At 40.6% G+C, this 141,576-nt stretch overlaps 1 protein-coding gene, 1 long non-coding RNA gene and 1 other non-coding gene across 12 annotated transcripts; 2 read left to right on the top strand and 1 right to left on the bottom strand.

Moving 5' to 3' along the window:
- The first annotated feature begins 7,460 nt into the window (after positions 1-7,460).
- Positions 7,461-7,567, top strand: LOC120886674 (U6 spliceosomal RNA). The gene has a single exon (XR_005729753.1). It is a non-coding gene; the product is annotated as a U6 spliceosomal RNA (small nuclear RNA).
- Positions 7,568-45,645: 38,078 nt separating this feature from the next.
- On the top strand, positions 45,646-128,603 carry Ptpn2 (protein tyrosine phosphatase non-receptor type 2). Of its 9 annotated transcripts, none has more exons than XM_078030479.1 (10): positions 45,647-45,839; positions 72,571-72,661; positions 88,448-88,548; positions 93,488-93,586; positions 97,642-97,776; positions 104,149-104,358; positions 106,920-107,072; positions 115,979-116,160; positions 120,755-120,856; positions 128,235-128,603. In XM_078030479.1, exons 1-10 carry the CDS (start codon positions 45,771-45,773, stop codon positions 128,254-128,256), a joined length of 1,164 nt encoding a protein of 387 aa, XP_077886605.1. In that variant the 5' UTR covers positions 45,647-45,770; the 3' UTR covers positions 128,257-128,603. The 9 variants fall into 9 exon arrangements, with proteins under 9 accessions (XP_077886604.1, XP_077886605.1, XP_077886606.1 ...); XM_005334875.5 differs by lacking the exons at positions 45,647-45,839; positions 128,235-128,603 and adding exons at positions 61,072-61,088; positions 64,582-64,732 and having other exon boundaries at positions 120,755-121,205; XM_005334876.3 differs by lacking the exon at positions 45,647-45,839 and adding an exon at positions 64,586-64,732.
- Positions 128,604-129,201: 598 nt separating this feature from the next.
- LOC144369980 (uncharacterized) lies at positions 129,202-140,712 on the bottom strand. 2 transcript variants are annotated; one of them, XR_013429860.1, is made up of 5 exons: positions 140,521-140,712; positions 133,185-133,446; positions 132,991-133,100; positions 131,810-132,016; positions 129,202-130,868 (listed from the first exon to the last, which is right to left on the bottom strand). It is a non-coding gene; the product is annotated as an uncharacterized LOC144369980 (long non-coding RNA). The 2 variants fall into 2 exon arrangements; XR_013429859.1 differs by lacking the exon at positions 129,202-130,868 and having other exon boundaries at positions 131,470-132,016; positions 140,521-140,701.
- Positions 140,713-141,576: the final 864 nt, after the last annotated feature.

Raw genomic sequence — 141,576 nt, 5'->3', positions numbered from 1 at the left:
TCTGTCAGTTGAAGCTTATCATCTCTGAGAAGTCTTCTTAATTACCAGTGCTCCATTACAATACCCAAGTGATGAGATCTCACTTTATTTTCAAACCATTTATGGGCTGAAGTGGGATTTGGTATATGAGCAAGTGACCAAAGTAATTCAAAAGGTATACCTTTATAATTATATCGGAACTGAAATGTTTGCTATAAGATAGAATTTGGTATTTGTCACATTTGATGCATGTGTCACTTGGGTTTTTTTGGTTGCCATCTTAAGCATAGGCAGAATTTATTGGAAAGTTATTGAGACTCAGAATCAACAAGAAGCTAGATATCTGACTTGGAAAATGGGTGGGAAGCAAGGGAGTGTTCTAGGCAATGGAAACTGTACCATTCATTTGCTCAATCAATAAACATTTAGTGAGCATTTACTATATGCCAGGAATTTTTACTAGTTTCCTGTTGGTGGTCATTTGGATTTCAATCTGTTGCTGTTATAAACAATATAATAACAAAATAAGAAATTTAAAAATTCATTTTCTAAATTGTATTTCTTTAATGAAATCTTCTTGACTAAGCTTACTGCAATTAAGCTCTTCATTTGGGAGGTATATATTTTCAGTACAGGTTTTTTGAACAGTATATAATCCTGCACTGTACAATGCCCACCTTCTTCCTTTGAATGATGTATTGACTTTTGAAAATGAGTCATTAAAGCAAGATATTTATGATTCGTGGAAATGTCTCAAGGTTCACTTTATCATAAGCAGTTAAAATGTAATCTCAGATGCTTAGAGAAGCTTTTTGGTAAATATCTGCCTATTTCACAGTTAAAATAGCTAAAAGGTTTTTCTAAAAGTGGAAGTTTGAGGGTACAAATAAGATCTTTTCCTGCTTTCCTAATCAATGTGATTTATTTGGGAAATAATAAAACTGTTAGGTACCAAGTGCCTTGTGAGAAAGGCTTGGGCACAATTGATTGTGTAAATGGCTACTTTGGGTCATTTTCCTTGACAACATAAAGACCTCTGAAGCCATCAGGGAGACTTCTGTGTGTGCCAAGGCGGAGAGGAGAGTCCACATAAGATCACTGGGTGCAGCCAGCAGGCACACTGCCCGTCCAGCATCCTCTGTGGTCCCACATACAAGGGGTGAGAGGCGTGGCGTGGACCCCAGTGGCCCCCTCCCGGGCAGTCCTGGGTGTGACTGTGAGGCCTGTGGGGGGCGGTGTGTGCTTTTCTAAGGCCTGTGGTTCGTGCTGCTTGGCGAAGTCTTGGCGTGTTTATTTTGTTGGACTTCTCACTTTGCTGTTTTGCGCTTTCAGATCAGCTTGTGGTTTGGCCGGGAAGCCTTTCTTCAGCATTCTCCTTGACATGTAGTTTGGCATGCTGTTGTAAGTGGTATGAGGGACACAAGGCCCCTTTCTTTATGAAGCAGTCTACGTGATCTCCGGGTCTTTGATGAAAAGCCATTAAGTTTCTAAAAGTTTAATTTCTAAAATTCCTTAATTTCAAAAATTCCTAAAAAATTTAATTTCTAAAAATCACAGTTCATTGTAACTGTCCTTCCTTTAGTAGTAAATTTGAAAATTAAAGAGCAACCTTTAATTTATTTGTCCTAGCTCTAATAAATTTTACAAATTCAGTATCATTGGTTGGGCCCAGGCTTTTGATCAAACAAATATCCTGCTTGAATTCATTAATATCAGCCTCTCCTAGTGTCTACATAACGTCAAATAACTCTATTTCACTTTAAGGGCAACTCTGAATTCAAACAAGAAGTTCAAACATAAAAAGCACCTTGTGAGAAAGAGCTTTCTCAAAGAAAGAAAAGGTGTGATTTCCAAGAAGAAGGAAAAATATCACTTTTTTCCTGGTTATTACCTGGCACACCATGAAAAAGAAAAAAAATGGGAATAATTGTTCCATTATCAGCATGCCGTAAAAAAAGTTGAGGAGAAAGGAGACGAGACAGCTTGAGATGAAGCCTTGACATACCTTAAGATACAAAGATAGACATGGAAAGTCCAGGCAAATACCTGGGAGTAGGAAACAATCCATATGATTTTCTTTTGAATTTTTTTTCCTACTACCCTGAGAAATTAAAGCTTTTGAGAAGAAAATATGACCTTCTAGGCTAATAGGCTAGTAGAATCAGAAGGCACCTTCAGAATGACATCACACCTTCCTGTCTTGAACTGTGGTGAAATTTCAGAGACAGGAAACCTGTTGCTCTAAGCCAAAATTTAAGAACACAGCATTACAGAAATCCATCCCATGTGGGACGAGTCTCACTTCTTTTTATCTTAGGCTATGAAAGTCTGATTATAGCCTTGTATAATCAACACTTTTTAAAACCGAGCACAGTTGGTGTATGCGTACAAGTTATATTTAAAACAACAGAAGAGAAACGTGTGATCTGGGAGAAATTACTCTCTCTGAGCCTCAGTTTTTTTTTGTTTGTTTGTTTGCAAATGGGTGTAATCATTCTTACCACAGAGTTTCAGGGCAAGATTTGGTGAGATCAAACACGTAAGGTGTCAAGTACAGCTTTGTCACATAGTGAAATCTTAGTAGCAATTCTTGTTAAATACGTCAATGACAAATACTCAAAGCCTATGTGAACATGTGTATAATCACAAGTTATGTATCATAGTGGTTGTTAAGCTGGCAATTTCTCTAAATTGTTGAAAGAAAGAAAGAAAGGAAGGAAGGAAGAAAACACATGCTCCAGTTACAAGATATATTTACAAAATCAATAGTTTTCTTGTATATCAACATACCCAGTTAGAAAATGCAAGGGAAATCATCCCATTCACTCTGGTGATAAAAAAACATCAATTATTCAGGAATAATGTTATTCTGCCTATCTATAGGGTTATTGCATGGATTAAATTATGTTAATATACTCATAGTATTTTTTTTAAAAGAGGGAGAGAGAGAGAATTTTTTAATATTTTTTTTTTTTAGTTTAGCAGACACAACATCTTTGTTTGTATGTGGTGCTGAGGATCAAACCCGGGTATACACATGCCAGGTGAGCTCGCTACCGCTCGAGCCACACCCCCAGCCCCATACTCATAGTATTTTTAAAAATTCCTGACACATAATAGCAGCTCATACGTATTAATAAGAAAATTTATGTAGGATTTATGTGAGGAGAACTCTAAAACTGTACTGAAATACTGCACAATACACAGATGACTTGAACAAATTGAAAGAAACACTAATTATCACAGGGCAATTCAATGTTGTAAAAACAGTTTTCCCCAAATTAATCTATATGTTCCACCAAAATGCCAACAAGATTTTGGCATTTTGAATGGCATTTTGGCATTTGGCATTTTGACCTCTAGAATGTATTCTAAAGTACATTAGAGCAATAAAAATTGTATATATATGTTAGATTTTTAAAAATAACACTGAAATTTCATCATGTAGGAACATGTCATACTGAACCCCACTATTATGTATAATTATAGTGCATCAATAAAAAAATAAGTTAAAAATTAAAAAAATACTGAAGGAAGAATTTAATCCATCAACTATTATAAGCATGCAATAATTATATTATAAACATGCAATAATTAAATTGATGTATTATTTGCATCTTTCTTATTTGAATAAATATTTGAGCAGTTAAACAGGATAGAAAGCTTGATGACAGATACAAACATGTGAAAGGATTTAGTATGTGAGGAAGGGATTGGTGCAAACAATGTGGGAGGAGCAATTTTTCAATAAATGGGTTTAAGCCAGTGGCTATTTAATTTAAAAAATCTACACCTATCTTTGACATTATATAAAACATATTTTGATGGATCAAAATGTTGATAAGAGTTTAAAATCACATAGAAAAAAACTTTCATTTGATCCACATGTGTTTGTTGAGGTGCTACTAAGTTGGAGATATCTCATTCTCAGCGTGAGATGACAGCCCCCAACAGGACTCTCTTGAAGCCTGGGTTCTCTCGGGAGAAGAGGGCCAATGAGGTGAAGTGAGTGCGAAATGTCCAGTCACTGGGAGGCCACCGTGGCCAGGACGGTCAGTGCTACAGTTTGATCTTGAGTATCTCCCCAGGTCCATGTGGTAAAGGCTGGCGGTCCCCACTTTTGCTGGGAAGAGGGGGAAGCTTTAGGAGGTGGACCCAGCGGCGTCTGTGGGCCACACGGGCATGCCTTCCAAAGGGAACCGTGTGGCCCTGGGCTCTTCCTTTTCTCCTGTGTCCCATGTGCGAGGTGCGTGGTTTTATGAACACTTCTGCCCTGATGTGCTGCCTCTCCACAGGCCCAAAGCAATGGAGTCAATTGATCAGGAACTGAAGTCTCCAAAACTGCAAGCCGGTGGTCTCAGGTAGTTGTTACAGTAACACGAGGCTGACTAACAAAATCAGGGGGGGGTTTTCTGAAGAGGTGAGTGAGCTCAGTCTAGGATGTTGACACACTGCCCAGGGCAGGAGCCAAATTCCCTCAGGAAAAAAGAACTCATGCCAGGTAGTTAAACAGAGGTGTCAGGAGAGCCCTCACTCAAATAGGGTGTGGTCCAGCATCCCAGAGATGAGCAGGAAGGAAATCACTCCTAACCACAAGAGAGACAAAGGAGGTGCTCCCGAGAGCCCAGGCAGGGCCTTGGTGAGAAATGGAACCACAGAGAAGATGCAGGTTCCGGTTAAGAGCCCTCCTGCAGCAGAGGAGAGGGACGCCCTCCCTCCTCACTAACCCCTCACAAGTGCCTGTCCTTGGCTGAAGCCAGCCAACCTCTGGAGGGCGAGGGAGCCTCAGGAAGAACACTTGCAGGTTTCAGGCAACACAGAGAGGATGGGGGGGTGTGGTCTGAAGAACACAGAGCCAACACCTTCCCAGCAACTAGGAGCATTGCCAAGGCCAGCAGGTGGGGAATCAAAGGAAACACCTGGGCACCTGGTAGCAAAGTTAGCAAGCCAGTGCAGGTGGCAGTCTCTGAGTAACAGGAAGAGGCTCCTGAGACAGGACAGAGGTGCATGAGGGGCCAGATGCTGTGGAGAGCTGTGGCTGATTTGTCAGCTCTGTATTTATTTGTTTGTTTTTACTTATTTCATGTGGTACTGTGGATGGAAGTCAGGGGTGCTTTACCACTGCTTCCCCAGCCTTATTTTTTTGGGGGGGTACTGGGGATTCCACTCAAGAGAACTTAACCACTGAGCTACATCTCTGGCCCTTTTTATTTTTTTGAGACAGGGTCTCCATAAGTTGCTGGGGCTGGCCTTCAACTTAACAGCCTCCTGCCCCGGGGTCTAGAGTAGCTGGGATTGCCCTAGGCCTGCGCCACCACCCCCAGTTTCTGATTTTTATTTAAGTGAGCATTCTGACTTCTCTATGGACAGTGAATTAGAAAGCGGTCCAGAAGACAAACATGGAGATGAGTTAGTAGGCAAGTGATGAGTGACAGGTGCTGCTCTCTGAGGAGGAAGCCCGGGAGGCAGAGACTAGGGGGTGTAGATGTGGTAGTCAGAGTTTGCAGAGAAATTGGATGGGAGAAGTGAAGGAAAAAAAGATTCAAGAAAATTTAAAACACACAGTCTGATTCCTGTCAGGATGTAGAGGGACATGAAAACACTTCCTTCCCATAGTAACAGGACAAACAAAATACTTTTCTGTGTAATTGCTCTGCACAGGCAGTACGCCTCCGTGAACTGAACTTAGGGGAAGGTCTTCAGAGGTGGCCTGAGAGCTGCACCAGCTTTCCTGTCTGGAGGCAGCGACCCAGTTGGCACAGGGCAGGAGAAACGAGCCTGTCTAGATGAGGAACTTGAAGAGGAGACACTGCTAAGCCTCAGATGACAGGGGCTGGAAGGATCAATTGGAATCTGTAAGAGTTCCCAAGCCCAAATACATACAACTTGGCTAATAATTTCCCACCATACCCCCCCCCATTTTCAAACTCACCTAGGGGTGCTGAATGAATAGGCAGCAGTGGAGGAAGGGTTGGTGGGCAGGGGTAAAGTAACTGCATAGTCCCAGGCAGCCCTCAAAGCTTTTGGGGCCTGGGATCCTGCTGCAGTTAAGCCAAAGTTCAGTAAAAAATATCTAAACTGTAGTCCAACTCTCTTCAATATCAAACTGTGAGAGGATCAAGAAAGTGCTTGCTACAGGGGAGCTTAGGGGCAGGCTAGTCACACACGAACTCAGTCTAACTGAAGTAGTGGCCTGATGCCAAGTCAACAACTGCACAAGGACCCCGGTGGTCAGCCTCCACCATCACCACTGGACAAAGTTAAGGAATTGCACTGGCCAGAAAACAACACACACTACAAAGATATGTGCAGACTCCACTGACCTTTTAAGCACCCTGTGATGTATATGATAGAAAGATAATGATACACGTGAAGAAGAAGAAAAATGAGACCCACAACCAAGGAAAACCGTCAGTAGAAACAGATCCATAGACAACTGGCTATTGGAATTAGCAAACAGGAATTTTAAAAATTCATTATAAACATGATAAGAGTTTTGCAAAAAACATATACAGGTAGAGAGGGGTATTTCAAGAGAGAAGTGAATCTTTAGGAAAAAAATGGAAATTTTAGAACTAAAAATATATACATACATATCTATCTCTATATATATACACAAACACACACACATATATGTGTCTGTATACACAGATACATACATATATATATATATATATATATATATATATATATAAATTTAAAAATTCACAGAATAGGTTTAACAGCAGATTGGACACTAAAGGAAGATATAGGGAACTTGAAGAGAGTTCATTGGAAATTATCCAGGCTGAAATGGGAAAAAAAAAAAAAACAAGACTGAAAATAAATAAATAAATACAGCACCAGTAACTTCTGACACCAAGCAATCCAGTATCTGTGTAATAGGTGTGGCACAAAGAAGGGGACAACGGGTGGGGCAGAGAAAGTCATGAAGAAAGTGGCCATAGATTCCCAATTTTTCTTTTTCTTTCTTTCTTTTTTTTCTTTTTCTTTTTTTGGCACTGGGCATTGAACTCAGGGGCACTCGGCCACTGAGCCACATCCCCAGCCCAATCCTGTATTTTATTTAGAGACAGGGTCTCACTGAGTTGCTTAGCCCCTTGCTTTTGCTGAGGCTGGCTTTGAACTTCAATCCTCCTGCTCAGCCTCCCAAGCTGTTGGGAAGATTCCCAATTTTTTTTCCCCTGGTGCTGGGGATTGAATCCAGGGCCTTGTGCATGTGAAGCAAGCATTTTATCAACTGAGCTATATTTCCATCCCTAAGGTTGCCAATTTTAATGAGAAATGTTAACTGTAGATTCAAAAAAGTCAACAAGCTCAGAAGGAAAAATACAAATAAAGTTACCTTTATGTGCATTATCAATTCCTAAAAGCCAAAAAGAGAGAAAATGCTTAAAAGCAGCCAGAGGAGAAAGAAAAAACACAACAGGACAATGATTAAAAAGTGGTAGTTGACTTCTCATTAGAAATAACGCAAGCCAGGGCTCAAGTCGGCAGCACATATTCTAAATTTGGAACCATACAGAGCAGATTAGTGTGGCCCCTGCACAAGGATGACACACAAATTCATGAAGCATTCCATATTAAAAAGAAATAAGAAAAATAAAGCAAGAAGACTGTGAGATGACATTTTTAAAGTACAAAAAGGGAAAAAACTAGCCACCTGTCACCCTCTATCCAAAAGTAAAATAAGACATTTCTAGTTCAGCAGTAGCTGAAGGAAAATCATACCATATGGAAACCCAGATCTACAGGGAGGGATGAGGAATATGAAAAAGTACAAAGAAATTAGTGAATATAATATTTTTTCTCTTAATTTCTTTCATGTGCTGTGTAAGGCGACAATAGTAACAACTTAATATCATGGGTGTTAGGAGACATATTAAGTCAGCAATAGCACAGGGCTCCTGGGGGTTGGTCTTGGACAGCTGGGACGGTGGCAGTGCCATTCCCCAGAAGGCATCTATGCGTGCCACTAGACCTATGTATTCAAGCCACTGCCATTTACTAAAAGAGAACTAGGAAGGAATCACTTGGAGGGAGGGAAATAACAAACAAACACAACTCTTGGGTGGTCTGTAGGCACTGAGGACTGCCTACCCAGCATCCCTTTCAGCTGGCCTGATGCACTCTGATTTCATTCATGAATTTACCAGTTTCTCATATACCACAAATGACTCAGGAAGGCTGACCGCATCTTCTCAAGAGTGGGCCAAATGGGCCTGAAGGTAATTGGATCTCTCCTTTCTATGGAATGATTCAGGAATCCTGGCCTAAGTCAATCAATGTCAGGCATCCCCTTGGCAAGAGGAAAGTTCAGAAACGAGAATAATGTTTATGAGAATATAAGAATGAGTTATGAGAATAATGTTTTTCTTCTTTGAAAGGAACCCTCCAAAAACCAATGCGCCTCTTCCTCTGAACACTGTGGTGTGAAGAAGCCCACTGGTGCTCTCACAATCACGTGGAATCCAACTGGAGGTCAAAGCAAACCTCACAGAGGGGTGGCAGTAAGAGCCTGGAGCTTACTGAACTGCTGCTGATCCACAAGCTACTTCAGGACTTCTTCATTTACCTACGTCAACGGTTACCTGAGTTTAAACTGGATTTTATATGACGTTGTTGTGGTTTGGGTCTGGAATGTTCCCTGAAGGCTGGTGTGTTGAAGGCTTGGTCCCAGTGCAGCAATACTCAGAGGTGGGGCTTTGGGTAGTGACTGGATCACGAGGGCTCTGACATCATCAGTGGATTTATCCATTTGATCGATGAATGAGCTACCAGGAAGTGATGGAAACTGTAGTTGATGGGCCTGTTGGAGGAAGCAGGTCTTCCGGGGCAAGCACTGGAAGGGTATTTCTTATCCCAGCCCATTCCTGTCTCTGTTTCCTGGCTCTCATGAGCTGAGCAGCTTCCTCTGCCATGCTCTTCCTCCACCAGTTTCTGTCTAGACTCAGATCCACAGCAATGGAGTCAGCCAACCATGGACTGGAACCCCTGAAACCATGCGCCATAAATACTGTTTTTCTCAAGAATTTATCACAGCAACAAAGAGGTAGCTGACACATACCCAGAGCCAAAAGAGTCCTAATGACATAGGCATGTTACATTTGAGATGGCTTTTGGATATCAATACGGAAACATGTGCAATTGAGCCTGGAGTTCAGAGGAGAGGGCATCTGTAGAAGACAGAAGTTTGAATATCATTTTGAGATCAGAAGTATACAAAGCCACGCAGTCAAATGGCTTTACTAAAGGGGTAAGTGTTCAAAAGAGGCTCCAAAACTAACACTGCGGGCATTTAGTGTAACTGGAAGAAAAATCTACAGAGTACAATATAGAAATTACAGAATAAAAATATTATGCAATCTTGGTATGAGATTACTTGACATGAGATTTTCTTTGTGCATTTTTTGGTATGAGATTTTCTTTCTTTCTCTCTCCCCTCCTCTCCCCGCACCCACTTCCCTCTCTCTACTCCCCCTGTCTCATGCTGGGGATGGAAAACCCAGGGCCTTATGCATGCTAGGCAAGTGCTCTACCACCAGACTACATCTCCCCATCCAACTCTTTAACTATGCAATTTTAATTAGTAATACATTGTCATATTTTAAAAATCAAATTGTGAAAAGTTGTCTTAAAATGAAAGGCAAATCTCCCTGTTCCTTGGGCCCTTTCTTGGGAGGCAACTATGTTTACAAATTCTTGAGTCCCATTTGAGATGGAGATACATTATGTATAACAAAGACATATGTGTATAAAAGTACATTTTCACACCCATACAGAAATAGTGGCTCTGCATAGCGCAGCATGCACTCTTCCATTATTCTCCATAGACAAGGTATGCCTCTATAATATTTTACTACTACAAATACTGAATTTTCCTGCCCAGCATCTTCCCACACCTGGCTAGTGCATCTTCAAGACATATTATTACAGCTGGGGAAGCCTGGGATGTACTAAGCAGGATGCCTATATCTGCAAGTAATGAACTCATTTGATTTAAAACACAAAGAAATGTGTGATCATGTTTCATTGAATCTAAGGTCTAGACTTTTTTTTAAATACATACATATGTATATATGTAAGTATATATTTTAGTTGCTGATGGACCTTTATTTTATTTATTTATATGCAGTGCTAAGAATTGAACCCAGTGCCTCACACATGCTAGGCAAGTGCTCTACCACTGAGTCACAATCCCAGCCCCAGACTTTTTTTTTTTAAGAGAGGGAGAGAGAGAGAGAATTTAATATTTATTTATTTATTTATTTTTTAAAGTTTTCGGTGGACACATCATCTTCTATTTGTATGTGGTGCTGAGGATCGAACCCAGCGCCACGCACATGCCAGGCAAGCGCGCTACCACTTGAGCCACATCCCCAGCCCCAAGACTTTTTTTTTAATAACTGATATGAGATATTCTGATTTTTTAAAAATTTTTACATGTTAAAGTCCCTGAAGTTAGGACAAGCCCGTCAAGTCACACCATCTGATAGTTAATTGGCAGCAATTTCTTTTCTTTGTTGCACAAAAATATAATATTGCATCTTATGATCAATGGTGCTTTAAATTAAATGAAATGTGGCATTTTCTATAATAACCAAGCAGAAAACTGTCACAGAAATTGAAACATGAAAAGCAGCTAATATTGTGAAAATATGCTTCCCTCACTAATCACTTCACCAAGAGGCAATATATCCGAAGCTAGTATGTTCCACAACTTTCCTTCTTCCTTGCTGATGTTTGCATGGGATTCCAGTACATGTTTTCCCATAATGCATTTAAACAGTTCCCTGTTGACAGACATCTCCGTTAGTCAATGTTTTGCTGTTACAAACACTGTTTTATTAAATGGATGTAGAAGTACATATCTGCTCTTTTTACCTAGGAGATCAAAAACAAGTAAGAAGGTTGATAACATCTACTGAGGGACATGGGTTCTTTTATTCCCAGTTGGCAAAGGAAATGTAATTTGGTTTAGTGGTTTTTTCTTCTTCATCTAGCATTTCTAAAGGATAGTTAGTTCAAAGTTTTAAATGTATCCATTGATCCAGAAATTCCTCCTGGTAATCTATTCCATAGAAATGCTCACATAAGACACAGAAGTACTTGTATAGTCGTGACTATTGCTGTAATGCTTATTATTATTATTACTATTATTATTGTATTGAGGATTGAACCCAGGGGTCCTCTACCACTGAGCTACATCCCCCGCCTCTTTATTTTTTGAGACAGAGTCTTGCTAAGTTGCTGAGGCTGGCTTCAAAATTGCAATTCTCCTGCCTCAGTCTCCTGTGCTAGCTTGCCGTATTGTTGATGGTATTAAAAGCAGCCTAGCTGTGCGTGGTGGTGCATCCTGTAATCCCAGAGGCTCAGGAGGCTGAGGCTGGGGGATCACAAGTTCAAAGCCAGCCTCAGAAACTTGGTGAATCCCTAAACAACTTAATGAGACCCTGTCTCAAAATAAAAAATAAAAAGGGATGGGCATGTGACTCAGTGGTTAAGTATTCCTGGGTTCAATCCCTGGTACTAAAAGCAAACAAACAAAAAAGCAAACTGAATAGCCTAAATGTTTATCAATGGGTTAGCCATTACATAAGCACAAGGCGTATGCATATTATGTATTTTTAAAAATGAAGTATATGTTTATTACTGACTTGGGAAGTTGTCTATAATATATTCTAGTATGTAATTAAAAAATAAGTTGTAGAATAATATAATGATCTCATCTTTGTTTTCAAAAACTCCAAATGAATATGTCTATCTTTGTTTAGAAAATGGTAAGATACGGGCTGGGGATATGCTCAAGTGGTAAAGTGCTCGCCTGGCAAGCAGGGGGCACTGGGTTTGATCCTCAGCACCATATAAAAATAAAAAAATAAAGATGTTATGTCCATTGAAAACTAAAAATAATAAATAAATATTTTAAAAAATAAAATGGTAAGATACATATCAGACATCTGCTGACATTTACCTCTGGGACAAGGTTTAGATGGGGATTTCACAATTTTTAAACAAATGTACTTTTTTATTGTTTTGGTTTTTTGATAATCAGTTTATTTCCCTACTTTAAAAATGAGTGGGGGATTATGAAACTTCTATGTCAAAACACAAGATTTTTAAAAAAGCAAGCAAGCAACCCAAAAAATGTTCAAGCTATGATGACAGATCATTTGAAAATATCTTACAAACCAGTAAAAAAAAGTTAACCATAGCTATAGTAAATAAATTCATAAACTCCAAATATGCATAAACAAATGTGTACCAACATTTGGGGAAAGTTTCAATCAATAAGATACAAATTAACAAAGAAGTACTTGTTTTCAACCTAATATACTGGCATGGAAAAGAAAATAAGAATTAAGATATTTAGAAGTCAGGTTGAAATAGAGTTGCCATATACCCTGTTTTGAGTAGAAACTAGTCAAACCAAAAGCAATAAGCAATACACATCAAAATATCCATTCAGTCCAGCACCTTGAACTGCATCTCTAGAAAAAAATGGACACACAGATATAAAATAAAAAGATGCTTATAATGCAAAATGTTGAAAATAATAGGGGAATTATTCAATAAGCCACAGATTAATTCATAAGTGGGGTATGTTGCCCTCATTATGAACTATTGACTATTTAAGAGTGTTTAGAAGAATTTGGTTGTTCTAAGCCAGCATAACCAAAAGAAAGAAGAGCTGTAACTCTCTAATAATTAAGGACTTAAGGAGTGACACTGGCCACTGTGGGATTCAAAGATTCTGCAGAGGCCATCTCTCTGTGTTTCTGGGGGTCTCAGGGTCATTCTACAGGCTCTGATCTATCCTCTATCAAGATCAGCCTCCTCGTGGCTCCTTGCTTTCTCTTACATATGGCTGTCACTGGCTGGTGGCAGCTCTGCTGGACCTTAGAGCTCCAGGGTCTTACCCTGTGTGATGAGCTCTCTGGTAGCAATGTTCAATTTCTTGAGAATGACTAGCTTAGCCGAGCTTGGGGATTGGTTTTTCTGGGTGAAACGTGTCAGTGCTGTCCTCGTTGGCTATAACCTGGGGTAGGGTCAATTCACTGGGCTCCAGTATCACAGGCTCTCTGCTTCTGATAGTCCTTGATGTCCCTAGTGGGTGCCCCGAACCCTGCCCACACCTCTGAAAATAGTTCCTGCCCTGACTCCTCTTCGCAGTTCCAGGGGCAGCAGTCTTCTGCCGTAGGGCTGGTAGGAATGTGGATGTGATGCTTTCTGGAAGCTGAGTATCTGGAAAGGCACGGGCACTCCTCGCCCTCGGAATGGCAGTGCACCTTCCAAGCTTGGCTACTCATCCCCTGTCATACCCAGTGTTCTTACAATGTAATGCAAGATCTTGTTGGTAGTGAAGATCTTTCTTGGAAACCGTGTTAGTTTCCTGTTCCTGGGAAAAATAACTAAGATAAGGCAACTTAAAAGGAGGAAAAATTTATGTTGGCTCACTGTCTGGGAGGCCTCGCCTGTGATCTGTTGACCCATTGCTTTGGGGCCTATGGTAAGCCATCATGGTGGAGTCTTTGGCATGAAAGCTGCTTACCTGGCGATGGCTGGAAAACAAAGAAAGAAAGCCCGAGGAGAGGCCAGGGTGCCCATACCTCCTTCACAGCCACCCCCAATGACCTAAGGTCCTTTAATGAGGCCCCGCCTACTAAAGATTTTACTTCCTCCCCAAAACAGCACAGGTTGGGAACCAAGGCACCAACCCAAGAACTATGGGACATGAAGACCAAACTATAGCACTCTAAATTCCTTCCTTTGTCCCAAGCATGAATTCTTCTCTTCTTTGGTGAAATAGTGAGTTATTAGAATGATAAAGCTATTATAAGGGAACTTAGAATACACAAATGCCATCATATATGCAAAACATACTGAAACTTAGGACCAGACTTACAGAGGGACTAGATATCTTTTTTTTTTTAAGATAATCTTTCTGATACCAATACTCTTGGGTTTTTTCCACATGCTTAATTAACATATTCCTGAGACAAAGGAGCGGCAAATATACAAAACCACAACTGCACATCTTTTTTAACCCTGATTCTATATGATGTTAGAATAGAGAGAGGATCATCAGGCTTAATCATTCGAAACGAATACAAATTTTCAACTTGTAGTTAAAATCTCAAACCTGAAATAAATCAAATACTGATTAGCAAAAAAGTGTAACTTATTGGAAATTACGATAAGGGGAAAGTGGCATTCCCGGGTGGTCAGAAGCCTTCTTAAGTGTGGCATGACTCTGGCAGTCCTCCTGGTTGTGGGCTGTTGACACAAGAGCGTGTTTAACTGGGGAATTAAGCAGCTCAGCAGTGCGGGAATTACTTCTGTGATATCATCTGTGTTATGCTGCCAGGAAATGTTCTGAAAATACTTTGCTCTGGAAAAGCTATGTCTGAATGAGAGAAGTCAGTGTTCCAAAATCATTCTCACCAACTCCTGTACCCATGACAGCCATGCACAGCAGCTGGCCATGTCCTTTAAATGGATGTGTGCTATTCCCCTTCCATAACTACAGTGAAATACCTGAGATAGTCAGTGCGGTGGTGCATGCCTGTAATCCCAGCAGTTTGGGAGGCTGAGGCAGGAGGATCGCCAGTTCAAAGCCAGCCTCACTCATTTAGCGAGGCCCTAAGCAACTCAGCGAGATCCCGTCTCTAAATAAATTTTTTTTTATAAGAAAGATCTGAGATAATTAACTTAAAAGGGAAGAGGTTTGGGGCTGGGGATGTGGCTCAAGCGGTAGCGCACTTGCCTGGCATGCGTGCGGCCCGGGTTCGATCCTCAGCACCACATACAAACAAAGATGTTGTGTCCGCCAAGAACTAAAAAATAAATAAATATTTTTTAAAAAATAGGGAAGAGGTTTATTTGGGCCCAAAGTTTTAGAGGATGCAGTCCATGGTCAAGCAGACCCATTGCTTTGAGTCTCTGGCAGGCATACTGGCTAGCCATGGCGGGGAGTGCATGACCAGGAAGCAAGGGACGAGAAGGTGGCCAGGACTCTACAGGGCACTTTGGGAGCACATGCCCAGTGACTAAGGCCTCCCACTTGGCTTCATCTTCTACAGGTCCCACCACCTCCCAATGGTGCCAGTCTGGGGACCAAGTCTTTAACATGTGGGCTTTTTGTGGACATTCAACATGATTAGACAGAGGATTCATAACTATGAATCCAGAAACTTCTATTTTCTTTCTCTCCTTTTCTCCATCTTTCCTTCCATCCTGCTTTCTTTTATTTATCACTTTATTATTTATTTACTTTTGAATGGTGCTGAGGGTCAAACCCAGTGCCTCACACGAGCTAAGCAAGCTCTCTACCACTGGGCCTCAGCCCCAGCCCTTCCATACCCCTTTCTTCTTTTCTCTCTTCCTTGGCAGAAAGTTAGAAGGGCAGAACTGCTTACATCAAAAGCTGTTGCCAGAACCTAAAAACCCAGGATGATTGAAAACTTCACATTTTATCGAGTTTAAAATCTATGTAATGAAGGCAGATAACTGTTGTTCACCCTTGTAATACAAGGGAAATTTTGACCAGCCCATAAAAAGATTTTTTAAATCAGCTTAAAAATTCCAACAGCCCACACACAATCCTTTAAACCATGTCTTTTGGTTCATTAAACCATTCTTTTTTTTGCTTTAAAAGCTTCCCAAAAATGTTATAGCTAGCATCAGGACAGCATTTTTCACAAATCCACATTCTAAATTCTTTGTTTAAAAAAAGTCATTCCATGTTTCCTGGAACTGTTATAAAAAAAGAGCTCATCCCTATCTATTTTGGCAAGGCTTAGGAAAACATTAGCCTTCCTTTCTACAACATTTAACAAAAGTTAGTCTCAGAGCTCAGCGAAGGAGAAAAGCATCCAAAAACCCTATGAAGCAAATTTATAGCTGGAAGAGTATTACTAAAAAAATAAGCACTGAGGGTTATTTTTAGTTGACGAGAACTGTGTGTTCCCTACTTCCCCTCCTTTCTTCTATAAGCCTTTACTGTACCTTTGCCAACAATCTGGCTAACAGAGGGCTGAGGTACCCCTGGTTGGAAAGCACAAGATTTTCCGCATTTGCTTCCTACCAGTCTTAGACTCACCACCAACCCTGAGAACAAAAAATAGTTCCACTTTCGGTGAAGATTCTGTGGAAGTCGTCAGCCGGTGACTGCTGTGGGTGGGGGTCACCACTCTGCCTTGGCATCTAGGTGCTTTGTCTCAGAAGCCCACCCTGTCATTTCCCAAGTCTCCCACCTGGATCGGAGCACCTAACAGGCCCCTCGGGCTCAGGCCAGACTCCCCCAGAGGTATCAGTACCTTTTCTCTCCTTCACACTCTGCCCTCCACTTCCCACCCTGAGCACAGCTCCTCATCCCAAACAGCTGGCCAGCAGTGCAGAGGTGGCCAGAGGCGAGGGAAGGCTCCCCGTCTCTGGAGTACCTCCAGGGCCTCGTGGCCACTGCAGTTCCAGCAGATGGATAGATTACACACCCTCACTACGATGGGAATTCCTTTCCCTGAATCTTGAGAGACTGGGTCATCGGAGTGATGCTAAAATCCTGGTTTGGGTGGTCCTCAATCACTTTAGACACATGACAAGCTTGCCCAGTTACTACGTGTGGACCAACCTAGCCCACCTGGGTTGAATGCTATATGGTTGATAGAATGAGGGCAGCAGGGTCCTTTGGCACCTGAAGTGGCAACTTTAATGCCCCTTCAGACCACCTGCTGTCTCCTCAGCGAACTTGCCTGGCCTCTGCCATCCAGTGCTCATGGGACCTGCAATCTCTTCTCTTGCTTCCAATTAGTGTGACCGTGTCTTGTTTTCCCAGGATGAGCTTCTTGCTCAGCCCATGGGCTCCATGTCTACCTTTCTACCCGACCTTGGCAAGATGTGGAAGGCAGGGAGGGGTCAACGGTGACAGATCATATTCTAAGGTGCAGTGATTATGCCTTAGGGTTCAGAAAAAGACATGGATGGAAGACTGTTACTTTCCCTTAGTGCTAAAAAGTCCCAAAACTAAAGCTGCTGTCCTGTAGCACTCATTATTCTGTTGCAGTCCTGTTCATGTATCTCCGAGGTGGAAAGCAACAATCTTCCAAACAGGTTTTTTCTTGAATTCTAAGCCATAATCACTGCAGTGATGAATTTACTAAGATCAGAACATGAGTCATCCTTTGTGATTTCTGGCATACTCTTGCATCTGTGACGTCATCAGTGACGCACAGCAACAAAGTGGAGTCACAGTGTTCAGCCTTCACGGCAGCAGGTGGACACTGTGAGCTCACAAGTGCGGCTCCCGGGGAGCTGCAGAGGCAGGAAGGTCCACGTTGTTCCAGCACAAGTGGCTCTAAGAGCCAGGCCTGGCAGGCTATGACAGTGTTGCTGCCTTTTTTCTCAGAATGGGAGAGAGAAACCTACACAGGAAGGAGCACTCAGAAAAGAGCACGAGCAGATGGAGCCTGGGCTCCGCCAGGCACCCTTGTGTCCACACACTGGAGGACAAGGAGATGCAGAACTGCAGCCTCTGTCTGTTATCCTAAATCTTTATCAGTCAATTGACAAGTCATGGGGCCAACAATTTTGTTACACAATCTTAAAACAAATTGTGTGCGTTTTTGCTTTAGAACAAGTTGTGTTTGTTGGTCTGGGACACTGTGCACACCAGGACAGTCTGGGCATCAGATTTATGTATCCAGCTCACTTGCTGCAGTCAAACAAAGAGTTTGCCTTGGGGATTATATATTTTGTCCCTGGCTCCTTGTATGCTTCTCCAACCCCTCTCTGCTTCCTGAACTGAGTATCAGGAACTGAGTAGCTTTCCCCCACCACACCCTTCTGCCTCACCTTGGGCCCAGAGCTATGGAGTCAGCTGAACATGGACTGAACCTATTAAACTGAGCCAAAATAATTTTCTCCTCATTTAAGTTGTTTTTGTCACCAGGCACAGTGGTACTGACTGTAATCCTAGCGGCTCAGTTACCTAAAGCAGGAGGCTCGAGAGTTCAAAGCCAGCCTCAGCAACTTAGCAAGGCCCTAAGCAACTTAGTGAGACTCTGTCTCTAAATAAAATATTAAAAAGGGTTTGGGGATGTGGCTCAGTGCTTAAGTACCCCTGAGTTCAATCCCTGGTACCAAAAAACAAACAAAAACATTGGGCCGGGGTTGTGACTCAGTGGTAGAGCACTTACTTAGCATGTGTGAGGCTCTGGGTTCAATCCCCAGCACCATGTACAAAATAAACAAATAAAATAAAGGCATTGTGTCCATATATAACTAAAAACATTTTTTAAAAAGTTTTTGTCAGTTATTTTGGTGGCATAGTAAGAAATCAACAACTAGTGATAATTAAATAGAGCAATTATAATAATATGCTGCATTAGACATTATTTAAAACTTGTGAATTTTAAAAAAATTTTGATTCTAATTTGTTATATATGACATCAGAATGCATTACAATTCATGCTATACATATAGAACACAATTTTTCATATTTCTGGTTGTATACAAGTATATTCAAACCATTTGTGTTTTCATACATGTACTTTGGATAATGATGTCCATTTCATTCCACCATCATTTCGAACTCCCTGATCTCTCTTCTCCTCCCACCCCTTTGCCCTATCTAGAGTTCATCTAATCCTCCCATGCTCCCCCTCCCTACCCCACTATGAATCAGCCTTCTTATATCAGAGAAAACATTTGGCATTTGGTATTTTGGGATTGGCTAACTTCACTTAGCATCTTCTCCAGTGCCATCCATTTACCTACCTGTAAATGCCATGATTCTATTCTCTTTTATTGCTGAGTGAAATTTCATTGTGTATATATCCCACACTTTTTCATCCGTTCATCTACTGAAGGACACCTAGTTTGGTTCCACAACTTAGCTATTGTGAATTGTGCTGCTATAAACATTGATGTGGGCTGTGTTTCTGTAGCATGCTGTTTTTAAGCCCTTTGGGTATAGACTGAGGAGTGGGATAGCTGGGTAAAATGGTGGCTCCATTCCCAGTTTTCCAAGGAATCTCCATACTACTTTCCAAATTGGCAGCACCAATTTGCAGTCCCACCAGCAGTGTATGAGTGTGCCTTTTTCCCCACATCCTCACCAACACTTGTTGTTATTTATATTCTTAATAGCTGCCATTCTGACTGGAATGAGATGAAATCTTAGAGTAGTCTTGATTTGCATTTCTCTAATTGCTAGAGATGATGTGCATTTTTTTCACATATTTGTTGATTGATTGTATATCATCTTCTGAGAAGTGTCTGTTCAGGTCCTTGGCCCATTTATTGATTGGGTTATTTTATTTTTTGGTATTTAGCCTTTTGAGCTCTTTATATACCCTAGAGATTAGTGCTCTATCTGATGTGTGAGGGATAAAAATTTGCTCCCATTCTGTAGGCTCTCTGTTCATCTCAGTGATTGTTTCTTTTGCTGAGAAGAAACTTTTTAGTTTGAATACATCCAATTTATTGATTCTTGGTTTTACTTCTTATGCTGTAGGAGTCTTATTGAGGAAGTTGGGGCCTAATCCAACATGATGAAGATTAGGGTCTATTTTTTTTTTCTAGTAGATGAAGGGTTTCTGGTTTAATTCCTAGGTCCTTGGTCCACTTTGAGTTGAGTTTTGTGCATGGTGAGAGGGGTTTAATTTCATTTTGTTGTATATGAATTTCCAGTTTCCCAGCACCATTTGTTGAAGAGGCTACTTTTCTCCAATGTATGTTTTTGGTGTCTTTGTCTAATATAAGATAATTGTAATTTGTGGGTTAGTATCTGTGTCCTCTATTCTGTACCATTGGTCTACTCATCTGTTTGGTGCCAGTACAATGCTATTTTTGTTACTATGTATGTTTTGTTACTCTGTAGTATAGTTTAAGGTCATGTATAGTGATGCCACCTGCTTCACTCTTCCTATTTAGGATTGTTTTAGCCATTCTGGGTCTCTTATTTTTCCAGATAAATTTCATGAGTGCTTTTTCTATTTCTATGAGGAATGCCATTGGGATTTTGATTGGAATTGCACCAATTCTGTATAGTGCTTCTGGCAGTATGGCCATTTTGACAATATTAATTCTGCCTATCCAAAAACAAGGTAGATCTTTCCATCTTCTAAAGTCTTCTTTAATTTCTTTCTTTAGGGTTCTGTAGTTTTCATTGTATAGATCTTTCACCTCTTTTGTTAAGTTGATTCCCAAGGGTTTTTTTGTTTGTTTGTTTTTGTTTTGTTTTTGAGGCTATTGTAAATTGAGTAGTTTTCCTCATTTCCCTTTCGGAGGATTTGTCACTGATATATAGAAATGCCTTTGATTTATGGATATTGATTTTATATCCTACTACTTTACTGAATTTATTTACTAGTTCTAGAAGTTTTCTGGTGAAATTTTTTGGATCTTCTAGGTATAGAATAAAACTTGTGAATTTTTTATTTCTGGAATTTTTCATTTAATATTTTCAAGCCATGTTTGACCCATGGGTAACTGAAATCTCAGAAAGCGAAATCACAGATAAGTTACCACTGTAGTGCAGCTTCCCCAGAGAGAAACTGGGGATCATGAATCTAAATGTTCTTTCTTTTACTTTTATTTATAATAGTGAGAAGTTAGAAACAATAAAAACGTCCAATAATAGGGGACTGAATAAATACATTTTAAATGGGACATTTAAATGGGACTATATTAAAATAAAATTGAAATCTAAAGAACAGCTATGTATTTTTAAAATATTTTTTTAGTTGTAGATGGGCACAATATTTTTATTTATTTATTTTTATGTGGTGCTGAGGATAGAAACAGTGACCTCACATGAGGCAGGTGTTCTGCCACTGAGGTATTGTATTTTATTTTTTAAAAATATTTTTAGTTGTAGATGGAAGCAATATCTTTATTTTGCTTATTTATTTTTTTAAAGTGGTGCTGAGGATTGAACCCAGTGCTTCACATGTGCGAGGCAGGCGCTGTGCCACTGAACCCCAGCTCCGCCCCACCAGCTGTTGTATTTTAAAATGAAAATTAAGTGAATCTACATTTTTTTTTCATGAGGACCAGCATGAAAACTAAGATTTCCAGTAGATGGTTTCTCTAAATATTTTCCAAGGAGCCAGATGCGTTGGCACATGCCTGTAATCCCAGCAGCTCAGGAGGCTGAGGCAGGAGGATTGAGAGTTCAAAGCCAGCCTCAGCAACATAGTGAGGCCCTGAGCAATTTAGTGAGAGACCCTGTCTCTAAATAAAATATAAAAAATGGCTGGGGATGTGGCACCATAATTAAGCACCCCTGGGTGTAATCCCCTGTACCAAAAAAAAAGGACCCTTTTTTCCCTCAGAGCATCCATATACATCCAATGCTCTTAGTCCTTCTGCCAGCTTAGATCCCACTGCAAAACCCTGTTTGAGCCAAGAATCTAGAACTTGTCGAAGCAGGTCCTCAGTGCTGGGCGCCATGCCAAGTGGGACCTGCAAAGATAAATTCCACACAATTCGGCCCTGAGGAGTTGAGATGCAGAGCGAGGAAGCAAACAGAGGAGGGGTGCTTCAGGGTACTCTTGAGGGGCAAAGGAGCAAGGATAACTCAGTCTTAGGGAGCAGGGAAGCCTTCAGGATGGAGCAGTACCCCCCAGGGAAGCAGTGTCTAAACTGAGACTCGAAGGCTGAGGTGGTCACCCAGGCCGTGAGGGCAGAGGGCATTCCCCAGGGCCTCAGACTCCACGCAGGCCTTGGAGTCAGTTGGGAAGTGGCCTCGCCCACTGAGTGCTCTGTCGTGGTGACTGCCACCTTGCTAGCACCCTTGGGGGAAAAAATGCAATTGTTCCCATTTTTGTTTTTAAAAATATTTGTTAACTATTATAATTTGATTATTAAAAAAAAATAATTGGGGGCTGGGGTTATGGCTCAGAGGTAGTGCGGCTTGCCCAGCATGCGTGAGGCACTGGGTTCAATCCTCAGCACCATATAAAAATAAAATAGAGATATTGTGTCCACCTATAACTAAAAAATAAATATTTAAAATTAAAAAAAATAATATTAAAAGATAATAATTTAAGACATAGGGTTTTTATTCTGGTTAGAAATTCTAGAAATAGAGATGGTGGTTGCATGACAGTGTGAATGAATCATTTAACATCATGGAGTCTGCACGTCAGCAGCCTTAGCAACTCAGCAAGACCTTGTCTCAAAACAAGAAACAAAAGGGCTGAGAATGTGGCTCAGGGGGTAGGCACCCCTGTTCAATCCCTGATACCAAACAAATAAATAAAATAAAGGTTATCAATTAAGCAGAACTGAAGCCTTTGTTTCAACTGGGGCCTTGAAGAAAATATACGCAAATGAGTCTCACATTCCAAATTAAGATCATCTGTGCAAAGTAGGAAGCTAAAAATGAATTTAGTGATCCTTTTCCCCTTTACCCACAGTAGGGAAATGAAAAAGTAAAAGTGGCCAAGGTGATGAATATCAGAGAAACATTTTTGGAGGCAACTTACCTCCTGGATGGGAAGGTGAGGGTAGATATTTAGAAAAGGGATTTCAACAGAAATTCTCTGAGATTTTGATATGGGTTTCCTGGAGCTGGGGAGGCATGGGGAACTCGTACCTGAAACCATAACACACCAGAACCTTTGACTTGCTAGCCGCTCTGAGGATATTTTGCTGTGTAGAGCATGGCTGCCTGCCCAGGTATGCTAGTCAGGATTCTCCAGAGACACAGAACCAATAGAATACACATTTACATGTGTATGTGTGTGTGTGTGTGTGTGTGTGTGTGTGTGTGTGTGTATTTACACATAGACACATGTACATATATATATACACAAAAGTACATATGGGTATATATGCATGTACATATCACAGCATGCATAAACTCCCTCCATACATGCACACACATTCATGCATGTACATATAAAATACAAATACATATACATGTACATATATGTATATGAGAGAGATTTATTATGAGGAATTGGCTCCTGTGCCTGTGGAGGTTAAGAAGTCCTATAATCGGTCTTGTGCAGGCTGGAGAACCAGGCCAGGCAATCATTTGGTCTAAGTCCAAAGGCCTGAGAACTAGGGGAATCAATGATGTAGATACCAATCCAGGGGCAGAAAACTGATGTCCCAGCTCAAATGGTGAGACAGGAAGGAAAAGGGACAAAATTCCCAGTCTCCATCTCTGTATTCTGCTTAGGCCCTCAGCAGATTGGAGGATGACTACCCACACTGAGGAAGGGCACTCCACTTTACTAATTCCCATTAATGTCATCCAGAAACACCCTCAAAGACACATCCAGAAATGTTTAGCATGGGTTCCTCATTGCACTGTAAGGTTGACACAAAATAACCCATCACATCAAGCTTGTCAAGGCAAAGGATGCATGGTTGATTCTTTTTCTTTTCTTTCTTTTTTGTACTGGAGATTGAACCCAAAGGTGCTTTACCACTGCTTTACCACAATTCCAGACTTTTAATCTTTTTTTATTTTGAGATAGGGTCTCACTAAGTCACCAAGACTGGCCTCGAACTTGTGATACTCCTGCCTTAGCCACCCAAGGTGCAAGGATTTCAGTTGGGTGCCACTGTGCCCAGATGCATGACTAATTTCTGTTAGAAATCAGATGGTGGGCCAGGTGAAAAGGAGAGCTGGTTGGGGTGGTCTTAGGTCCTGTCTGGTACAGTGAGGAGACTCCAGAGGCAAAGATAGATGTCTATTGATATGAAAGCTCTCAAATGCCACCAGAAGGAAGGTATGAAATCTCCAGAGTGAGAAGAGGGGGCCTAGATACAAAGAAATCCAACAGAATCCCTTGTAAGAGAAGGGACCGTATCTCCATCCATTCTATGAGGCCAGGATAACTTTGATAACGAAACCTGACAGAGACTTTATAAGGAAATTTCAGACAAACACTCATGAACACGGAAGCAGAAATCCTTAATAGATTTTCCCAGCAATGACAATCTCCCTGCAAGAACATGCTCTTAAAAGAATCTCCACCCCTTTCCAGAGGAGGAGGAAAGGAAACACAAAAAGAAGCTTGTGGTGCAGTGACCCAGCCCTGACCTCATGGATGTGAATTCCCAGGGTGTTGTAGAATCACCACAGTCTGTAGCCATGGTAGCTGTAGGTGGTAGCTGCTCCCCTATTCTCTGCTGGCCTTCAGGAGGGAAAGCAAAGCTCCTAGGGCCCTCCTTCAGGAGGAGGGAGCATCAAAAGCATCATGAGTCAAAATGAGAGGGAAACCATTCCAGTAAACACATTAGAAGTTAAAAGAAGGAGGAGAAGAAATCCTTAATAGATTTTTATTTTGTTGGGGGGGGCACTGGGATTGAACACAGGGGCCCTTTACCCCTGAGCCACATCCTCAGCCCTTTAGATGCTTTATTTTGAGACAGCGTCTTGCTAAATTGCTTAGGGCCTCACTAAGTTGATGAGGCTGGCTCTGAACTTTCGATCCTCCCACCTCAGCCTCCCAAGCCACTGAGATTACAGGTGTGTGGTAGTCACATATCTTTTAAAATATGAGATGCAACTATCATATTCAACACCACTCATGATAAAATCTTTACGTCAACTAGAGTAGCTAAGAGTTGCAAAATTTGATAAAAGGTAACTACCAGGACTGGGGATGTGGCTCAAGGGGTAGTGTGCTTGCCTGGCATGCGCGTAGTGCTGGGTTTGATCCTCAGCACCACATACAAATAAAAAATAAAGATGTTGTGTCCACCAGAAACTAAAAAATAAATATTTAAAAATTTTCTCTCTCTCTCTCTAAAAAAAAAGAGCGTATCTACCAAAAATACTACAGCTAGCATCATATTTATTAGTGAAAGGCAGAATGCCTTCTTCCTAAATTCAGGAGCAAGAGAAGAATGAACACTCTCACCTCCTCTACTTAATCTGTACTACAGATTCTGCTATTGAAAAAAAGAAAAGTATTCAACACTGCCTTTAACAACATGGTTGTTTACATAAAAAATCCTAATGAAACCACACAAAAACTGACCATAATAATTGAAGTTAGCAAGGCTGCAGGACACAAAGTCAATATACAAAAATCAATTATATTTCTATATATATCAATATCAAACAATTGGAAAATAAAATTTAAAAATATAAATTACAATTGTACCAAAAAGGATAAAATACTTACAAATAGCCTTAATGAATCATATATAAATGTCTCATTAACTCTGTAAAACATTTCTGACCTCGGCTGCAATTGTGGCTCAGAGAGCGCTTGCCTTGCCTCGGCACTGGGGTCGATCCTCAGCACCACATAAAAATAAAATAAAGATATTGTGTCCACCTAAAACTAAAAAATAAATATAAAAAAGTTTTAAAGATCTGTATCTGACAGATATTAAAGACTGAAATAAATGGAATGATGTACCATATTCATGAACTTGAAGACTCAGCATTGTTAAGATGTTCACTCTCCTTCTAATTTGAATTTGCAAACTCCATTCAATCCAAGTCAATAATTTAGAAGTTTTTTTTTTTTAGAAACAGAAGTTGACACATTAAATATTAAAACATTTAAATGGAAATTCAAAGGCTCTTCAATGGCCTAAACAATTTTGAATTCCATGAGCAAACGTGAAAGACTTATCCTGCGTGGTACTTTAAATGAGCCCCTTACAAAACATTCCGCTGGTTGATTAGGCCACTTTGGAATGAGAAGGACTAAGGCACCACCAGGGAACCTCATGGTCCCAGGCCTACAAGCACTTTTATTGCCATATGATTATTAAGCAATGAGATCTGGAGATGGATAACCGATGGTGCTTACCCAGAGCAATTTTACTCCCAAGGGAACGTTTGGCAACATTTTTGGCAGTTACATCTAAGGAGTTGCTATTGGCATAAAGTGGATGGACCAGGGATGGTGCCAAACATCCCACTATGCACAAATTTGCTTCCCCAAAACAACAGCAAGTCATCCAGTCCAAAATCTCAATAGTTCTGAGGTTGGAAGAGCCTGAGGTGGAGAAGCCCATGAAATAGAGAGTCTAGAAGTGAATCTACACATATCTGTTCAATTGTTCCTCATCAAAATTACTGATACAATGTAAACGGCACTGAAACAACTGGACATCCATATGGGGGAAAACGAATCTCAATTTCCCATACAATACACAAAAATTAATTATGTTAAACTAGATCAGGGACTTAAAACTTATAAACCTAGTTGGAATTATCTTCACCTGGCTGCCACTGAAAACAGATCCTGAGACAAAGGTTTGCATATAAGCAAATCATTTCAAAAGGGGCCTGAAGGGGAAGAAGTGCAGAAAAGAGGGAGTGAAACAGAAAGAAGGAAAGCCCAAAAAGAACACATTACCATAAGCCACTGGGGCTCAATTGAAATAGCATTTTTTGAGGAGCTTAATGAAATGTATCTTAGAATTGCATGCCCAGATAATGAAAAGAGAAAGTATTTATCGGTCCTCTCCTAACCCTCCATGGTCAAGGGTGGATCTACGGCGTCCATTACTCAGCACTTCTGGGTTGCCCATTGGTGAATGAAGGGTGGGTTCTTACAGTCATTCCCTAAATCCCCAGGGAAGGAAGCAAAAGGTATGTACGCAAGAGAGGAGGCACTGTTCATTGCTCTTGTGCAGACATGTTTAAAACCTTTAGTGGCTGGAGCAAGAGATAAGAAGCACAAAATACAATGCACTCCTTACACAATTCAATTTACCTCTCTTACACAACTCATTTCTCCCCAGAACTGAGTTGTGCAAGGAGTTGACAACGGATCCAGGTGGCTTGACTGTGAACATTCATCCCTGTAGAATCTATGACCTTATTTGTCTTGCTTTTGTTATTCTGTAGTTGTTCACTGGCCATTATCAATTGTGCACAGAACCACTAAAAGATACTGCAGGAAATCCCTTGGGTTTCACACAATCCTCCAATGCACTCCACAGACACGAGGAGCCCAAAGTGACCAGGTGATAGTTGTAGTTTTGAGTTCGGAGAAGCATTATTTTGTTTCTAATGGAAGCATTTCCTGGCCTGAGAATGAATACTTCTGATCAAGCAGAGCCACATGGTGTGTACAGGAAACACACAGTTCTGCAAAGAGGTTACAGGAAATACTGATGGTCTGGACCTTGAATTCCATCTACTGGAACACAGTACCATATATTGTACAGTGGTTCAACATACTCACCAAATTCTTAAGGACAGTGTTCAAATCCCACAGAGGGTCATCCCTGGGCTGGCACATTTCAAATAAGCCTTTAACATGAGATCCTATTGCTTTATTAATCCAACTGCCTCTGAATGATAAGGCATATGGAAAGAAGTATGTGTCATAATTCCATAATCATTACCAATTCTCCTTTACCATAAAAGGCGTCCCTGGGTCTGAGACAATGTCATGCAGGACACCCTGCTGATAGATCAGCCATTGCTGTCCACTCTAAGGTGGAGGAATTCCAATGTAACAAAGCTGCCCCAAATTGCTGGCTATTGTCCTCATGAGGGGGTGCCATATTGAGGGTTCAGTGTTGGGTTGTCTCTGGCAGACTGGGTGGTCAGCTGTGGTAAAAGCTAGGGAAGCCTTGGTGAGAGAAAGCCCACTCTGCTGGAACCATCTGGAATTTCCATTCCTGCTACCATTCTCATTATGAGTCCATTGAGCAGGGCTCAGAGGGTCTGGGATCAAGGCCAGCAGGTGTACACACTCGTCCTTTCCACCTGGCCATTCGCACCTGTTCTTTAGTAGATGTTGCCTGGTGCATGTTTACATGAGGCACAACTGTCTGCTCAACTTTGAGCCTACCCCTCCAGGACCATGCACAGGCTTCTTTCCCAGCCTTCCTTGTCTTCAATCTGTGAATTTTACACACCCTAGGATCTCAACAAACTAGTTACTAACCAATCAACCTATTTTGCACAGTGATGGAGTCAGACACCATTCTCTTTATTTAAATGAATTGCCAAATGTATTTCCTTCCAATTTTACCCACTGGGACATCATCTCAGAGTGGGGCCGTAAGGTTGCAATAGTCCATTTACCACTGGCACCAACCTGTAAGCCAAGCCAAAGTTCTTTCCTCCTCCATCAGGTGGTGGTAGGAAACTTCCCAATGAAGCCGAACATGAGAGATAAGGAAGAGGCATTGCCATGGGAAATCAAGACACCTGAGTATGCAATTTACCTGTGCCTACATTCCTCTTGGACTCCTCGAGCCTAATATTTAAATGTTCTTTTTGTAGCTCTTGACCTTCTGACTCAACATATCTGATAATATTCAGCTACTGAAGGGCAGTTCTGTTTGCACGGCCACTCTGGATCCCACGTTCATATGCTCAGTCTACTAGAGCCCAGTAGCATCCTGGGATCTATTTTCAAATGACAAGTAATTCTCTGTCACAGAATCCTAAGTGTCTGCACGATGACTCTGCTTTTGGGGTCTGTCAGAGACTCCAAACTGCATCTTTTTTTTTTTAATTTTATTTTTTAGTTGTAGGTGGACACACAATCTTTATTTAGTTTTTTTTGTATGTGGTGCCGAGGATCGAACCCAGTGCCTCACGTGTGCTAGGTGAGCACGCCACCACTGAGCCACAAACTGCATCTTTTGAAATCATAGATACTGCTAGAATAAATGGATCTTCCAGATCTTCCAGCCCAGATTGCACAATGACTTTCATTCTGCTCTGGGCTTCACTCAAAACTGGAAGTTATCTGAGAAATGGATTGAAGCAGAATTTCTAAGTAGAGTATATGATGCTGCCAAAATTCAAAGGTGACCACCAAATGCTGTGCCTGCTTCTTAATGGTAGGTAGATGCAAGGTACAATAATTAGTCCTTTACTCTAGAATGTTCCATTATGTCCAGACCATTGCATCTTTAAAAAATTTTAATATGTGGTGAATTTCTTAATATTTCATTTCTTAACATTTATAGTTTACCTCCTACACGCTGAAGCATGTGTCTTACCAAAGCTTTCAGAGAACTTGCTACTCCCTGCTCACCAGGTCCAGTTCATGGTGGGTCCTCAAATAATGGGTCAGTGTCCTACTCTGCAGATGCTGAGAAGACCAAGATCCCTGAGAACTGCATCGTGTCTGAAAGTCAAAGTCCTGGGGCAAGACAGTGAATGCACTTTGCTGTTCACTCCAAGTGAAAAAGAACTGCTTTTGATTCTCTTTATTGATGAGTTTTAGGAAGAATGATGTTAATGGCCCCATAGCCATTCCATGAGTTCTGAAACCAACTATGTTGGTTGGTCAGTCCAAAACTGCATCAAGCAGGACACCCATGGATGGGCTACAGATTAGTTAGGTTTATAGTAGTGTGCCAGAATCTACCATGATCCATCTGATTTTTATAAGGCCCATCGGGTAAGTTGATGGGGACCACTAACTTCCAACCTCGAAGTCTCCTATGGTGGTGCTCAATTCTGCAATTCCTCCTAGTAACACTTCTGATTTTTCTCTTGGTTGGGTTGGGGACAATTTCAAGGACTTGTCCCCTATGTTTCCCATTCTACATGTCAGGAAATCATTGTAAGTTTTAAGCCATCTAAGAATATATCCATTCCAATTGTACATATGGAAACTGAGAAAATAACCCCAGGGCAGGTCCTTGGACTCAGGGGACGCTTGTAAAGTAGCTTCAGTCAGAACTCCATTTACTATCTTCCCTTCATAAGTCCTGACTCTAACTGGAGGAACATAATGGCATTTCAAGTCCAGTGGTAACTGTCGACTCAAGTTTTCTATCCATTTCTGTAGGTATCATTATGCTTGCTAAATGGTAATTGGTTCCATAAGGAAGGATTGGGTAATATTTATCATTTTTACCTTTAGTGTGTCACAGAGTCCTTCTTCTCTAAGAACTGGCCGGCTTCCCATCAATCTGCTTCAAGTCAGATTTAGCTTTGGAGATTGAATGATTTTCCATTACAGTGACTACTTTCAAACTTCAGCTTTCCATCTTTTGGTTTTTAAGAATAAATTATCCAAGTCAAGTCACATCCTAATTAGCTATCCATCTACCTCACCCTCTAGAACAGAGCACCACCACAGATCCCTGCAGGTCAAGAGAGTCTAAATGCCATTCTGGCCTTGCTGCCCATTATGGTAATTCCTTCCCTTTTTGCTGCTACCTGCCCTCAGCTATTTCAGAATTCTCCCATTCCCACTGATATGTGGCATCCTGTGGGAACATCGCACACTGATCAGCTCTAGCCTGCAAAGGACAGTTCTTACCAGGCTTCTCAAAGATGGCCACAACTCCCATGCCAGTATAGTCTTTATGCTTTAAAAAGAGAGTCCTCCTGAATTCTCTCAAGGAACATAGCCAGGTGGTGGGTTCTATGATCAATCCAACATAGTAAGTCCAATCTAACTTCTAACCTCCCTGAGCCTTTCCAGGCTTCTGCCAAGGAAATTCAAGCATCTCTTCCTCACTAACTGTAAGTCATCATCCAAAGGCTACCTCAGCAGTGAGTGAGAAGCAGATTCAGACGTCTTCACTGGAACTCACAAGCCAGTGGGGTGTGTTCCTACATCAGTAAATTCTCCTCTACTCATATCTGCACTTGCCTCTTCCTTGATCCTGAGTTTGAATATTTACAATTGTCCATTTCCCGCTCTTTTTCTGTTAGTTCCTATCACCCAGGTCTTATCATTCTTTCGATGTATGATCTTTCTTCCTGGAGTATGGACTATTTTTTCCCCACTCAAGCTGTGACCCTGATTCTCAACCTAGAGGTAATGAGTGGTGGCTGGGGTTGATCTTGAGAAGTCAGTATCAGGAGACACCTTCTTAGGTGTGAAATCTAACAGAATTGATACATCAGTTGGCCTCCAGGGCCCCAAAGCATCCAGAGTTGCCAGGTCTCAGGCCAGTCCAAGTGCACAATGATTTCTCAGGTCAATGATTTTCATGCAATCATTCTCCTTTACGTCCATTTTCCTGATGTGCATCTCTGTGCCTGATTACTATCTAGCACATTCTGTGTCATGGAGGCTCCTTTGCTTCCTTAACCTGCCTTTTATTGACAGCTGGCAGACAAAATTCTGTGTTTTGCTTTTCATCTGCAAAACTTCTAAAGCATTTGACAAAGACCAGCAACCTCCAAAATCTTCATAATTACCATCGACCAACACCACTTTAGTGCTGGGGCTGCCACCAAGCCCAGTACTCTACCTTCCACCTGTACCTCATCCCAAGCTCCAAGTGGGTCCTTAGCAATGGTGCTGTGACAACATGCCACTTACTCCAGCAGTGCATTCCTTATTGCTGGGTGACTCAGCTTCAAAACCCTAACCTGAAAGACTTCTTTCTAGGACCACATCTGAGACTAAATAACTCAGCCTGAGTTCCCTGAAAGCAGCATCTGAGACAAAGGCTTATGTGCTGGTGCTTGTTTCAACCACCTTTTCATCACTATGACCAGAAGACATGACAAGAACAACTCAGGGGAGGAAAACTTCATTTGGGCTCCTGGTTTCAGAGGTTCAGTTCATGGACCACTGACTTCGTAGCTCCGAGCCTGAGGTGAGGCCCGATGGTGGTAGGAGTTGGAAGAAGATGCTCAGTTCATGACAATCAGGAAGCAGAGAAATCTCTTTTCCCCAGAAACAAATTATAAACCCTAAAGGCACACTCCTGGTGACCTACTTCCTCTAGCCACCTCCTACATGCCTACAGTTACCGTCAATTAGTCCATTCAAATTATCAATTCATCAAATGGATTATTAATCCACTAATTAGGTTACTGTCTCAGGAGAGGAGATGTCGCTGGAAAAGGGCCCAAAGAGTTCCAAGAGAGAAGGGGAAAATGGATCCAGAACCAGCAGGGTTTCTGGCATACATGTTGGAAAAAAGAATTTCATCATGCACTAGACAGAGCTTTATTTAGGAAGAATGTGGGGGCTCCTTGAGAGTGAGAAGCATTGCCTTGGGCTGGGGTCTGGACATTTATATAAGGGCTGTATCAGGGCCAGACTCCTGGTGGAGCCAAGGTGAAGCTACACAATTTCATGCCAGTTTTCCCTGCACTTGAATATTTCCCTCATTTTACAAGGGAATGGGCCGAGGGCCTGTTGCTCAAAAACTGTTACAACTGTGCTTTCCGCATCTCAGCGGCTCATGGACCCTTCCTTTAAGACTCTATCTCAGTTATAGCTCTCATAGTCATTTCATGTCTGAACGATCCTGCATTGTCTCACATATAAGCTTTTGGAGGACACCTCATATCTAAACCATATTAATACTTTATTTAAGAAAGTGGAATCACCCTTTAATTAGCCAAAATTGATCATAAATCCTTCCTTTAGTCGAGTGCTGTGGCTCATACTTGTTATTCTCAGTTATTTGGGATGCTGAGGCAGGAGGATGGCAAGTTCAAATCTATTCTAAGCTTAGAGACACCTTGTCTCAGAATAAAATAGAAGGAGTTGGGGGTGTAGCTCAGTGGTAGAGGACCTTTGGATTCAATCCTTAGTAACTCTTCCTGCAAAAAAAAAAAAAAAAAAAACAAAGCAAAAGAAAATGATGGTGGAATATGATGGACATTATTATCCAAAGTAAACGTATGAAGACACGAATTGGTGTGAATATACTTGTATACAACCAGAGATATGAAAAATTGTGCTCTATATGTGTAATAAGAATTGTAATGCATTCCACTGTCATATATAAATAAAAAATTAATTTATTAAAAGCAAAAGAAAAACAATGATGTGCATTCCAAAATTGTATTTGTTAAGAATAATTATAATTACCCAGGTTGTAGGAGTGTAGACAAACTCCCTCAGTTTTGAATTGCTTCTTATAGTACTCATTGATTATATTCTTTCATAAAGCAATTTAGTGGTATATTACAAAAGCCACTGAGCATCTTCAGCAGGGCCTTTCCCATATACCCTCTGTATTCACCTACATACTTTGAGATTATTTTCTGCTTAAACCTTTCTTTTCTCCTGGCCATGAAAACAAACTCAGCTTATACACAGGGCAAGCTAGAGCTAATTAGCTAGAAACATCCTTTGAACCACAACTGTTGGGGAGTTGGTGGATGATACCCACTTCCTTGCCCTTTGGTTAGACAGTATATTCTGAATGGCCTCCTGGGTTTCCCCAGGAGGATGGTCCAGTTGCCACATGGTATCTGGTTGCCAATGAGCCCTCCACTGGCTTCCTTTTTCCCCTCTCTCCCTTCCCTAATCCCTTCCCAGCGTTCCTGGCCTCACCTCCCACATAGAATACTTGTGTTCCAATCTCCATCGCAGGGTTTGTTTCTGAGAAAACCCAGAGATAACAGCGATACCTTTCTGTCCAGTGATTCTACTCCTGGGTATTTATCTAAAGGAAACAAGTTTTTAAAAGGAGGGGAGGAGTTATAGCCATAAAAGACATTACAACATTTTCCTGTAATAGGAGAATTGGAAACAATTGAAGTAATCCAACAAAGATCCATTCAGCTGTTCTTTCAATGGCATTGATTTTTCCATCTACGTTATTCTGGGCACTGCTGGCACTTGAGGTACCAAATAGAATGTTATGAAATGGGGCAGAAAGGACACAGGAACAGGACAAACTAGGACACCTGAAATAGGACAGCAGCAGGGGAGACAGAAGAGCTCAGGTGGGAGGGATTCTTTGAAGGCAAGAATCAAAAGAACCAAATGCCCCCGTTAGATACAGAGGATAAAGGATAGGTGTTACTGAGAACTTTCCAGTTTTTGCTTGGGAAAATGAGTGATGTCACTAACTGGAATAGAGGATTCAGGAGAAGCAGATGTTAAAGTATTGAATTCAGATTAGGATACACCAAATTTGAACTTCTACAGATTGCATCAACATCATTTCACTTCTACAGACCCTCATATGACTTGAAGATAAGCCAAGGCTCCAGGACCTCTGTCAGTATGAAAATTTACCCCCAAACAGCAAAAACCTAACTACAGAAACCCTGAAGAAGGTCTTTATCATAGGAATTTTTTTTTTTTTTTGAGGTGGTGGGAATTGAAACCAAGGCTCATGTATAACACAAACGCCCTCTACCACTGGACTGCGTGCCAGACCTCGGGGCTTCTTAAAGACTCATCCAGGAGTTTACGCAAGACGAACAACAGAACCCTTCCCAGGAGTCCTCTGTGGACATGGCTGCTTCCCCTCAATTTTCCATGGTCACGGAATTTCTGTGTTTGCTCAAGATATACTTCTCTCACCACGATGCCACTCTTTCTGTTTGTTTTCCCTCTGCCACTTGTCCCCGTCCATGGGCCACCCTATTCATCTCATGGTGGCTGAGAAGCACAGAGAAAGAGAGAGGAAGGGGTTGGGTTCCAATATCTTCTTTGTCCTCACTGACCTAACTTCCTTCCCTAAAAGTCCCCCCCATCCCACAACACCAAATAGTGGCACAGGCTGGGAACCAAACCTTCAGCAGGCAGACCTTCAGGAAACATTTAAGATCCAAATGATAGGGGTCCTAAGCCAAGGAATACAGACCTCCCATGCCATAAGGGATTTAACCCAGGGGTGCTCTACCACTGAGCTACATCTCCAGCCCTTTTTATTTTGAGATGGGCTCTTGATAAGTTAATGAGGCTCAGCCTCCCGAGTTGCTGGATTACAGGTGTGCCGGGCTAATACAGGCAGTCTCTAGAAGCTGGGAAAGGCAAGAACAGATTCTGGAGCCTCCAGAAGAAATTTAGCACTGCCACTACTTTGATTGTAACCCATAACACCTGTTCTCAGCCTTCTGACCTCGAGATCTCTAAGATAATAAATTTGTGTTGTTTTAAATCTTTAAGTTTGTAGTGAGTTGTTACAGCAACAATAGGAAATTAATACACGATATATTCCTGCTCTAAAGAAAGCCAGCCCCATCCTTCACTCTCTCCTGCCTGTTCTCTGGGTCTCAGTGACTGCTCCCTTCCCTCCACTTCAGAACTTTGGATGGTAGGATTTTCCCAGTGAGGCTAACTCAGGGTTTTCACTCAGTTTTATTGATTAAAAAAAAAAATCTTGCCTGTAACTTCATAAATTGTTCTCTCTTTAAATTCTCTTGGATGATCCTTTTTAAGTTTACAATTATATCCTAGTGGGACATTGATAGCTGCAGAGCTGTAGTATCAAAATAAATTGGAAGCCCCAGATGTCAATGATTAAGAAGAACTGAGAACCACCTAACACATCCAATAGGACACGACTGTAATAAAGTATCTGAGAACTCATCTTTTAGACTCCCGATCAAAGTGACCCAACTGGATTGCTCGCTGGATTTTCCTTTCTCTTACTCTTCTTTCTTCCCTTCTTTCATTCCTTCCCTCTTTCCCTTTCATTTCCTTCTCTGTGTTGTTCAGGTTGGTCTTGAATTCCTGGACTCAAGCCATCTTCCTGCCTCAGCCTCCCAAGTACTTGGGATCATAGGCAGGTGTCACCTAGCTTTCATCTCCCTTTACCCATTATTTTTTCTTCCTTCCAACACTGACCAAGGCAAAATTGTGATAGTTATTGTAACAAAGAGGCAAATTACATATTCATGTCTCCTTGGCAACTTCTGTCCCAGCAGACTTTATGCCACCCTCTGTTCTCTGGAATGATTCAGCACGGCTCAATTTGCTAGAATCTTACCTCTTTCTAGTCAAAATATACCTCTCCAGCGGGTACATGTGCTAAAGGCTTGGCCCCTGGTTTGGTGCCACTGGTAGGTGACAGAACCTTTAAGAGGGGACCCTCAGGAGGTCTTCAGGTCACTGTGGGTTTGCTCGTGATGGGGACTGTGAGAGGTCAGTCTCTTTCTCTTTCTCTCTTTCTCCTCTTAGCATCAGGTGAGTAGTTTTTTTTTCTTTTTTTTTTTTATTGGTTGTTCACAACATTACAAAGCTCTTGACATATCATATTTCATACATTAGATTGAAGTAGGTTATGAACTCCCAATTTTTACCCCAAATGCAGATTGCAGAATCATGTCGGTTACACATCCACAATTTTACATAATGCCCTATTAGTAACTGTTGTATTCTGCTACCTTTCCTATCCCCTACTATCCCTCCTCCCCTTCCCTCACTTCTTCTCTCTCTACCCCATCTACTGTATGTCATTCATTTCTCTCCTTGTTTATTTTCCCATTACCCTCACAACCTCTTATATGTAATTTTGTATAGCAATGATTTCATTTCCATGCAATTTCCCTTTTCTCTCCCTTTCCCTCCCATCTCATGACTCTGTTTAATGTTAATCTTTTCTTCCTGCTCTTCCTCCCTGCTCTGTTCTTAGTTGCTCTCATTATATCAAAGAAGACATTTGGTATTTGTTTTTTAGGGATTGGCTAGCTTCACTAGGCATAATCTGCTCTAGTGCCATCCATTTCCCTGCAAATTCCATGATTTTGTCATTTTTTTAATGCTTCGTAATATTCCATGGTGTATAAATGCCATATTTTTTTTATTCATTCATCTATTGAAGGGCAATTGGTTGGTTCCACAGTCTAGCCATTGTGAATTGTGCTGCTATGAACATGGATGTGGCAGTGTCCCTGTAGTATGCTCTTTTAAGGTCTTCAGGGAATAGTCCGAGAAGGGCAATAGCTGGGTCAAATGGTGGTTCCATTCCCAGCTTTCCCAGGAATCTCCATACTGCTTTCCAAATTGGCCGCACCAATTTGCAGTCCCACCAGCAATGTACAAGTGTACCCTTTTCCCCACATCCTCGCCAGCACTTGTTGTTGTTTGACTTCATAGTGGCTGCCAATCTTACTGGAGTGAGATGGTATCTTAGGGTGGTTTTGATTTGCATTTTTCTGACTGCTAGAGATGGTGAGCATTTTTTCATGTACTTGTTGATTGATTGTATATCCCAGGTGAGCAGTTTTAATACCTGCTCCCACAATGATGTGCTGCCATGGGCCCAGAGCAAGGGATTAACCAATCCTGGATCAGAACCTCCAAAACTGTGAGCCAAAATAAACCTTTGACTGAGTTGACCATCTTGGGTGTTTGTTATTATAAAATGGGTGGTATCTGCAGTTGCTTCCCATTCATACCCTCCTGCTGGGGTGAGGTGATTTTAATTTGCATTCCCTGTGACTGAGGACAAGGTTGGTGTGTCCTGCTGGCCATTTGTACTTCTTCATGAAATCCCTATTTGAATGGCTCCTCAACTTTCCTATGGAGCTGTCTCCACAGCATCCCTTATAGCTTTGGGGCCTGATTCCTTTTTTGGATTGTCCCCTGCAAAACTTCTACTTTTTGGCTTGCCATTTCTTTCTTTCTCTTTGTTATGATAACTATCACAATTTTTTAAAGGAGAATTTCTTTTCTTCATATAGAATTATAAGCTAAGAACTATTATTTTGCTTAATTCTTTTCACCACCAAGTGAGGCAGACAGGCCAGAGGATATGAGCTCCAACTTACAGGCAAGAGCAGAAACACTGTTCCCATGTATATTTTCTTAATATTTTGTTTTTTAGTTGTAGTTGGACCCAATGCCTTTATCTTATTTTATTTTTTATTTGGTGCTGAGGATAGAACCCAGAGCCCCGCAAGTGCTAGGTGAACGCTCTATTGCTAAGCCACAACCCCAGCCCCTGTCCCTATATTTAATATCTGACAGATCTGAGAGATAAACTCTGGGCGTCAGACCCACAACTGCTTTTCCATGACTTCATGATACATCATTTTAAAGTAATCTGATTTCATAATGCTTTACAGTACAAGAGAAGCATCCATAACATCTAGTCTTCGCGGAGCCAAGCAGCCTAATTAATTACCTCACAATCTGGCACATTGAAGGCATTGTGTACTCTAACTCAATTTCACAGCTATGTTTAAGAATCTGACAAGCCCAAATTGCAGCAAGGCTGATGTGAAAGGCCCAGGAACACGACGGTTAATTTTCGCTGCTGTGAACAAAAGACCTGAACAAAAGACAAGAGCAATCTGAGGAGGAAAAGTTTATTTGGAGGCTTACGGTTTTAGAGGTCTCAGTCCATGGACAGCCAGCTCTGTCACTCTGTGCTCGAGGTGAGGCTGAACATCATGGAAGAAGGATAAGGTGAAGGAAAACAGCTGGGAACATGGCACCAGGAAGCAGAGGGGGTAGGGAGAAAGAGAGACTTTTTCTGCCATGACAAAATATAAACTCAAAACTCACTCCCCCCATGACCCACCTCCTCCAGCTACTCCCTACCTGCCTTCAGTTACCACCTCTGAACCTTCTTACACTGTCTCATCCATGAGCTTCTGGGGACATTTCACATATAAAGCGTAACACTGTTGAGCATATTTTCAAGTTTAACCTGGTCTGGCCAACTTCACCATTGCTCAGGTGGAGGTTGAGGCTGCTGAGTGAAGAGGGCAGAGGGACACCCCCTAAAGGGTGGACACTGATGAAAAACACAAGCAATATCACCTCCATTTTCTTTGGGATTAACATCTCCAGGAGCCTTATTTCTGGTCTACCACATCATTACTGCATAACAAAGAGCAATACTTTTGAAGTCCAAACTATGCAAGGAAAAGGTCTAACTACACTGCTGGCCTAGGACCCTAGAGGCCATATAGTGCCAATTTCATCCATGCTAAATGGTTCACTCCTTCCCGACGTGTTTTTTTCTTTTTTCTTTTTAATTTGGGGGCAGGAGGGTGGGCAAGAAGTGTGGATGCTGGGTATGTTACTCTGCTTTTCATTGCTGTGACTGAAATACAAAATACCTGACAAGAACAACTTAGAGGAGAGAAAGCTTATTTTGATTCATGGTTTCAGAGGTTTCGCCTATGGTAAGCCAAGTCCATTGCTATGGGCCCAAGATGAGGTAGAACATCATGGTGGGAGGGCATAGCAGAAGAAAGCTGCTCACCTCAGGATGCAGAGAGGAAAAGGGAGCAGCCTTGGAGAATATGCACCCCTCCAGGGTGCGCTCCTAGTGACCCACTTTCTCCAGCCAAGCACCACCTGCAGGTAGTTACTACCCAGTCAGTCCATGTAAATTAGGATGGACTGAGTAGGTTCTAGCTCTCAAAGTCCAATCATTTCACCTCAGAACAATCTTTCATTAACACAGGAGCTTTGGGGGGATGCCTCATATCCAAACCACGATACTGGCAATTGAACCCAGGACCTCCCACATGCTAAGCAGGTGCTCTTCCACTGATCCACATCCCCAGCCTGGGCTGGATTGTAAAAGAAGGGCCTATCATCAGAAAAACCAGGAAATTCCACCTTGAAGCCTGCAGGGTAGGGGGATTGCAGGCACTTCCTGGAGTTATAGATGGTACCGGAATCTGCTACATATTCTTAATTGTAAAACCCAGTTGGACTGAAGGGGAAAAGCTTGGCAAACTTTGGTCTTCCACAGCACATGGAACCAGAGCAACCAGCAAGATCAAGGCCTGGTGACTAATCCTGACAATAACAGGACTTTCACACACAAGGTGCGTGGGTCCCTAAGGAGAAGGGCATATGAACTTCATATACACAAAGTTTTTCATATACACAAAATTTTGCATATATGAATTCCTGGCAACGGGATCTTTCTATTCTCAAATTTTGAGCTAGAAAAAAGGACTAAGCCAGTAACAGGCTAGGTTACAAAAGCCATGGTTACACTCAGAGCTGGCTGAGTCTGAGCACTTTCAGGGCCCCCTAGGAAAGATCGGGCTGTGGATTCAGGGCAGACCCACTGAGCCTTTGTTTTTGTGTTCTTCCTAATTTTATTTAGGAAACAAACAAGCCCTAGGAACTTCCAGGTTCAACTATGCCCCTGAGCCTTGTGCACATAGTTGGGTCATCTATTCACCTACATTAAACCCCAGGATAGATGGAACAAAGGGGTGGTGATGCCTCACAAGCTACTCAGGAGATAAAGGCAGGAGAATCCCACATTGGAGACAAGCCTCAGCAATTTAGTGAGATGTGTCTCAGAATAAAAAAAAAATACTGGGGATATAGTCCGCGGTAAAGCACTCCTGAGTTTAATTCCAAGTACCAAAAGAAAAACAAAAAACAATGCAACAAAGCATATTCTGGTTTAAGAGGAGGTGGAAGCCAATGTGGGAAACAGTGGAACTTTTCCTTGGAACTGTGGTGTTATAGCAGTTTTGTCCCTGTCCCTTCCCTTCTGGTTTCTAAAGAGAAGGCAGAAAAGAATCTCCATCCCCCAACTCCTTGACTGAGGCTTTAATAGTCTATGTACTCAACAACCTGCAGAAAATCCAAGGTGTTTTATGCTGCACCCCTGTGAATCGAATCACCCTGCTACCTTTGCCCTCTGCCTTGGACTGCCACAGGTACCTAATAAAACCAAATGCGAGGTCCAAGACACAGCCTAACCTGACCTCTCCATTCCAGGAAGCTTTTCTGGCTGTTTCTTCTCCTAAATCCAAGATTCTTGATGATAGTTCCAGAAAACAAAACCACAAATGCTCCCAGTCACTGTGCTTTCAGATGTTCTGGGTCTAGCTCAGCCTCTGGGGGACCTGACTGGTGCTTCTCCCAACAGCCACCTGGGCCCACCTTCTTGAGGAAGCCCACTGTATTCTTGTTGGCATGGCCACTATAGAAGTGGAAAGGGCCCGACCCCATGGGAATCACTTTAGTTGCTTAAACCTGAACCTTTTTTCTTCTGTCTGAAGCTTCTTTGCCAAAAGTGCCTGCTCCACCTGGGTGGCTGAGGTCTTGGTAAGCCTTCCTCTTTTTTTAAGAGATGACCCAAAGGATCTTCTTTCTTTGCCCTTGCTTTGATGTCTTTCCAGTGCGGCTGCTGTTTCTTTCCCTTCTTAATGCATCTTTTGCTGAACAGAAATTGTTATTTATTTATGGTACCAGGGATTGAACACAGAGGAGCCCTACCACTAAGTTAGATCTTCAGTCTTTTTTATTTTTATTTTTTTTAATTAGTTGTTCAAAACATTACAAAGTTCTTGACATATCCTATTTTATACACAAGTGGGTTATGAACTCCCCTTTTTACCCCAAATACAGATTGCAGAATCATATCGGTTACACATCCACATTTTTACATAATGTCCTATTAGTAACTGTTGTATTCTCACTAAGTTGTTGAGGCTGGCCTCTAATTTAGTAGTGTTTCTGCCTCTGCCTTCAGAGTTGCTGGGATTATAGGTGGGTGCCACTGCACTGGTAGAAATCATTAATTTTAAAATAGCCCAATTTACATTTTTCATGGTTTAGTTATTTTTGTGTCTCATTAATAAAAGTCGTACTGGGTTGGGGGTATGGCTCAGTAGTAGAGCACTTGTCTCTTGTAAGCAAGTTCCTAAGTTCAATGCCTAGCACACACACACACACAAAAAGGCTGTAGAAATATTCTCACATTTTCTTCTCTAGAAACTATTAGTTTACTTTTTATTCGGCTCTCCAGTCCATGAGAATTGTCTACTAGAAATGGTCTAAGGTAGGCAGTGGTCAGGATGAGTTCTTTTCCTTTGCATAGCCAACATACTCAGCATCACTGGCCTACGCTTGTCCCTCTGTCCTACCTGGAAGGGTTATTAGGGTGGAAGGGATCTGCTGAGGGGAGGTGAATTCCATGGACATGTATATCATGATTTCATTCATTCAGTAATTAAACATTTATATCAAAATACCAAGAAAAAATATGGACCTTTCTTCATGCATGAAGTTAAACTTAGAGTTGTCATATTTTTTAGTTTTCATATTTTTCAGAGCATCAGTCTGGATATAATTAGAAGAGAGAAACCACAAAATACAGACAGGGAAAATTTAATAATAAGAATTATTAACTACAGCAGGTTGGACTAATGAAGGATTTACAAGTAAAAACTTTAGAGAGGTCTAAAGGATGTGGGAATAATGGGCACAGGAACAGCTGTCACTCTTCTCAAGCCCCCTTGGAGAAGAACATTGTTGGCTCACTGAACTCCAGATGAGTTGCTGGGGTGCTCCCCTGGTTAGAACTTGGCAACTGACTGCCGTAACAAATCACAATAAACTTGGTGGCTTAAGATAATAGTAGTTTATTCTCCCACAGATCTGCAGGCCAGAAGTCCAAATTCAAGATGTCCGCAGGGCTGTGTACCCTCTGAAGGATTTAGGAGGCACCCTTCCTTGTCTCTCCCAGCACTGGGGCTCCAGGTATTCTAATCTGCCTGGATCTTCCTTTTCCTCTGACTCGCCTCTCTTTGTGCCCTTCTCTTAGAAAGACACTTGTTATTGAATTTAGGGCCCACCCTGATAATCTAGGATGATCTTCACTTAAACTACTTAGCTTAATTACATTTGCAAATACCCACCACAAGTTCTGGACACACGTATTTTTGGGCACCATTCAACCTACTATCCTGCCCTCTCTCTCAGGGGTATGGGAAACTGTGCAAGTGGAGATATCTCACTGGAGGTCCTCTTCTATGCCGCCTCCCTCCCCCCAGGTGGCTATTGCAGGAAACTTCTGGGCTGAAGAATCATGCTGAGCAAGCACACACCAACCAGGAAGCAAGCCCTTTTATCCTACAATGTCTGAGTTCAATGCCTAGCATTAAAAAAAAAAAAAAAAATAGCTGTAGAAGTATTCTCACACGTTCTTCTCCAGAATTAGTTTACTTTTTGTTTGACTCTCCAGTCCATGGCCAGCCTGCTACTGACAAAGCTTATCATCACAGCAATAGGCAAAAGAAAGAATGTTTACAGGGCCCAGATCCATTCTTATAGAGAAGTCAAAAAGGGAAGACTTTGGAGCTTAAATTCAACAATTAGTAACCAGCATACTGAGATGCCATGAAAGTCCACTATACATGCTGTGTAATGGAAAAGGTAGTTTTTTAAAAAGTTTTTTTTTAAGCTATAATTTATTTGGTTTTTTACTAAAGCCATTTTGGAGGCTGTGCACAAAGTTGAATAAGTGTTAGCATTTCTGTTAGATACATTAATTACATTTGGTATAACCTAAGCAGCAGATACACTTCATGTCTCCAAAATATGGAATGAGTAAAATTGCTATCTTAATCCTGTGTGGTTCTTATCTATACTTTGTAGTGGTTGGCGATTTCAGAGAATCTAGGTGCATTATGTAACTTTGGATATATAGTTTTACTATATTTACTAGGTGGTGTTAGCTCATTAAATACCATGTGCGATACTATGTGTAGTTTCCATTTCTAAATGAAATAGCACCACTTATTTAGTTTTATTATAATTTTGAGGTTAGTACTAACTTTATAAAGTTCAAAAATCTTAAATGTTCAACACAATGATTATAGACACACAGAATATATCATGTAAAACAGTGCACCCATCACCTAGGCTAAGACAGCCGATTTCCAGGATCCCAGAATGGTCCCTCATGCTCCTTCCCAGTCAATACCTCACATCACCTGTGCTGCCCCAATCAGTCACTGTTCTGTTGCCTGTTGTTGAAATTCACGTGGATGGAAACAGGCAACGTGTGCTCTTTTGGATCCAGCACCATTTGTGGAAGATGCCATCACTCCCCTTTTACCAGCACCAACCTTGGGGAAACACACATCTTATGTGGCTGTTCACATGCGAGCCTTTTCTTTGCTTTCCTTCCTTTATACCACACCACCTTCACTGCAGGTTTTGGCATTTTTAAGTCCTCTATGTCTGCTCTTGTTGGCTATTTTTGGTGGTTTGTTTTTGGATCCTATTCTGTTCCATTATTCTATTTGTCTATGCTTGTGCTATAACACACTATTTTAATTACTATAGCTTTGAAGTCTTAATATCTGGTAAAATCCTATTTCCTCTTCAAGATTATTTTGACTATTCTAGGCCCTTTGCATTTTTATATAAATATTAATTCAGTTTGTTAATCTCCACTAAAAAAAATCTCTTGAGATTTTGATTAAGATTGCGTTGAATTTATAGGTTACTTAGAGAAGTATTGGCAACTTTAACAATACTAAAAATTTCAAGCCATTAACATCATATAGTCTTCCATTTACTTGGTTCAGCTGTTTCTCTTTGAAATAGTTTGTAGTTTCATTTTAGAGTCTTGATGTTTTGTCAAAAATTTTTCTGAATAATTTGTAATTAAAATTTAAAATGTTCTATTTGGTGCTGCAATGTAAAAATACAATTGATTTTTCTTATATTGATTCAGGATTATTGCTAAAGTCATTTATTAAGATAAGGTTTACCTGTAGATTACTTTGGATGTTTATGCATTCAATATAGTAATAGCAACTTTGTTTCATTCTTTCCAATCATTATGCCCTTTCTCAATTTTCCTTACTTGTCCCTATGGTTATATGTTGTTGAATAGAAATGACAAGACTGGGCATCGTTGTCCAGTGACCAATTTCAGAAAACTGTTTATCAATGTATAATAAAGTGGAACACACATATACACTATAATTCAGCAATCCCACTGAGGCCAACAATTGCGGGGAATTCTTGAGTGTTTAATCTAAATACTTAGTTTCAACGACATAATTTCAGAAACCAGGAAAATTAAAGGTTTTAATTTAAAAAAAACATTTTTTAGTTGTTGATTTTTTATTTATTTATATGCGGTGCTGAGGATTGAACTCGGTGCCTCCTCACACATGCCAGGCAAGTGCTCTGCCACTGAGCTACAGCCTCAGCCCCTAAAGATTGTGATTTTTGAAGGTGATTTTCTATGTGTCCTAAGTTACAGATATAAGTAAAAAGAACCTGTTGACATCTTCTATTACAGATTTCTTCTAACTTCTACATCCTGTGTTTTTTTCCCCCCCTGGTTAGTGTTTTCATTACTTTACGTGATTAAAGTCACTTTTCTGTTCCCAGTATCTTAATCTTCTCAGTTCTATCCCAAAGAATTTTTTTGATAACATAAATATCCTACCTAAGCTCGCTGTGATAATCAGCCACTAGGCACTTGTGGACTACTGCGCACCTGAAATGTGGTTAGTCCACTAAGGAACTGAATTTTTCTTCTTCTTCTTTTTCTGTGGTACTGTGGCACCAGGCCATCACTCATGCTAGAATGAGCGCTCCACCATTGAGCTACGTCTCCAGCTCCAGTGAATTGTTAATTTTGTTAAGAGATAGCTAAAATGTAAATCTTAACCCTAGACTGCACAGCTAGCATTTTCTTATCCCGCACATTTCTTGATGATGTAGTAAGATAAAAGCAGGTAAGCTCCTAACAATGAGCTCTCTCAAATCCGAAGCAAGGGGACTTCCCTCGCTAGCGCATTTGGGGACAGAGAATTCGCTGTACAGGTGACACTAACTTTTACCTGCTGAACTTCCCTTAACAAGGTGCTTTCCCCCCAAATTCCGGGAGAGGTGTACCGAGCATAGTAAGCCGGCTGGCGTAGAGCGGCTGACGTGAGATGGGGGCGCGTTCCAGCTAGACACCGACCCAGTCGCCGGCTAAAGAATGCTGCCTTTTAAAGAACGAAGACTAACGAGACTCGGGCCAGCCGGCAGAGAGGCGGAACGTGCCGGGGTGTGCGGCGGCCCCTCTCTGCGGGCGCCGCGCCAGTTGGCCGCGCGCTGCCCCACCTCTTCCCTCCCGCCGCAGCAGCTGGTGGTCCTCTGGCCCCGCCCTCTCCCACCTGGGCGCTCTCGGGTCACGCCTCCCGGAGCGCCCCGCCCCACCGACGTCCGGCCCGCGCGGCCCGCGCGGCGCTCCGGCGCCCAGTCGGCGCGCTGACGTCCGACGCTCCAGGTACTTTCCCCAAGGCCGGCCGGCCCGGCGCGGGGGCGGGGCGGGGCGCGGAGCGCGCATGCGCCGCAGCGCCAGCACTCTCCCCGGATCGTGCGGGGCCTGAGCCTCTCTGCCGGGGCAGGCTCTGCTCGCGCCACCTCGCTCCCGCCGCCATGTCCGCCACCGTCGAGCGGGAGTTCGAGGAGCTGGATGCTCAGTGTCGCTGGCAACCGCTGTACCTGGTGAGTCGCTGGCCCGCGCGGCGGCTGCCGTCCTCCGGGGACCCAGGCTCGCGCCCGCCGGCTCCCTCCCGCCTCCCCCGCTCCCGCTCAGGGCGGAAGTGGCGGCGCGCGGGCCGCGTCAGGGGCGCGCCTGCGCCGACCGCTGTCGGGCCACTTTTGAGGAAAAGACGTGGTGCGAGGCCTCCTCGTTAGCGCAAGCGCGGACGTTGTTCTGGAGGACGGCTCCACAGCGGCGCCTGGTGGCGGCGTGGATGGCGCGGCGGGGCTGGGGCCGGTGGGCGCGGGGGGCCTGGGAGTGCTCAGGGAACTGGGGCACCTGTGGGGGCCCCGGCGCGTGCGTGTGGACCGGGCCCGGCGCGATATGTGCGTGTGCGCGTGGACTCGGGGAACCGGTGTGGGCTCGGGGGGACCGGCGTGATCTGTGCGTGTGCGCGTGGACTCGGGGGACCGGTGTGGGCTCAGGGGGACCTGGCATGACCCGTGCATCTGTGCGCGGAGGGACGCGGGGTCCCTGGGGACCCGTGTTGCCCTGGAGGCCCCTCGTGTGCGCCCGGGACGCCGGCCGCATCCTCCAGTTGTGCCCACACCCCGGTGCGAGGCGCTGCTCTTGGACACCTGCTGGTAGGTGTTGTGGCATGGCGCGGTCGGGGTCGCCCGGCCCCCTCGCGGAGCCTGGGTGGGTTGCGGGTGGCCTGTGGGCTCTGACAGGCACCGCCACTCTCCGGCCCCGGAGGGCCTGGTGTCTCTTGCTGGTAGCTCTCCCGAGGAAAAGGCTCTGGCCGTGATGGTGCAGTGTGACAGTGTCTTCACCGAGGCATGCTTCACTCCAGTGAGCCTCACAGCTCCCAGACATTTGAACAAGTTCCACGGCTACATGTGCTTGTGCAAGCACAGCCTTGTATAGTCAGCCCTTCCAGAAGATGCCCTGATGCCCACAGGCTAGCTCTGTTCTCTTGTCTCTAACCACAGGGTAATTTAGCTCTTAAAAATGCAACCCATAGTATGAACATTTGTGACTAGCTTTTTCTTTTTTTTTTTTTAACCTATCTTTTTTCTTTTCCTTTCTCTTTCTTTCTTTCTTTTTTTGTACTGGAGACTGAACCCAGGGCCCTTTTTACTTTAAATTGAGCTCGGTTTTTGGTTAAGTTACTCAAGTTGGCCTTGAACTTGTAGTCCTGTCTCAGCTACCCAGTCGCTGGGTTTATAGGTCCTGAGCCACTGTGCTAGTTAAAACGTTATCTTTTTTAGAGGTGATTTAATTGCTTATGCTGTAGTGTCTAGTCATTAACATATTATTCCAAAGATTAAGTTTACTGGTTGAGTGTTTGTTATATGCTGCTCCAGGGGATGTTTGCCTCACGGTGTGTGTGTGTGTGTGTGTGTGTGTGTGTGTGTGTGTGTGTGTGTGTAGGGGGCTTCCTGTAATTCTGAGTGATCCTGGGTTTTTCTCCATTCCATTTAATTAGATGACAATAAAAAATATTTCCTTTATTGTGATGTTTGGAATGTTAAGGTTCTTGAACACATTAGAGGCAGTATTTTAAATACCCTGATTCACATTGGTGAGAGTATGTTACAATAAGGCACTAACTTTTTAAAAATATTTTTTATTTTTAGTTGAGGGTGGACACAATGCCTTTATTTTATTTATATGCAGTGCTGAAGATTGAAACTATGACCCCAGCCCCAAGGCACTAGCTTTTTAAAAGATGTACTGATAAGGACTCTTCCTATTATAGAGAATCATTAATGCAAATTCTAGTAGGAATTTTTATGTGATCTTCCCAGCTGTATCTTAGTTACATTTGTCTTAGACTGCTGTTTTTAAGGTACCAGTAATAAAACCATTAAGAGGAAAAAGGTGAATGCTACAGCTTTTACAGCTTTTTTTTTTTTTTTTGTACTAGGAATTGAATCCAGGGGTGCTTTACTATTAAGCCACAACTCCCACCCTTGTTATGTATTTGTTTTTATTTTGAGACTGAGTCTTGCCAAGTTGCTGAAGGTTTAAATTGGCTGAGGCTCGCCTTGAACTGAGATTGTCCTGTCTCAGTCTCCCAAGACTCAGATTACGGGCCTGTGCAGTTTAATTCAGCTTAACATTTTGGTTAAGCAGTTTGATTAATTATTATTTTTTGAGGATTCAATGAAAGTTGTGACCCCTTTTGTCGGAAAAAAATGCACATACTTCTTAAAATTTTACATTTGGTTTGAAGGTGGTTTAGCAAACCCTTACATAGTCCAATTCCTAGGAATCTTGTAATTTACTTGATTGGTCAATGTGTGTATCATTAATTTTTCCTAATGTAAGAACAAGAGCATTTGTTTGGTTAGTAGACACCATGCTATATGTACTAGTGTTATAATAAGGTCACAAACAATTAAAGTTAATAATGAAAGGCAAGTCAGGAAGAGTTTGGGTTAAATATTTTCCTGTGATTCTAGAAAATCCATTTAACCATTCTATAAATAGGTACTGACCAATGGCCTGCCAGCTTTTGCTCTAGGACTTGAAAATTCTGCAGGGAATGCCACTGACAAGTTTCTGCTCCTGACACATATATATTCTGGGACTTTCTTCCTAAAGGGCTTCATTGCAAGACCATATTTTCTTTTGTTTTCTTATAACATCCCTGTTATGTGCCAGTGTTAGGCACTGAGGTTACCTACCTCAGAACTGTCCCTGTTCTTCAGGAGACAGCTAGCTAGTGAGAAGCACTGAATGGGGAAGCAAATAAAAAACGTAAGAGTGATCTAATTAGAACAAATTTTAAAAAGTGGTCTGTGTAAAGTCAGTGTTAAGCACAGGGTGCTGTGACTTAGTACCTAAGAGCCCAGTGTTCCCCCCAGTAAGGAGTACCTGGGAGCTGCAGTGATGCTTTTTGGAGATTGGAGGGTCTTACCTAAGTCTTGAAGGACAGATTAGATTGCCTGTTGAAGAGGACAAAGAATCGGGAGAATCAGGTTTCTTCCAAGAAGAAACACGTGTGCACAAGGCACAGAGTGGAAAGCTGAGAGAACTACCTGCTGTTATTCTTTTTTTAATATTTTTTAGTTGTTATTCATTTATTTATATGTGATGCTGAGCATCGAACCCAATGCCTCACACATGTGAGGCGAGCACTCTACCATTTTGCCACAACCCCAGCCCCTGGCTGTTATTCTTTGCTGAGTCTGGTAAAGTTGAGCGGCTGGAGAATAAGGTAGAGCCTAGAAGCCCTTGTAAATCAGAATTTGAACTAATTGATAGGGACTCATTAAGGAATTTAAGCCTGGAATTCCCATGATCATATTTTTTTAGCAAGATTATCCTGACTGTTAGTGGGTTGGACAGAGCTAAGTGTATACAGGTAGCACTGGGTGAGTCTTGGCGTAACCGGAAGAGAAGTGTTGAGCTCCTGAACTTAGGTTGTGGAAGGCAGAATGAGTGGGAAATAGATTTGAAAAAGAGTAATGTGTTTGGTTTTGAAACTGTTCAGATTTAGTTGAAGTACCTGAGAGATATTGAATAGAAATAGTGGAAGGTATAAATCTGGAATTCAGAGGAGAGGTCTGAGTTGTAAATGTAATTTTGAAAATCCTGAGCATACAAGTGGTGTTTGAGGTCCTAGATGTCAAGATCACCCAAGGAAGATTTAGAAGATTTGGATATGCTGGATGCCATGGATGGAATATTTATTTTTTAATTTATTGATTTTAATGTGTTCTTTTTAGTTATATGTGACAGTAGAGTGTATTGTTGATATATTATATATACATGGAGTATAACTTGCCATTCTTGTGGTTGTTCATGATGTGGAGTTATACTAGTGTATTCATATTATGAATATAGGAAAGTGACGTCTGAGTCATTCTGTTGTCTTTCCCATTCCCAGCCCTCTTTCCCTTTGTCTAATCCAGTGAGCTTCTGCCCTCCTTCCCCCATTGTGTGTTAGCATTCATCTATCAGAGAATATGCAGGCTTTGGTTTTATGGGGGAGTGTCTTATTTCATGTACAGTATAAGAGTAAATAGGGGGCTGAGGATTGTGACTCTGTGGTAGAGCACTTGCCTAGCATATGTGAGGCACTGGGTTTGATTTTCAGCACTGCATATAAAATAAATTAATAAAATAAAGGTCCATCAACATCTAAAAATATTTTTTAAAAAAAGAGTAAGTAGGAGAAAAGATGCTTGCATTAAAGACTGGAGAGGAACAGCAAGGAAGTGGGGGAGAAGAGGTAGAAGACTGTAGGGCGTTGATAGTCCTCAGGGCCACATGCTGCAGATGCTACCAATAGGGTCCAGGCTGCAAGGGCCCACTGAGTTAAGCAACCAGAAGATAAACAGATACCTCATTTAAAAATAGCAGTTTCAGTGTCTTACAGATGCCCAGAGTTGAGAAGGTGGGAAGAAGTACAAATGAGTAAGTGCAGACTTTTTTTAAGAAGTCCAGCTTGAAGAGATGGAGTAGAGAGAGGAACCTAAGATAAAGCATGATTATTTCAGCCTCTGTTTAAACCCTTGCATGGCTTCCCATTGCTCACAATGTAAAATTCAGTTCTTTCTTCTACTCATAAGACCATATGTCCTGCCTATGTGGTATCATTTTCCATATTATTTTCCTCCCTTTTCCACTATATTCTGTTCCTGGAAATGTGTGTATCTATTCTCCCCTTAGGGCTCTTTATAAATGTAGTTCCCTTTTGCCGTGGTATAATTTCCCCCCCTTTTCTTCCCCTCTTGCCTAATACCTCCTGCTCATGCTGAAGTCTCACTTCTCTGGGGAGCCTTCCCAACCCACCCGTGCTGAGTATGAGTCCTTACAACCTTCTGTAGCATCCCATGACTTCCTCTTACATAGTGGTGAGTTATTTCGGGAATACAGTTTGCATTAAGCAAACCACTATTGAAAGTAACACTACTTTGAGCAAGAGAAAAGTGTTAAAGTGGGCTTTCTGCCTTGTTTTTCACAGCAGTGGGTTATGTTCATGATAATATTTATAAGGAGTTGTGCTTTCTTGGCATTGCTGCTGGGGCTAGAAGACCGACTTTGCCATTGAACAAACATCAGATGTAACTGAAAGCTGGATTGGATGGTGTGAGAGAACCTTTGTAATTTTATTGTAGAAATTATCTTACAGGAGAAAGGAATCTAATATTTTGAGTCTGAAACTCTCTGGCCACTTCTCTTTTTACCTTTTATGAACAATTGCTTTAGAACGTGACTTTTGGTAGTAGAAGTTTTCTTACAAATGAATCCTTGAGTTGGAGCAAAACAGGCTTTGTTAGTCCAGGTTAATCTTCTTCACTCATAGAGCTTCAAGAAGGCAGCCCCAGTGTTTTGCACAGAACCAGGCACTTGGTAAGCCCTTGATAAATATTTGAATACATGACTTCTTATGAGAAAAGGGCTCTTGATGTTTATGGTACTGCAGGGATGAGCCTAAACAAAGAAGTGGGGTTTGAAGAAATAGAAGAAATGATTGTTGCAGAGAAAAGGCAGGAACCAGTGATAACAAGAGGACGTAGGTGCAAGAGTTAGCCTGGAAAGCATGCAGTTGGCAGAAGTGAGATTTCTGGAAAAGTTAATTTGGTCTTATTGACAAACTAATAACATTAATGGAACCTGAGGTTAATTCCGGCTTTTTCGTCAGTGTTCATGATTGCTTTTTTGCCTTTAATCACTGGCAATTGCTGTCTGACTCAGCTGGGGCATAAGAAGGACAGAGAAAAGAAATGGAATTTTGCAAACCTATGGAATATAGCCATAGGGAAATGGTTAAAAGTTAAGTTGTTGAATGTTTCTACCAAGTGATGGCTCATAATTTGGTTGATTAATCAGGGTTATGAACCAAGGAACTCTTAACAGATTACTTATTAGAAATTTGTAATTCAAATATTGTCAGAATGAGAGTAGATTTTACCATTTATTAGTGAATTTTTAGAAGCCAGATAACATAACAAGTGCACTCTGTTCTAGTACATGTTGAGCTTTCCTCATCTGCAACTCCAGAATGCTTCAAAATCTGAAACTTGCTGAGTGCTGACATATCAAAAGTGTCAAATTTGCCACTTTTGATCTAATGTGATGGGTCACATTCAAAACACAGGCACTGTAAAACTATTGTATAAAATTACCTTCAGATTTTGTGTATGAAATAGATGGATTCATGTTTGGACTTTGGTTCTGTCCCAACACATCTCATTATATATGCAGATATTTCTAAATCCTAAAAGTCCAAAATTGGAAATGCTTTTGCTAAGTGTTTTGGATAAGGGTTACTTAACCTGTATTTGGAGTGGGGTAGCAGTTTGGCAGGTGAGTCAAAGCTGTTTTAGTCCAAAAAAATTCCTTTGCCTACTAGTTACACATTCTTCTGACTGTTGTCTAATCTTAAGATCAGTTATTTTACATGGTTGCACAGGCATATTGAATTTTTTGGAAAATTGGCTGCTTTCTCACCTTGGAGCATATGTGGAATGTATTCTATGCCTACCTTACCTATCTGGGAAAGGTAAGGTATGTGTTCCAAACAAGACCATAGTCTCCTTAGGCAAAATTACCTGCTCCTTCTTCAAGTGTGGACCTCATTGTTTTAGAACTATCTACTTATCCATCCAGCTCCTTGAGGATGGCCTTGTTTTTCTGTTTCCTACCATCTACCTATAGAGTCTGAAGCATGTTAAATGCTCAGTAAGTGTTCACTAAACAGGGATATTGCTTCCCTCTTTAAAAATAGAGTACCTGGTTTATTCCAAATTCCTCACTTATGACAGAGGAAACACTGGTCAGATGAAAGATTGTGATTTATGTAGTGTTATAGTGTCTGTTAGTTAGATGTCACGATGGGGACCCAAAGCCAGTCCTTCTGATTTTAGATTTAGAACTGCCCTAATTTGCCAATATGACTACTTACATTACTCTCTTCTTACAATCTACTTGAGGTTGAGGGCTCTGAGAGAATTTTTGATGGCAAGGAGGAAGTAAAATGTGTTGTCATAGGTAGGGTCATTTGGGGACTTGAAACCTTTAAAACAGTGTCTGGGATCAGACTTGAAGGGATTTTCAGATCTCCTGAAATGGTGTACTAAATCATGTGCATGCATGTTCCCGACTATTGATTTTCTTAAGTGATTGGATAGGTTTTGTCAATCTTTTGTTTTTTTTGGGGGGTGGCACTGGGGATTGAACTCAAGGAGTACCTTACCACTGACCTACATCCCATCCCTTTTTATTTTTTTATTTTGAAACAGGTCTCACTAAGTTGCTGAGGACCTCACTAAGTTGCCAAGGATATGCTTGAATTTATGATCCTCCTTCCTCAGCCTCTCAATTTGCTGCTTTTGTCAGATTCTTAACTGGGATCTGTCTCTGCCTCTGCTCATGATTAAGGACCATTACTTGAAGGGAACTCAGCCTTGGGAATGGTGGCCCAGTAGAGAATATTTATGTTGAAATCATATTGTTTTGCCTTTGATCTACATTCTGTAGATTACTGGTACCTGTAAATATGGAAAGCCCAAGCCTTTATCCCCTAGCTGTTCTAGTGAGTCTTTAATATCCAGGGAATTCCTGAGCCTCGGTTGTAGAACCTGTATCGATTTTTCAGTCTGATGTTGCCATGCCTCATTTTTATTCAGATATTCTGCTCACTCTTTTCTTCCTACTTTGTTTTCTTTGGCTCTCAAAATATAGCCTGGGCAAAACAGAGGTATGGACAAGTGAATTCTAAGTAAACAAATTTAAATTAACATAGGTGTCCTCTTACTTTCTCAGATAAATGTAGGTATGATTTGTTTCCCCTGGAAATTGTCATCTGGATTCACTTTTCTCTGCATTTTGTAGTTCTGCCTAATGCTCTGGTGCAGTCCTTGTCTCTTGTTGGACAGCTGTGAGAGTCAGAACATTTGTGTCAACAAGTATATAGGACTTGTAGTTACATCTGCCTTACTTGGTTGTATATTAAAGCCTAACTTTAAAAAATATGTATTTTTTAGTTATAGTTGGACACAATACCTTTATTTATTTATTTAGTAATAAATTTATTTATTTGTTTATTTTTATGTGGTACTGAGGATTGAACCCAGAGCCTCGCATGTGCTAGGCGAGCACTCTACCACTGAGCCACAACACCAGCCTCCCCCGCAACTCAGTTTTGCAAGTAAAATTTAAAACATAGTATATAACTAAGGAAGAGGTATACTGTTCAGCAGGCCAATTTTAAAGAATAAAAATTCCTCCAGTGGCTTGGAGGCTGAGGCAGGAGGATCACGAATTCAAAGCCAGCCTCTAACTGATCAAGCACTAAGCTACTCAGTGTGACCCTGTCTCTAAATAACATATATAAAAAGGGCTGGGGATGTGGCTCAGTGTTAAATTCCCCTGGGTCTAATCTCTGGTACCAAAACCAACCAAACAAAAACCCTTCCCAGGTTCTGGGGATTTAACCCAGGGACATACCTCTGAGCTAAGGCCTGAGCCCCCAACTCCACCCCACAAGCCCTTTTTATTTTTGAAGCATTGTCTCTAAGTTCCTGAGGCTGGCCTTGAATTTGTGCTCCTCCTACTGCTGCCTTCTAAATTGCTGTGATTACAGGCATGGGCCTCTTTGCCTGTTATTATTTATTTTTTACTAATTGCACAGAATAGTTGGCTTCATTGTGGTTAAAGGGTGCATGCATGTAACATAATTTGATCAATTTCACTTCCAAGTCCTTCCCTTGTCCACCCCTCCTCCCTTAAATAATATCAATCTGAGTAGACTACTAACCTTTTATATTCTTAATTGCAGGGCTGTTGTTTGAAATAGCTATTAAAATGAATGTAATACCATTTTAAATGTATTGATATAGTGCTATGTGATACCCTAGGTTCAGGAAGTTACTTTGACTTAATAGTGAGGTTCTAGCTTTTAAAGATCATAGGTGCGTTTAGACACCTTTAAGGTAAACCTGTGTATGATAGAAATGTCTTCATATTTAAAATTCCCCAAAATGTAGCATGTGATTTCAGATAGAATCATAACCCTCCCTCCCCCAAAAGACTGTTGATGTTGATGATCCCCAGGATAGGAAGTCCTGGTCAAGAAATTGATTAAAGCTTGAGATGCTTTGATTATGGATTTCTGATATCATTTTCAATGTGAAGTTTGTGTTTATTTACGTGCCTCTGGATTTCTTCCAAATCTCAATATTTCTAATTTAATGCATTTTTTGTTCTGCCAGTTTCATTTATTCATGTCGCTGATCCTTCATACCCTTGTCTCAAGTTGCTTTCATTCCTTTGGAGAAAAAATCTCATACTACATCATTTTGTTTCTTCTTTCACTGTATTTGAGCAGTTTTATGTTATGAGAGCTGTTCATTCCTCTTTCTAGTTTATAGTGCTTCTAGGAATTCATAGTCTGAATAGGTTAAATTAAGGTTATATGGCTCCTGTAGTTTGTATTACTCTGACTAGTGAAGCACCTGGGACTCTAGAATGACTTTAGAAAATTGCAGTTACCAGGAAAAAAAAAAGTTAAGTACTCCATGCCAGTGGCACCTGCTTCTGCTCTGCTTTTTATTTTAACAAGCAAAACTATACAACATAGACCCATTTCAAACTTTATAAACAAAGAACATTTTTTAAAATCTCTGTTATGGTCATAGCACATCATGGTCAGGGTAAAATATAATATTTTATCATATCAATATTTTAGTATTCAGTATGTAACTTCATTCTGTATGTAGCATACAGAAAAATTTACACCCAGTGTAGTTTATTCCCCCTTGAATTATTATGATAGAGCAGGAAATAACAATTTAGGAAATCTGAAAAGAATAATCTGATTCTATAAGAAAAAATTAAGACTTTAAGATAATCCCAAGTGGACAGTGAGCTTTTACTTGTTGTAGGACATACCTAAATTTCTTTGTTTATACTTAAGTCCTGAGGTAAATCCTAGATTATCTGGTGAAGTGTTTATTTTTATTAGTCAGATGTGCATATACTCTATTAAATATTGTGGAAGGACATGATGAAGTGTCTTGCATTCTTTGAAAACCCACTATTATTTTAAGATGCTCAGATTTGTTACTGCCCTTAATGCAGGCCTATCTTGGAGGTAACTGTTGATTAATTTCCAGACCACTGCAATAGGGCGGATCTTGCAGTAATGTGAATCACATGAGTTTTTTTGTTTGTTTGTTTCCCTGTATAAAAGTTACATTTACCCAATATTGTACTCTATTAAGTATGCAATAGCATTTTGTCTAAAGGCTCAGTGGTAGAGCCCTTGCCTAGCATGTCTGAGGCACTGGGTTCGATTCTTAGCATCACATATAAATAAATGAATAAAACAAAAGTCCAACATCTAAAAAAATATTTTTTAAGAATACACATACCTTAGTTGAAAAAGTTTTATTGCCAAAAAGTGCCAATGACCTTTAGCTCTTAGAAAATTGATGATGATAGACTTCCTCCATGCAGGGTTGCCACAAATTTCAATTTGTAGAAAGAAAAAGAAAAAAAGCAATATATTTAAAGTGCAATAATATATTATAAATCAAGTTATGTCTGTGTACCTGTCACTCATTGGTTGAGGAGACAAAATCCCTGATGGACTAAGTTCTCTGAATCACAGTTCTCTTTGAGAAGCTCTCTTTGAAGAAAAGAGTTTTAAGAATAAAGTAGCTAATCTTGACTGAGCTCCTACTGCATGTCAGGCAAGGGCTATGTACTTCATGTGTATTATTTTCATATCTACTACTATGATTATAGATTGGAAGATATCAGCTGTTAGTGAGGATGTGAAGGAATTAGAATCCTGGTCAGTTACATGATTTGTAGTTCTTTTCTCCCATACATTTTCTTTTTATTCTTTTGGTGGTATTTTTTGATGTTAAAGTTTTTAATTTTGATGAAGGCCAATTTATCTAGTTTTCTGTTGTTTGCTACATTTTTTGTATCACATTTAAGAAATCATTGCCAAATCAAAGTTTATGAGTATTTTCATTACCTGTATTTTCTACTGTTACAGTTTTAGTTCTTATTTTAAGTCTTTTGTTCATTTGAATTAATTTTTATATGTTTTAGGATAATGGTCCAACTTCATTCTTTTGCATGAGGATATTTGGTTTCTGCAGTACTATATGCTAAAAAAATTGTCTTTTCCCATTTGAATAGTCTTGGCATTCTTGTTGGAAATCAATTAACTAAAGATGTGACAGTTTATTTTGGGGTTCTCTGCCTGCTATCCCATGGAGGATCTGTTTATCTGTCTTTATGCTATTACAGAACTGACTTGATTATTGTAGCTTTGTAATGGGCTTTGAAATTGGGACCTTGGAGTCCTTAGGGTTTGCTCTTCATTTTCAAGATTGTTTTGGTTGTTCAGAGTACATTGAAAGTTTAGGATTTTTTTTTCTGGTTTTCAAAAATTGTCCTTAGGATTTTGATAGAGAGCACATTAAATTAGTGGTTTGTATAGTATTTCCTTCTTAATACAGATCCCTATAAATATGACACATCTTTTTATTTAGGTCTGTAATATCTTTCAGTGGTGTTTTGTAGTTTTCAGTGTATAAGTCTTTGCCTCCTTGACTAAATTTATTCCCATGTTTTGTTTTGGTTTTTTTTCGGTGCTCTTATAGATAGGGTTGTTTTATTAATGTCTTTTTTTGAGTTGTTCATTTCTAGAGTATGATTGGTTTGTATGTTATCTTGTAACTTTGATGAATTTGTTAGTTTTAACAGTTATTTTGTGAATTCTTTTTAGGGTTTTTCTGCTTATGATACCCTGTCATTTGTGAAGAGGGAGTTTAACCTCTTCTTTCCTGTGTGGATGCCTATTATTTATTTCTTGTTTAATTGCTCTGGTTAGAGCTTTTCATATTGAGGTGATTAAATCAGGCATCCTTGTCTTGTTCTTGTCCAGTTAATTTTTTCTAAATAAGTACCTGCTTATATTATGCTATTTGTTGAATAATCCACACCTGCATTTACAATGCCATCTTCATAATTTATACAATTAAACTTAACGTGTGTTGAGTGAGTGACAAGTGGACAATAGTTTACATAATCTGTTCACTCTCCATCCATTCATACTCATTCCCTTCATTTTACTCACTTGTGCACATCTTGTGTTGTTGATAGTTCTTGCAACATACCAAGTTATTCCTCCTTTTGTTAATATTTTTTAGTGTACGTCCACCTCCTTGTTGCTTCCCATAGGCTGACTGTTTGCCTGGTCCTGCCTTGCCTTGTTCTTCATAAGCATGCTTCTGCTCAGTCTTCAGGCTTACTAATATTCTGTGTGCCTCACTTCCTCAAGTTTACTTATGGCACTTATTAGATTTAAGGAAAATTCTGAGGCCTGTTCAAAACATTACATAGCTCTTGACATATCATATTTCATACATTTGATTCAAGTGGGTTATGAACTCCCATTTTTACCCTGTATACAGATTGCAGAATCACATCGGTTACACATTCACGTTTTTACATACTGCCATACTAGTGTCTGTTGTATTCTGTTGCCTTTCCTATCCTCTACTATCCCCCCTCCCCTCCCTCCCCTCTCTCTACCCCAACTACTGTAATTCATTTCTCTCCCTTGTTTTTTTTTCCCCTTTCCCCTCACTTCCTCTTATATGTAATTTTGTATGACAATACTGGTGTCCTTCCATTTCCATGCAATTTCCCTTCTCTCTCTCTTTCCCTTCTACCTCTCATCCCTGTTTAATGTTAATCTTCTTCTCATGCTCTTCCTCCCTGCTCTGTTCTTAGTTGCTCTCCTTATATCAAAGAAGACATTTGGCATTTGTTTTTTAGGGATTGGCTAGCTTCACTTAGCATAATCTGCTCTAATGCCATCCATTTCCCTGCAAATGCCGTGATTTTGTCATTTTTTAGTGCTGAGTAATACTCCATTGTTTATAAATGCCACTTTTTTTCCATTCATCTATTGAAGGGCATCTAGTTTGGTTCCACAGTCTAGCTATTGTGAATTGTGCTGCTATGAACATCGATGTAGCAGTATCCCTATAGTACGCTCTTTTAAGGTCTTCAGGGAATAGTCCAAGAAGGGAAATAGCTGGGTCAAATGGTGGTTTCATTCCCAGCTTTCCCAGGAATCTCCATACTGCTTTCCAAATTGGCCGCACCAATTTGCAGTCCCACCAGCAATGTACAAGTGTACCCTTTTCCCCACATCCTCGCCAGCACTTGTTGTTGTTTGACTTCATAGTGGCTGCCAATCTTACTGGAGTGAGATGGTATCTTAGGGTGGTTTTGATTTGCATTTCTCTGACTGCTAGAGATGGTGAGCATTTTTTCATGTACTTGTTGATTGATTGTATATCCTCCTATGAGAAGTGTCTGTTCAGGTCCTTGGCCCATTTATTGATTGGGTTATTTGTTTTCTTAATGTTTAATTTTTTGAGTTCTTTGTATATTCTGGATATTAGGGCTCTATCTGAAGTGTGAGGAGTAAAAGTTTGTTCCCAGGATGTAGGCTCCCTATTTACCTCTCTTATTGTTTCTCTTGCTGAGAAAAAACTTTTTAGTTTGAGTAAGTCCCATTTGTTGATTCTTGTTATTAACTCTTGGGCTATGGGTGTCCTATTGAGGAATTTGGAGCCCGACCCCACATTATGTAGATTGGAGCCAACTTTTTCTTCTATCAGACGCAGAGTCTCTGTTTTGATATCAAGCTCCTTGATCCATTTTGAGTTAATTTTTGTGCATGGCGAGAGAAAGGGATTCAGATTCATTTTGTTGCATATGGATTTCCAGTTCTCCCAGCACCTTTTGTTGAAGATGCTATCCTTTCTCCATTGCATGCTTTTGGCACCTTTGTCTAATATAAGGTAATTGTAATTTTGTGGATTGGTCTCTGTGTCCTCTATTCTGTACCATTGGTCTACCTGCCTGTTTTGGTACCAGTACCATGCTGTTTTTGTTACTATTGCTCTGTAGTATAGTTTAAAATCTGGTATCGCTATACCACCAGTTTCACTCTTCCTGTTTAGAATTGCTTTTGTTATTCTGGGTCTTTTATTTTTCGAGATGAATTTCATGATTGCTTTTTCTATTTCTGCGAGGAATGCCATTGGGATTTTGATTGGCATTGCATTAAACCTATAGAGTACTTTTGGTAATATGGCCATTTTAATGATATTAATTCTACCTATCCATGAACAAGGTATATCTTTCCACCTTCTAAGGTCTTCTTCTATTTCTCTCTTTAGGGTTCTGTAGTTTTCGTTATATAGTTCTTTCACCTCTTTTGTTAGGTTGATTCCCAAGTATTTTATTTTATTTTTTTGAGGATATTGTGAATGGGGTGGTTGTTCTCATTACCATTTCAGAGGATTTGTCACTGATATACAGGAATGCCTTTGATTTATGCATGTTGATTTTATATCCTGCCACTTTGCTGAATTCATTTACTAGCTCTAGAAGTTTCTTGGTAGAACCTTTTGGGTCTGCTAGATATAGGATCATGTCATCCACAAATAGTGATAATTAAGTTCTTCTTTTCCTTTCTTTATGCCTTTAATTTCTTTCGTCTGTCTAATTGCTCTGGCCAGTGTTTCGAGAACTATGTTGAACAGAAGTGGTGAGAGTGGGCATCCCTGTCTTGTTCCAGATTTTAGAGGGAATGCCTTCAATTTTTCTCCATTCAGAATGATGCTAGCCTGAGGCTTAGCATAGATAGTTTTTACAATATTGAGGTATGTTCCTGTTATCCCTAGTTTTTCTTGTGTTTTGAACATAAAGGGATGCTGTACTTTGTTGAATGCTTTTTCTGCATCTATCGAGGTGATCATATGGCCTAGTTTTTTTAAAAAAGAAAAGATTATTAAGGGGCTGGGGTTGTGGCTCAGCGGTAGAGCGCTTGCCTAGCACAGGTGAGGCCCTGGGTTCGATCCTCAGCACCACATAAAAATAAATAAATAAAATAAAGGTATTGTGTCCAACTATAACTAAAAAATTAAAAAAAATATATTTTTTTAAAAAGAAAAGATTGTTAAATACAGTTGTACAGATAGCAGCAAAAATGAACAATAAGAAAGTTGCTGGGGCTGGGAATGTGGCTCAAGCCGTAGCGTGCTCGCCTGGCATGCGTGCGGCCCTGGTTTGATCCTCAGCACCACATACAAACAAAGATGTTGTGTCTGCCGAAAACTTAAAAAATAAATATTAAAATTCTCATTCTCTCTCTCTCTCTCTCTCTCTCTCTCTCTCTCTCACAAAAAGAAAAAAGAAAGAAAGTTGTTGATGTATGTATGCATTTTCTTTCTGTAAAGATAACCAGATAAATGTTTGATGTGAAAAATTCACCTCAAGAAAGTGAGATGAGATTATTTAGGGCATGTGAAATACTGTAAGAAGTAAAGAAAACTCTGATTTAGTTTCCCAAATTGCAAGAGTAAGTTGGTAAACTTAGAGGGCTAGGGGTGTAGCTCATTGGTAGAGTGCTTGCTTAGCATGCACAGGGCCCTGGGTTCAACCCCCCAGCTTCACTGTGAATGAACAGATGAATGAATGAATGCATGCACAGAATTGTAAAGCATTCTTTAGATTTCAGGACACAATTGTTGAAATAAAAATTTCAGGACTAGCAGATATCACAGAATCCCAAGGTAGCTTAAGAAAAATCTCTCAGATTTTTAGAGGGAATGCCTTCAATTTTTTTCAGGAAAAAGATGTTAAAAAAAAATAGGTTTTTTGAGAGATTACCTAGAACACAAAGATTTCAGATCTGTGTGATAAGGAGTGCTGAAATGACATAGACCAATGAAATAGTGAAGAGAGAACTCTGAGCTGAAGAGAGCTTGGATCCCATGGATTAAAAAATACTGCAAGGATGGCCTGGGGTTGTGGCTCAGCGGTAGAGCACTGGCCTAGCACATGCAAGGTCCTGGGTTTGATCCTCAGCACCACATATAAATAAATAAAATAAAGATATTGTGTCCAAGTACAAATAAAAAATAAATATTAAACAACAACAACAAAAACTGCAAGGAACACAAACCAGTTGCGTTTAGGGAAGAACAAATTCAGATTAGCATCAGATTTACCTTCCCTGACACTGAAGATGGTGGAGCAGTGTCAGTAAAGTGTTGGGAGAAATGGAACAGGTGTAGAAAGTAGGTTTGGACAGTGAAACAGATAAAATCTACACTTAACTCATATTATGATTATAGTTGTGAAACTTATTGCAAGCAATAAATATTTTTAAATAATTTGAAAAATGTAAAAAGTATGGATCCAAAGTTCTAGATTATTTGAAGAAAATAAGGGGCATTGTGCTGTAGGAAGAGGTTTTACTAAAAAGACTTTATTAAAATATGTTTTTACATTAGTAGAAAAATACTAGTTCAAAATTTTTTTTCCTTTTGGTACTTGGGATTGAACCTAGGGGTGATTAATCACTGAGCCATATCCCCGGCCCTTTTATTTTTTATTTTGAGACATAGTCTTGTTAAATTGCTTAGAGCCTCACTAAGTTGCTGAGGCTGGCTTTGAAATTGGGATCCTCCTGCCTCAGCTTCCCAGGTTGCTGGGATTACAGGTGTGCAGCACCACACACGGCTTCAAACATGTTTTTTTGTTTTTTGTTTTAATTTAAAACCAATCCTTAGTAGACTAGAAATGGTATTTTAAATTCTAAAATAGAGAAACAAAGAAAACTTTATTGATATAGCAAATGATAAGGGGAAAGGAAATATAGAAAATAGCCGTCTTTAAATTGGGTAAAGAAAAAAGTCAATGGATTTGGTCACAGTTTATAAATTAAAGCAAGAAAAAAAGTATTAATGAACCAAACATTTAAAATAACAAATGAATCAAAGCTTTGTAAGGAAAGAATGAATAAAAACAAAAAGTAGAAATAAATGAGATAGCATGCCAATAAACAGGTCAGTTTGACCTGTGATAGTCTAAAAATTCTAATATCAACAGATGTAATGGAGAAATATAAAACAATGGGCTTGGGCTGTGGCTCAGTGGTAGAGTGCTCACCTAGCAGGGGCGAGGGCCTGGGTTCGATTCTTAGCACCACATAAAAATAAAGTAATTAATTAAAGATATTGTGTCCAACTATAACTAAAAAATAAATATTAAAAAAAGAATATAATATAAAACAAAATATCATTCCCAAGTTACTTCTGGGGCTATAGAGTGTCCAGTACAAGGGAATGGAATATAATTTGCTTAAGCAACTGAAGGAAAAAAACAAAATTGATAACCGTTAAATAGCCACAGAAAATTTTAAATACTTAAGAATTAAATACTTAAGCTTAACAAGAAATGTGTTGAATTTATTTTAAGAAACAAAGCTCTATTGAGTGAAAAGGAAGACTTAAATAAATGGAGAAACAAATTAATTCTTGATGGAAGATTAAATATTGTAAATATTTCAGTTCTTTCCATATTGACATATTTATAATGTGATTTTAAAATGTCAGCATGAAAGTTCAAATTTAAGATTCCTTACTCTTAAGAAAGAGTAAGCAGTACAGAAGAATAAGACAATGTTTCACCACCCCTCCCCCCCAAAAAAGCTAGGTGTTGTTGAAAGTGAGACAAAAATCTCATTGCATCTCTTGACAAGAAAGGCCCTTAATTTAGGAGATTGTCAAGAAGTATTTTGAAAAATATGTACAATTTTATTAAAGAATATTCATCACATTGCTTTAACAATTGTGCAGTTTTGGAAATCTAATTGTCTAGGGATAGGGCAAAATACTATGTATCTATTGCAAAATGTACTGCATTTTGTAGTTTCTGTTATTTGAATATGTGTGTCCCTCCAAAACTCAGATATTGAAACCTGTTCCCAGAGCAGTAGTGGTTAGAGAGAGAGCCTTTGGGAGATGATATGGTCATGGGGCGGAGCCTTATGAATGGGGTTAATACCCTTTTAAAGTGACTTGAGGCAGCCTGATTCCCCTTTACCACGTGTAGACTCAACAAGGTGGTGCCACTGTTGAGGCAGAGAGCAAGCCCTTGCCAGATTCCAAGTCTCCTGGTACCTTTGCCCTAGACTTCCCAGCCTCCAAAACTGTGAGCAATACATTTCTATAGTTTATAAATTATCAAGTTTAAGTCTGAGGCACAAGTTCAAGACCAACCTCAGAAATTGAGCGAGATCCTGATTCAAATTATAGATAAATAAATAATAAGGTTGGGGCTCAGTGGTAAAGTACTAGCCTAGTATGTGCACGCCCCTGGATTCAATCCCCAGCACTGCAAGAAAAAGAAACAAAGGGGGAAAAAAAAAAAAAGGAGTAGGCATAGTGCAGCAGCACATGTTTGTGGCCCCAGCTATTCATGAGGCTGAGGCAGAAGGATCACACCCGTACCTAGGAATTGAAGGCCATCCTGGAGTAACATAATCCAAGGTGGTGATAGGGATGTGTTGGCAGAAAAAGATATTTTAAGAGATTGAAGCAGGTAATATATAATATTCCTGTATACTCCTGTGTTTGTAAACAAATTGAAATACGGTAGTCCCTGTGTCTGGTTTTGTTTTCCATGGTTTCAGTTACTTGCAGTTAACCATAGCTCAAAAGCATTAAGTGGAAAATTCCAGACACAATTCGTAAGTTTTAAATTGCATGCTATTCTGAGTAGTGTTTTGAGTAGCATAACAAAAAGTCTTCTGCTGACCTGCCTGAAACATGAGGCATTCATTTGCCTAGTGTGTGTACACACTGTATATGCCACCCTGCCCTTGAAGCATTTAGGCAGTGCACTGCTTGCATTCAGGCAGCCCTTGTGTTATCTCATGGCTCCAAAGAACAAAAGTAGTGAAGCTGACAGCTTGGATATGCCAGAAAGAAGCCAGGAAGCTCTTCCTTTAAGAGAAAAGGTGTACATTCTCAAGAAAACCGTCATGCTGAGGTTGCTGATATTTATGGTAAGTACTAATCTATCTGAAATTGTGAGACAGGAAAAAAGAAATTTGGACTAGTTTTGTGATTGTATCTTAAACTGTCAAATTATGGCCACAGTGCATAAGTGCTTAGTTAAGATGGAAAAGCTTTAAATTGTAGGCTTCAGTACTATCCGCAACTTCAGGCATCCACTGAGTGTTTAGGGATGTGGCCCACAGATAAGGGGTATGGTATCAACTGTACATACTGTACATAGCAACTCATCAGGGAAGGAAAAGCCCACAAATTTTTAGGTTATTTTTGAATTGTGTGGTGGTAGACTCTTAATTTCCCTTTCTACTGATCTATAGAGTCCTACATTCTGACAGTGTGTATATATTAATTTATTAAAAGGTAAAAATAGTTTCTTCTGTCCAAGCAAAACACATAAAAACTCAAAGGCCACTTAGTATAGAGGTAAAGGGCTATATTTACCGAAGGCTCTGATTGTGTTGTAGCACAGTAAATTAATTTTTTTTTGAGACAGGGCCTCACTAAATTTCATAGGCTGACCTCCCTCAATCCCACCTGTATGTCTTGAGTAACTGGGTGTACAGATAGACACGTGACACCACATCTGGCATAGCACATAAATTAATATTTAGGATCTCATGAAAAGGTTAAATGTTGTTCAGGGTATTACTTATTTTAGAAGTCATGCATTTTAGAAATATTTCTGTTAAAATCTAAATATTTTGCGCTTTAAAAGTTTTGGTTTTTCTAAAGTTTTCCTTTAAAAATGGTACCTGATAAGACTGCATTAATGAAGTCAGCCCATTTAAGTTAAAATGGTAGAGGAAATATTCAAATCAGTTATTTAAGAGGCAAATATTTTTATAAAAACATCCATTTAAAATTAAAATTTGCTATGTGGTGGCTGCATGCTTATAATCCCAGTGACTTGGTAGGCTGAGGTAAGAGGATCATGAGGCCAACCTGGCAATTTAGTGAAACCTTGTGTCTAAAAAATAAAAAGAACTGGGAGTATATGCAATCCCCAATACCACACACATCAAAAAAATTTCAAAATAGATAATAAACCATTCATGAAGATATTTAGCAAAAAGTATTTGTGTATTTCAGTTCCAATAACTAAGCACACTGCATTGAAAAACTTTTTTCCCAAAGAGTTTGTAATTTAGACCAGACTTTACTTAATTTAAATTCTCCAGGAGATTTGTGTATGTGTAACACTCACCCACACAGTACTGCTTGGTTTTTATAGTTAAGGATTTCTTATTCTCTTAACCCTATAAAATGCATTGCTTTTCAAACCATCATTTCCTTTTTTGTCTTACACTTGTTACCGTTTTATATCTAGGAAAGTAAACGTTTTATTGAGTTGGATGGTTTTATGTGGGACTTTCAAACTTTTATACATCAAGAATAGATAAATTGTACTAGCTATTAACGAGTCATAGAAATTTTATTACACTTTTAAAAAGTTTGTGTCACTCAAAGAACCAAAGGAATTTGACAATGTTGGTGTGATGGGAGCACAAAATGATTGCCTTTTTTTGCAGTCAGTAGGATTGTGACCTGTTTTTTGAAATATTATTAACTTTTTTTATTGAACCATAGACTAGAAAGAGTTCAAAAGCAAAGATACTGGATGTTGTCAAAGCCTGCATTTTAGCTCCTGACTTTTTTTCAGCCTCATTGAGATGTATTTCACACACTGTAAACTTTTCCCATTAAAATGTACAATTTAGTGGGTTTTAATGTATTTACAGATGTGCAACTAAATCTTAATTTTAGAATATTTTCAACCGTCCAGAAAGAGATCATATATACATCAATTGTGAGTCCCTGTCCACAGCATCACCTCCAGCTGTGGACAATATTTTCTGCCTCTGAATTTGCCTGTTCTGTACATTTTATTACAGAATCATAACATAATGATTACAATCATAACAACATGTGTTCTTCCTCTTAGTGTGATATCTCTAAGGTTCGCTTGTGTTGTTGCGTGTGCTATTCCATTCTTCCTTACGGATCAGTAAGTTCCATCATGTGGAGCTATACTGCATTTTGTTTATCTGTCATCGGCTGATGGACATCAGTTGTTTTGAGCACTGTGCACAAGAATTGTGTGCACATAAGTGTCCATTTCTATGGGTATGTGTCCTGGGTAGAACAGCTGGTTCATGTGATCACTCTGGTTAGCACTTGTTTTCTCACAGTGGTTGCATCACTTAACCTTCATTTATTTACTTATTTATTTAGAAGCATAATATAATTACACAAATTATAAGCAAATGCTTAATAAATTTTTATAATATATACATCTCTGTAATAAGCCCCTAAATCAATATATAAACATTTCCCACACCACAGAAGGCTCCCTCTTGCCCTTCCACACAGACAATCATTGTTTTGATCTCTGTTACCACTGAATAATTTTGTGGCATGTTTTCATAAATGGAAATTTCAGGTATGTTCTTCTTGTGTCTGGCTCACCCTTCTTGCAGTCTGTAGCAGGATTGTTCTTTTTTATTGCTGTGTCATATTCTTTTGCTGAGTGTTCTGCAGTATCTTTGTGTTCATGCACATTTGACCTCTTTTTCCCCCCATCAGGCTTTTTGGTGTTTAGAATAAATCTTTAGGCTTGTGTCTCTTTCGACGGACATCCATGTTCTTGTTTTCCTTTGGAAATACTAGGAGAGTGATTACTCAATCCAATGGTAGACGTGTTTAGCGTTAGTACTGATTATTGCTTTTTAAATGCTGAGTCTTTTAGGGAGAAAAAAGCAACGCTCTAGACAGACTTTCCTGGAGACCATCCTATAATACCAAGTTGTTTTGAGGATTTTGTAAGTTATTGCTTGAAGTAGGCTACCTCAATTCTGTGAACCTCATGGGAAAGAGTTGTTTGTCTCGTCTCTTGCCATGAAAACTGAAATTATGCTGGTGACTTTTTATGTGAACTACACTTTTGAAATTTCTCATGCATAAATCCTGAGTTTTTTGGGAATCCCAAAATTCTTAGGTAGTACTTTTAGGCACAGTCATTGCTTATTTAATGAAGATTAGCTGAACTGATTAACAAGAAAATATCTTAAGAACAAGTCTTGCATTTCAGCCCAGAATTACTGGAGCATAGCAGAATTGTTTCTGTAATTGAGTCAGTATAGCTCCTTACTTCAAGACAATGATATAAAAATAAATTTCAAGAGGGAATGTTATGTGTATAAAAATAATAAGAAGCAAAGTAATAGAAGAAAGTAGATCCGTTAAAAGTAGGCACGTGCTGGGCTGGGGATGTGGCTCAAGCGGTAGCGCGCTCGCCTGGCATGCGTGCAGCCCGGGTTCGATCCTCAGCACCACATACCAAGAAAGATGTTGTGTCCACCGAGAACTAAAAAAAAAATAAATATTAAAAATTCTCTCTCTCTCTCTCTCTTTAAAAAAAAAAAACTAGGCACGTGCTGAGTGGCACACACCTGTAATTCTAGCAACTCAGGAGGCTTAGGTAGGAAGATTGCAAAGCCAGCCTTAGCAATTTAGTGAGACTCACCCTCAAAATACAAAATAAAAAGGGTTGGGGAATGTAACTCAGTGGTAGAGCACCCTGGGTTCAATCCCTGGAAACACCCCTCTCCCTTCAAAAAAGAGCTAGATATAACAGGAACTGAGAATCTTTGTCCTAGAGGTAAGCTATAGGACCACTGATTGGAGTGGATTTCTTCATGGTATCCTGAAAATTAGGCTTTTGAGGAAAAGAAGTGGATGCACATTGTTAAAATAGGCAATCCGTGTATATGTAAAATTTAAATACAGCTAAGGAGCTAAGTGAATTTTTTTTCTACCAAATAGCAACTAATAGTTCAGTTCCATTTTCAGATGTGATTCCCTTGTTTATGTTGTACACTATCATTCCAAGAACTGAGTTTATGCTAATGCTGACATGAGAACTTGTGTTTTTTTTTTTAATATTTTGCAAAAATGTACCATGATTTATTCAAACTGTCTTTTCTCTATCATTAGGCATTTAGGTTATTTCTAGTTTTTCAACATTGTAAATAACTCTGAAAGATATTTTTGTGGGTGTATTGCCTATGTTTTGGATCATTGCTATTAAACGAGAAATATCTAGTGACTCAATTATTCCTTGCTTTTTTGAGTAAAAATTATATTTTCAAAATACTAGATTTAAATTTTTTGGTTGAATTATACTTTAAAACAAAGATTCTTGTCATTTAAGTTCAATTTTAATGTAAAGGTATCAGTGGTTTTCATCTGGGTGTTGATGGGGGTATGTATGTTTGTGGTAGATTTTGCTGTCAAGGGACATTTGGCAGTGTTTGGAGAGATTTGGGGTTCACAGTTGGAGAGTTGCCACTGACAAGTACTGGGGAGGACAGGGATGCTGCCCGTTAAACACCATGGAATGCACCAGACAGCCCCCACCACAAAGAAGGACCTAGCCCAGAATATCAGTAGTGCTGAGGTTGAGAAACCTTGGCCTAGCAGTTTTACTGCTGACGGGAAGCAATCTTGATGTGTCTAGGAGCACTGTTTGTGGGTTTTCTGCTGTAGAAGATGACATTTTTAGCATCAGAACATCAGTAGAGCTGGTTTTGCAATGTATGTGATTCCTGGTGAATAACTCAGCTCTCTGCCTTGAGAAGTACCATATCCGTATTAGATGTATTTACTATTGAAGTTTGGTTGTGCTGTGTGTATTAGTTAGAAGACCTGATTTAGCTGTATGGGAAATAAAATAACAGACTTAGCAGGGGTTTATATTTCTCATGAGATGTGATTTTTGGAGATAGGAATTCAGGGCTGCTGCTCTGATTTCCTGATGTCACCAAATCTGACCCTGTTTCTCTTTAGCTTTTCTTGGAATGTGCTGTTGACATTGTGGTCACAAAGATGCCTCGTCCCATCCCTTTACCCTAGGACATCAAAACCCGAATTTCAGGCAGACCTTGATGAGAGGAACAAGGGTCTGCTGAACCAGTTTTTTGTTAATGTTTTGAGACAGGGTCTTCTGTGTTTCCCAGGCTGGTCTCAAACTTATGGGCTCAAGTGATCCTCCCACCTCAGCCTCCTGAATAGCTGGTACTGAATAGCATCTTCTTTAGCCCAACCTGGTGATCTTGCTTATTCACATTAGCCAGACTTTGTCACAGACTGTCCTGTAAGGGAGGCTGGGAAATAACAGGTTTTTAGTTGGGTCCGTTGTTCATGAGAAAATAAAATCAGAAGCCTTTAGTGAGAAAGAAGGGATAGTGCAATAGGTAGCTAGTGTGCCTTCTAAAGCTTTGATTGAGGTTCCTTATCTTTCCAAGTTCACAGAAATTAAAGAAAGGTATGGAGAACAAGTGGGAACACTGGAGGTTTAAACAGTGGACTCACTGTAAAAGTTCTTTTAATTATTAACCTGGAAAAATAAAACATATTTATATTATGATTATTTCTTCAGTCCAAGGACTTAGAACAGGATTTGGCTGTTCCATTGTTTTGTAAATTTTAAATCTCTTCCCCTCTGCTATATTTGGAGCCCTTCCTCTTTTATTTATTTATTTTTCAACACTGGTAATCTTTTGTTAAAGGGAACACAGCTAAGTGTGCTTTTCTAGGCGAAGTATAATAATCAGAAACTGACACTTGGGATTCACTGTGGAAAATGGGTGTGTTTGTGTAAAAGAAGTATTGAAGAAGGGCTGGTGTCCTGTCCTGCTTGTCCATTGCTTTGTAGCCCCTCAAAAAATATCTTCCCTAGACAGAATGCAGTGTCGCACACTGGAACATGGGAGGCTGAGACAGGAGGATCATGAGTTGAAAGCCAGCCTTAGCAAAAGCAAGGTTCTAAGCAACTCAGTGAGACCCTATCTCTAAATAAAATACAAAATAGGGCTGGGGATGTGGCTCAGTGGTTGAGTACTGCTGAGTTCAAACTCTGGTACACCCCCCCACCCCGCAAAAAAATATCTTCCCTATACACTAGCAATGACCAGGAATTTTTTAAAAATTCCATTTGCAATAGCAACAAAGGCTGTAAGTTTTGTCAGAATAAACCTTTGGCATATCTTTACTAAGAAAAGTATAAAATGAATTAAAATATCATGAGTTATAACACAATGGAAAGAATAAATAGGGCAACTTGCCTTTCCATGAATTACAAATTTGTAGTAACTAAAATTTGACTCTGTCTCAAGGGTAAACATGATTCTGTGAAATAGAATGAGGATCTAGAAACAGACCCCATGCATGTGTGGAAATTGGTTTATGATAGCAAATATTACTGACAAATCCAAAATCGAGTGATATTAAGACAATTAACTTTCCATTTTGAAAGAGTAAAATTAAATTCCAATTGTTACACTTCAGGCTAATAGAGTGTTGTATATCTTACAAGAGTATTCTTATTATTTGTTAGCTTACAGAAAAATTAAGTTCAGGTTAAAAATTTGTGCATCGTGTTCCATCAATAAAAACTTGGAAGAGGAGGAGTTATAAAATGTCAATGAGATTAACCCCAAGAAAGTAGAGGGAAACAAAGTCAAGAACAGAAACAATGAAAAGAAAATAATGGTAAAATAGGTTCAGCAACTATTTTATGGGAAAACTAATGAAAAATTTTTGCAATAAAAATAAAACTTTACTCAATTTGTGTTTGTCTTGGATTTATGGTGTGCTTACAGTTTATAGGCATCCTGTTTACACCATAAATCCCATGAATTATTATAAATCATAAATTTTTTTCTCTTCTTTCTCTTCAGTAAAAAAAATTTTGAGTTACCAGGAACTCAAAATTGAGTTTAAGTGCTCCTTGAAGTTACGTTGAAGTTTAACAAAATGTATGCAGAGAATATTTTGACTCTTACCGTCGAATTTCTGTACTAGGCCAAAAGGGTAAAGCTATGAACTAGGAAGTTACCTACCCTGGGGCTCATGGGGTAGATGTTGCAGACGAGAGAGTAAGGAACCCTCCATAACAGTGTCCATCATAAAATGAATAATTTATTTATTTATGCTTAATGTATGAAACTGTCAGCTAACCTAACTTTTAAAATGCCTGTTCTTCTATGTACTAGTATGAGCAAAATCCCAATTTAATTTTTATAGTTGAAGCATAGTTTTGTGTGTGTGTGGGGGTGGGGGGCTGTGTTTGTTTTCACCTGATGATTCCTGGAATAACGTTCCTTCTGGAAGGTAAAAGCTGGCAGTGCTGGCTTTGCCAGGTGGCTTAGAGGTTAGTGCAGACATACCTCATAGATTGTCTTCCCCAGTGGAATACAGAGAACCTTAAAGATCTAGGTCTCAGGCCTAGTGGTTATTGCTCATCACTTAACCTTAATGGCTCTAGAAGTAAATTTGAGAGTTGTTTCTTCTCTCAAATTAATTATGTAGCATTAAAATGAAGAAATATATAAGGATTTTAAAGATGAACACTCAAAGAATTTAGCTAGATGTAATAAGATAGTTTTAGTAAGAATTCGAGTGTGAGATATCAGATACCTCTATTGCATTAATTCTGTACATAAAGTGTTTTGCACTGAATAGAGCCTGTACTAAGCAGTTAGTGGACAGAGAGCACAGGCTGCGGCCTCTGGAGGATCTTGGTTGGTTCTGGGGGCTGCCACTTGCTAGCTGTTTGACCTTTGGCAAATTGTTTAGATCTCACCTATGAAATGGGGAAGAGGATTATTTCTTAGTGTTGTGAAGATTAAGAGAGATGACAGACCATGTGCTTTGCACAATGCTTGGCATACATAATCCTTAATAAGTGTTATTCTACACTGATTGGGAAAATATGTTTTTCTGTATAAAATTTAAGAGGGATATTAAAATATATTTTTGTTATTTTAAGGAAATTCGAAATGAGTCCCATGACTATCCTCATAGAGTGGCCAAGTTTCCAGAAAACAGAAATCGAAACAGATACAGAGATGTAAGCCCATGTAAGTACTCGTGGGTTTGTGTGCATGTATATGTTTTTTGGATTGTTTTAGGAGGCAGGATACAGTGAAGAGGAGGATTTGGGGTCAGGGATGATAAGTTCAGTAATTTTAAAAATTTACAATAATCCATTTTTTTTTATTTTTCCCTCCTCTGCTTCCCCTCTCCCTCCTTCCTTCCTTTGCTTGCCTTCTTTCCTTCCTTCCTTCCTTCCTTCCTTCCTTCCTTCCTTCCTTCCTTCCTTTCCTTCCTTTCCTTCCTTCCTTCCTTCCTCTACTAAGGGTAGAACCCAAGCCCTTGCATATGCTAGGCAAGTGCTCTACCACTGAGTCACATGCCCAACTACTAATTTACATAATATATATATTTGAAGGCATAGTATAGTAGAAGAAAAAATAATTACCCATAATTATTTTATCCTTCAAACACAATTGCCATTATTTTGGTGTAATTTCTACAACTGTTTTTTTCTTTAAAATAGTCATAATCATTATACATATGTCTATATGATGTATTCATATATATGTTTCATTTTTATATTGTTCCATCACCTTTGTAAATATTGCTTAAAATATTTATTGGTATAATTTTTGTTCCCCCTTTTTCCTAATTACAAAAGTAGTGTGTACTTACCAAAGAAAACTTACAAAACAGAAAAGTGTAAAGGAAAAAAACTAATTTAAAAACAATAATTTGCGGGTTTATAGTTTTTTAGGGTTTTTTTCTGAATAAGCTTATGTGTATCATTTTAAATTCAAAATTAGAATCTTGTGCATACTGATTTATCCCTCTTCCTACTTAGCAGTACGTGGTAGACAATCCCCATTTCAAGCAGTTGTTCAGTGGTCTGGCTGTACCATTCTGTTTGATAGTCATTCCCCATTGTCATACCCTTAGATTGTGATGCACGGGTGCACACACGCCATTTTGTCAACAACTACAATTATGGAGTTTTTCAGTAATGAGATGACTTTACTTTTTTGTTCTATTGATACAACTATTTCAGATACTAAATTAGGTTGCCTTCCTACTCAACTTGTTCACTTTTGTTTAATTTTAATGGTATAACCATAGATTTTTTTCTTAAGGCTCATTGTTAACAAATACTTTAAAAAACATCTGGAATTGGTTTCTGCTTGTTTCTGGTTCTTCCCCCTAGTTGATTGGGATATGCTGCTGATGTGCCAAACCTTCTTGTATAGGCTGAACCACACTGTGTTCAGGGCCACACACTGTACAGCTTCATAAACATTGTGTTCCCTGATTATAAATATAAGGATAGATATTTAACGTCTAGATATACCTCTGAAAATTCATCAGTTATTGGATGGAAAAAACTTATACTTTAGTTCTTACATGAACAGAATATTTTTCTTTATGTTGACTAAGTACATTTCCATAAGGAATGATTAATTTTGGGCAAATCAATGAGAAGTTTATTATAAATTACTTGTAAAATACCATGTTACTCTTAGATGCATTTTCCTTGCCAGTTAGAAGTGTTTGTGAAGATAAGTAGCTAGAAATGTGGTTTTCCACTTTCTTAGTTGTAGTGCACTTGATGATAGATAGACTTCCTCTGAAATCTGTGGTTCATCATGGTGACAGTTCTGGTGTGAGTGTGTGTGTATATTCAGGGAATGGGGATCTGGGCAGTAATTCTAACACCCTAGGTGTTCCCTCACCCCTCTGAGTCTCTGGTTAAGAATCATCCGAGTTAGAGAGAATAGTTCTCTAGTTAGAGTTTCAGAGAGAGAAGTTTTGAAGGTGATACTTTCCAGTTGTACATTTTGCTTTGTTGCCTTTAATTTTTAAAACCCTTTTTATTTTGATGATTGTAAATTTGCATGCCATTGTAAGAAATAATACAGAGAAATCTGGTATTCCCCTTCCCCAGTTTCCCCCATGGTAACGTCTTGCATAACTACAGTACAGTATAACAACTAGGAAAGAGACCTTAATACCATCCATCCAGATTCTCAACCAGTTTTATAGGCACTTGTATGTAGGTGTGCAGTTTCATCGTGTGAAAATTCATGTGGTTGCCACCATCCAGGGCAATAGTTGTATCATAAGATCACTTGTGCCGCCCTCCCGTGTCCATAGCTACTGTGCTCTCCTTCTCCCTTAACCCTGGAATTGCCTTTAATTTTATGTATTTTTTATAATTGCAGTCATTGTGTATGCTAAACTACATTTGAGTCCTTTCATTAGCTTTTGCAAATTAATCTAAATGGAGAAATTTATAAAATTGGAATTGAGACACTTTTTAAAAGGAAGATATTGTAATTTAACTATCAGATATACAAGTAAGTAAAACTCCTTCACTTATCACCTAACTTTTACACATATATTCCTAACTGGCTGTTGGATACTTGCAATTGAAGGCTGCAAGGAGACCTCTGTTTAAAATATGCTAGTCAGTGCTAGATTTGGTAGTGTGCACCTTTATCCCCAGGACTCGAGAGACTGAATCATTAGGATTACAAGTTTGAACTCAACTTCAGTAACTTAGTGAAATCCTAAGCATTTTAGGAAGACACTGTCTCAAAAAATAAAAAAGGGCTGGGGGTGTGACTTAGTGGTTAACACCTGGGTTAAATCCAAAACATTGCTTGTCAAGGGCTGAGGTGTAGCTTGGTGGTAGAGAGCTTGCACAGCCTGTGCAAGGCTCTAGGTTCAACCCAGCACTGCAAGAAAAAAAGAAGTGCACATCAGCTTTCCATCCGCTGGTCATTGTACCAGGCTCTGATGCCTGTAGGCTGTTTCAATGAAGAGGAGGGAGCCTTGTGAGGGCCTAGTATTAGGAAGAGGCATTTCTTGCTCAGAGGAGGTGCTCCTCTGTCCCTCTATCTCTGTCCCTCTATCCCCTGCTGCCCTTCCTGCCAACACTTCTAGTCTTCTGGAAGCAAACCCTCAGTGAATGCTTTTTCCTTTTTTGCCATGGTTGAAGCCTGGCGCCCTGAGCAAACATCTCATGATCTCTCTTAGGTAAGGGCTGCTTACTCTTGCTTCCCCGTCACACTAGGATCTCCAGCTCCAGTCCACTGCCCTTTGGTGGTCTGCAAATGAAAAGGATATCCTCAAAGATTTGTGCCATCTGAACATCTGTCAGTACTGCTGTGGCATTCAGCTTTCCTTACTTCTGGTGTCTTACTGTCTTGCCAGTCACCCTCTTCTCCTCACCAGTACCACCTTCATCCTGGTGACTTCATGTCTCTGTATAAGCACCATAGACTCCCCAGCCTTAGAGTTCCTACATCTCTGCAGTTTTCATGACTTTGACCTTCAGTCATTTTCCCCCCGTTTTGGGGGATTGAACTCAAGATCTTACACTAGGGAAGTGCTAGTGAAGTGCTGTATAACTGAGTTGTACCCTAACCCTTTTCATTTTAATGAGATGGTTTCCCTGAGTTGCTCATGCTGACCTTAAACTTGTGATCCTCTGCCTCAGTCTCCTGAGTATCTGGAAAAACAGGGGTATTCCACTGTGCTCAGCCTACCCCTGAAATCTTAGACTGTGCTAGAGTGCTACTTTCTGTCATTCCGGCTCTTTCATTCTAGTTCTTTGACTTCACTAGGAGTTTTAGTTCATTTATTGTAACATATTACTTAACTGCCTTGCTGTTTTTATTTTTTTTTAAATCTCTTCAGACCTTTAATTCTATAATCAGTCTTTGGTTTTTCCAGCCTTTGGGCCCATGTGTGCAGACTATCATCTTTCCTTAAGTTTTCAATTTTAAAAGTCAAGAAACAACTCTTCAACTTATATTCTACCACCAGGAAACTTCCTTCCCTCTGTGTTCATCCGTTGCAGAAATCCCTGGTGAAGAGCCTTCCCTCCTCTCGCCCCAGGCTAGTTCTCTGCCTCAATTCCTTGGTCCTCCTTGTGGACCTTACTCTGTCATTACCACTCTTCTTTGTGTACTTCATTCTTCCCTCTAGTTACTTTTCTCCTTTATTATCTAGACATGCTCCCGTCCGTGTTATGTCAACCTTCATCTCACTGCATCTCCTTCATTCCCTACGTGGATGCTTGCATGTGTGCACAGGTACACATAGGGTCTTCAGAGAACACTCCCTGCTGTTTATTTCTCTCTCCTTACCACATGTGCTGCCTTTTGCCCATACTTCTATCTTAGCCTCCCCATTGAAACTTCTGCTCTCAAGTGCTGTTAGCTTTCTAGTTTACAGAGGCAGTGAGGGGCTTCTTACTCTTCTTTGACCTGTGACATTATTGACCATGCCTTTCTTCCCTCATACCATATTTTCTTGTATTGTCCTCTTCTCTGGCTGTTCACCCATTTTTAGGGCTTTTCTTTCTCAGATTGCCTTGATTTCTTCAGGCTCGCTCTCTCCTGTCTCCTCCTTCTAGCACTTTTATGAATGATCTCATCTTCCATGGCTTCAACTTCCGGCTCTGCACCTAGGATTCCCAGTCTCATCTACAGTCTGCTTCTCCCAGCTGCAGACACCTTTGTGCGAGTCATCTCTCTCTGCTGAGCATCCTTCCTCCACCTCAAACTCAGTGTGAAGATGCTTGGACACTAAGTCAGCCTTCCTCCCCAACAGCCCATCAGCGCACCCTATACCTGTTTGTTCTGCCTTGTTCCCGTGTTTCAAGTGGTACCACCATTTACACTTTTGCTGAAGCCAGAAATAGACCCCTCCTACAACTGCCACATCTGGTTAGTAACTAAAGCAATTATATTGCCATTTCTGTGTTGTATTCCAAAGCCGTCCTGTTTTTGTGCATTCTGGCTTGATTCAGTCCTTCCTGCCCTTTTCCTGGGTTATATAGTAGCCTCTAAATTATTCCTTATCTCCATTCTTTTTCTACTTCAATCCATGCTCAATCGATCTAGTGTAACCTTTACGTAATGCAGTTTGGTTTATCTACTCCCCTCTCCTATTAGTGTTCTACAGCTTTTAGGAAAAAGTTAAAGTTCTGTAGCATTATCACTCTAAACCTTTTGGGGATTGATGATTTTTATACTTTTGCCACATTTTTTTCTAGCTACTTTCCTATAAATTATTCATTTTAGTAAAACTGAATCGTATGGCATTCTTTTAGTGTGACTATTTTTAAACACCTCAGTGCCTTTGAATATGTCTTTCCCTTTTCAAAATTTCCTATCCCTCCTCTCTCTGAATTTCAATCAGATTCCTCTTCCTTCAAATATCAGTTCAGCAACCACTTTCCCATGGGTGGTCCTTTCATCCAAAAGAGTTGGTCATAGAGGTGGCTGTGGTCTTTTTATACATGACAGATATTTGACATTTGTTGGAAACCAGCTACATATCTGACTCTGTTGTGTCTTGGGAGTACGGTGATGAATATATGTATTTTGTCTCCACTAACTGAAAGTTGAGCAGGTGTGTATTGATAGCAGAGAGACCACCATGTGGTGGAGCTGAGAGGAGGTGCTCAGATCTGCCTCAGGAGTTGGGAATGGCTTGCTTCACCCCCCACCCCCCCACCCTCGAACCCTGGAATGATTTTTAAGAGAATAGATGGTAGCTAGTTTAGAAAGAAAGGGGAGGGCTGAGGTTGTGGCTCAGTATAGAGCACTCGCCTCAAACTGCAAGGCTCTGGGTTTGATCCTCAGTACCACATAGACATAGATAAATAAGATAAAGATGTTGTGTTCCACTACAACTAAAAATAAATAAATATTTGGGGAAAAAGGCGGGTGGGAAAATAATTAATAATTTTTCATTAAAATTCAGGGTTTCGAATATTTTTTTCTATGCATTACAATATTATTAACTGTATCACACTGTTGTACAACAGATATCTAGAACTTTCCATCTTACATAACTGAAACTATACCTATTGAGCAGTTACTCCCCATTTTCTTCTTCTACCTCCTTGCTGTTACTATGAACTCAGTTATTTTAGATACCAAATACATAAGTGGGGTCATGCAGTATTTATCTTTAAATATCTTCAAGTGATTGGCTTATTTTACTTGGCATAACGTCCTCCACATTTATCCACGTGAGCAGTTGAAGTTTAAAGGAGATTGACAGATTTAGTATTGCAGATCATATAATGATCCATAGTTTATTGCTGCCCCAAAGAGGATTCTCAGTAAACATACTTTCTTAATGAGTTGCTGGGTGGGGAAGAAAAACTTACAGGCTTCCTGTCTATCTTCCTCTTTTCTCCCAGAGATCTCAGTGAGTGCACTTTGAGTGCAGATAGCTGTATCAGCTCTGAGGTTTGTGCATAACTAATAAAGTAGTCTCGAGATACATTAAGCATACTGAATAGGATTACAGGGGAGAAATTGACAATCTGTGGTTATGAACTTGGGGGGGTTTGGGTGTGGCAGAGGGGTACTTGGGATTTAACTTGAGACAGATCTTGCTGAGTTGCCCAGGTTGATCTCAAATTCAGTCCTCTTGCCTGAACCTCCTGAGTTGCTGGGACTATAAGTGTATGCCCCTGAACCTGGCTCATGGACTTATTAATGACAAAATATTTGTAAAGAAATAGAAGATTTGGACATTATTAAGCTTAATATAATAAGAAAAATATATAGAACCCTATATCCAACAATTTAGAGAATGCATTGTTCTTCTAGGACTTCCTTAAACTCAACTTATTTAATAATAATCAAAATAAGTATGGATTTAATGTAAATTTTATGGTAACTATTTGCTAACATTTTTCTTATCTCATCTAAAGTTTGAAAATACAGACTAGGTATCAATTTATGCTTCACTTTCTCAAAAAGTCATTGGTTTGTTTATTTATTTACTTAATTTTGGTGCTGGGGATTGAACCCAGCTGAGCCACATCCCTATACCTTTTTATTTTTTAATTTATTTAAAATTTTTTTTTTAGGGTTTAAAAAATGGCTTTAATTCATTAAATACCAGGATGAAGCCAGGTATTTAATTCATTAAATACCAGGATGAAACAGGCTAGGGAAGTGGCACCACACTTCTTATTTTTTATTTTGAGACAGGGACTGCTAAATTGCTGAGGCTGGCCTAGAACTTGTGATCTTTCTGCCTGAGCCTCCTGTGTCCCTGGGATTACAGACATACATGCACCACTATGTCTGACTCTAAATCATTGTTGACAACTTCTTTATTTAGGTTTTCTCCTAACTTGTAGGGCTTAACTTGTTGGGTTTTGGTTCTGTCCTCAGTTTTTTTCCCTTTATTTTTAATCTTCAGTTTTAATCAAGCTATTTCTGCTTTTAATAATTTATCTTTATAGACCATTGATGCACTGGGTTGGGTCTAAGGAATGAGAACTAGAGCTCACAGTGAAGAAGGTAGAATTGATTTGCTATGGAAGGAGAAAACCTAAACAGCTTGCGTGATAGCTCATAGATACTTCAATTCTCATAAGGAAAAAAATTATTTATCCTGTGTTAAGTCCAAAATGTAAAACCAGGGTTCACAAATGAATAACACTGTTGTCCAATTTCACATGAGCATAGGCAGGGTCTCTCCAAACTAAGCTATTTAAAGGCTAGGGCATAATGGCTCAGTGGTAGAATATGCATGTGTGAGTCTCTGGGTTGGGTCCCTGGTACTGGGGGGCGGGGGAACTGTTGAAGCATGAAAGTGCAGACTCTGAACCCGTGCACTCATTGTATGTCTTCGTGCAGAGTATGGGTTTCCTTTCAGAGTCCTCTAGAGAGCTCTCTTGTGAATGAGTCACAGAAGATCATCAGGTGACTTTGAAACATCACTCTGTGCTTCATTTCTTCCCCTATTAGTACCTGTCCCTCAGGGTCTCAAATCTTTTTTTCCATCTTTAAGACTGAGTTAGGTTATCAGTCTTCTGAGAAGATTTCCCTGTGTGCCCTCTAGAAGGTACAGGTTTGATTCTGCTTCTGATTTTATTTACTTTCTAGAGTGGTGGATCTTAATAAGGTTGTTTATCTATCCCTAGGGGACATTTTGGAAGCTTATGGGAGGTTTTTTCTTGTGTATTTTAGCTCAAATATTTACATAAAAATTTTTAAAAGTATTTTTTATAAATTACTTTCCATTTATTTTTCTTTCATATTACAGTTAGGGGATTACCGAACTTAATATTTGTGTGTGATTTCTGTCCCTGAACAGTAGGATAGTAAGGAGAGTATTAATAAGCTTCCCTTTTTCTCTCCAAGAATAATTGAATCTAAAAGCCTTTGGGGTTGGGTCAACTTGTGAAAGGCACATAAATAAGGGTGGTGGTGTCCTTGAAGGGGGTCCCCTAAGTGATGAGGGTCAGCATGCTGTAAATGTATGGTTTCCCGCAAATACAGACCAACAGGTGCACATGGAGATGTAAATATGCATGCATTTTCTACCCTGCCACTGAGAAGTCTGGGTAGCAGTAATACCCAGCAGTATTGGGCATGCTTAGCTTTTGATACCCAAATTTCATTCCCTTCTAAGAAGAAATAGGACTCCTTAGTGAAGTGGCTGATCCTAGTAGCTAAAGGATAAAGAAGAACCTGGAATGTCTTATAGTGCCATAAAGTAAGAATATGCTCAAAAACTGATGAGGGTTTGTCAGAAGGACACAGAAACCAACCTGAAGCTCATTGGCTAAGTCTGGACTGATTTTAGCATTAAAATAAATAACGATTATAACTTATTGAATAAAATAGGAGTTTACAAGTCTATGCTGAGATTAAGAAACATGAATAAGTGGAAAATAGGGAAAGTTTTAACTTCATATATATAGGATGACAACTAATGTAGAAATGGATGGTAAACTTGGTGGGTGAAAATTTGATGAGGAACAAGATATTTATAAAGTCTTAAAGTATTTCTCTACAAAATATTTAAATACAAGGAGAGGATAGTAATGGTACAAGAGAAATGAACAGGAGAAAAGTCAGAATCTAGACTAGATGAGAGTTCTCAGAAATGATCCATAAAATTCTTTTAAATGAATGAAATGAACTAAATCAAAATTAAAAGCTTTTACTTTGTGAAAGACATTAAGAGAATGAAAAGATGAGTATAGACTAGGAGAAATATTTGTAAATCACATATCTGACAAAAAAAAACCCTCTTACCTGAAATTATTTATAGAACTCTTACAATTCAATAGTAAATAGAAATGACCCAGCCAGAAAATAGACAATAGTCAGGTGCATTGGTGCACACTTGAAATACCAGATGTGTAGGAAGCAGAGGCAGGAGGATGTTAAGCCAATGTGGGTTGCTTAGTGAGACCCTGTCTCAGAATAAAAGGGCCTTGGATTGTAACATAGTAGTGGAGTGCTTGCCTAGCACATGCCAGGCCTGGGTTCAATCCTTGATATGCCAGAAAAAAAAAAAAAAAAGAGAGAGAGAGAGATGCACAAATGACAGATAAGCACCTGAGCATATGAAAAACATCATTAGCTGTTAGAAATACAAGTTAAAACCATGGTGGTCAGATATCATTAAAACTAAAATAAAGAGGCTACACAATACCCCAAGAATGTGGAGACTCTAACTAGGTATGGTGGTGCATGCCTGCAGTCCCAGCAGTTTGGGAGACTGAGGCTAGAGTATTGCAACTTCAAGTCCAGCCTAGGCAATTTAACAAGACACTGTCTCAAAATAAAAATTTCTAACGAACTGGGGATGTAACTCAGAGGTAAAGCACTCCTGGGTTCAACCACCAGTTCCAAAGTAAAAAAAACAGAAACTGGATCTCATACATGGCTGGTGGGAATTGAAAATGATCTAGCCACTCTGGAAAATAGTTTGACTGTTCCTTTAAAAATTAAATGATACTCTATGGTCCAGCAGTTGCACTCTGGAACATTAATCCCAGAAAAATGAAAACTTGGTCTATTTAAAAAAAAATGTGCACGTGAATGTTCATAGTGGCTTTATAACCCCAAATTGGAATCAACCCAAATGTCCTTCATTTGGTAAGTGATTAACAAACTGTGGTGTACTCATGTCACAGAGTACTATTCAGCATTAAAAAGGAATGAACCATTGATGCACACAACAGTTTGGGTGGATCTCAAGCATTTATGCTGTGGGAAAAAAATCCAGTCTTGAAAGATTCCTTACTGAGTTTATTTATATAGCATTCTTGAAATAAAATTATAGTGATGAGAATAGATGAATGGGTTAGTAACGGTAAGGAAAGAGATGCCTATAAAGGATGGGACGCAAGACTTTTGTGGTGATGGAGTAGTTTTGTATCTTGATTTTTGTGGTGGTGGTTACATGAATTACATGTGTGTTAAACCACTCAGAACTGTACTCACAAAATGAGTGCCTGTAAAACGGAAAATTGGAATAAGATCTGCGTTGTACTATGGCTCCATGTTTCTTTACTTGATGGCCTTTTGAACTGGGTCCTGGGCAGCACATGGGGCTGGGAGCAGAACTCCATGGTGAACTAGTGGTGGTACCTGGTGCTGCTCCCTCCCTACTGGCTAAGAGTTAAACCTCAGCAGGCAGCCACAGCTCATTGTGTAGGAGCTGGCTGTGGAGCAGGTGTCCTGGAGGGTGGAGCTGAAGTCACACCTGCAGAATAGGGCACCTCTTCCAGGACCATCAGTGTGCTCGGAGTTAGGGGGAAGATGTGGTTGTTTATATATTAAAATACAGATATCTGATGAAGTAGAATTTTGAAATTCCCATATAATCTTCAGTTAAAACAGGAATGATCAAGGAGGTTCTGTCAGTGAACATAATCAAGGAGGACTGATCCCGTCTAGCCATTCCATCCTTTTCCCCCTTGTGCCCTGTTTTGTTGTTTTGCAGCAGACTGCCCAGCAGAGAACACAGTGGCAAATGTCATGCCAAAGAGAAGCTAGTCCTTGAGTACAAGTGGGAGTCCTGATTCTTTTGTTTAAAATAAATACTTACATATCTCAGGATCTACAAGCATCTGGACTCAAGGTTAGAGGAGCAGAGCTATCTTGCCACAATAAAGCCATCTTCTTACCCCATAATCATTAGGTGGAATCAGGGTGCCAGTGGTTGAACGTGATCACAATGAGCCTCTTTTCTGGAGCCTTCCCCAGCCCTTTACAGACATAATCTAGCTAGGACAAGGAATGTTGGAATCTCTTGAAGGCCTGTAGTCTGTAACAGAGAGTTACTCTGTGTGATTCTCTTGGCTCCCAACCCATTCTATCTCACAGACAAGAAAACAGACCTGAAGTGACTGGGCTGTTACCACAGGGCTCTGTGTCTCAGGAACTTGGACACCAATAATGTTCTCAAGTCATAGATTACTCCTTTCTGTGTGATCAGTAATTCTTTCCATTCCCACTGCCCCTGCTTGGTTCAGTGCTTGTTACCCTTGACTAATCTTAGTGTGTTTCTCTATGAGATTGCCTTTCTCCTTGATCTGGTCGCTCCTGTCTTAAATCAGATGTGCTCATTCTATGCCTTCAGAGAACTTCCTCAGGGTCCTGGTCATTGCTCAGGCCTGTGGTGTGACCCAGGCCTTTCTGTCTGTCCTCTGTGTGTTTCGGGACCTCTCTCTCACCTGCCTAGCCCTTCGATCTTCCTGAATTTGCCACTCCTGCCTGGTGTGTCTTTCTCCTTAATTCCGCCACCTGCTGTAATTTCCCCACCCCTCCTTCCCCTGTGTAGCAAAGCCTGATCAGCTGAGGCCACTCAGCATTAGCTGAGGCTTCTTCCCAAGGTACAGAGTAGTACAGCACTAGGAGTTACTACTCTCCCTCCCCCACTTGTAGAAACCTTGAAACAGATAATGTCTTTATGTCCCTGTTGCCTGGCTCTTAAAATACACTTGCTAATTCAAAATTGTCTATGACTGCTGAAGTACCAGTATCAGATACAAAGAGCAGAGCCAGACCATAATGGAGGGCTCAGTCAAGGCTGGTCTTCAAGGAAGTGGGCTTTGTGTGAGAAATGAGGTGGAAGTCACACCTGAGGGGAAGAACACTATGAAAGCTGATGCAGGAAGAAATTTAGGAGGTTTGGAAAGAGTGGTGAAGGCACCGGCCCGACTGCACAGAGAGGCCATGTGAGATGGGAAAGGTCAGTCCCTTCCGCCTCACAGGCTTGGGTTTGTATCCCCGTTTGTGCTGCTCTCATGTGCCTCAGCTGAAGATGCTGCTTCCTGTATGCCAGCAGCATGGCGTCATACTGTCCACTTTAGAAGGTTGTGAGAGTGGAAGGTGGGGACCACTAAGCTGTGCCCTCTAGTATCTGGCATGTCACAGGCTCGTTATTGCTACCAGAAGTTCTAGTTGGTTATATGGTCAGTGAGGAGCCATTTATCAAATAGAATTTTCTTTGCAGAATGAATAGTTGAAATGTTAGAACTCTGTGTGCTAAGATTTGTGGTTCTTCTCCATAATCTAGTAGTGTCTATGCGTTGGGCTCATTGCTTAATTTATGAAAGAAAACTTACAGTATTTGTTCAATTGTTTACTTTGGGAGCTGAATAAGATTGATGAGTCTCTGAAATGGCTTGAGTTCTTGGCAGGGAAGTACCACATAAGTGTGGATATCATTACCTGAACACTTACTTTTTACCTCTGAAACCTAAGGGGAAAGTCAACTGTTAATTCTGCACTGATAGAATTGGTCTTCTCCTTGCTTTATTTTTAAGTTCATTATTCTTGGTCTTTTGATCTGTGCTGTGATGAATGTGAATTCTCCTTCCTGTTTGACCTGGAAAACTTTCCAAAAGGAGATCCTTTACCATAATGATAAATTAGGTGAAACCTGTGGGGGTTTCTTAAAAGCTTAACAGTGTTGAAAGAGGAAGCTATTCTGTACTGACAGTTCAGGCCACAGCTAGAGCAAGTCATTTCTTGAGAGATGAAACCATTTCTCAGAAAATGTACAGTTTGGGGAGGGGAGTCAAAAGCACCCTTCCTCAGAAGTGGGCTTCGTTCATATCTGATCATCATATAAACTAAAGCTCTGTTGGGTTTTGAGCTTCTTCATTAACTCAGTGACAAACCTGATTCAGAGCAGGTAATGCCTTGGAGAAAACTGTCTATGGTGGTGTCGTTAGGTGTTGAGAAGTAAGAGTTCCTGTGGAAGAGTGGTTTTGTTGCTTTTTTCATGCAGTACAGTTGGTGTGTTTTCATTTATCTCCCTTTTTTGGATCTGTTAAAAGATAGGCAAGAACAATAATAGAAAGTACTTTTGCCTTAAAAAGTATGGTATGCCAGAGATAAGTTAGTATTTTTTGGTATTTGGGGCATTTCACATGCTTCATGTGTTGTACTTAACATTTGTAACTGAGCATAGGCCTGCCTGGGTCTGGTGCAAGAAATGGAACCATTTAAAGTACTATTGACTTTGGGACTTATATATAGCCCAAAGATTATAGGACTCTCATTTTTATCATCTCATTTTCAGAGGTTCCTGGGCAGAATTAATTATGGAAGAGGAGAAAACATGTAATTTCTGATTTTATTCCTAATTCAGAAGTCAGAAGTTTAGTTTGGAAAGAACAGTTCACAGATAGTAATGGGGCAGGGAAAGGAGGCATTGAAATCCAGGTGGTTGGAGGACCTGTGTCTGCCCTCAAGATGCTTCGCACTGAACCAGTATATTAAGCAAGTCTTGGTTGGTAAAGAGGCAGTTTCCTTCTTTATCTTTGCTAAAGAATATAAAGTCACAGTTTCTCATAAAATAGCTTTAACAATTTCACTTCCTGAAATGTGTATATTTAGTATCTTTTTATATAGCTATTTTAAGGTGATGCTTTTTCCTTTTGGAGTCTCTTCTGAATCAAAAGTTTTATGTTTTATTTTTATTAATCTTTTTTAATAGGAGAACTAAAATAAATACTTAGTGGTGTGGCTGTGTGTTTGAGAGTTTAGTTTTAATCAATCCTGAGAAGAAAATATAGTTTCAGCCACAATTTGTAGGCAATTCTAAATAGCTATAGAGTTTTCCCAAGAATTACTTTCATTTTTTATTGTCACCTACCAGCAAAATTTTTAAAAAATTATTTTATTTTATTTCCCCCTGAGAGAAGTTCGTGTCCTTTGCTTTTAATGTTAGACAGGAAGCCAGGCCTTGCCTGTGCCTAGGCTCTGCAAAACTCTAGTGGTTTTCCGGTAGCACCCTGTGCCTCCTGGCTCCAAAGAGTGGACCTGTGCTTTTAGCCAGGTTTGTGATTACTATGTTGATAAAGTTTGGGAGTAACAAATATTATATAGATGTTAAAGATTGGGGGGAAATCACAGTGAATTTGAATACATAGACCCAAGGGAGGGGTGTTCTACTGCCCACACAGCATGCCTTCTACCCAGCTGTGTGAGGTGTAGAAGGGTACCATGTTGGATAATCAGATTTCTCGTGCCCTGGGAAGCTGACCTTCCCGGTTGCAGGCTGGCTAGAAGGTCGTTTTTCATTGTGAAATGGATGAGTAGTAGCCTTGGGGTTTGTGTTCTTTCTGTGATTGCAACATGAGGAAATACATTCCTTTGGCATTGTATCTTAGGACACTTGAATTTTTAGGACTATGTAGCTTTCTAAAAGAATGCATTATTTTGTTGATATGTCTGTTATCTAGGAGATCTATGGTCTTTTTTTTGTTCTTTGAGTAGCTGATCTTTTTACTATCTTGTACAACATAACAGTTAAAGGGTGATGAAACTGTTAAAAGAGAGACTGTACCGTTAAAAAAAAAAAAAGTGCTTGCTGACATCATCTTTCCGAGAACACTAGTATATGTGATTTACTATAACAAGATCTTAGTTTTTCCTGTTGGCAAATGACATGTAATATTTACAGAGGTCTTGGGTTCATTCCAGCAGAAACATCTCAGATAAATTGATGTGTGAATCTGAAGCCATCTAACATTTTCTTTCGTATGGAGATGATAGAGACAGGTTTTAGTTTAAATGTGGAGAGAGAGAGTCAATGTTCAGTGCATACTTCCTTGAGGGGAAATGTAGACTATGCTCCAGGGTCAAATGTGCAATGTGCCTTTAGTCCATACCTTGGTTCTGTGCTTCTGACATTTGTGTTTAGGGCTGTCTGTTCACATTCACCTTGGTGTGACATGCTTCTTCTCATTTCATGCTTTTCTTCCTTTCTCTAAATGATACAAGGTCAAGTCTTATATTTCAAATATTTAAATTTTAAATCTATGAGATTTTTACTTTTAAAAACTATAAATGTGGGCTGGGGTTGTGGCTCAGTGGCAGAACACTTGCCTAGCATGTGTGAGGCACCGGGTTCGATTCTCAGCACCACATATAAATAAATAAAGGTCCATTGACAACTAAAAAATTTAAAAAAAAAAACTAGAAATGTATACAAATGGTTAACAGTCTTAAATAATAAAGCATTTTCAGTGGTCTTTAAAAAATACAGTTAAAGTATTCCAGTTTTTAGCACTCCACCTAAACATAGTTAAGTGTTAAAAATCTTAAATACAATTGAGTATGTATCTGTTAAGAAATGAAGAAAATGAAACCTGGTATCATCTGTTTGAGACCAGTTACCTTTTTGTAGGTAGACCAGTCCCTCCTTAGGCCCCCAGAATCTAAACAAACCTTTACTTCTAGGAAGGTAAGTTCTTTGTTTGTTCTACTGTGTTTCACGCTTCAGTTAATTTTTCAAGTTATAAAGGTTCACATACTACAAACACACACTTTTCTTCTAATGCTGTAGTAGCAAACAAGATGTTTTGTACTTCCTTACAAAAAAAGGGAATAATTTAGGACTTGTCTCAACTCTTCTATGGAGCTAATTTATTTTTTCTTTGTTTTATTCTTTATGAATACCTTAGAGCATAAATATTAAGACCAAAAAAGAATCAATGAATTTGAAATGACAGTTATGGTTTATCACTTTGTTTTCAGATGATCACAGTCGTGTTAAACTGCAGAATGCAGAGAATGATTACATCAACGCCAGCTTGGTTGACATGGGAGAGGCACGGAGGAGTTACGTCCTGACACAGGCAAGTCTTGTGTCTCGCAGAAAAACAGAGTTGGAGCTTGTGGCTCTACTTCAGCTTGGCCAAAAGTTTAGCTTGACTTCTTTTGTGAAGTTGTGTTTAATGTTAATATGTCTATGAAAGAAAATTTCTACACAGTGGCTTACACTTACCCGTCCTCTGCAGGCACACTGTCTTCTCTGCCTTCTCTCTGACCCAGGCTTCTGCTGCTGCTTACTGTGGGTTTACAGTTCTCTTCACCTGACCTGGAAAGCGTAGCCAGAGGCCCCTGCAAGCTCTTCTCTTTCGCCCTCACCTTCAGAATGTACTCGTGCCTTGGGTGGTGTTGGTGCTCTCCAGTGCAGAGGCCAGGTGCCCCAGAGTCCAGGCCAGGGTGCCCGCGGGCTCCCCATGGCATTTTACCCCACAGCTTGAGGCCTGGGCCACACCCATGCACCCATGATTTGTTTGTCCACACCAGCTGCTCTTTATCAAATAATGGAGACTAAATTAACCACCTTATCATTCTCCCAGTTACAGATTTTTAAGTATTCAGAAGATAAGCCATAATATTTCAGAATTTTAAAATCCTAACCTGGATCAGAATGACCTGTCATTTGAAAAACATTTGATGTAGTTAAAAAAAAAAAGTATTTCAGATTAATATAACTGTGAACTATTAGACTATTTCTAATTCACAGGAAGCTAAAATCAGTTTACTTGAGATGAAGAAGCTCCTATAATCAAAAAGAAATAATCTGTAAGAAAAAAACTGTCAAAGAACATGAAGTCACAGTTCTAAAAACAAAATAGGGTAGCATATCTATGAAAAGATACTTCATTTGGAAAGTATTTATGGAATGCAAATCTAAACCAGTAATCAGCTACCACTTTTTACCTGTTGGGACAGCAGAGATTTACACAGTGTAAAATACTCAGTGGCTGCACACCCTGATTGAGAAAGACTCCTGAGTAGTACCAACAAGACAGGAAGATACAGCTGCATGTGTTGATTGCAACTTATTTTCAGAGCATAGGGCTAAATGGGTTAAATAGATTCATCACATACACACCAATAGAGGTGGATATTTCTGGGTACTGGGAATAAGACATTCATTTGCCACATTCAGCCTTTGTGTAATAGTTGAAATTTTTTGTTTTTTTTTTTTAGTTGGACACAATATCTTTATTTTATTTATTTATTTTTATGTGGTGCTGAGGATCAAACCCAGGGTCTCGCACATGCTAGGTGAGTGCTCTACCACTGAGCCACAATCCCAGCCCCATGAAGTTTTTTAATAAAGCAGTATTTTAGCTGAAATATTTACTTTAACTGCATTTGGTGGCACACACCTGTAATCCCAGTGACTTAGGAGGCTTAGACAGGATGATCCCAATTTCAAAGCCAGCCTCAGCAACTTAGAGAGGCCCTTTCTCAAAATAATACATAAAAGGGGTTGGAAATGTGGCTCAGTGCCACCCCTGGGTTCAATCCCAGGTACTTTCTACTTAAGACAAGAGTAACATGAAAAAAGAGAAAAGAATGGTTACCCATGACCCTAATCACAACCCTTTCTTCCTCTCTACCATTTATTGGTTCTTTCTCAGTCCTTAAAAATGGATCTTTTCTTCAGTTTCTAACTTAGTTTTTTCTCCTCCAAGTTCACTTCAGCTCTTGGGAGCATGGTTTTCATCCTCTGAAACCCAAGACAGGGTACTCTGTCCCCCAGTATCTGCTGAGATCCTGGTGCCAACACCTCATTGTTCATTCATCCAGCAGATTTAGTGAGACCTACTCTGTGGCAGACCTTGTTTGAGTAAAAGAGACTTTACTGAAAACTCTTGTCATTATGAACTTTATATTTTAGTAAAGTGAAAATAATACCAGTTAAAATAATTTTGTAACATTGTTCCTTATTTTACATGCCTTATTTTACAGAACAACTTTCTATGGTAAATACTGTTGTCTTTTCTTTTTAGTTGTTAATGGTTCTTTTATTTATTTATTTATTTATTTATTTATTTATATGCGGCGTTGAGGATCGAGCCCAGTTCCTCACACATGCTAGGCAAGTGCTCTATCACTGAACCACAGCGCCAGCCCAGTCCTTATACTTATAGAGCAGAAATCCAAAGAGACTCAAGAGATTAAGTTTACCAAGGTTGTACAGCACAGTAGGTCCTGCTCTTAGTCATTCTACCCTGCTGCCTTAAGATTGCTGTGCGAGGGGCTGGGGTTGTGGCTCAGTGGTAGAGCACTTGCCTAGCAATAAATAAAATAAAGGTTCATTGACAACAAAATATTAAAAAATAAAAAAAGATTGCTGTGCGAGGCCAGGTGCGATAGCGCATGCCTGTAATCCCAGTGGCTCCAGAAGCTGAGGTAAGAGGATCACGAGTTCAAAGCCAGCTTCAGCAATTTATTGAGGCCCTGACTCTAAAAAAAAAAAAAAAAAAAAAAAAAATGCAGTGTTACCATGGACAAGTGCCTTCCCTCCCCAGGCCTCTTCGTCTGTGCAGTCTGTGATCTGTACAGGGTGTGGTGAGACTCTGCAGTGCCTGGCACTGGTAGATGCTCCAGGTGTTACTTGTTGAGTTGTTGCTTCTTGTCAGTTGTAGTAACTGTAGTAATAGTGACCCTTTAGAAGCCCATTCCACTACCCCATTGGTTAGTCGTAGACTTTGTGACCCCCCAGATAGAGCCCACTCATCTAGAGTGTGATAACTTAGAAGCCTTTCTCCAGCTTTTTCTTCTTTCCTGGATTCCTCCCGGCGTTGTCCAGGCTGTGCTGGATGCGATTGGCTAGATCGCAGATTCTGCATGTTCTGTATATCTTCTTCCTGCAGCCCCACTGTAGTTTCCTTTCTAGTCGTCTTCTTCCCTCAGACCTGATGGTCTGCCTTTCCCCTTGTGGCCCTTGACGGTAGTCCTCTCTGCACACTTCTTCCTGGAAGGCTGAGATTGCACCTCCTTATGCTTTTGCCCTGGTACCCTGCACATTATATGAAACAAAGTACTACTCAGAAAACAATTGACACGGTAGAGAACATCAAATGTTCACTACTTCCACTGTTCTGATTGTTCTTTGTGATTGTTAATTGAATCATTTCTCTCTCTGTTTTATTAGCAGTAGTGTTTTAGAAATCAGCCCCTTGGTATATTAAGTCTACTTTTCAGATTTAAAAAAGTAGTAGCGTTCTGAGTACATGGGAGAGCTGAGAGATAAATTTGTCTCTGCAATTAAAAAAGCTTGGTCTTAATTCAGTCACAACTGTTTCCCTGTTTATTATTTAATCTTCAGAGGCACTAATGGAGTTGGGGTGTATGTGCACACTAAGGGGTGACCTCACTAGTGAATTGCTTTGTGTTTTTCTTCAAACTGGGGGTTTTCTTATTGCTTTTTGTTACCTTTAGGCTGTATTTTTTGTTTTGCTTTAGAAGTAAAGCAACAGATACATACCTTGAGTTAGAAGAGTACCCTTAAACATAAGATCACAGTTTCTTGGGCTGGGTTGTGGCTCAATGGTAGAGCACTTGCCTCGCATGTGTGAGGCACTGGATTCAATCCTCAGCACCACATAAAAATAAATAAATAAATAAAGGTATTGTGACCATCTACAACTAAAAATAAATATTTTTTTAATTATAGTTTCTCATAATTCTTTTTTTCATTTTTTAAAACAAGATTTAGGATGGTTTGTCATAGAGCAAAATCTAAATGTTAGATAAGTTTTTATTATTATTATTATTGTTATTGGTATTTTTTAATTTTTTTTTATTGGTTGTTCAAAACATTTTACAGTTAACAATAGAGTTTCCTTACTTAGGCAATAATTATTGAGCATCTGCTACATGCCTAGGAATATTCCTGCTCTAATGATGCTTTCAGCGTAGAGCCATTTGAATCCCTTTACTACATGTGGGACTGCAGCTCTGGGCAGCCTTGGCCCCCAGTGTCCTACTTCTACCTCTGTTCCTACCCCTAACTCTCACCACTATACTATACTACCCTGTGAATCGATTACATGTTGAGTTATGTGGAGTACAATAAAATCCATTTATTTGAATGTTCACCCACTTGAAATTAATTAGGCTGTTGCAGCACAGTGGAGGAGTGTTAACTTGGCCCTGGGATCCATCTCTGCCTTGACAAAAAATCAACAATTTGTGATTTGGGCATTGCCTTTCATCTGTTACTTGTCTTTCCTTTTGCCCTATACCATCATTAAGTAAAAGGGAAAGGTAATTAGAAATACATATGATTTTTCTCCCCCAGTGTCATTATTACAGTATGGACTATTGCTCCTTTTAACTCTCCCAAATACTTTGCCATTGAGGCTGAACATATTGTGCTTTTGTAAATTGATAGTTTCAGAGTGATTTGCGTATGTACATGATTTCCACTTTGTAGGGGGGGATTCTTTTGTAATTGACTTGGGCTGATTGGCTCGCCTCTTGCTCTCAGATATTTCCTTTGCCTCCAGCCTTTGCAGCTAGAACCTGAGCAGTCAGATGGTCTCAGTCATGATTTTGTCTCTGGTTCGCATATAGATTATGCTTGAATACTACAGCCACTTTTGTTTAGCTTTGGCAGCAAAAGCCAGGTAATAATCCTATATCAGGAGCAGTATCTCAACTTGGGTCTCTTGGGGCAGATGATTGTGCTTTAACTCATTAGTCTCCAGCCCTCAACTCTGAAAACCACTTGATATCCTAAACAAAGTTTTTTCCTGCTTTACTTAGGTAAATGAAAGATTTTGATCATTTGTGCCCCAAATCGTAACTAGCACAGACTGGTTTTTTAATTCAAGTGGATTTAAAGTTTAAATGTATTTACTAGGACCCAACCCCATTGACTAAATTCAAGGCACACCAGAAGTACTTTTGAGGGAGCTTGGCCTGGATGGAGACTTGTTCTTTTCTGGTCCCCTTTCCTGATCTGCTCTCTCTCTGTCCTTACAGGGTCCACTTCCCAACACATGCTGCCACTTCTGGCTCATGGTTTGGCAGCAGAAGTCCAAAGCAGTTGTCATGCTGAACCGAATTGTGGAGAAAGAATCGGTGAGTGAGTCTTACAATTGAGTATACTGCATATGATCTTTAGCTTATAAAGGTTTTCATGGAGGGTATTCATTAGTTTGGGCTTTAGTTGCTAAAGGCTGGTGGTCATGATGTTTCTGACCAGAAGTAATGTATCCCCTTCCTTCCTTCCTTCCTTCCTTCCTTCCTTCCTTCCTTCCTTCCTTCCAATATATATTTTTTAGTTGTAGTTGGACACAATACCTTTGTCTTGTTTTGTTTGTTTTAGTTGAACACAATATCTTTATTTTATTTATTTATGTTTATACAGTGCTGAGGATCAAACCCAGGGCCTCACACTTGCTAGGCGAGCACTCTACCATTGAGCCCCAGCCCCAGCCCTTCCTTTTCCTTTCTTACCTTAAATATTTATAAAACAATTGGTGACCTTTGATCTCTGAGATATAAATGTAATGGAACAAATACTGAACTGGTGGTGATAATGGAGCTCTTTGGAATTCCTAGGCTTTGTTAGAATTTTCATGATATTATTAAAATCTTGGAAGTTTTCAAAAGGAGTAAAATGATGGTCTTTTGATCTTTATAATTTATAATTGACTTAGGTCATAATGAAAGTGGGCAAATATAAACTTATTGAAATTTCAGATTGCAGTTTAAGCATAGTGCCAGTGAGTGGTAGACTTTAAGGCTTCTGACTTCTGTAGCTTTAGATTACATTCCCATTAGACAAGCAAATTGGGATTTATTATCAACTAAAGACTCTCCCAGTTTTAAGATTTTGTATTGTTCTACTTCTTCAGATACCTGATGCCTACTTTTTCCTAAATTCATAGGTACTGGTTTTCAGTAATAGTATGATTTTCATTTGTTTCTACTCTGAAGTGGTACTGACAAACCAGGATTTCCAGTAGTGTCAGCATCACCCTTTATAATGGTCTTTCATGTCTCCAAACTCATTTAGAAATTAAGTGATGGTGACATTGTTAGTTTGAACAGCATTGCAAACTAGATGATTTATAAGTTCCATTCCTTTCATTTTGGAGTGCAGTTGCTATATTAATAGGATAAGAATACCATCAGAAGTTAGACATCACTTTTATGATTCAGGTGCAGTTGTTTGGGGGTAGATTCCTTCGTATAATGTGTTCCTTGTCAAGAGACTTATAGTGTCTGATTGTCTTTTTATGACCTTAGCAATCATTGTTGACCAGTGCTTACCTCCTTAATTCATATGGCTTACAAATGGTAATTTTTCTTTTTCTCCTGTTCTGTTTTTGTTGGAATTCTACAAAAAACACTTTCTATTCCAGTTAAATGACCACTTTTTTACAGTATAAAAAAAGCAGTTTTCAGAACAGTTCATTCTCTAGGATCCTCAAAAGAGGACCAGTTGTGAGGAGAGGATGAATTGTTATGTATTTAACATATTTGATTCATCTCACTCCTTTGCACTTACTGGTAATCAGATCATTCTTTCATCGACTAGCAGAAATCTCTTTAGGTTGAACCCTGAGTCATTTTAACACAAAACTAAGGGTCTTTTATAGCTTTCTTGCTCTCTGGAATGATTACCAGTTTCAGGCTCATTTTAAACTTTTCTATCCTGAATCTGGAGTTAGCCATTTCCCCAAGGAGCTGTGTTACTCTTAAAAGGCAATGCTATTTCAAGAGCACCACAAAAATAAGGATGTTTATTGTTACTGGCTTGCTGGTTGTTTTTAAGGCTTTTTAGTGGACAGAGCTAGGTACAAATATGTTTGTTAAGATACAATACGTCTGATGAGTTCACACAGATTTCTAGCTCAGATTTGGAACTGCAGAGATTGTCTTAACCCCTTCTATCATAACCTGCTACTTTTTTTTTTACAGCAAGAATCCTGGTATTCAAAGATATCAGGGATGCCAAATATTTTAGACTCATTTACTTCATACCATATTACACAGAAAATAAGAGTCCCAATAATGACATCATCCCTACCACCAAAATAATTACTGAAAATAGTTGAGCTTGCTGTGTGTATGTGTGCGCGCATGCAGGTATTGCAGTACTATGGATTGAATCCAGAGCCTCTTGCCTGCTAGACAGGTTCTCACCCACTGAGCTACATGCCTGTGCCTTTTTAAAATTTTTTGTTTTGAGATAGTGTCTTGGTAAATTGCTGAGACTGGCCTGTAATTTCTGCTTCAACAACCTGAATAACTGGGATTATAGCCATCCCCCATTACATGTGCTTAATTAAACATTTTTAAAATGTTTTCCCATTCTCTTCCAGGTTATTTATTTATTTATTTTTAGTTGTACAAACCTACATTGTCAGAGACTGTAATATACTATAGTCTCTCCCTTACATGTCTTTTTAAATTTAGTTCTCCCCTCATCCTGTGGGGAGATCAGTATCAGAATCCTCCACTGATACCAAAATCTACAATGCTTAAATCCCTTACATAAAATTGTGTGGCATTTGCTTATAAATTGTGCACATTCTTCCTTATACTTTACTTTTTTTTTTTTTTTTTCTCATGGTTCTGGGGATTGAACCCAGGACTTTGTGCTTGCTAGGCAAGACTCAACCAACTGAGCTATTTTCCTAGCCCCTTCCTTATACTTTAAATAATCTCTAGATTATTCGTTAACAATATGATACATTGCTGTGTAAATAGTTAACACTGTTTTTTATTTAGGAATAAAGATACCCCCCAAAAAAAATCTTTACATATTTAGTACAGTTGTTTTTTTCTTGAATATCTTTGATCCAAGGTCAGTGGAATTTAGGTGGGCAACCCATGAATAGGGAAGACCAACTATATGTATTTAACATTTATCACCAGTTTTGTTGATGCCTCTCCAATTTTGACTAATGCTTTTTCTCTAGTGGGTTGCTAAGGAAGGATTCCTGGATATTATATAGGTTCTGTTTTGTTTTGTTTTTTAACCTGTCACAGTTTATCTACTTTATAAAACAAAACAAAACAAACAAAACCCCTTAGAAGTCAGTTAGGCCAGGCATCAAATTCTTGGCTCACATTTGCTTTTCTTTTGAACAACTTAAATTATGTTACTTCATTTCTCAGCTTCATTGTTTCATTTCCTTTTGACATTACAAATTGCTGTCAAATAGACATCTTATTTTGTTCCTTTATAAGTCTGTTATTCTCTTTGCCTATATTACTTAAATATTTTTTTTCTTTTCTTGAAATAACATTAATTTCACACTGACTTCTTGTGATGGGTCACAGCTACAATGCACGCAAGCTAAAAATAGTGCATAAAATTGTCTTTAGGCTATAGATGTAAGGTGTATGTGAAACATTAATGAATTTTGCCTTTAGACTATTTCATTCCCAAGATACCTCATTATGTATGTGCAAATACTCTAAAATTTGAAACAAGACTTAATATCCGAGCATTTACAATAAAGGATGCTCAACCTATATTAACCACTCTAGGTAAAAGAGGCTTATCTTCTGATTCTTTCCCCTGATTAAATTTTAGTAAATTATTAACTTTAGTAAGTAGAAATATGTATGTAATATTTCTAGATGTGTAGTATTAATTGCAAATTTATAGGTAATTATGAAAATACTTGCAAAATAAAGCCTTTTTAATACAATTTGAAGGTATTTTGGGGATAGTTTGATAACTTTTAGAAAGTGAATGCTATGTGGTGTTGTAATATAGATTATTGTGCTTTAAAAATAACAGATTTCAGGGCTGTGGTTGTGTCTCAGTGGTAGAGTGCTTTCCTCATATGTGTGAGGCACTGGGGTCAATCCTCAGCACCATATTAAAAGGTAAAATGAAGATATTGTGTCCATTTATAACTAAATGTTTTTTAATTCTAAAGTCAGATTTTATTTTTATTTTTGTACATGATATTTATTTGTGGCTTTTTTAGTTTAAAAGTTATAGGAATATTTTAGAAAGCTACTTTATAAAATATCAATCTTATTAAAATATAGTGATGACTCTTCTTAGGATTTGATACTTGAAAACATAGTATATGTGTGCAGTTTGTTTTCACTTTTCAACTTTTTATGGTTTTATAATGCTTATATACTGCTGTTTTCAATTTTAGGTTAAATGTGCACAGTACTGGCCAACAGATGACCGAGAGATGCTGTTTAAAGAAACAGGATTTAGTGTGAAGCTTTTGTCTGAAGATGTGAAGTCTTATTATACAGTACATCTGCTACAATTAGAAAATATCAATGTAAGACTTTTCTTACTCAAAAGTTTGGACTTTTTTATAGTGGTTTTAAGAATTATTCTAGCCAGGCACAGGGGCACATCTGTAATCCCAGTGGCTCAGGAGCCTGAGGTAGAAGGATTGTGAGTTCAAACAAAAAAGGTCTGGGGATGTGGCTCAGTGGTCAGACACCCTTGGGATAAATCCCCAGTACTATATATATATATATAATTATTAGATTTGGAGTTTGAGGCACCCATTTGGTTTTATTTTAGATTATGCATGTAGTAACTCTGAGGACTCTGTTGAGGCACCTGAGAACTAAGAATTTCAAAGTTCAGGTTAATATTTGAGGATTGAAAATTATTAAAAGTACTTTGGGATCCAGAGGTATAGCTCAGCAGTAGAATGCCTGCCTACCACCCTGACAGCCATGGTTTCAGTCCCTGGTATCAGAAAGACCCTGAGAAGTAAGAGAGGGCTTGAGAATTAGGCAAACCAGGATTCAGAACCCAGCTCTGCCACTGAGTGGAGGTGAGCCCTACACATGCTGCTTTGCCTCCCAAGCCTTCTCTCTCTGTGAGGTGAACGTGCAATGGCCCCTCCCAGGGCTATAAGGAGAGCTCGTGGCAAGCATGTGGATAATACTTGGGGCAGCACTTTGCAGTATAGATAGTGCCTGAGACTGATTACTGTTGCGAGTGGCAAAGTGTTGAGAAAATGACATATTGTTAGGTAAGTGCTTAACCTGAATGGGGTAAATATTCTTATTACCCTCACTTCATTTTTTTCAATACCCTTTTCCTATAGCCAGATTACCTATCTAATAAGTGACAGACCAAAGTCAAATGCAGGTCCTCTAACTCTAGAGAATAAGACTTTTTTGAAAGATGTTAATTCTTGTGAAGGAAGCTTCTCGATTCCCAAGCACCTCTCTGAAGTGGAGACCATTGTGAGAGTTGGCCAACCTCTGTGTTTTAGTTATTAGCACCTGTGTGGTATGATGAAAGGGGCTTTTTGACTGGCCTGGGTTTAAACTCTACCATGATCAAATAGCAGCTGTTTGTTTTACTTTACAATTTTGATTAGGAACTAGAACTGTTCCATGGGTGAAGTAGCATTTCCTTTTGAGAGGCAGAATTGCACTTGCTAAAGAACCAGGTTGCTTAAGTTTAGAGGCTGACTGTGCTTCCCCTGGCTAAGTGACTTGGGTTACATTAATTACCTGTGTTCCTCAGTTTTATTATCTATAAAGTGAGGATGAGAATGGGTCTGCCTCATAGGGTTGCTTTCAATATCCATCCAGTCAACACCATGGCTGTGGCTAAGACATTAGAGGGAGCCCCAGTTACTAGCTTTTGCTGGGTGTCCTTTGCACTGGGTCGGGGCCTTTGAGAGGAGCAGTGGAGTGATGGAAGACTATAGCAGAGCAGGGGATGGTAGCCCACTGCTGCCTGCACACCTCTCTCTAGCTCCCTGAACCATGGAGACGTGGCCCACTTCCACAAGAGTAGGACTGTTTAAAAGTTTAGGGCCAAAGCTGTAGACCTCTAGTCTAATGAGCAGCCAGACCATTTATCAGAAGCCCTTTATAGTGTCTTTCTTATAGCTGAGCGAATTCCAACTTGTGCCTCTGAAAGAAGGGGTTCCATCTGTGTTCTCAGAGGATTCCTGGACTTAAGCTTTGGAGATATTTTTGAGGGGCTTTAAAAATATCAGGTCATGTGGAATACTTATTTGTCATTCAGATCTTTGTTTTCAGTTGCCCTGCACTGTTTTCCGTAAGATTGTTGGCCAGCTTTTATGTTTCTCAGGTTCCAGGAATACTATTATAATGCTGACTCTTCTATTTCCCTGTCCCTGTAGATTTACCCAGAACAGGATGAGTGTCTAATTATTATGATGCTCAACTGGGATCTAATTCAAAATAGTTTAAGCCGTTGATCCCACCTAGAATGTCCTCCTTTTTTCTGTGCCTGTTTATTTGTATTCTGCACATCTATCAGCATCTCCATGTGGCCCATTTCTTACTTAGGTCTGTCCTAAGGTAACTGTGACACATTCATTCCTAGCAGCTATGAGTCTTACACTTCTTCCTGTTTTTTAAATTTTACTGGCTTCTTCAATACGTGTGTGTGTGTGTGTGTGTGTGTGTGTGTGTGTGTGTGTGTATTCTGACTCTGTAACAAGGTTTCTGCCACCCCCACCCATGGGTAGAGTCCATATTTGCTTCCTTTATACTCTCCTCTGTCACCATACCAATGTATTGTTAAGCATACTACACCTGAGTGATTGTCCTAGAACACAGGTGTGACCCCTCTGTGCTCTAGAGATCCTTCCCTGGTTCCCATTAGTTATCAAGGAAAGTTCACGTCTAGTACAGAAGTCCATGACCCACCCAACTTGGTCCTCAACTCCTTCTGTGCCTTTTTCCTGCAAGTACCAGTTGCTCCTTCTAACAAACTTAGACATCACAAAGAGGTCAGTTCCCAGGGGCCTCTGCTTCTGCACATTGCTTTTCCCTGTGCCATCTTATACTGCCACTCTTGATCTGGCGAGTTCTGTCCATCTTTCTCAGTAAATTATAGTCAGTACTGATCACTGGTGATGAGATTCTGGCAAAAGTAGGTAAGGCAGTGACAGGGAGAATACAAATTTGACCTCAGGTTAGGAAGAGGGCTGGCACACTTTGTCAGTCTTTAGTTTTAGAAGAACAGTTCAGTGAGGAGGTTAAAGATTAGCAGATTTGATAATTTATTGGAGCTGTTTATGGATTTCAACAAAGGCAGTTAGTATAATTGTTTTAGAAATAGCCAGTTTACCACATGCAGGTAAACTTTACATTCATCATTTCATTCTTCACAACAGCCTTGTAAGGTAAGTACTGTATCATGAACTCCATTGTCAATTACAGAACTAGGGCTTAAAGAAAATCTTTTAGAAACATAATCTTGGTACCTTCGATATATACATAAAATATGAAAATAATTGGGCTGGGGCCATGGAGCTATGATTTGAATGGGCTTTAGGAAGGACATATACTTAAATTGTCCTAAGCCAACAGCTCCCCATTGTCTTATGCCTACCTAACTTTTTGGTCTCCAAATGTAGCAAGTTTGACATCCACATTCAAAGACCTTACATGGAGAATTCTCCCTCAAACAATGTAAATGTTTTTTGTTTAAAAGAGCAATAAGCTGGCAACTTTTTTGGTTCCAGGGTATAGTATACATGATGTAGTTTGCAAGGAATGGCTGCACCAGGACCGCCATGTAAATGTAACTGTGGATGTAATATGGGTATGGTGGGGTGTGTGAGCTGGAGCACAGGGAAAGGTGGAAAATGACAGGTCAGAGTGGTAGAACTGGTGTGCCTTGGTGACCAGAAGGGGACCAGAGTAAAGATAGATTTAGTTTTAGTTCTCTATTCTTGGGCAACTTTTTTCTCCTCTTATATTTTTCCCCCAGCATGAAAAAGAGGGAGAGTGGTCCAGTCATGCACACGAACACTTCCATACCAGAGTAGTGAGCATGTCTTCATCTTTCCTGTGGTCCTTTGTCGACTCTGAATTATATCTTTTTTTGAGCTGCATCTTTGAATCTTGTTTCAGGAAGAGTAAATTAATCAAAATTAACCTCTTAAAAATGTCCTTCAGTCTGGTTTTGCAAGGCGTGAAAAGCGCTGGTTTTTAAAAATCTCTTGGCGAGGGGGAGACCATATTATACAAATAGTTGAGTGTTTCTGGGAACTGACTTTGAGTATCCCAGACAGCATGACCAGAATTTGAAAAAAGAGAGATCACAAGCCTTGAACCAAAATGATGTTTTAAAAAAAAAATCAGTTGCTCAAGATCATGGGTAACTGTGATGCATTTAGAGCCAGGAAGTGATGCAGTCAGTAGTTGAGCATAAGCAGGATGGGAGCATCGGGCCCTTCCTTGGGGAGCACAGCCATACACTTGCACATGAGCACAGTCCCTGGGAACTTGGGGTGGTCCACACCAGACCTGGTTTAGGCTCTTGTGAACCAAGGCCAGTCTTGCAGCGCGTGTTAGTTCTGCATAGTGGCTGATGGCCATAATAGAGCAGCTAACGGGAAAAAGTGGGGTCAAAAACACCCACTGGCATTTTACACCTCATTTAAAGGAAAATATGACAGTTAACTATATCCCTTGGCTAATCAGGAGTCAGTCTCTTTGGCCCATTCCTGTGTGAATATTGCCATGTTTACTATGAACTTATGGTTTTGTAAAAGGAAGCTACAGTTAGCCTTCATGATTTAGAATGTATAGATTTTTTTTTTTTTCTGTTTACCTACAGTAGGATTGGCTCTTCCTGGTGTGTAGTCTTATGACTTTTCAGAGTGTGTTCAATTGTCTAAATGAATCCATAAAGAAAACATGGGTCAATTCTGTTACCTCTCAGACTTTCTTGTGCTACCTGCATATAGTCATTCCTATCCCTCACCAACCACAGATCTAGTTTTTGTTCCTGTATATGACATTTTCCAGAATGTCATATAAATGGAGACTTTAGAATCTGGCTTCTTTCACTTAGCATACTGAATTTAGGTCATTTTTATTAATTTATTCATTCATTTTTGGTGCTGAGAATTGAACCCAGGGTACTCCACCACTGAGCTACATCCCCAGCCCTTTTAAATTTTTTTATTTTGAGAAAGACCACCCAGGCTGGTCTTGAACTTGGATCCTCCTGCCTCCACCTCTCCAGTGACTGGGATTATAGGTGTGCACCACCAAAGCCAACTACGTATTTTAGAATTTAAAAGGAATGCTGAGTAGGTGCAGTAGTAGTCACCTTTAATCCCAGCGATTCAGATGCTAAGTGGTAGAACACCCACTTAGCATACAGCAAGCAAGCCCTGGATTCAATCTCTCTTACACACACATACACGCAACAACAAGGAAATGTTTTGAAATCTAGAAATCATTTAAATAGTAACAGAGAAATTTTTTAGTATCTTCAGTATATTTCACCTATGGATCACAGTGTATTTGGAATTATGAAAACAGATATTAAAAATAAAGTGACTAGGGGCTGGGGTTGTGGCTCAGTGGTAGAGCGCTCGCCTAGCACGTGCAAGGCCCTGACTTCAATCCTCAGCACCACATAAAAATAAATAAATAAAATAAAGGTAAAAAAAATAAAAAATGGAGTTGCTTAGGCTCAGGCCTAAGGCCATCCTCAAAAAAAAAAAAAAAGTGACTAAACATATGTAGTTAATTTTTTTTTAATTTCTACATTGTATTTTGTCAGTATTTTATCTTTTATGACTTAGGAGTCTTAATTCGTACTGAAAAAGGCAAAGTTATCAAAATGTGAAAGCTATCTTCTAATTTTGAAAATTTTCACTGGGAGCAGGACATTATGATGATGTTTAGCTGTTAATTTTTTCTGTGCCTCCTCCTTTTAGAAATGTCCTGCAATAAAACTAGAAAATTGTGCAGACATTAGAAAATCACTGCTTCATTTACAGAAACGAAGACTATAAACTAGAGCGGTGCTTCCTAGGGCAAAAGGCAGTTGGCAGAAAGCTAAGGAACATTTTCATAATGAATTAGTCAGAATAAGGCTCATCAGGAACATCCAGGAAGTGATAGTGATGCCAGGCAGACCTCAGAGACAGAGGCATTGGGCGTGTTGGTGCACCATCTTACATCAGCAGGGCACATACCCAGCTTCAGGACTGGGGTTTATTACATTGGGGAAAGACAGCAATTAGAGGAGCTATTTCAATTAAAAATGTAAAGATTATTCCTCTAAATTAATTCTTGTATTGCTCCTCTTTATATGTGGAGCTGCTTTTCAAGGCAAATCATATTAAGAGGGAGATTATATTTACAAAATTAAACTTTAAAAAAGAAAGTTAAAATTATGATACTAATTTTTTTAATAGAGAAAAAGAATGTGTTTATTGTGATACATGAATTAGAGAAAATATTGGTAGCATGTATGGTACAAGCTAATTGTTAAGAACTGAAATTCTAGACTGCTGCTTCAAGTCTAGGCCCTATTTATTGCTCTTGATCTTGGACAAATTAATTTTTGCCTCAGTTTCCTCACCTGGAAAATGGTTTCTGATATATGATTTTGTATGAATTGAGATAATAAACAATGAGCTCAAAACAAGCCTCCAAAGTGATGTGTTATATGTGTTAGCTATTAATATATTCCAAACCTCTCTAAAGAAAAAAAAAAACTTCCCTGATTTGCATACATGCTTATCAAAACCCAAATGGGAAAATGGAAGTATAAACAGCCCATAAGATTAACAGCGTTGAGTAAAACACATGATCTTTCTGACATCGTTTTTTTGCTTTTTTTTTAAAAGCCAAGAATGGTCACTAACTTTCTCTTGTTTAATCTTACTTTCTAGAGTGGGGAGACCAGGACGATCTCTCACTTTCATTATACTACCTGGCCAGACTTTGGAGTCCCTGAGTCGCCAGCTTCGTTTCTCAATTTCTTATTTAAAGTGAGAGAATCTGGCTCCTTGAATCCTGACCATGGGCCTGCAGTGATCCACTGTAGTGCAGGTATTGGGCGCTCTGGCACCTTCTCTCTAGTGGACACCTGTCTTGTTTTGGTAAGTGCCATTTATGGTCTCATTTCAGTCCTCTTTTTTTCTGCCTACTGGCAGGAATAGGCTCTGATGTCATATCCCAGAGCCAGGTTTCTTAAGGTTAAACTTCTTTCTTTGGGCAAAACCTAGAAGAGTCATTTCCACTCTTTGGACTGCCTCCTTAATGCCTGTGGACTTGAGTCAAGGTGACACCAGAGCTCGCAAGAAGCAGCTTTTCTCTGGTAGTTTCACACTGCAGAAGTAACAGGCCCCCTTTCCAGTAAAATTCACCTTGGTATTGAATTTCTCCCTGCTCGGACAAGCTCTTTGTCTGTTTTTCCTTCACTGGGGCTAGTGACAGTACTTACAGGGCCGCTGTGAGGACTCAACAAGTGTTACCTGGTGCTATCTTTCCTTCCCTGAATTCTTTTGTATACACCCAGAGCTGTAAGTCTCCACCCACCCTTCCCAGCCATCACCAGGATTCAGGTCCTTTTCTGACTTTGTAGAACCTTCGTTTTTTTCTTTGTTTTGGTTGTAGGGGGCCTCTGGTTTCCCTTGATTCCCTTTCCTATTGCCGTCATTTGTCCCTCCTCTTATTACACAATCAAACCCATCAGTATAGTACCTTCTGCTTTGATTTCAGTGTCATCTCTTTCAATATTCCCCCTAGTGTAATTTATACTTTCCTGAGCTTGTTTTAGTATTATCAACAATGTGAGCAATTTAGTAGACTGGTGTTCTTAGGGTTTACGGCCCTGTGTTGCCTCACTTTACTTTATTTATTAGTCTCTTAGCTTTCTCTATAAAGTGTAGCTATGCTTCATTGCTCTGGTCTTAGCGTTCTCAGGCTTTCTAATATGACTGCTAGCATAAGTAGGTGCTCACATGAATTCACACGATGTACTCCTGGTAAACATGCATACTTTAATGGGGATCTTGATCAATGTGATAACATTCTTGGTGGAGCATTTTGAATCTTGCATCTGATGAAAGCTAGAAATTACAGTTCAGTTTTAACCTATCGGATTATTATATTCATCAAAAATTGGATTGTTACATTACAGTGAAGCTCGCCATATATAAACATTTTGGTTGCTGTTAATGACAGCAACCTTTTTTTTTTTTTTTTCAATTTGGAGGTCTTTCTAAAACTAAATCAGTAGTTTACAGATGGTATGGTGGCTCTGCAGTGTGGTTGTGGACTGAGGCTTTCTCTGAACTTTCCACCATTTTTAGGTGGCCTCTGTAGTCTAGATATGAAGAAGGCAGAAGGGCAATGGCACAAAGGCCTGCTGCCACTGGGACTTTTGTAAATAAATAATACCACAACTGATCCTAAGTCCTTCCTTAAGCTAGGTGCCTTGGCACACCCCTGTAACATCAGGGAGGCTGAGACAGGAGGATGGTCGCAAGTTCAAGGCCAGCCTGGGCAATTTAGCAAGACCTTGTCTCAAAATTTAACAGGGCTGAGGATGTAGATTAGAGTTAGAATGTCCCTGGGTTAAATCCCTACCACACATACAAAAAAGAATTATTATTCTTTAAAATTAAAGTGCTAAACTGTTACACCTCCTTTTCAGTTATCAGTTGCTCTGTTTTAAATTTCATATGCTAAACTGATTTAGGCTTTACTATATAGCCAGTCACTATTATCCAAAGTAAGTTAGGTGTCATCACAAGTTCTTATTTACTTGTTGGCTTAAATATTCTGACTCTAACTGAGGCTGGGGCTGTAACTCAGTGGCAGAGCACTTGTCTAGCATGTGTGAGGCACTGGGTTTGATCCTCAGCACCACATAAAAATAAACAAATAAATTAAAGGCATTCTGTCCATCTACAACTACAAAAAAATAATAATTAAAAAAATATTCTGACTCTAATAGCTTTCCAGTCTGTGGTATATGTTAAGTCCTTTGACTGATTACTGACCAAAATGAAATTAGAATGATTGTTTTGAAATCAGTTGTCAATCAGCTGAAGAATCAAAAGTTAGCAGCTACTGTTTGAACAAGTGAATTGTGAGGGATGGGGTGGATTGGGAGAGTGTTAAATTAACCTTGTTCTAAAGGAGAAATGTGCTCGGCACACAAAATCATCACTGTGAACAAAACACTTAACAAGGACAGCTTGGAAGAGGAAAAGTATATTTGGAGCCTTCCTTGTGGGTTTCCTGGTTGTAATTGGACAAGTGACTGCAGAGCACTATGAGAAGGACAAGGCAAAGGAAAGCTGCACAGCTCATGGTAGCCAGGAAAGCTGGGGGCGGGGCTGGCAAGGGGAAAGGGACCATAGGGAAAAAGATGTACCCTTGCAAGATACTCCCCCAGTGATCCACCTTTCGTGCCCCACCTGCCTACAGTTACCACCAGGTTACTCCGTTTAAATGAAAATGGACTGATTAGGCTACAGCTCATTTCACCTCTGAACAATCCTGAATCATTAGGAGCTTTGGGAGGACACCTCACCTCCAAACTATGACTAGGAGCAAATGCATAGCACAAGTCTGAACAATGACCTTGTGTTGCTTCTGTTTCCTGTAAGGTAACAAAAGAAGGCTTGACTTACTTTTACCTTTCTTGCAGATGGAAAAAGGAGATGATATTAACATTAAACAAGTGTTACTGAATATGAGAAAATATCGAATGGGACTTATTCAGACACCAGATCAACTCAGATTCTCTTACATGGCCATAATAGAAGGAGCAAAGTATATAAAGGGAGATTCAAATATACAGGTAAACTTTTCTTGGGAAAGAATAATATCCGTTTGTTAAATATAGTTGCTAAAAAAATAAAAATAAATATAGTTGCTATCCAATAACCATTCCAACTAAGCCCTTACCATGTCCCTTCTAAAAAATATGTTGCAGTTAATGGGGTAAATCCAACTGGCTGCCTTAAAATTATAAAATTGAAGCTCACTTCCTCATGGATATTCAGCTTTAGGTTAAGTCCTCTGTGTTCCTAAAAAACCCTAGTGGGAAACAAGATTTCATTAAAGAAATTGAGCTTATTTCACGTAAGGAGGATTTAAGCATTTAGTCATTGAAATAAACCAAAAACCTTAAGTATGTTTGCCCCATTAAAAACTTGTTGTGGGGGCTGGGGATGTGGCTCAAGCGGAGCACGCTCACCTGGCATGCGTGCGGCCTGGGTTCGATCCTCAGCACCACATACAAACAAAGTTGTTGTGTCCACCGAAAACTAGAAAATAAATATTAAAAAATTCTCTCTCTCTCTCTCTCTCTCTACCTCTCTCTTTAAAAAAAAAAAGAAAGAAAAAGAAAAAAACTTGTTGTGGAAATGTAGAATATTTCACCTGTGCATACTTAACTTTATGATGGTGAACAGCTTGAGTGCCTATTGAAGACACAGTGAAGTACTAATACAATATTACATTTTTTTGGTTAGTGGCATTATTATCCATGAATATATTTTTATTGCACATTTACAAAAGGTAAATTCAATACAATCTATGTTATGTTTTATCCATGAATATATTTTTATTGCACATTTACAAAAGGTAGATTCAATACAATCCATGTTATGTATTGAGGCACAATGTAAAATAGGAAACAGAGTAACAAAAGACACCTGTTTCCTGTCTTGCTAGTAACATAAGTAGATACAGGATGGTATTGACATCCAAACATCTAAAATCTGAAACTTTTGGGCATTTCCCTTCCTCTCAAAAGTTTTGGATTTAGAGCATTTCATATTTGCACATGAGGGATGCTCAACCAGGAAAGCTCATCAAAATGCTCCCCAGTTCCAAAACTGAATTCTGAAACAGAATTTCTAGTCCCAAGCATTCTGGATGAAGGATACACAGTCTGTGCCTTAAGTCAGTAGATACAAAAGTGACTAGATTCATTTCATCATATTTCTCATATGTGAATATGCTTGTAGGTCTTTAGTTTCTATAATTAATAGCCAATTCAGAAATAAGCTTCTTAAATCAAACCATCAGTGTCCTAAAGGACTAAATGAAAGGAATTGAGTATTGTGTAGGTTTCAAAGACATTAAAATATTCTTAAACTATTCATTTATTAGTAGCGTTTTAAAACTTTTTATTTTTTTAGTTATGCATGACAGTAGGATGTACTTGGATATACGTATATGGAATATAACTTCCAATTTTTCTGATTGTACATGTGGAGTTACATTGGGCATGTATTCATATGAGAACGTGGGAAAGTTATGTTAGATTCATTCTAACATTTCAAGTCAAATATTAGTAATTTGTTATTGGTGCACAGTACTTATACAGAGTAGTGGATTCTTCTTGATAAGGCACATGCATCAGTAATATTTCTGAAATTTTATTTAGAATTTTCTTTTTTATTTTTTAGGTCATTAAAAAGCATTAAAGAGGGCTGGGGATGTGGCTCAAGTAGTAGCGCACTTGCCTGGCATGCGTGGGGCATTGGGTTCGATCGTCAGCATCACATTAAAAAAAAAAAAATGAAGATATTGTGTCCACCTAAAATTAAGAAATAAATATTTAAAAAATAAAACAAAGGCATTAAAGAAAAAATTTAATGAAGAAACATTAGGTTAGAGCAAGAATACTCAATATGCAGGAAATTAACCCAAATAATTGATCCTGCTTCAGAAACCAGGCTTTGGGAACATGGGGTTTGTTGGAATTGCTTTGGCTGTAGACGGTAATTTAGATAAAGTAAAATTAACTTCAATGTTGAAGTTTAGGAAAGTTTCATATTCTTTCTTAGTAAACTTTAATCAGCTTAAATATGGAATTTGAAAAGGAAAGTTAGATCAAGCTTTTCCCACACCTTTGTGGCTTGCTGATGCCTTCCTTGTGGGTTTCCTGGTTGTAATTGGACAAGTGACTGCAGGGAAAGTGAGCTGTCCTTTGGGTAGTATCCTTCATTCTACACTTTTCAGATTTTTTTTTCTTTGAAGTTTTGTTTGTTTAGTTTTGGAATATATATATTTACCCTGAGGATCTTTTTCACTACATATTTATGGGTTTCGGACATATTTATCTGATATGTAGTCACTAAACTCAGTTTTCAAGTATTCTCTGCCCTTGTTCCAGATAGGACATTGAAAATGCCTCTGGATCTTTTAGGAGTTCAGAATTGGCAAAGTCTTGTTACCCATTCAAGGAGAAGTTTGTTCAGAAGTGGTCTTAGCAGGCTCTAGGGATACTACACATTGGCTGTAAAAGAATTCAAAGAATGTGAAACTGAATTACATACAAAGTTAAGTCCTCATTAACTCACTCACCCCAAGTTTGTAGACATTTGGGCACATACGGTGTCCCAGTCAGTTGCTGCAATGACGAAATACCTTAGTAAACAAAAGAAACTTATTCCGTGTTGTTCTTGAGGCCAGCAAGTCCAGGATGCAAGCACTAGCAGACTTGGTGTCTGGAGAGGGCTTGTTCCCCATAGATGGTGTCTGGAGAGGGCTTTGTGTCCGCACTGGTGGAACAGGCACATAGGTTTTCTCAGATGTCTTTTAAGGGCACTGATCCCATTAATGAGAGAGGAGTTCTCATGACCCAATGACCCCCCCTAAGTGTCCCATCGCTTAATACCACCACAGTGAGAGGTTGGATGTTGTGTGTTTTGGAGGACACAAAAGTTCAGATCATAGCGTGTATGTCCTTCCTGGAATGTGTGTTTATGTAATGTGTTTTTCTTAAATTAATATTTTTTTATAATACCATGCACTGTTCTATGATGCACTCGCTCTGAAGATGATTTTCTCTTGGCTTTCTCCTCTTAGGACTCCACCATTTGATAGGACAGCCACAGACCACATGTGCTATTAAATATTGGAAATCTGGCTAGTTTGAATCAAGATGTGCTTAAAATGTAAAATAAAACAACAAAAGTGTAAATAATCTCAATAATTTTAGAAATATTGATTTCATGTTCAAATGATAATATTCTGAGTTAAAACATTATTTAAATTTGTCTTTTCAATGTGGCTGCTAAAATTTTAAATATGTATGTGGCACATATTGTATTTCATTGGAGAGTGTTGTGCTTGAATGTTAGTTTAGAATAGAAATCTAAGAGAAGGAAAATTCTTTGAAATCCTGATTCATAAAACTTTAATACACATTATACTCAGGTTACTTTGTTAAAAATGAGAACCCAAACCATATACAACTAGCTATAACCCCCAAAAGTATCTTGTATGGCACAGAAGGATGTGATACCAGTTTATGGGAGGGAGAAAGAAAAACAAACCTTTTCTACATCTATCTCCTCTTTGTGTCTGATTATTTGGGAAGAAAAAACTAGCTTCTGTCCAGCTGAGATATGGTACCATCTGGGGGACACTCCTTGAGCCTATGTATCACATAGGAACCATGTTTCTAGTGGTGTCTTTGGTTTTGGTATCAGGGTGATGCTGGGCCCCCCCTGCATCTGATAGATAGAGATTGTAGAGAATTGGCAGGCATGTCTTTCTTAAATGTTTGGTAGAATTCATTGAACTGCTACTTTCTGTTTCGAAGGTTATTAACTATTGATTAAATTTTTAAAAACAAATACAAGCCTATTCAGATTGTCTGTTACTTGTGTGAGTTTTAGCAAATAGTATCTTTCTAAAAAAAATGATCATTTTTGTCTAGGTTATGAAATTCAGGAGCATAGAGTTGTAATATTCCTATATTATCCTTCTGTCATCCCTGGGATCTGCAGTGATGTCCAGTGTTTTATTTCTGATATTGGTCATTTGTGTCTTCTCTCTTTTTTCTCAGCCAGGTTAGAGGTTCATTTATTTCATTGATCTTTTCTTTTTTTTTAATATTTATTTTTTTAGTTGTAGTTGGACACAATGCCTTTATTTTATTTATTTTTATGCAGTGCTGGGGATCAAACCCAAGACCTAGCACGTGCTAGACAAGCGCTCTACCACTGAGCTACAACTTCAGTCCCTCATTGATCTTTTCAAAGAATGAGCTTTTGATTTTCTTTATGTTTTATCCCCACCCCACCCCCTTGAGTTTCCTGTTTTCCATTTCATTGATTTCTACTCTCACTTTTTTTTCCTTCTGCTTACTTTGATTTCAATTTGTTCTTTTCCTAATTTCCTAAGGTAGAAACTTAGATAATGCTTTTAGATCTTCTTTTCTAAAAATCTTCTTCTGAGCGCTGCTTTTGCTGCATCCTACAATTTTCAATGTTGTATGTTTGTTTTAGAAGTATGTTGTTTTATCTCTACTTTTGGAGATTTATCTGGCTTTTAGTTTAATTCCACTGTGGTCTGAAAGTAGACATTGTATGATATCTCTTTGTGAAGGTGCATTTATGGCCAGTTGGTGGCATGTCTTGGTGGATGTTCCATGTGACTTTTGTTGGATGAAGTGTTCCCTAGGTGCCAGATACATGATCGCTGATGGTTTTGTGTTGGGCTGTCTGCTTACTAATTTTCTTCCTTCTGAATCTGCCCATTTCTGATAGAATTTTGAACTTGATGCTCTACTGTTATGTGCACATACGTTAAACGTTAAACACTTTTATGTCTTAGAGAATTGACCCCTTTGTCATTTGGCCCTCTTTTTGTCTGAAATCATTATGGTTTCTCCTTTCCTTTGATGAGTGTTAGCATGTTACATTTTAATCTATGTGTGTCTTTTTTTTTTTTTTTTTTTTTTTTTTTGGTACCAGGGGTTGAACCCAGGGATGCTTAACCACTGAGCCACATCCTTTTCATTTTGAGACAGCGTCTCAGTAAGTAGCTTAAAGCCTCACTAAGTTGCTGAGGCTGGCTTTGAACTTGAGATCCTCCTACCTCAACCTCCTGAGCCACTGGGATTACAGGCATGCATCTCTGTGCCCAGCTATGTATGTCTTAATTTTTAAGACAGGTTTTAATTAGGTTTCTGATACATTGAATATAGTTGAGTCTTGTTTTTATTAACTCTGAGAAACTTTGTCTTTTAACTGGTATATTTAGACCTTTATTATTCAGTAATTACTGATAAAGTTGGAATAATATCTGGTATCTGTTGTGTTTGTTACTGTTTTCTATTTGTTGTCTTTATTCTTTATTTATATTTTTGTCTTTCAGTCTCTTCCCATTTTGTTTTTAATTGAACATGTCATATGATTTTAGTTTCTTTTTTTAGAGAACCTTTTTGTTCAAAAGTACTTGACCCATGAAATTTTGTCTCTAGTCCTTTTTCCTAAAGTGGGCATCTGTCATCTCCTTCAGTCTTTTGTTTTTTCCCCTTACTTTAGATTTATATGGTGTGAGTGGTACTTTCATTAATGGATATAGTTTCATGATAGTTTTTTTGTGATGGTGTCTGCATATGTGAATGTATGTGCAGTGATTTAGGACGTGTGGGCACAAAGGAGAGGTGTTACCATTACCCATCTAGAGTGATTGTACCTTAAATCAAATCCATGTATAATTATATAGCATGTATTCATTTATAAAACTCTTCCAGTGACCTTGACCTACCTAGATGCATGTAGTTTCTGGTTGCCTCCTGTCACATGGTCAGATAAACATGTAAGGTAGTTGCTCGTATTACCACATACTCATTAGCAGTTTCCCAGTAGTGACGGTGACCATGAACCTCCAGAGTAAATAGTATAGTTTGGCCATCCAGGATGGCCAGATGTTGTAAGATCTCTAGCTAGTAATTCGGCACTGCTTAAATGAACCCGTGAACTTTTTAACAAATCACAGTTGTTTCAAGTTTAATAGCTTCACTTTGCTCTTGGAGATACTTTCTTTATTGAGAAATGGTTGGGATTGGGGTTTGAGCAGCATGTGGGGCACTGTCCCCAACAGCATGTGAGCTGGGAGTGTGGCTCAAGTGCCAGATTGGAAAGGGAAGCTGAGGCAGGCTTCAGCGTGAGAGCCTGTGTGAAGTGCTGCTCCTTGGTGTCACCCATTGGCAGTGACCAGCTGAGGCGGGTGACATGGGGGTGCCTGCTGGCTCAGATGTCACAGGAAGGCAACTACAAAGTGGGTTTGCTGCTTGGGTACATGGCAGAGTGACGTAGTTGGTGTTCTTCTGCACTAAATGCCCCTCACCCTGCCTCTGCTGTTTGTCTTTCTTATTGACAGTCTGGATTTGTTGCACATTCTGGGAAATTGTAAGACTTGATTTTTTTGATATTGTCTCATTTATTGACATGATTGAGTGTTGTCCAAGTTGCTGTAACTAGATCTCTGTGAAGAATGGAAACTTTAAAAATGGACCAGCATTAATTCTGAAGACAGCATAACCTTTTATTGGGTATTTCTTAAAGCTATCCCTTGGCTGAAGTTGTTGAACTTTTCATGAACACGGATCATCATTGTGAAGAGTGACGGCATCATCAGCCCAGACTGTCTGAGTTAAATTCTAGCCTGCTGTTCATTGGCTGCCTCACCTGGGGCAAGCTACCCAAGCTCAGTTGCCCCCATGTCCTCTGTAAAAGGAAGCAGTGACAGTGCCTGTCTCCTAAGGTTGCTGTGGGGTTGAAGCATGGAGCAGTGTGGGTTCAGCAAGTGCTTGATGAGTATCTTGTTCACCTCAGCTTTCCCCTGCGTTGGCACTATTAAAAAAATGCTATTGGGACAAGTAACAAAAATTTGGAACCGGGGGCTGGGGATGTGGCTCAAGCGGTAGCGCGCTCGCCTGGCATGCGTGCGGCCCGGGTTCGATCCTCAGCACCACATACCAACAAAGATGTTGTGTCCGCCGAGAACTAAAAAATAAATATTAAAAATTCTCTCTCTCTCTTCTCTCTCACTCTCTCTTAAAAAAAAAAAAAAAAAAAAAAAAAAAAAAAAAAAAATTTGGAACCAGGGAAGAAGGAACCCGGCAGTCTCTAAAGTGAAAGCATCTCACTCTTCCATGCCACTGCCTGATGGTTTCTTAACTGTGGGCACAGTATTCTTCTGGATATGGTTGAGTCCAGTGGGGCTCAGGGTGGTTCTGTCCACTCAGACTCTCCATCTCCACCCAGTTGTAACAGGTGTGCTTTACAGTGTCTTCCAGACATAGGAGATTATAGAATGTCACATTCTCCAAGGTTTCTGAAAATCTACCATTACAAGACAAAAAGAGATCTGTGAATCATACAGCTAAGTAGAATAGATGTTTCTGGGAAAGGTGGAGATGCTGAATGCCTTTTTTTTTCTCATTTATCTGTTATGTGGTAAAAGCAAGATAGATTAGAAACTACTTTATCCAGTGTATGAATAGATTTTCTGGAATTTTTTTTTTAAATCTGAATATAGAAGGGTTGCTTTTAATAGTGCTGTTTTACAAAGAAGTAACTCCAGGGAATGAATTTTCCACAAATTCCAGGCAAGTGTACATTACAGTGTTAAAATTATCACATTCATTGGGCAGTAAATAGTGTTTAGTTTCAAGATTCCATGCTTCTATGAAAGGGTCTCAAAGGGGGTTTTCCCTGTCCACATCAGTTGTTTGGGGCCAGTGTCAAAGTCAGTCTTAATGAGAACCGTTGGCTCCCACTAGTGTTAGCTTCTGCCATTGATGCTGTTGGCAGTGGACAGGTTGTGGTGTGTTTGTAGCCCGTGCAGGCTCAAGAGACCATGGTCCCAGTGCCAAGGTCATTCCTTCTTTGGCCTGTACTATCTGCCACTGCTTTCAACTCCAGGAGCCAGATATGCCTTGTGCTTCCACCTCCAGCTTTGTTCCTAGGAATAGGGCAGAGAGGGTGCAGGAAACTTAACCTTTGTGGGGCAAGATACTAGGCTCTTCGCCCACCATCTCATTTATCACCATAGTATTCTCCTAAGGTAGGTGAGAACATCGTCTTTCAAAAAGGAAGAAACTGAAATCTCTCTTCGCCTTGGGCTGAATCCAGCTCTTTGTCATCAAATCTGATGTCCAGGTGTGCTAGAGGATGTTTCACTAGCCCAGTGATGGGTTATGGGTTAGCTGTTTGGAGCAGCCCTTGTAGCTGGTAAGGACAACCAAATTAAAGTCCTTTGGCATCACGAGGACCTGTTTGGAAGTCTAGTTGTTGTTTCTCACCTAGACTGGTCAGTGGCAAGAAGCAAGAAGGAATCAGATCACATTTACAGGTCATCTTGGTCACTATGCCACTGTTGAATATCGGTGGATTGGGAATGATGAAGAGTCAAGCAATATTGAATTTTAGCTAAAACTGTCTTACTATAACTAATACTTTAGTGAGATCCTTGTATAGTTTGTCTCCAGTAGATAAAATTCACAAGGTTTTATGAAGATAATTGTATTCAACTTCATATGCACATAAAAATAAGTGTTAAATGCTTTTATTGACTGAAGTTTTTAAACTTAACACAAGCGTAAAGTTGTGATTTGGTAGAATGCCATCTGTCAGCATCACAGGGTTTTCATAACTTGATTTCAATTTGTAAAATTTTTCTTTTTTATTTTTGCTACTGATGATTGAACCCAGAGGCGCTTAATCACTGAGCCATCTCCCTGGCTTTTTTTATATTTTATTTAGAGACAGGGTCTCACTGAGTTGCTTAGGGCCTTGCTGAGTTTCAGAACTTGGGATCCTCCTGCCTCAGCCTCCCCAGTTGCTGGGACCACAGGTGTGCACCACTGCACTCGGCTGTAGATGCTTTTTATTTAAGGAAAACTACATTTTTAGTGTTCACATTTGTTTTTCATTTCTCTTCCCTACATAGAAACGGTGGAAAGAACTTTCTAAAGAAGACTTATCTCCTGCTTTTGACCATTCACCAAACAAAATAATGATTGGAAAGTACAATGGGAGCAGATTAGGTCCAGAAGAAGAGAAACCAACCAGTGACCGATGCACAGGGCTCTCCTCTAAAGTGCAGGACACAGCAGAGGAAAACAGCAGCAGGTACGTTTCAGTTAACTCAGGGGCCTCAGAGTCATGCAAGCCTTTATTTATTAAATGAGGGTAATTGCTCATTTGTTTGTTACCTAAGGGGTTTTCAGAATCCCATTACAAAAAGTCAATACTTGGAAACCAGTTGAAGAAACAACACTAGTTGAGTAGAAAAGTTAATTATAATTAGGTGGGAAAATGAACAGTATGATACAGAAAATAAATGGTATTAATAACTGCTGTTTGCAATCACTTTTAGTATTAGTTATAATGCAATTAACAATATGCCTTTAGCCACACTTGGTGGTGCATACCTGTAATCTCAGCAGCTCTGGAGGCTGAGCAAGACCCTAAGCAACTCAGCAAGACCTTGTCTCTAATAAAAATACAAAAAGGCGGGCGTGGTGTTGCATGCCTGTGATCCCAGCAGCTTCGGAGACTGAAACAGGAGGATCATGAGTTCAGAATCAGCCCCAGCAAAATGCAAGGCATTAAGCAACTCAGTGAGACTTTGTCTCTAAATAAATATAGAATAGGGCTGGGGATATGGCTCAGTGGAGTGCTCCTGAATTCAATCCTTGGTACCAAAAGAAAAAACAAAAAACAGACTGGGGCTATAGCTCAGTGGCAGAGTGAGTGCCTGTCTCACACATGTGGGGCCCTGGGTTCAATCCTCAGCACCACATATAAATAAATAAAGATACTGTATCTATTTACAACCAAAATAATATTTAAGAAAAAATACCCAATATGCCTTTAATAAGATCTTAAAATACTTTAAAAAATTCCATTGTTAGAGGAAGATAAGTCTTTTTCCCAAAAATTACATTAAAATGCCCTTTGAAACTTTCTGAGTTTTAAATGAATATGAACATTTAACATTAACAAATTACATGTCCAAGGCTCGCACCCACATTAGGAAACTGGTATCCTAAGGTTATGAGCCATCTAGCAAAGTGAATGAACTCTTTTTCTTCTTCTGTTTCCAAATGACATTTTTTTTCCTTTTCTTTTTTTTGTGAAATACACTTTTTACTTTGAGAATTTTTATGTTACAGTAATTTTGTTAGATCAGGGTTTTGGAATGTACCAATGAAAATAGTCAAGGCCAACTACACATTATAGCTTCACTTTTCTCTTTTCCTAATATGGGCCTGGGGGTATAGCTTAGTGGTAGAACATTCTTCCTAGCATGTGCATGGCCCTAGGCTCAATCCTCAGCAACAGAAAAGAAGATTACATGCCTTAAAATTTATAAAAACTAACATTTCACTATATAGTCATGGGTTTTTAGACTTGAATAGTTTATTTTTGAATCATTAATTATGATATATTATTCCTTATTATGGTTTTAGTAGTTTAAAGATGACTAGTGAAAGCATGAAGTTATTAGTACAAGTATATTTTTTTCCACCTTAAATTTAGTACTTTTAAATGAGGAAGTGTATGGTGTGCGTGTACGCATGTGTAGGTTCTTGGGGTGCCTCCCTTGTCAGGCAAACACTCTGCCACTGAGCAGCATCCACCAAACCACAAAGTAATATTGTTTTAAGTTGCTGTTATCTTTTTCAATAATTTTTTCATAATAAGATTGTCACAAGCATATTTGTTGCCACCACCCACCCCTTGATTAAGTACTATGTGCAGAATTAGGAAAAATGAGCTTGGTGACTGGGTTGGGATCCTTTGTAATTTTGGAGTATTGTCTTGGTTTTAAAGACACAGGCCAGCCATAGTCCCTATCCAGTGAGTTAACCTTCCCATGTCTGAGTCTCATGGCACAGAGATTAGCAAAATCACTCCAGAATTACAGAGCTGTTACAAAATGTGCTTTTAAAGGGGGCTGTGGGCGCATATGTATGTATTGAATATAAATATACACACCTATAGTTATAATATTATAATTTAATTATATGTTAATATTATTATCATTAATATACTAGTGATATAGTAATAATATATATTATAATAATATAATATGTAATGATAATAACATATAGACACAAATGTGTGGTTACTTCATTGTGATAGTAAGATGCTTCTTACTATGTCTCGCAGTCTTAAATTTGAAAGTCAGTGTTCTGCAAATGAGAATAAATAATTGGGGTATTTGAAAAGTTCAGTCATTTGGACCCTCTCCTGAGAGTGTGCGTAGTGTGGAATGTGCCTGCCAGGGCATGTGTTGGCAGAAGTCCACTGTGTGCAACTGCAAGGCTTTCCACGTGGTCTCCTCTGGGCAGCCCTTTTAAACTCATATCAGATGTAAAGCACTAATTATATAATCATATCACTTAATGGATTCATTACATCTTTTATAAATGTATTTCCTGCATTTGAACACAACTTGAATATTTTTACTAGCAGTATGTGCATTTGTCTACGAGTTTTCAATTCAGAGAGTATATTCAGTAATAATTTTTGCAAGTAAATATTCGGATGGAATTCAGACAGCCAGGGGGGCCTGTTTACTTAATAAGTGAAATGAAAAAGATGTGCAGAAGAACTATAGGAATTAAAGGTAAGCAAAATATAGTCCTCAGTTACTAATATGAGAAGCAAGTACCTAAATTAGCAAATTATTAGCAAATTGTCAGTTATTTACTATAAATTAAATACCATAAATACACAAGGGTTTCAGGGGATGAGAAGAGGAAGACTTGAAGAATAGAATAGAAATTAGAGGACCAAGATAAAAGGGAAGATTCTGTCTTTGTGGGAAACAAATCTGAAGAACAGGATGGTGGGGGCGGTGTTTGGGCATGAAAAGTAGTGCAGAGCTGAAGGCTGTTTGTGCTGATTCTGCCTGGACACGTCGGTCAGCAACATCTGCAGGTTCCAGCATATCAGAGAAACGTAACATGTGTTTTGGGTTTCTTTTTCTCTTTATTTATTCTTTTTTAGAGATGTACATGACAGTAGATTGTATTTTGACATATCATATATGCATGGAGTATAACTTCTATTCTTGTGGTTGTACATGATGTGGAGTTACACTGGTCATGTATAGGAGAGTGCTGTCCCATTCATTCCATTGTCTTTCCCATTCCCATCCTCCTCCCTTCCCTCCATTCCTGTTATTTAAAGTATAGAATTCAGTGGATGTTAATATATTTACAGAGTTTTGTGGCTAAGTCCATAACATAATTTTAGAACATTTTTATGATTATCCCAATTTCTAGAACTATTCTAAAAAGTAATTCAGGATCTAATCAAGGGTCATGCTTTTGATTATATTTGATTGATGTGGTTTTTAAAGTTTCTCCTTTAATTTGGAACTGTTCTCCATTTCTTTTTCCCCCTCACTTGACCAATTGTCTTTTTAAATGTTCCACAGTCTATATTTCTCATTGTTTCTCATGATTTGATTCAGATTAAACATTTTGGCCAGGAAGAAAAGTTGTGTCTTCATGTAGTAGACATTGAAGTCTACTTGAAGAGGAACTCACTTTTTAAAAATTAAGCTGCATGCTCAAAACTACTTTAGAAAAATTACTGGGAAACTGGTTAGGCTTTTGCCATATCACAGACAATAAGCAAAAAGAGCAGATGAGTTTTGTGAGAGATTTTTAAAGGGAAGAAGTAGTAAATGATGTTTTGCCATTGGCCATTCTTTATGTAGTGCTGAGTCTGAGTATCTTGGGAGTCAGGGAGCTTATGCTGTCCAGTACTGAATAGGAAAACAGGAGCTAGAAAAGTGTAAGGATAAATTTAAAAGTAGGCCCACTTGCTGGGCGTGGTGGCACACTGTAATCCCAGTGACTGGGGAGGCTGAGGCAGGAGGATAGCGAGTTCAAAGCCACCCTTAGCAATGGCAAGGCACTAACAACTCAGTGAAACCCTGTCTCTAAATAAAATACAGAATAGGGCTGGGGTTGTGGCTCAGGCCCCTGAGCTTAACCCCCAGTACCAAAAATAAATAAAAAGAAAAGTAGGTCCTATCACAGTAGAGTATCCATGGAAATTTTTAACAGATGGCACTGATCAAGGGCCTTGAAACATCAAATGATAGTACAGAGGACCAGGTGCCGGAGCACCTCTTTGTTTTCCATTCCTGCATCTGCAGACTGGCTGGCAAAGAAAGAAGGAGTTGTACGTAGAAGCTACACCTGTAATCCTAGCTACCGGGAGGCTGAGACAGGAAGATCACAAGTTCAAAGCCAGCCTGAGCAACGGGGAGGCACTAACAACTCAGTGAGACCCCGTCTTTAAGTCAGATACAAAATAAGACTGGGGATGTGGCTCAGTGGTCGAGTGCCCCTGAGTTCAACGCCCCAGAACCTCCCCCACCCTCCCTGCCAAAAAAAAAGGAGGGAATGAAAACTGATGGGCACCAGTTCACAGTTTGAAAAAGAGCCTTGCTTATTTTCAGGTCCTGTTAAAAGTATACATTAATATAAAACTGTACCAGAAGCAATTGCTGAGTTATCAGAGCACATCTCTGGACCATTTGGAATACTGGGGCTTCCCCTTGTTTATTGCAGTGATTGAAGGACTTGAAGAACATGTGGCTGTGTGTGGTCTTGTCAGTGTCCGGATCCTTTATACCAGAGTGATCTTGTTCTGCTATGCGTACCTTCTTTTTATCATTATTATTTCTAATCCACAGTATTCTACGGAGACGTATTCGAGAGGACAGAAAAGCCACCACTGCTCAGAAGGTGCAGCAGATGAAACAGAGGCTGAATGAGACTGAACGAAAAAGAAAAAGGTGGTTATGTTGGCAGCCTGTGCTCACTAAGATGGGGTTTGTGTCAGTCATTTTGGTTGGCGCTTTGGTTGGCTGGACTCTGTTTTTTCAGCAAAATGTCCTATAAATAAACAGTTTTGCCCAGCAAGCTTCTGCACTAGTACTGACGTTGCTGCATTAATCACAAGGGTCTGTCTTTTAGCAGCAAACGCCTCCTACCCCAAAAACGGTGCAGTAGAATAGACATCAGCCAGATCAGTGAGACTTAACCCCAGCCCAGCATCTCAGGACTCTTCACTGCAGGTGCCTCTGAAACCTAAACTGTAAGCGGCTGTCTAAAATAAAGACGTTCGTGCGTGTTAAAAATCGATACCTTCTGCACCTGTATTCACAAGTGTGACACATAATTTCACCCAACCAACATTGAGAAATCCTTTATCACAAGGATTTGAATTTGAAGGCTATCTGGATTTTAACCTGCACTTGATACAAGCAATAAATATTGTGGTTTTATTACATTATTAATGGAAAGAAAATGACCTTTAATGTGTGTAATGTATAATGTATTATTGACATGGGCATCAACACTTTATATTCTTAACCATTTCAGGGTAAATATATTTTATAAGTACCTATTTAATCTTACTTTTGTAGTTAAATGTACTTTTTAAAAACTCAATTTGAAAATCTGTTACCATTAAAAATAATAATAATAAATTGTATGTTGCTTCAATTGTACTGGATACATTTTCCCTTTTCCTAAAGAGAAGTTTGATATGAGTAGTTACAAATCAGGATAAGCAGTTTCTACTACATATTTGCATTTCATTTATATTTTACTGTTTTCTCTATTTTAAAAAGAAAAAGAAAAACAAAATTTTTCTGCAAAATATCTTTGAAATCCTTGCTGGGACACTTAGGTAATAGCTGCCAAGACTGTGTACAGAAATTGGTCTCTGCAAAGCCCATGACTAACACTGTATATTTTCCACAAAAACTCAGTGTAATTACCCTAATTTATAATTGGGGTAAATCATGATTTAGAAACTAAAAGCAACGACACTGGTGATCTGTGATTTCAGTTCACAGACTAAAGTTTTGAAGCAAAATTTTTTCACGTTCTTTCCACTACAGCAAATAGTGAGATGATGTACAAACCTTCCCTTGTCCTTTAACTTCTTAGTGAATATTTTAGACTTTATTACTCACCCAAGTGCTAGTTTTCTTCAGGTTCCAATACACCAATCAGTGTTTGACTTGCTTAACTTAAACTCTAAATAGTTTATAAATTAATTGCCAGGCAGCATAGATAGTACATATTATTTGAGTGGTTTCCAAACTCTGCTCATTGGATTTTCAAGAGGGTCACCAAGAGATTGACTGTCAGCCTCAGCATCTCTGCTTTATCTTTAATGTACCATGTAAGGTTTTGGCACAAGGCTTAATCATTTCAAGGGGGACAGTTATCATGTAAAGGCAGTTTGAAAACCATGGGTGTAGGTAATGTTTGGGATTGACTTGCGTAGCCTTACTGAGTGTGCTGACTGTGCAGGACATAGGTGGTACTACATATTAAGTAAGATTGATGTAACTTGTGCCCATGTCCTGACTCAGTATCACTGGTCCTTGACCCTGAAGTAGAAAGGAGGTAAAAGGGACATCTCTGTCTGTCTGTCTGAACTAAACCTGTGTTTAGGCATCAAGACACTAATGCTTTAGGTGGTTTTTGGTTTAAAATCCTTCTTTCTAATTTGCATTGTTTTATCTTTGCTAAAGTACAGTCCATTGCTCTGCAAGCACAGCATGGGCAGGCATCATTCCATTTCCAGTTAGTTTGTTTCCTTGATTTTAACAACAAGGTAAAGACTCCTTATAGGAAAGAAATACTGATAAGGCTGTACTCAGCCTTACTCAGGATGAACGTGCTTCGTGGATTCAGCATTTCAGCCTAGCGTTATGTCTGCTTTTTGTCCTTCTGGATGGTAGATGGTACAGTGTGTTTTAAAATCAAATTCAATGTAGTGAACACTTTGTGAACTTCAGGGCCAGGCTCTCTTCCCTCCCAGCAGATCCCTGAGGGTGAGGTGGATGGTGGAGTCTTTAAACAGGGGTGTGGTTTTACCTGTGCTGATATATTTTGTGTGTGCCAAATGCTAATTACTAAAATATATGGCAGTAGGTGGCAGTGCCATGGTCATTACCCCCAGCCCTTTGTTAAATGAGCTGTACAAGTCAAACATGGACAAAGATGTGGCTTCTGCCCTCTCCATTAGCACCAGAAGAAAGCAGTTCCTGATGGGTTCTGCATCTTAAAAAGGATTTTGTGTATGCATAGGTCTCCAGAATATTTGTGACTTCAACAGATTTTAAGTCACTTATAGCCGAGCACAGTGATACATGCCTGTAATCCCAGCAGCTCGGGAGGCTGAGGCAGGAGGATTGCAAGTTCAAAGCCAGCCTCAGCAACTTATTGAGGTCCTAAGCAACTCAGTGAGACCCTGTCTCTAAATAAAATACAATAAAGGGCTAAGGATGTGGCTCAGTGCTTAAGTGCTCCTGGGTTCAATCCCCAGTATCAAAAACAAAAAAACAAACACAAAAAAAGGTCTCTTATTCTCAGGAAAGAGCACTTAGTTCACCTCCACGTCTACTCTGAACTGGTACAGACTTTGCTTCATGGAGGTGCTGGCTAGTTACACACTCCTTTCCAGGTGTAGCCACGTGTTGTGTTACATTGTTCCTTAAACATTCTCCATGTTTAATTTATATATAAGATAAACACAATGCCCACTTTTTGCAGTTTGAAGTAATAAAAGTGCATACAGAGCTTCAGCACAAAGTGAAGCCATTTCTCATGTTTAACAGAGATGATATGTATTTGCCAAGTCCTTTATCTTTTGGGTCCATTTCTCAGTGTTTTAATATTTCTGCCAAGAGATAAACAATAAAAGTGAAAGAATGTCAAGAAACTGTTAGTCATTTTCTATTAAAGAGCTCTGCCTAGCAGCTGCCAGAGGAAGGGTGGCAAGTGAGTTGCCTTGGGTGCACATGTACCTGTCCCTTCGACTTGCATGAGCTGGAATTGATGGTAACTCTGAAACACGTAGAGCTCAGTTGATGGCATGCACGGTCCCTCTGTGTGCCCGGCACTGTGCCTTTCAGGGATGGTGCTCACACAGTGCTGGGAGTCGGTAGTGGTGGTGTTAGGTCCCAAGAAGCCTGAGACTTGACATCTCTTCATTTCTTTTGCGGTGCTATCATTGAAAAGTCTCTCTCTGGTATATTTTAGAATCAGATCATTCTTAGAGACTGCAACTCATTTCTTAACGTGTCTGCCCAGCTGGACATGTACTTCATGGGGTGCCCATCACCCCGGCAGCTTGGGAGGCAGGGACAGGAGGATCTGAAGTTGGAATGACTTAGAGAGATGCTGTCTCCAAGCTGAACCATAAAATGCTCAGAAAACTGTTACTAACTGGATTTGATATAGAGATCAGAACCTGATGGTATTAAAAATACTTTTACTGACCTTTTAATGAGTGCTTGCATTTCCAAATTTGCCTGCCTTATTATTGTACAGATTCAAAAAATCTAATCTGCTTTGATTTTTACTTTCAGATACATATCTTTAAAAATAATTTTAAATGTTTTAATCTGAGTACCATTCAGTATGTAATTCATTCTGTCTGTGTTCAGGCAAGATTTCAAGCCCTTGCTAAACACTGGTTTATATTTTCTTCTAGCAGGTTCCCACGGGGGTTCTGAGTGAGTGAGGAGTATGTAACTGGGTGTAGCCCCCCCCCAAGTCTGTGGCATCTTGGTAGGGAAGGAAGGATGGCTGAGGTCATCCTTCATTGACTGGACTGGGTGCCTCTTTCCACACTCTGGAACCAGGTGTCAGTAGAAATGTCTGCTCTGCACTCTCATTCATACACAGCAGCTAATAAAGGCTTTCTCACTTTTAAGAAGCTCTTATTTGGCTGTGACTTATGTAGGTGATAGAGGCAAATGTTATCATCTCATGAAGTAAAATAAAGGCCTTCTCACTGTCTGGATGGTTACTCTGTAGCTGACCTGTTCATTCATCCTTCCCTCCAGTTCCGTTATTTGGCTTGGATTCTATTTGTCCTTGTACCAATTCTCCAAGTGGTGTTCATGGGACGGTGGTGCCCGAGCCTCCCAGCAGCGTTGGCACTCGCAGTCCCAGCCGTCCCTGGTGTGGGGGCGGGGGGTGGGCCCTCCTCCTTCCTGCTCTGCCCAGGAAGTGCACGAACAGCACGCTCATGCGGGCTCTATTCTGCTGCCTATCCTAACATTGCCATTTCATTGTTCATCCAGATCCAAGAAAGTGGTATGAGTGTGGTTCTCTCTCCCCTGCAGCAGGAGTTTTCTGACTGTCTGGCACCTTCACGTTGCCCCAGGAGAGCAGCAGGCTGCTCTGCACGGTGCTTTCCTGTCTGCACTCTCCACAGAAACAAAAGGCCGTCTCCTTTGGCTCCTACGCTCTGGAAACACCCACTGTCAGTGCCGATCCTTTCCTCCCGTGCTGTGCTCCTGGCCCAGAGCCCTTGCCAGTGTCAGCAGGGGCTGATGTGGAAGCTTCTGCGTGGTCTGAGAGTCTGGGAGCTGGCAGTGAAAACATGCAGAGAACCCTGATTCTGGGCAGTCCACTGGGAAAATGAGAAGTTCTGTCTTTGAGCCCTTTCTGGTTTTCTGGTTAAAAATGGAATATGGGGATTACAGTGTTGAGTGAGGATGTTGCCTGCAGAGTCAGCTCTGACCCTGGCTGGTGTGCTGCTTAGCTTGTTTTGGCCTTCGGCGAGAATTACATGAGGTGTTAGAGGTGGTGGTGGTGGTGGTGGTGGTGGTGGTGGTGGTGGTGGTGGTGGTGGTTTTTCCTGTATAGACTCTTTAAGAGCCATCAAGTTATTTTTCGTTGCTGCTCTGACTTGACATAGACTTTTCAGACCATGATGCTTTAAATAACTAATAAACACTATGTCTGGCATATTCAGGAGAGGAACTTGGGTAAGTGGCCTTTAAGGCAGCCCTGGCTCACCTGAGAGGTTGTGATCAGCTGGGACTCAAGGCAGTAGACTCTTGGTGTGAATATCTAATGGCAGAAATGACTCCTGGAGCAGTTTGGCTCCTGATACCTCAGCTTGTCAGTGCTGGCTCAGGACAAAAGGTCCTGCCCTACACCTCGAGTTGCCCACGCCAGCCAAGGCTACTTCTGCAGAGAAGACTCAGTGCAACCCACACCACTCAGCTTGTCAGAACCTATTTTACCTTTCACCGCATTAAATAAAATAGCAAAAATTGGTCCAAGCAAACATCCCAGAATTTCTGAAAATGAAGCCTATTTGTCTTTTCAGTCTTACGTATAAATAGTCCTTTAAAATAGTTACCCTTGTCAGTGATTTCATCTTGTTTGAAAAATATTTAGAAATAATAATTAAATTTTTAAAAATCCCATCTTTTAGGTTGTTATAAGAAATCATTCAGATGGGCACTGTGGCACACACCTGTAATCCCAGCAGCTTGGGAGGCTGAGACAGGAGGATTTCGAGTTCAAAGCCAGCCTCAGCAATGATGGGCACTAACAACTCAGTGAGACCCTGTCTCTAAGTAAAATACAAAAATCACTGGGGATGTGGCTCAGTGATCGAGTACCCCTGAGTTCAGTCCCCAGTATCAAAAAAAAAAAAAAAAATTCATCCTTGGTAAATATGTCTTTAACTAATCTGGAATTGTGGCCATTCACCATCTACAGTTTTGCCAACCAGTTTAAATGTGCAATCTGGATTTAAACTCCATGACCCTTCATCTAACTAGATGGCATTACCTCTGGTTTTGGGTAAGAAAATTGAATCAAAATGTAAGTAACTTGCCCCAGACTGCACAGCCAGTACCTGATAGAACTGAGGTGCAGTCTCCAACCGAGGAGGCCCGGTGACTCCACGCCTCCAGGCCTTTCCTGTTAAGTCACGACTGTGTTTATGTGGAGTATTTGGACCAAATATTTAAATGGAAAAATGAAAGACTCTTAGCTGTTAAAAGCCAAAATATTCCTCTGATTTTTTTTTTTTTAAGTGGAGGGAGAAAGTTGTGAAATAATTTGTACTACCACTGAAAATCAGAAGTATTCTTGGAACATCGGAATATTCTCTAAATCAAACCCTTCTTTCATTCACTGTTATTGAATTAAGTTCCTTTCTGAGCAGTCTTCCGAGTGCATGGAAGGTGCACATTTTGCATCAGAATTGTAAAGGGTGCTCTGCCTTCCGTCAGCCCCCTTGGTTCAGCCCTATAACGAGCACCCATAGTTTTTGTGACTCAGATTCTACTAAGAATGATTTCTTGATGACTTGATGTTCATGTTGGTGGGAAGTCCCGATGAAAAGACGGCTCCATCAGTGCCCCATGCAGGAGTGCTATTCTGCAGAGGGGGCTGGGAGCTGGAAGAAGTCTGGTCCCCAGAACTCGGGGCTTTTGAGTAGACATTCTGGCTAACTGGTGTGGGCCTGGCTTGTGTTTCCTGCCTGCCCATGCGGAGCCACAGGACTGACATGTTTAGGTTTGGGGCTCTGTGGAAAAGAGGAGCTGGGGAGAATGGCAATACTGTGAACCTCTCCAAAAGTTGTCCATTTGCAAATAATTGTGCAGGAACTTCAAAAATCCTGCTGCCCTTGACCATAGCCGTTCCTTCCATTGCTTGTTTAAACTCATTTTCACCCCTTGGCATTAAGGTACAGTAAGCCTGACAATTATTTTATGTCTGTCTTCTTTCATGTTGATGGTAACCTCAGTTTCCTCTCACTTCAGTCATGTAGCTATGATCCTTAGTGTTGTCCCTTAGGACAAAATGCAGCTGCTAACATGGGTGATTTAAAGACACATGGCAACTTTATGTCCAAACATTGTATCAATAGTATTTTTAGCAGTCTTACACAGTGGAGGTCCAAATTGGATTAGACTTTGGCATTGAATTCCAAAGTGTTGGTAAGTCAGCACATACCATGTAGTCTTGCTAAATTCCTGTGGCTACTTTTTTTTTTTTAAATCTGTCTGTCTGTCAGTATCTTACAAAGAGGTCATTTCTTGTGTAAAACTGGATGACCTGAAAAATTTGAAGTTAGTAATTCTTGAAGAAGAAGATGAGTCATGGTGCTTTACCTGCGTCTGTCTCACACCACTGATTGTACATGAAAATCAAGCACTGCAGTTTTACCAAGATGATAGCGAAGCATCTGGTGTGGTTGACTGTGACACGTTGGAATGGTTTTCGGTGCCCTACTTTTAGTTCATCGTTAGTCCTGTTGTGTTTGTGTGTATCTATGTACGTCTGTGTGTTTGGTAAATATGAATTGAATAGATGACTTCTTATTTTATGTTTTAGGCCAAGATTGACAGACACCTAAATATTCATGACTTGAGAATATTCTGCAGCTATAAATTTTGAACCATTGATGTGCAAAGCAAGACCTGAAGCCCACTCCGGAAACTAAGTGAGGCTTGCTAAGCCTGTAGACGGCCTCACGGTTGTCTGTTTACAAAGTAAACTTTACACCCAGGGAATGAAGAGCACCCACCAGCAGAAGACTTGGCAGACCCTTTAATCTGATGTATTGCTACATGTTTTTAATGCGTGTATGAAATGTAGAAAGATGTAAAAGAAATAAATTAGGAGAGACTACTTTGTATTGTACTGCCATTCCTACTGTATTTTTATACTTTTTGGCAGCATTAAATATTTTTATTAAATAGACTATGTTGCTTTGTGTGCATTGTCTTAGGACAGCTCTGCTTCAAATATGAATATTATGGGTTTCTTCTCAGATTTCCATAACTAGCAATTGATATTTAAATGAAAATTGATTCAAAACATTGTTTACTTTTCCAGATTTTTTTAGTTATTCCTCAGTAGTCTTCTGCCCTGATAGTATTGGTTAGGTAAAAGCAAAAACAGGAAGGTTACATCCCTGAGGTCACTTGAGATGTGAGCTAGTATTGCCTAGTGGTCAAAAGTAGTTTCAGAGAGGTGCAGCGGTCCCGTGCAGTACCCAGTGTCCTCCTGCAGGCTGGTGCACTCTGCCCCACGCTTCCCTCAGCAGGAGGCCAGGGATCCCTTTTTCCATCTCAGTTCCTGCCCAAGGGGTGGATTGGGGCAACATATGTGGTCACTTGTCTATTGGTGATGATTTTGGTGTCCAGAGACACTTAAGCCCCTGCAGTCCCATGAGCGGCGCCTTAAGGGTATAAAAACCTGTCATTTATTTGTTTATTTTGCCAGCTGTGAAATTCTTACAATATTTTTATAAATACAGCTGTCTCAGCTTTTAAAAATTCAAATGACTTTATCCTGTGTTCCCCTTTGCCCTACGCCAGATTTCCTGCGTCTGTTATATAGAGGCAGGTGGAGTGAGCCCCTGCTGGGTCTCTCCTGAAAGCTGCAGGAGGGGTTGTTCTCGCCAGGCACAGCAGCCAGCTGCTCCTCCCCATTAGAGGAAGCTCCTGGAGTTACCACCTTCACCTGCCTCCACTTCCTCACTTCCCGTGTTCTGCCTTACTATGGCTTTGTCTGTCTTGTACCACTCCCAAGATGGCCCACAAGGTCATTTTAGTTTCTACTGTGACCAAACAAGGCCATCACTCTTTATATGACTTCTTGGCAGCAGATCAAGGGCTTCTTTGAAGCTTTCTCCACAGACTTCCTAAGACCTCAGATTTTCCTTATTTCATTTCTTCTTCCTGACTCTCAAACCTGAGAGTTTCCAACACTCCATCTCTGAGCCTTTGGTTTTAATTTTAACACAGTGACCTTGGTCGTCTCAACTCTGCAAGTCTCTGGTAACCTCTAAGCTGGTTCTGTCTTTAGCCCAGGCCAGATCTTACTTTACAGAGGAACCATGTCGCCGGTTCCCAGACTGGTGTCATGGTGTGTATAGATTCTTGAGTCTTTAAAATTGACCGCCATCTCCTTCAGCTCATCTCCAGGTATTTTCATTTTATATGACAACATGCCCAGAGAGCTGAAGCTCCCCTCCCCGTGGGCTCCACATCCAGTTGAGTCATGAGGTCCTGCACACTCCATGGCCTGCTTTGGTGGAAGCTGCGTTATATGTGTGTGGGGACAGCGGTGGCTTTTCCTTCCTGATGTGGCCCACCCATTTGTACCAGTCCACTCTATGCAGCTGTCCACATGACCTTTACAGACCCGATCATTAACATCCTCAAACTTAGTGCCTTAGACAGTTCTACCTTCATTTTAAATCCCGAGGCCTCAGGGAGCCGTGTGCCTCTAGCTGTCACCCACCTGACCTCCCAGGCACCTGTTGAAGCTGTGCCATCCATTTTGAATTAGTGGAATAGTCCTTGTTCATTCATTTGTCAAATGAAGATTTATTGAACATATAAATGCTAGGCACTGTATGAGGTCCTCCACATCAGTGCCCAGAGAGGAAACATGACGAGTGACCTCAGCAATGGGCAGGTCAGTGAGCAAATGCTGTGACAAAGATGAACAGATAACTGATCAGCTGTGGGGACCTGAGTTCACAGAACTCACAACCCAGACGCAGTTGCTCAGGAGCACTTGGGCACTGAATGTTCTTAGGAATGGCAACAAGGCCCCCAGTCTGGGAGGCAGAGCAGGGGCAAGGACCATCCCTGGGGTCTATGGGGCTCTCTTATGTGCACTTCCCTGCTGGAGGCAGGGAACTCCTGGAGAGTGCAGCTCTGAATTTTTTTTTTTTTTGCCAACTGTGATATTCTCAATATTATTAATAGATCTACTTCATCATTAAAAAATTTAAATGATTTCACCTTATGTTCCTTTTTGCCTCAGATGCCAGATTTCCTGTGTCTATTTTAGGAGTAGGTAAACTATTGAGGAGTAGGGCCCTTTCGCCCCTGCTCAACCTTTCCTAAAGGCTGTCGCTCAGGGGCAGAGCACTTGCCTGGCATGCTTGAGGCACTGGGTCCATTCTCGGCTCCACATAAAGATAAATAAAGGCATTGTGTCCATCTGCAACTTAAAAAAAAAAAGACCACTTGAGAAATGTGTTACCCACCAAGCAGCACAGCAAGCCGACCTTCCCACTGCTGGCAGACTGGAGAGAGGAGCCCTGCCCTGCTCTGTGTGAGTTTTGATTATATTTTATCTTTTTGTAAATTTTTGAAATTTTTTTTAGTTGTAGATGGACACAACGTTTTATTTGTTTATTTATATGTGGTGCTGAGGATCAAACCTGTGCCTCACACATGCTAGGCAAACACTCTACCACTGAGCCACAACCCCAGCCCTGCTGGGGTTATTATCTTAACTAACTGAATCAGAAGCTTAATGTAACCTTATGGAGTTGGAATGCATCTTCCAACAATTCTCAGCCAACCCGAGGTGCCGTGCTGTGGTCCAGGTGGGATTGGTGTGCAGACTACCACCACTGCTGGGCTCTGGAGGGAATGTTAGGAGACTGGAGGAGAGTGACCCAGCCCTTCCCAGGTGGGGACCAGGCAGAAAGTGGCCTAAGACCATGTGGCTGGTTGACGGACCCTTTAAAAACAAGCAAGTGGGCACAGTAAGTCACCAGTGGTAGCCATTCTCATGGTCCATGAATAACTTAGAATGTGGATGTGGAAGCAAGGAAGTTTCCCTGGTGTTCTATCAATCAGGGTTCTCCAGAGAATCAAGGGGGTAAGTAGAGAGGAGGAGGGTGCATCAGGGCACCTGACGTGCTTGATGGAGCCGAGGAGTCCCACAGGGGGTATAATGCAGGCTGGAGACCTAGGGAGACCTGGGGCACAGTCCTTGCAACTCAGGACCTCAGAACCAGGGGAGCCGATGATGGAACTCCCAGAGTGGCACTGGAGGCCCGAGAGCTCAGGGACACTGGTGAGACTCCCAGAGTCCAAAAGCCAGAGAACCAGAAGTTCCAGCATCCATAGGTGGGAGAAGAGAGAGCAAGAACCCACCCGTTTCCACCTTCTTGTTGCCTGGCCTTCAGCTCCGCAGATGGCGCCTACCCACGTTAAGGAGGGATCTTCTCATTAACCAATTCACACTAGTCTCTTCCAGAAACGCTCCGACCCACGCTGGGGCAGCCAGTCTTTCTGATCAAATGCCGACCTCCTGGAGTCCCTTTCAGCAGGAGAGCATCGGGCCAGATGCCTCCCGAAGCCCTGGTAACACATTAAAGCATTGCCAGCCCCAGGCCTGCCCCACCCCAGTCAAGCTGACACCGAGTCAACTCTATACCGGCTTCTAACCAGGGCAGCAAGGACCCTGAGTTTCTCCTCACCACCAAGCTCATCAGCCAGCTGGATGGAGGGAGGTCCCAAGGACGCCCTCCAAAGCCAGCAAACAGTGGCCTTCCAAACAAAAGTGAATAGTTGTTGCTCTGGGTGTGGAAATATCCCAGCTTTCCATGTCAGGGAGAGAACTGTGCTACGTGGTGGCAGGGGAGAAATACAATTTATTTTAAATAGTAATTAGCATGTGACACCCAACACCCAACCGTGCTCAGAGGGACTGTGTGCGGAGCTCTGTCAGATGGGTACACTGAATCAGGGGTGTGAAGACGGAAGAAAATGAACATTCTGCCGGGTACAGTGGTGCACACCTATTACCATCAGCTCTGGAGGCAGAGGCAGGAGATCCCAAGTTCAAGGCCAGCCTCAGCAACCTATGAGAGCAAGCCTGCCTCAAAATGAGAAGGGCTCTCTGGGCTCTGGGTGGGCATCCTTTTGAGCCCCAGCCAAGCCAGGACTCCACTCCTGAGGAGCACCTCCCAGGGCTGCGTAGGCCCAATAAGAAGACTGCGAGGCCATCAGAGACGGGCAGCAGGAAATCAGATGGCACAGCCCGGGAGAGGACCCCTCGCTCCTCAGCCCCAGAGTGGAGAGAAATGGATGCAGGCTAAGATGTGTTGTGCTCAGAAAAAGTCCCCAGGAAGTGATGCCTGCTGAGTTCCTACAGAAGGCCCGGTCTCACGGCCTCTCGCCGTAGGGAACCAGGGAACCAGGGCCCTGGCAAGACAGTGACAGCAGAAGGGTTGAGCCTGCCCAGTACAGAGTAACAGACCCTAAAAATTATGCACCCTGACAATTTAGGAACTGTCTTGGCCACTAACAGATTGGAAGAAAGAAATGCTTACCCAAGGGCTGGGGATGTGGCTCAAGCGGTAGCGCGCTCGCCTCCCATGCGTTCGGCCCAGGTTCGATCCTCAGCACCACATACCAACAAAGATGTTGTGTCCGCCGAGAACTAAAAAATAAATATTGAAAATTCTCTCTCTCTCTCTCTCTCCTCTCTCACTCTCTCTTTAAAAAAAAAAAAAGAAATGCTTACCCAAGATGGAAATTTAGCTGCTCGTAGATCAGGACAGATAGGTCACTCAAGGATGCTCCATTTCTCTAGCATTCATGGTTTGTTCTCTCATGATCACTTCAAGGTCCAAGATGGCTGCTGAAGCTTCTGTAATACTTTCACATTCCGGGCGTGCAGCACCCACCGTGGTTAAGCAGGTTTCCCCATACTTGGCCCTTCTACTTGCGCTTACATCTCATTTGCCAGGATTGGGCCACATGCATGCACTGAGTTGCGAGGAAGTCTGGAAAATGAAGTATTTCAGCTGAGTGTATTCCCGCTCTGTTAAAGTGGAGTGAATTCCCCCACACAGTCCAACATTGGAAGTAAAAATAAGCCCACAGCCCTTGTAAGGCCCAGCTAGGAAGCTGCCTGCCTGGTAACTGTGTTTGGATACGGGGAAGGCATGTGGTGTCTTTTTTTTTTTTTTTCATCTGGGGTCCAAACAGAATGAGAGACAATGTCTCATAGGTCCCCTCTGTGGCACCCTGGCAATAGTCACAGGAGGCAGAATTGGAAGAATGGACAGAGCACATTCTGTCTATGTAAGGGTCCAAATTTCTGTGCTGAATTTTCTATGACTGTATTCTCTCTAATAAGACCGGAAAGGATCTCTCTCCTCGGGTTAGGATCAGGTTAAACAACTGTAAATAGACATACAGCAACATAAGGACTGGTGTGAATTATAATCCAAGTGTGCAGGTGCCTTTTATGATCCAGTTCTGGTAGAACCTGGACAATATTATATGAGATTATACAAGTCAAAGAAATCATTCCCCTGAGATATTTTTGGATAGTTGTTGAAACATCTGGGTAATTTTTAGTATTATTTGCTTGTGTTTCTGATAACTGATGTTTGAGTGATACAATGTTTGAATGATAAAATGGCAGTGGGTATATTTTGAGCAGTGATCTGTTAAATTCGAATTCAGCATTAATAACTTACACATAACTTAAAATACAAAATGGAGAGAGAGAAATTCAGACCGTCTCAAACTCTGCCTTTCCTGGTCACTGTCGGATGCTTGGAGGTCTCTCTGCAACTCTGGACCCCAAGGCCTGGGTGACTCTGACCCGTGGAACTTGGGCTTCCTGATTATTCCACTGGGCAGAAGTTGGGCTTCAGAGAGGCCAAAGGTGCTGCCGACTGATCTCATGAAGGGAATGGCCAAGATCTGCCTGACAAGCTCCTGCACAGATAAATCTCAGTGGTTTCCTGGTGGGTCTGGGACAGCTCACTTCTGTCTGCAGTGGTGGGACATGTGGGCGGAGCCTGCTGCAAGGCCACCAGGAACCTCCTCTGTGCCCTCACACACCACAGCTATCCAGAGAAGAACTGGACACTTCCACACTCAGAGCTTGGTGGGCACTTCTGTCATTTGCAAAGTCTAAGCTGCAGCTATGTGGGGAAGCAGTTTCAGGAAATGTGGCTCCAGAGAGGAGCAGTGGCCGTGGCCAGCTGAGAGCAGATGGCCCTGAACTGATCCATTCAGACTCAGGAATACTCAGGATGAGCCCAAGTGGCTGGAATCATCTGAATCTCTGAAAGGCCAAAAGACTGGGGAGGCTGAGGCAGGAGGATTAAGAGTTCAAAGCCAGCCTCAGCAGTGACCAACTCAGTGAGATCCTGTCTCTAAATAGAACAGAAAGGGCTGAGATGTGGCTCAGTGGTCAAGCACCACTGGGTTCAATCCCGGTACAAAAAAAAAAAAAGAAGAAGAAGACCTAGTGAAGAACAAAAAGAATCAAAACTGTATTCTGTTGGGAAGATGAAACATGACTGGAGGTGGGTGGTGATGGTGGTGGAAGAGTGTGAATGCACCAAGGCCCTGAGCTGTGCAGCGAGGGTGATTAAAATGGAAACTTATGTTACGTGTATCTCACTACAATTAAATGTGTGTGTGAAATTTCTGCCTTCCTGTTTCTCTTCCGTAAATGGGAATCATATTTGTATCTATACTTCACAGGGTTATTGAGAGGAATAAGATGTTCTATCTCAGGTGCTTATCACCACGTCTAACATTTCAATATTCACGGATATCAGTATTATTATTAGCTAAGAAAAGTGTTACTTATATTAAAATTTAAAATGCTGGGCTGGGGTAAGCTCAGCGGTGGCACTTGCCTACCATGCATGAGGCCCTGGGCTCCATCCACAGCACTATCAAAAAATAAAAAAGTTCCTCTGGGAAAGGAATAAAGCATATCAAATAGCATATCAAATCAAATAAAAATGCAGCTGGGCACAGTGGCACACCCTGTAATCCCAGTGAGTTCAAAGCCAGCCTCAGCAACAGTGAGGCACTAAGCAACTCAGTGAGACCCTGGGTCTAAGTTAAATACAATATAGGGCTGGGGATGTGGCTCAGTGGTTGAGGGCCCCAGAGTTCATTCCCCGGTAACAAAAAATAAAAAATAAATAAAAATGCACTAGACCCTCAGCCGGACGATCAAGGTTGACACCAGCAGACGAAGTCATGCTGGGAGTACCTGCTCTGGGCATGATGGGATGAACCTTCTGTGTCTTACTCCCCAAGACATGTAACTCCAGCGGCCAGGACCCTGGCCCAGTCCTCCTCAACACTGTCCAGGCCACCCAGAACAAGGCCCATCTGAGAAGCAATCACACCTGAGAGGAGTCCAGAAAAAGACAGAAGGTAACAACCAAATGTCACGTGGAGTCGTCCACCTGTTCCCAGAACAAAGGACAGTGGGTACTTCTGAATAAAGAATGGACCTTTGTTAATAACGATGGGTCAATGTTAGTTCATTAATTGTGACAATCTGCCAGGTGCAAGGGTTCATGCCTGTAATCCCAGCAACTCAGGCTGAAGCAGGAGCATGGGAACTTCCAGGCCAGCCTGGGTGACTTCACGAAACCTTGTCTCAAAGTGAAAAATAAAAAGAGCAGGGATGTGGCTCAGTGGTAGAGCACCCCTGGGGTCAATTCCCAGAAATGCAAGAAAAAAAAAAAGAAGAAAGTTATCATTCTAATGAAAGGTGACAATTGAGATTGGGTCTGGGACTTTTCTGTGTTTATCTTTGCAATTTTTTTCTGTAATTCTAAAAACTGTTCTAAAATAAAAAGATCATTAATAAGACAAAAGCTTAGAAAGGATTCAAGACACAGTAACAACACTAAAGAAAGGCAAAGAAGGTCCAACAAACAGGTAATAGGATTCCCTGAAAAAGAAATTCAGAGTGCACAAAATTCTAAAATTAATAAGTTGAAGTTTCCTGAGATAAAGTTAAAATATTTGTAACTACAGACCGAGAGAGTACACTTGAGAATATCAACCCAAAGCCACCAAAATTAAGCAATATTTCAGTAAACTTCTGACTTTGATTATAAATTATCTTCTTTCTTTTGGGAATCATCTGTTCTTTTTGCCCCAAAGAATCTTTTCTTTCTTTTTTTTTTTGTACTGGGGATTGAACTCAGAGGCACTGAGCCACACTCCCAGCCCTATTTTGTATTTTACTTAGAGACGGGGTCTCACTGAGTTACCTAGCACCTTGCTTTTTGCTAAGGCTGGCTTTGAACTTGTGATCCTCCTGCCTTAGCCTCCCAAGCCACTGGAAATACAGGTGTGTACCACTGTGCCTGGCCCCAGTCACTTTTTATATTTTATTTAGAGAAAGAGTCCTGATGAGTTTCTGAGGGCTTTGCTGCTGAGGCTAATTTTGAATCAAGATCCTCCTGCCTCAGCCTCTCAAGCCACTGGGATTACAGGTGTGCACCACTGCTCCCAGATTTTCCTTTTCTTTAAAGTCTAGCAGTACTTCATGAGAGAAGAACATGGAATAACATACTGAGTAACACATACAAAGAAAATGTGAACCAAGGATGATATAAAGTCCAGTAAAACTGACTTTGAAAGTCATCACCATGCAAGAATTCAGGAAGTATTTTTGTGTGTAAGCTGTCCTTTAGGCGCCGGCTGGGGGTGAGTCTCAGACAACAGATGATTACAAAGACATTGGTTTGAGAGCTGCTGGTGGGAACTGCGTACTTGTTGAAGTGAGGCTGAAGACGGGGGAAAGCAGAGAGATCCCGGTCTGTACTGTATGCTGTGACATTGCAGATTAGTGCAAATAATAAAACAGGAGCGGGCTGGGGTGGAGCTCAGGGACGAGTGCCTCCTAGCACACGTGAGGCCCCGGGTCCCGTCTCCAGCACCCTAGGACCACAGCCTCATCCTCTGCCCCTGCACCCCCAGGTTCCAGCAGGTTGCCCTGGTGTGAGTGAGTCCTCGCCCGTGTGCATCCATGCCCGCGTGGTGCACACTTCGTGTGCAGCTCAGGTGCCCACACCTGGGAAGCTCTGCTGGACTTGGGGCCACCTGTACTCTCCTGTGCTGGCATTGTTTCCTTAAGGCAGGCATTTGTCCCAGTAGCCCTTGCTTCCCTGGGGCGTAGCCTGTTTGCACACTGCCTGTGACCAATCCTGCATGCCAGGAGCAGTCAGTGGATGTGACAGAGACTCTATGGCCTGCAAGCCAGAAATACTTACCGTCTGGCCCTCGATGGAAGTTTGTGAACTGCTATTTGAGGCCAGGGGCATTGCGGCCCTGTCCCCAGGTCAGGCAGAAGTGGGAGTCCTGCCATGTGACAACCGCCTCCCAGAGCTGGCTCCCCGCTGTCTTAAGGACTGGAAAACATTGTTTTTAATGTAATTAAATTTGCTGGACCCTGGATGGTGTGAAGCAGGCACACAAAGAGTCGCACTGTGAACCTCCGCATTTGCCTCCAGGTTGGGGCTCAGCAGCCGGAAGCTCTGCTCTGCCAGTCGCAGCCTCACCCCAAGGTCATGCCCTTCCCCGGGAAGCCTCCACCATGCCTCGCTCAGAGAGGGCGTCTTAGACATCACCTAACCCACAGCACTGTTGTGGCCCCACTCAGAAGCTTCACTCATTCCTTTAGTTCTCCACAGCTGCCATCAAACTAGTGTCTTTGCTTTTCTTTGTTTGAATCAGGATCCAAGGTCCAAATGTTGTGTTTACCCGAAAAGGAAGTTGGGTCTCCGTTAATCTATAACAGGTCCCTCTACCCACCTGCCCATGCCAGTTTTGTTTTGTTTAATATTTTGCAATTCAGTTGTTGGAAAACCTGGGTCGTTTGTCCTGCCAAATCCCCCCACTGTGTTTCAGCAGGCTGTATCCCTGTGGTGGTGTCTATACCTGCACCTTGCCCTTTATTTCCAACAAACTAACATAGATAACTAAGTGCTGGGCAAGAGCAGGCGAAAGCGCCTTGGCAGGGAGTCACATGCAGGCACCTCAAGTGCAGCGCCCCACTTTTAGTAGAATTAAGATTGATTGAACTGGGGGTGCAGCTCCGTGGTGGAGCACCTGCCCAGTGTGCATGAGGCCCTGGGTTCCATCACCAGCACTGCTAATGAAATAAAATAAAACAGAAGGTGATTGGTAGGTGCAGTTGGTGGAGTCTGATCCATTCCTGCCTGGCTTCCAACCTTACAGCTGATGGGTTTGAGCGCCTGCCCCTGCACTGCCTTCACCTAAGGCCTGCTTACAGGAAACAATGTAGCAATTTTCTGATTCCACTTCCCCCACATTTATTAACTGTGTTTCTTTTATAAAGAAGAACTTGCCTTTGTCAACTTCTAAGCAGGTCTAAGACAGGAAGGCACCATCCGTGTAGGACTTGGGGCCCTGAAAGCTCCAACAGGAATGAGTGAAGTTTCCTTTTTTAAAAAACATTATTTGAGGGCTGGGGATGTGGCTCAAGCGGTAGCGCAATCGCCTGGCATGCGTGCAGCCCGGATTCAATCCTCAGCACCACATACAAACAAAGATGTTGTGTCCACCGAAAACTAAAAAATAAATATTAAAATTCTCTCTCTCTCAAAAAAAAAAAAAAAACATTATTTGGAGCTCATATATTTAAATGCATGTCACCATTATTATTTATTTTTCTGTAATGTAGATTGAAGCCAGGGGCACTTTGAACCCAGTGCCCTTTTTATCTTTATTTTAAGACAGGGTCTTGCTATGTTGCTTAGGCCGGCCTTTCCTGTCTTCGCCTCCTGAATGGCGTGTGCCACCATGCCTGCCCCAGCCTGTTATTCCTTATTGTGCTATTGAGTTGTACATTTGTGGAATATAGTACTTGCTTAAAATCTTTTGCTGCTGGGCATGGTGGCACATGCCTGTAATCCCAGAGGCTTGGGAGGCTGGACAGGAGTATCCGGAGTTCAAAGCCAGCCTCAGCTCCTTAGCGAGGCCCTAAGCAACTCAGTGAAACCCTGTCAACAAAGTAGATAATGAACAGGGAAGGGACTTCCAGGAACTTAGGGAGTATAGAAGGCTACTCGTCACTCTCTGAAAACTGAACTATAAAATCACATGATGCACGAGGTCCGAGTTCATTGATGTTACAGAGGGAAAAAAAAAAAAGGCTCCCAACCAAGACAGTAGCCCAATCCAGTCCAGTAACGTCACTGGAGAAGAGTGTGCCAGTCTGGATGGTGGCCGCTGAGGGAGCGGCTATGTCACTGGACCTGTTTTGGAGACAGAGAGGACCTGAAGCAGCAAACCTCTGAGTCAAATGCACAGGACTCTTGTCTCCACTCTGCTGCCCACTGACTTCCAGGTAAGCTTTCGTGCTCCAGGGGAAAATGTCACCAGCCCGATCAGGAAGAGTCCAGTGTCTTGCTTTGTTCCCCAGGAGCCAGCGGCCTAGTCATCACACAGAGCAGTGTTCTGGAGTTCAGCCAAGAGGTGGGGGCCCAAGACCCCCTTCAACGTGACCTCACTTCTCCCACCAGGCCCCACTCCTAAGGTTCCCCCACCCCCAGCACAGGTTGGGGACCAAGTCCTCAGCACACAGGCCCTGAAGGACGTGTATGTGACCACAGCACTGGGGGAACCCGGGGAGCTCCATCCCAGCCAGGAGGATTCAGCGTCCCTGAGGGCCAGTGGGTGCCACAGGTCGATGCCAGGTCACTGTTCCCCAACAGCCCTGATCCACGAGGGGGTTTAAAGGGCTCAATGGGTATACCCCAGGGGACGAGTGACACATGATGGGTTCACTTGAGCAAGGTGCCATCATGCTATCACGAGGGCGACTTCACACTCACCTCTGCATTACCAGGAGGAAGCCACATACACACCCGTCACCCCCCGGGCCACCGAGTGTTGATAACACCATTAGCTGTTCTGCCACCACCCAGGAAACTCAGACCAGGGGTCGGGGTCTGAAGACCTGGGCTACCTGTCAGGTAAACTGGTCACACAGCTCTGAGGGCCACCTTCACTCTGAGGGGGCTCATCTCCAGGGGCCCTGAGGGGCTTCTCACCTGGGGGCTCTTCGGTGGCTCCTCACCTGGGGCTCTGAGGAGGTTTTCACTCAGGGGGGCCCTGAGGGGGATTCTCACCAGGGCTCTGCCTTCACTTTGCCTCTGTGTCCCTCACAACTTTGACCTGGGCCAGATTTCTGCTCAGCTGTGCACACAGCCACGTGGGTCATTTAGAGAGTGATCATCAGAGCTCGTGACCTGCCCCCACCCCACCGGCGCCAGGGCTGCGGACACAGGCAGGAGTAGCCAAGGTGCTTTCGAGGTTTCCGTGGCCAGCTTTCACGATGCCAGGGCCTGCCCATCCCTCATTGCCCTGCCCCTTCCAAAAACAGTGGAGCTGTGGTCCCGTGGTTCTGCCCCCGAAGCAGGAGCAGTCGTCCCATGGGACCCCAAGGGCCCCCTCCTGGGATCACAAGACTGATGTCATCCTGTGAGCAAGTGGAGATGCCCCAGAAGCAGCGATTCCCTTGACAAAGATCAGACGATGTGATCAGAACTGAGAGCTCCACCCACCGTCCTGCAGCTTGGCCAGGACGGCTGCAGAGCGCAGCCCCCCTCCGCCCCAGCCTTCCTCTGCTTAGACCTGAAGCTCACGTCCATGCCCTCACCACGGGGCCGGGCAGCCTGATCCCAGGCGTGCCTGCCCAAGGTGGCCACGTGGGTTAGGGTTCCTTTCCTGATTTTCAACATTGTTACCTCTGTTATTTATTTATTTATTTTTTTCTTTGAGGGATTTGGGGGTGAGTGACCAAACCTGATTTTTGAGATCCCCAGAGTCCAGGCCTCCAGTAACAGCCTGGGTCTAGAAGCAAGGTGCCTAGGGCCAGGGTTGTCTCTGAGGGAGGTGGGCAGGGTCTTCCCAAGCAGGGGACAGCCACTTCCTCAAACAGGGGTGGCAGGATCTTCTTCTATTGGAAAAACATGTCACTTTCGCAGTATTAGGGTTCAAAGTCCTGCTGTTTCCTTGGAACCTGTCCCTGTGTTCCTATTCCAATTGTTGGGATCTCATTCTTGTACAATGTTAAACAAAAATTTCACAGGGCCATTAGACTGGGT

Source organism: Ictidomys tridecemlineatus, chromosome 13 (genome assembly GCF_052094955.1).
Source record: "Ictidomys tridecemlineatus isolate mIctTri1 chromosome 13, mIctTri1.hap1, whole genome shotgun sequence".
Lineage (NCBI taxonomy): Eukaryota > Metazoa > Chordata > Mammalia > Rodentia > Sciuridae > Ictidomys > Ictidomys tridecemlineatus.
This window is presented reverse-complemented; position numbering and strand designations above follow the sequence as displayed.

Coding starts and splice junctions, on each gene's coding strand:
- Ptpn2 (XM_005334875.5), top strand. Junction 72,662..88,447: donor ATACAGAGATGTAAGCCCAT/GTAAGTACTCGT, acceptor CTTTGTTTTCAG/ATGATCACAGTCGTGTTAAA. Junction 88,549..93,487: donor GGAGTTACGTCCTGACACAG/GCAAGTCTTGTG, acceptor CTGTCCTTACAG/GGTCCACTTCCCAACACATG.